Raw genomic sequence first — 144,179 nt, 5'->3', positions numbered from 1 at the left:
CAATTCCTAGTTGCAAAATGCTGGGAGTTGAAATACAAGAATTGTCTTAAGTTTTCAAGTTGACAAAGATTGCCTTAAAGGAATAAATTCTAGGGTGCAAAGGAATCTCTTGACCGAATTTCTCAAACATGAGTCTGAAAACCTGACTGACAATGAATGGTGTGAGTAGGGTTTAAATAAGTATTGTACTGTGGTAAGGCAGTCAAGGAAAAGAAGAACAACTATACTTGACTGCAGAGCCTTGTCCAAGGACTTCTTTCACACTATAGAATACATACATATTTATAATATTTATTGTTTTATACTTACCCAAATATATGTATGTTTAAAAAAAATTAATTCTATTCTAAGAATTGAAATGTTGCCGTTTCCTTCAATAGGAGAGTTAACAGTTTTATGTACGGTTGCTCCAAAAGGAGAATTGGAACTGTCTTAATCCTAAACTACATTTTTCCCCTTAAGCAATGGGTTAGTTATGGAAAATGAAATCTCACTACACATAATAATGTCGGAAGATTTGAATTCTATTACTAATTTAAGGACCCAAACAGCTCTATCAGAGTGGGAACCTCTGGCACCAAATATTATAAAATTATAATTCCCAGCATGTCATTTTTGTGTCATGGTCACAGAGGCTTCAGAAATTCTATATGTTCTTCAACATCTGGGGAGCCAAGGATGTCCCAATCGTGTGTGTGTGTGTGTGTGTGTGTGTGTGTGTGTGTATGTTTTCTGAGGTTTTCGCGGGTATTTGTATGTGGATCTTTGGTTATTCGGGTTTTCTCCTGCATAAAATTGGAAGTATCTTGGCGACATTTCAACGAAATCTCACTTGTCATCTTCAGGCTTGTGTCTTCAGCTTTGTGCTTCTCGGAATAATGTGAGCGTGCAGTTGCTTCATCCTTTTAACTGCTAGTGGGTGTGTGACTTGATTGGGTGGGGGCTTGGCTGTGTTCTGATTGGGTGGGAGTGTGTTCTCATTGGTTGGGGGTTTGGCTGTGTTCTGATTGGTTGGGGGGTTGGCTGTGTTCTGATTGGCTAGGGGTGTGTTCTGTTCAGGTGGGGGCTTGGTTGTGCTCAGGTTAGTTTTAGTTGCTGGGGGATTTGAGCTGGTGAGCTGTGATCCTGTTGTTTGGCTTCGTGTTTGTGGTCGTGCCACATCTTCATGGTGGGCGTCCATTTGCTTCATGTATGGGTCGGAGGGGTTTGAAGCAGGTAGTGATGCAGCTGTGGTACGGCTTCTGGTCCGTGGTCGTGTCTCATCATCTGTGTGGGTGTGAGTCTGCTTTCTACATGGAGGTGTGGTGGTAGCATCTTATGTGGCCCTTGTGGGTGTGGGTCTAGTGTCATTCTTCATGTTAGGTACTCATTCGTTAGTGAGGGCGGGTTTCCAAATGGCTGGTAGGTGGGAGGTATCATCTCATTTATTCATGCTGTGTGGGCGTTTTTCTATCTCTATGGCTTCTCTGGTTATTCTGTTGTTGAAGTGTTCAGTTTGGGTGATAGTTCTGGTATTTTTAAAGTCAATCTCATGTCCTGTGGCTTTGAGGTGTTGGACCAGGGAAGAGGTTGGTTCTTCTTCTTTGATTGAGTTCTTATGTTCTTCAATGTGTGCACTTATTCTTCTGTTGGTTTGTCCAATGTATGTGGTGGGCAGGAGGTGCATGGGATTTCGTATACTCCTTGGTTTTCTAAGTTGGTTTTCTAACTTGATTCTGTCTTTAGGGTTTCTTAGGATGGTGGATATTTTTCTGTTTATGCAGAATGCTGTCTTAATGTTGTGTTTTTGAAGGATCATGCTGATTTTGTCTGTAGTGCCTTTTATATATGGGAGGAGGGCTTTGCCGTTCTCTTGTTCTCTGTCTTGGATTTTGGTTGGGGTTTCTTTTTGGATTAGGTGGGTAATCTTCTTTCTTTGGAATCCATTGGCTGTTAGTACATTAGTGAGAGTGTGTAGTTCGGTTTTTAGGTATTGTTTGTCGGCTAAGCATTTTGTTCTGGAGATGAATGTCTCGGCTACGGAATTGATCTGTGCTGGGTGGTGGTGTGAGAGTGCATGTAGATAGCAGTTTGTGTGTGTTTTCTTCTGGTAGATGGTGTGTCCTAGGGAGCCATTGGATTTTTTGTATACTAAGACATCTAGGAAGGGAAGTTGATTGTTAGCTTCTGTTTCCATGGTGAATTGTATTTTGGGGTGTAGGCTGTTGAGGTGTGTGAGGAAGTTGTTCAGTTTTTCTTTCCCATGTGGCCAGATTATGAAGGTGTCATCTACGTATCTGAGCCAGAGTTTGAGTTTGTGATCATATTTTTCTAGAGCTTGTGTTTCAAAGTGTTCCATGTAGAGGTTTGCGATGACAGGTGAAAGGGGTGATCCCATGGGTGCTCCTTCTATTTGTTTGTATTTTTGTCCATTGTAGGTGAAGTATGCATTGGATAGGTAGTGGTTGGTCAGATCTAGGATGTGCTTGGGGGGGTTGTATTTGTTTTGGATGGCTGTCAAGGCTTCTTTTATTGGCACTTGGGTGAAGAGGGATATGACATCAAAGCTCACTAGTAGGTCGCTGGGCTGTAAGTTTTGCTTCTTTATGATCTCAATGAACTGGAATGAGTTTCTTACGTGTGAGTTGATGGATTCTGCATAGGGTTGTAGTTGTTTGGCGAGAAATTTGGCTAGGTTTTGTAGAGGTGAGCCTATGGAGCTGACTATTGGTCTAAGTGGGGTTCCTTCTTTGTGTATCTTGGGGAGACCATAAAGTTTAGAGCATCTGGATGATTTCTCTCTGGGTATGATTCTTTGCTAGATTTCTTCGCTGATGGGGGAGGCTTTTATTTTGGATCTGGTGGTTTTTTCTTGGTAGGTGGTGGGGTCTGTTTTAGTGGTTTGTATGTGGGGTCTTGGAGTAGGTTGGTTAACTTGGTTTGGTAGTCAGATGTGTTCATAACCACTGTTGCGTTGCCTTGTCTGCTGGTAGGATTATTATGCTGGTGTCTTCTTTCAGGTTAAGTAGCGCAGTTTGTTCTTCTTTGGATAAGTTGGTTTTGGGTGGTTTGCTGGTGCAGAGGATGTTGGTGATTTTGAGTCTGATTCTGTTAGCATCGTCAGGGTTGGTTTTGGTCAGGCTGGTTTCAACTCCACATATAATGGTTTCTGTGGGGATGTGTTTGGGAGCGACAACAAAGTTGAATCCTTTCGAAAGGACATTGGTTTCGGCTTCGGCTTCATGTGTGGCTGTGAGGGGGGAGGAGTTTGTTTCTGGCATTTTTGTGGTTTTCTGAGTTTGTTGGTGTGTGTGTCTGTCTTGAGGGTGGTCTGTGTTTCGGCTCTCCAGACAGTGAGTTGTTTGGATTTGTCCCAAAGTGTGGGGTGAATCTTGTTGCTGAGTCTGAGGTGAAGTGTGAGGAGATCTTTGTTGATTTGGTCTAGGAGGAATCTTTTTGTGCGAAGTTCATTTCTATTGGCCCTAATTAAACAATTTCTTAACACACCTAAACAGCACACACCCCATATATAAAAGGCACTACAGACAAAATCAGCAACATCCTCCAAAAACACAACATTAAAACAGCATTCTGCACAAACAGAAAAATATCCACCATCCTAAGAAACCCTAAAGACAAAATCAAGTTAGAAAACCAAGGAGTATACGAAATCCCTTGCACCGCCTGCCCCACCACATACATCGGACAAACTAACAGAAGAATAAGTGCATGCATTGAAGAACATAAGAACTCAATCAAAAAAGAAGAACCGACCTCTTCCCTGGTCCAACACCTCAAAGCCATAGGACATGAGATTGACTTTAAAAATACCAGAACTATTGCCAAAACTGACACCCACCATGAAGATGCGGCACGACCACGAACACGAAGCCAAACAGCAGGATCACAGCTCACCAGCTCAAATCCCCCAGCAACTAAGACTAACCTGAGCACAACCAAGCCCCCACCTGAACAGAACACACCTCCAGTCAATCAGAACATGGCCAACCCCAACCAATCAGAATACAGCCAAACCCCCAACCAATGAGAACACCCCCACACAATCAGAACACAGCCAAGCCCCACCCAAGCCCCCACCCACACCCCCACTAGCAGTTAAAAGGAAGAAGCAGCTGCAAGCTCACATCACTCTGAGAAGCACAGAGCCGAAGACACAAGCCTGAAGATGATGAATGAGACTTCATCGAAACATTGCCTAGATACTTCCAATCTTACATGGGAGAAAACCCGAATAACCAAAGATCCATATATGTATGTATGTATGTATGTATGTATGTATGTATGTATGTGTATGTATGTGTTTGTATGTGTGTGTATATATATATATATACTTATCATTCTTTGTCTGTTCTATTTCCATCTATTCATTCATATATATATATATATATATAAGTTGTAGCTACAACTTTAAAAGCACAACTATAATGATGTGGGAAAATACCCAAACAAAGCTGAGTACCATACATATAAGTACCCATGAAAACTTAAGAATATATATATATATGGCATGACCCAAGTTACATCATACTATTTTTTTACACCTCCGTCACTTCTGTAAAATTTAAAAAGTGTGACATTCTGATAAAACATCATTTGCTCTTGAAATTTTATGGAATTCTCATGGGACAAGTGATAGGTTTTTTTCCCCCCAAATTTTATTAGTTTTACAAAAACAATACACAAACAATCAAGGCATAATAACATAAAAAAATCCTTTCCAATCCTTCTTCCAATAGAACATACAAAATAGTTCCAAATTGTAATATAGATATTTACGTTATCTATTCAACTTCCTAACTTATCCCAACTTCTCCTTTTCATTCTATTATCCAAATTATATTTCTTGCTAATTAAAGTTTTATTGCCTTTCATAAACAATACACAAACATACAAAACATAAAACATAAAAAAACAAACAAACATAAAACATCTTTTCTGAAGGCTGTTCGATCCCGGGCTAAAAACTCTTCGCACACAAGTTCAAAAATCATATTCACTTTATATATCGTTCCATATTTTATTACCATTTTCAACTTTCTATATAGCTTCTTCCCTCTTTTATCTTTCTTAATTTTGTTTTATTTATCTTATCTCAATTCAGTTCATAATACTTATCATTCTTTGTCTGTTCTATTTCCATCTATTCATTCATCTTTTCTCTTTTAATATACTTCTCCTGTACACTGATTGGAGTGACGCCTTTGACTCATTCCCCTAGCTTAAAATTACTTAATATAACACTTAATTTATATTGGGATTCTGTTTAGTACATTCTAAAGTTACACAATAAACTTTATGAAAGGGGTAAAAACATAACAATAACTAAATAAAATCATATATAACCACTATCCATATCATTAAAAAGCTAATCATATATATTGATACTCATTTATATCTTAAGCATTTTACTCTAAATACACATATAAAAACACAATCTTATGTACCTTCCAGAATCCCTTTTTTCAATTAGATTTACCCATTGTCTCTAAATAAGCTTTGTTTCTTTAAGTCTTGCTTCCCACCATTAAGACTTCTCATCCCCTCCTTTCTCTCTTGCTTATTCTTCTCCTTGCCCTTTTTACCCCTTTGTCTCTCCTCCTCCCTTTTCTTACTCCTTTTCTGTTGTTTTCTAACCTTGTATCCACCTTTCATCTCATTTTTCTCTTTTTGGTTGTTTTTCAAACCTTAAAATCCCCTTTGTCTTTTCCTCTTTCTCCTCCTCCCCAAAAGAACCCATTGTTCATCAAAGATGGCTTCTTCTTCTTCTTTGTCCCAGTCGTCCTGCTGCGTAGTCAACTTTTCATAAGTGCATACCGCCATTTCTAGAAATTGAAATAGAGTGCCCAAAGTATCTTTTCCATCTTGTTTTTCTTTTTCATATTTTTGATATTCAATTTTTAGTTCATCCACAAGTGATGCCATCGTGAAGAGAAAAACTTTTTCCAAAACAACCACCCAAGTATTTTTAATCAAAAATAATTGCAAAGAATTCCAAAGTTACCAAAGTTCTTTCTTCTCTTTCTCTTTCTGGGGTTACTGTTTAATCAAAGAGATCCAATTACAATATATCTTTCTTTAAAGTTCTAGGCAATCTCCTCCTTTTTCAACTTCTGCTCCAATTTTTTTTCCTCTCCCTTCCCACTTACAACAACAATTTTCTTTTAAGTATTCAGAAATCCATACCTCCAATAAGGTTTTTCTGATTTCTTAAGTTATTAAATCCAATGTCCAGGAATCCTTTATCCCTTGGCTTTAACTTTCAAAATAATTTACTTTCAGTGCCCAAATAAATTTTCCAAATCTTCATCTGCTGTTTCTATGGGGTGGGAGAGTGAAGAAAAAAAAAGGTTTTTTTCCCCTTGACAGCTTTCTCCGCCGCTTTCCAATCTTTTGAGGGATACAATGTATCTTCCAGCAATTCAAACGATTCAGTTTCCAGGGTGTTTAAAAGTTGTTGATTGACCCGGCTCAGACAGCACTTTCACTTTTCCTGCTTCCTCCAGCACAATTTTACCCGGCTGCCGGCTTCTTCATGGCGGCCATTACTGACTGCCGCTCCACCACCTCAGGAAAAAGGGGTTTTCCCGGATGAGGAGGGGGTCTGCGACACCCCCAACTCCCTGTTCGGCTCCCCTCTCTCTTCGGCTGCCTCTACAGGGCAGCCATATCCCCCTGAACCGTTTGGATCAGGGGCACCTTGGCGGCGAGCGCAGCAGGAATCGCGGACAGTCGCGAATTCCTGCTGCCACCGAAGCCACGTGAAACCGGAAGTCGGGACAAGTGATATAGTTTTGTATTTATTATGAGATGGCCAAAGGATGCTTATTAATGTCTTTTTCTTTCACTGTTCAGCATATCCCAACAATATGCAGTTTCTCTAACTTTCCATATTTCAGTTAAACCCAAAGATATCAGAATGGCGTTTCTCTCCCTGGGCTTGTTTTGGAAGCAGAGAATATGGGAAACCAAAGATGCTTCTGGGTTCTAGAACAAAAAACAGCTGGACCAGCCATAGCAGTTTCTGACAACTCTAACAATAAAGTAGCTCAAAAATACCACGCACAAAAAATTGAAAGAGAAGAATCTATGAAAAACAAAGCCTCAAAGTAAAACAAAGAAAATGTCTGCAAATCTGCAAAGCACATTTTGGAACAACAATTTATGAAATCCTATTTATAAATTCTACACTGATGATTATGGATATCTGTCATCAATTCAGTGCTGACTCTTAGATTTTCTTGATGATGATCTGTCCTTGATCTGGTCCTTCAAGTCTTCTGGTTGTCTTCACTTTCCTTCCATCTTTCAACATTATAGTCTTCTTCGGAGAACTAAGTCTTCATATAATGTGATAATTTTAGGCTGGTCATTTATGCCTGAATAAACCCAGAGTTCTCAATTTGTTAGATTATCCACTTGTTTGTTTTCATAGCTGTCTACAATACTCTGAGGAGTTTTCTCCAATACCAAAGTTCAAAAGTATCATAATACCCTTCCTATCCTATTAAAAATTCAAGTCATCTGTAGGGCACTAATTTAAGAAGGTTATTAATTAAATAAGATCAGCTAAATACTGTGCTAATAATAAATCATCTGAATTAGTTGCTACAACAACTAAGAGTATGTTTAAACATACTAGAATCAAGAATTGCCTTAGTTTTAAAATATTTTTAAAATTAATAAGGCAGTTAATCAATTCAGAAAACCACATAATCTGAAAATAACCTGTAAAGTTAAATAGTGATAGATTGTTTTTTCACCTGAAGAAAAAAAAAATCAAAACATTCATCTGCTTCAGCTAATCTCAAGTGGAATTCAGAACATCAAGCTTCGATATGGTGAAACAAAAATACAATGTTCTCTCTGGTATCTGCATCTGAAGATATGCATTTTCACAATAGGCCATGGGCTCCAGTGAAAAGAAGACTTCTGTAAGTTCTCTAGTCCATTTCACACTCAGAAACCATCCATCCAACAGGTCGGTGAAAAACCTGGTATCATTTTGATTCAATTTATTGCCCCCACTAACCCAACCAAATATTAGCCTAAAACATGTATGGATTCTAATAGAAGGAATCTAATGAGTATCAATTTCCATAGCTGTCTTTGCAAAACAGTCAGAGGAACTCTAATTTTGCAAGCTTTGGAGGCCTTACATTAGAGCTGCTTGTATAAATGCTGTTGATTTAGGTATAAGGGCCAACCAGATGGCTGTGCTGACAGATCTAGTGTCTATTAATTTGCTGAATTACCTTTTCAAACCATTAAAACTAGTGACCATCACAGCATCACATAAAACTGGGCTATATAAAATTTTAGCTGGCAGGCTATTGCTGATTGCTGACAACATTTACAGCAACATGACCATCTTTTCCAAGTTTTCTTCTTCCTGTCAAATAATTCCCCATCCAACATTTTGCTGCCCTTTTAGAGAATTTGTAGAAACCACAGAGCATAAACAGATATGATTTCAGATTCTAAAATTGAATTTCCAACTGGATTTCGAGTACCAAGTTATTTTGATTTGGAAGAGAATTCTAGCTATCTTGTCAAAATGTATTATTTAATACAAGGTGCATTTCTGACTTGTGGCATCTGACCAAAGGAATCTGCAAGCTCGAATCTAGTCTGTAACTTGTTTTAGAAAAAGGGGTTTGCTTGCACAGGCATGAATCAAAATGAATTATGAATCTGAACATTGTCAATTATGTGTATCACAAAATATAGAGCACAACGATCAACCACAATCCAGATTTTCAGCTTAAATAGCTTTACATTCATGCAAGCAAATTAACCATAAAATGGGGGGGGGGAGCGAGTTGAAGGAGAGAAAAACAAAATATCCCAAGAAAGAATAAACTGCAGATAATAAGCACCAATCTGGTGTTGAATGCTGCCCAAGATACCAATTGTTTTAAGTCACGACAAAGACAGCTGAATGCTCATCTTGTGGCTATAGAGCATGGATGATTGCTTGCCATGAGTATCTTCTCTCACAAATAACAGTTTTTTCGCTCTTAATTTTCTGCTAAATTGGAAGCTAACTGCTTCCCACATTGTCATTGGAACACCTGCAGCTGTGCTGGATTTCTGCGCACCATTTCTTTTAGGTAAAACAGCACTCCGCTTTCCTTCAGCTCCACATTATGCTTATGTCTTCCTTTCATTGCGCTACAGTACTAATGATTCAGGCAGGCTGGTCAGTCATTAAGTGACAAGCAAATGATACTGTAGGCAACGTGTGACTAATCGGTCTGAACAAATGAAATCACAGACTTGCTTCTCTCATCATTCATTTCCCAAACAGTAGCAATGTGGCTCACAGCAGGTAGTTCAGTTAAAACCAGCCTTGTAAAACAAATTTCCTGCCACAGTTTTAAGTGTGCGCTACTGTGATGGGTTTGAGATGCTGCAGTTGGGAGACCCAAAGGAATGAAGAAAGGTTGGGGAGGAGGGGAGGATGCAGAGAAGGAGGAGGAGGAAACTTTAGTACATACATTACTGTAATTAAGGGTTTTGTATCTATTGATGTGGTTTCTGTTTGGATGATTCTCAAAAGTGACTGTTGCATTAGCAAACCCCAAACATGTCACACTTAACATGGAAATGATAAAAATAAAATAAAAAATAAAACAGGCATTTGTTTCAGCCAAATTTTCTAAAGATGCTTTGTTAGTATTGTTTAGAGGTTTAGAGGTAGAAGTGAAATCCTGAAAGTATTTCCTGCATGAAATCTTTTAAAAAAATATATAGTGCAGAATTGAGGGGTTGAATTTAGCCTTATTTTTCATGTGGTTGACTTATTTTTCTCTTATAATTGATTTTATTATGACCGTACCTTTCAGTTGCTTCACTTGTCAGTGCTTGTGCAGATTTGTGCAGAATATACAGACTATGATCAGAACTGAGATTAGAATAGTGATAAATAACACAGAACCAGGGACACCCATGGTCAAAATGATTTAAAAAGCATTGCAATGTGGACAACTTCTGTGCCTTTCATATATGTACGTGCCCCTCCAAAAGGGATGGAACCTGCAATCAGACATACAGAGCACTGTACATCTACTCTATGAGATAATACACATTATTTAGATGTCAATCACCTGCTGCCAAAATATACAGACCGAATGCCATTTACAAGTTGTTAGGTTCAATGGCATTTCATTTCAGTGGCATTTTGGAATCTGTTGTGGTGACTGAAATTTTCATTGTCTCCTTCCTCACTCTAAGCCCTCCTTTTAAAAAAATGATCAAGCAAAAGATAATGATAGGAAGATAATTTTAAAATCAGGTTTAGATAATGTTAAACCAAGGATAGGCAATCTACAAATTTTCCCCTTCAGCTTAATGCATATTGGGATTTTACAGTACGATTTTTTTGCCCTGTGAGGTTTAGTATAGCTATTTTGTACTTTAAAGTCTCCTATCAACACCAGGAAATAAATCCACAAATATTGCCACATTATCACCACACCCTCTGGGAAGCACTGAAAACAATTTGTAATGAATGGTGTGGTTCTTGTTTCCTCTTCCTTTTAAGAGAGTTATTTATACAGGGTTCACTAAGAATCATTTCTGGAAATAAATAGATTATCAGAGTCTGATACTTTGCTTTGTAAAGTAGCAACTTGGTGTTGAACTTTTTTAAAAACTGAAATAATTTAAAAATATAATCTTGGGGTTGAAGAAGAAGACAAATCCTGTTCACTTAGTGAGCAGAAATACCATGTTAACTGTTATTGATTTTGATCCTCATTTAGTGGACCAGGAACTTAGTGAAGTGATCAAGTGGTCAATAAATGAAACAGTGAATTAGTGGAGATGACAAAGTTGACTGTATTAATTAGGGATGAGAATGTAAATAGTTGTGTGGTTATTTGGAAACCACTTCCTGACTTTCTGCATGAAAGAGAAAAAAGTAAAATTTTGACTTTGAGTTTTGATAATTAAATGGACCATTGTTATAGCAATGACTAGTCACTAGTGATTATTCTTTGGTGTAACCAAAAAGTTAATACTGTAACTTTACTGTGTATTTATTGCACAGAAGAAAGTCAGAAGTCACTATTTTTTGTTTCTTTATTCCCCCCCCCCCACTGCCCTCACTTGTCTCCCCTATTCCTTTCCTTTCCCATTTTTTCATTTTCTTTATTTCTATTTGTATTTTATAAGAAATATTAATTGTGTATGTGTGTGTCAAACTGTTATTCTGTTTTTAAAGTTTTCCTTTGCTTTACAGATCTGAGAAAGTTGTAAATGTGAAGATTCTTCATAAAGTTACCTTTTCATCACCTTTATAACTGCAGTCATTAAACTATTTGCTCTTATTACTACTGATATTTTGCCTTTTTATGAGATGGGCAGTTGTACAAATTTGAATGATCAATAAAAAATAAATAAACAAGGCAGATCCTAAACAAGTCCTAAATGAAGGACTACCCTTATTATACAGCCAGCAGCAACTTTTCAAAGTCTGAAATTATTTAACTGTAAATTCACAATATTAAAGTGAAGACTGTCTGACTACAAGAAAAATATTATGCTTTTAGATAGAAACGGAAGTAATCTTAATTTTCATAGTAAACATCATAAATAGAAGTTTATTATAATCATAAGTTTATAATTTAGACATCAAAATTTATAGTTTTCATTCATTCATGTGCACACTCACACCTGCTACTGGCAACTGGTTGAGAGGTAAAACCAGAGGGTATAACTGTTTTCTTCTGATAAGTTGGAAACAACATGGAGCATGTGATGATTCCTACTAGCCACACAGGAACTACTTTCTTTATAAACTACCATCAATAACATGTATACTTCTGATCCGTACAGTGATTCAAAGAAAGGATCCCTAATCAAATCAAGAATGGTGGCAGTCAGAAAATTTTGTTCCCTGAAAGTGAGCTGGTCTATAGAATGTATTAACAAATGTGGCATTTTTATTATGTGTTGGAAATCTTATTTCAAAGGGGGAAAATCAATGAAAAATAGTCATAATCCTTCATTTCATGGGACAAAAACAGTGTTTACAGTGTAACAGTAAGCAATTAGGTTTCATTACTGTTGCTAATTGCCTTAAGCATCATACTTCAATAAATAGGCAATGTCTAAATTCAATAAATAGTAAATAAACAAAACAAAAAAAACCACACATTTATAATATCGCAATACACCCAGTATTCTTTTATATTCATTTATATTTTAGACTTCCCAAAATTTTAAAAACTCTCTTCACAAAACTTAATTTTAGACCCTGGGAAAATTTCAACTGGAAAAATGTTATACATTACATTAGAGAACAGATTCACTCTTTTCAAGGAAAGAAATCTTTTTTAGGTAAGAAATCAAACACAGGGAGTTTCCCAAGTCTTCCCTTCATTCTTATTCCTAATTCTTCAGACTAACTTTCTTTTGGTAACTATAATTCAGAATTTAAGATTAAATACCTTAAAACTGTTTCCAATCAAATACATTTAAAGTTTAGCAAAAGAACTATTTTCTGCTCTGCCTCAATGAGGGTAGATTGCAGATTAGTGGATTGAGAAAGAAGTGGGGCTTATGAATACCAACTTCCCATCTAATGGAGCTGAATGCCATGTTCCACTGATTTTTTTTCACTAATGTTGCCCCTGTATTTAATTAGCAATTCAATATAAACCTACCTGTCTATGCCTATTAAATCTGAAATCAATACCCATTCAAATTTTACATGAAGCATGTGAGATGAAGAACTGGTGAACAATTTCTCTGAATTACATAGAATACAAAGACATTTCTTACGGGCTAAACATCCCCATTAGTATTGTGACTGAAAAAGCTCAACAGGAAGTGGTTCTTCCTTGTGTCTTTTGGAGGATATAATGGAATTGTGAGAAGCCAGAGAAGTTAGAGGCCACCAGAAAGAGAGCTATGTCATGAAAGCCAAAATATTCACTTATACTTTGTGGTCACTTGATCATTAAATAAGAGCAGCATCGCAGACTGCATGTGAATATTTGTTTGGCAATGTTATTTTCAGCTTTGAAAGTATTCAATTTTACTTTTGTGAAATTGAAGAAGAACTGGTAGAAAAAAAGGCAGAAGAATTTATCTGTCTATCTCTAACCCCCATACATATTTTAAGTTCTGTGCGTAGGCAACATAATTCTAATTTCTGTCTGGTGTCTTTTTGCTTTTCCATTAAGCCTGTATTCAGAGAAATTCACCTCAGTAGTCTCAGTCTTTTGATGTAAGAATATTGAATAAAATTCTTTTAAAGATGAAATGAAATTCAATTAAATACATACAATAATTTGATTTGTATAGCTTTAACCAACCTTCAGATGCTTTTACTTATTTATTGTTGTATATTTATTGTATATTCTTTTTGGAAGACAGCTTTGCATTCTGAAATAGAACTAAAATTTGTGTGAGTTATGTCCTGAAAAGCATTCTGTCTTCAGAGTGAATATGGAATGATGATGAATTATTTTCATTTAATGATATTTATCAGTGTTACATATTGCAAGTGAAGAAGGCTACTATAACTAGTCCCAATGAAATGAAAAATAAGAACACAAATTATAAATTCCCCTTTTAAAAATGGCTAAAGACATCTCTTCGATACTTCTTTTTCTACAGAAAATCATGTCCCCTCATCTCTTCCCCAAACCACTTCTGGCTCTTCTGGATTTGACACCCTTTAATTAACACTTTCCCTTTCTCCCTCTCTCCCTCTCCCTCTCTCTCTCTCTCTCTTCTTTCTTTTTGGCTGGCAGTGCAGGCTGTAGGTTGCTTGCGTGACTGGATTCCTACCCCTGCAGCGCGATTAGGCTCCCTGTGGTGCACAAACAAAAAAAAAAAATCTCCCAAAAGCCTAACCCAACCATTTTCCTATGAATAGAACGCTGTGTCTTTATCAGGATAGAAAAAAGCTGTGAGTTTGCCTCCAATGCATATTGAGAGGAGGGAAAGGGGCAGCAATATGCGGAGAAATAACGAGTATGCACCTGTTTGAAGCAATATTTGCTAATATGCCGGATGGTGGGGGAAGGGAAGGTGAACAGCAGTAATGTTTGATAGCCTGTTGCCCTTCAGTCCTCATCATGAAGTGCATTAAAATTATAACATAACAGTTATTCATTTTTTGGCAGATTCTCATTATGGTCATGCATCTAAAAATATGGCTCCTATCAAGAACAATCGGAAAGATCAAGGAAATATTGCACACTCTTTGGGACAGTTTTCTCCAGAATGTCCTAACTAATCAAATGGATACCCTTCTCTGAGCCAAAGTTGCAACATGGAAAAATAAGACAGTTACTTTGATTATTGCTCCCTTCCCCTATTATTTCATCTAAGCTACTTCAGTCAATCTAATTTCAAAGGTCTTCCAGACAAATATAGTCCAGACATCTCATAAGAACCCTGAACCTTCCTTATTATTGTCTTCTTGGGTTGGAAAGTAGCATGAGAAAGAAAAAGTGAAATCAGAAATAAATGTTTTCACGACAATGTTGAGCCTAAAATGACTTTTCTTGCCAAATTTTGGTAAGTAAATCACTGCAGTTTTTAAATTGGTAACACGGTTGTTAAGTGAATCTGGTTTTCCCATTGTCTTTGCTTGTCAGAAGGTCACATGATTCCAGGACACTGCAACTGTCATAATGTGAGTCAGTTGTCAAGTATCCAATGTAAATCATGTGACCATAGAAATGGTGCAAAAGTCACAAGTGTAAAAAATAGTCATGTCACTTTTGGCAGTGCCGTTCTAACTTCAAACAGTCACTAAATGAACTGTTGTAAGTCAACGATTACCTGTAAAATCAAAAGAAGACCTACTTACTTTTGACTTTAGTCCTTCTATTTTTTGTTACTGTAGTTTTAATATTTAAATTGGTTAGTATTTTATTCTATTTATTTAGAGCTAACGGTGATTGTTTTTCTATTGATTTTATAAAATCTTTATGCTTTTAAGATGAATCTTGAACTTCTTCTAATCATTGGATCAACTGGACTACTGAAACTTTCTGAACACAATGAACCAATGGACACTACAATTTCCATGCACAGATTCTGGCTATACTAGTTTTGGCTAGCTCAACACAACTAGAAGAGCTGTAGGCATAGTTATCAACATCTTGTTGCTTTTGGTTTTCCCCATGGCTATAAAGCCAGTCCTAAGAATGACCAATTGACTCTCTTCCTAGAGAGCCGAAAAAAGTTGAACTGAATTAGGATGAGCAACTTGTACTTTGGTGTACTCTGTCCCATCAGTTGTAGCCAGCATGGAGCTGTCCAAGTTGTGATCCAAGAAGTCTAAATGATATCAAGTCCATTACTCTTTCATTTCTTTTCCATTTCATAGGTTATCCCCTGATCTCTGCACTATGTAGATATACATTGTGCAGTGAAATCTTATCCTGGAAGACAATTTAATTAAGAACAAATTCTCGGACACAATAGGGAATAAAGTGCGTGCCGAATAAGAGATAAGACTTAATTACTAATTATGTCACAAATGTGTTTTAAAAGGGAATAAGTACATTTTAACAATTAAAAAATGCTAAGTAATTTGAAATATCTGATTTTTTTCGCGTTTTATCCTTGAGAGGCATCAAATCCTTGAGGAATGGCAACTAGAGTTTAAAACTCCTTAGAATCAGCAGTCCCTGGGGGTTATTTGAGTAGGTCCACCCAGTTGATAGCTCAGAAAAAACAGTGCTGCCATAATACTTTACTGAGAATAGAATCAAGCCTGCGATCAGTTGGCAGCTGAGGTTTACAAAACACTTCACTGCTGTTTAAGTAGCCAGAATAAGGGAGAATAATTAAAAACTGCTACTTTAGTCCTCATTGAAAAGTGAAAGATTAAAAGCTGCTTTGGCAGCCAGCAAGTGGTGCTGAAAGATACAGCTGGGCCAGGTGGGTGTTTGGCAGGAGCATCTGGCCAAACCAATGATCAACAGGAGATGGTGGGGTGGGAGCCGGCGGGGGGGGGGGGGCAAGATAGAAGGAAAAAGCAGCGAGGCATTTCTTCTGCTTTGCATAGATCCTGATATCATGGTCAGCCAGCCTAGATGAATAGAGTGCACTTGTAAATTCTGAAGCTATAGAGTGAAATTCCTTAGGTACTAAGAAATATCTCTCTTATCAGTCTGACGAATTGTTAAAGGATGAAGTGAGTCACCTACAATAAAGATGCAATTTGCTTCTGCCATCTGTGACATTAAAAGTTAAAGACGATAGCTTTTTGTAATCACATGCTTTTCACAGCAAGTGAAAAAGATAGGATTTTTGATTGAATATAACTAATTTATATAACATATAATGCATGGTGGAGAGAAAAGAAGGGCTCACTTGAATTCAGGGTCTGAGAGGCATAGTGAAGCAGGAACAAAACAACCAGAGGAACTTACTGACCACAACTATAATAGTAATAACCTTTAGTAAAATTCAGCTTTGCTCCAATTTCAGTTAAAAAGGACAGATATAAGCCAATTCATCTTACAAAGGAGCCTATGTCATGAAAATAGATCTGGAGTAGATTAGTAGTAATGAAATACATGTAGAGAAAATGAAAGTAGGTTTCCTTGAAGGTTTGTAGTATGTTTTAATCTGGTAGGAAATAGTTTATATTGCTAGCTGAAAATAATATGCATTAGACGCACACAGGTAAGCACATACTTTTTGGAATTTTGTGAAAATACCTATCTCCTGCAATTAATTGAAGGGAAAAGTGGAGAAAAAAGAGAATTAATAAAAACAGTGGTTAAAGAAAAAAAACATTTTGCTTCCACAGGTATACATAGTGCTTGACTTACAACCATTTGTTCAGAAATAGAAAGATATGACAGTGCTAAATGAAAGGACTTACAATCTCATCCCAAGGTTATAGTCATTGCTGTGATGTCTTGCTTCATGACCCCTGTTTAGTAACCAAAATTCCACTCCCAATTGTGTCGTAAGTCAAGGACTTTCTCTACAGAATTCATACAAACCGAGTCAAAGGACAGAGGTAGGTCAATCTGTGATATAGAACTGGAGAAAGAAGAACTCTTACCTACTCTGCACAGTTGATGAAAGCAATTTTTTCCTGTCAATATGCAATGTAATCATCATGGTTACAAAGGATTGCAATTTTTTTTCAAATTTTCTTCTAATTTGATGGCTTTCTGAATGAAAGCCTGCTTTGCAAAATTTAGAGAAATGTGATTTCAACAAATAGCAGACTGATAGCTGAAGCAGTTTGTTAAAAAAAAGTGATTCAAATGTCTTCACATTATGTCATTTACTATTAAATATTGCAATAAAAACACAAGCAACAGGGAAAGAAATGTCATGTTTGCAGTTACTTTGATTGCAGTTTGATACAATCACAAAGAATAATGATCCCATTAATACTACAAAGAATGTGGTGGTACTTGGTATGTTTTTGACTGATTTTATTCCTTAGATTTGTTTTCTCCATAGATAATCAAATGTTCTTAAGTTGCATTAATATAAGAGCATCTAGTCCTGCTTTAGCCATGAAAATTTTCTGGGTGACTTTGGGATAACCAGTCTCTCTCAGCCCAACCAACCTCAGAGGATTATTGTTGTGGGGAAAATTTATTTATTTATTTATTTATTTATTTATTTATTTATTTATTTATTTATTTATTTATTTATTTACAAGATTTAATAAGTATAAATGTATACATAGTTGTGAATACATGAAATGGTTACATATAAGAAAAATAAAGAATAAGAGAAACAATAGGACAGGGACGGTAGGCACGTTGGTGCGCTTATGCACGCCCCCTACAGACCTCTTAGGAAAGGGGTGAGGTCAATAGTAGACAGTCTAAGGTTAAAGTTTTTGGGGTTTTATAGGAGGAGGAAGGATATATTCACCACCTTGAGTTATTTATAAAAATAATAAAAGCTGGCATACAAGCAACAGTCTTACCTTCATTAGAAATTTGCTAATGAAATGCAACAGATGTCTTCAAGTTAATCTTTCAGCCAGGCTATATGAGTTCTTGTTACTAATCCAACCAGTGGTGGGATTCAATTTTTTTTACAACCGGTTCTGTGGGTGTGGCTTGGTGCTCATGGCTTGGTGTGCATGGTAGGGGAAGGATACTGTAAAATCCCCATTGCCTCCCCACCCCACTAACCTGCTTTCCAGCTCTGTTCTCCTGTGCAGGGCAATAAAAGAAGACCCACCCGATTAGATGGAATTCGGGAGGCAGAGAATAACAGATAACAGATAACAGATAATCAGAGTTGGAAGGGACCTTGTAGGTCATCTAGTCCAACCCTAGTGGGAGACTATTTCTGACAAATGGCAGTCCAATCTCTTCTTGAAAGTTTCAAGTGATGGTGCTCCCACAACTTCCAAGGGCAAGCTGTTCCATTGGTTAATTGTTCTCATTGTCAGAAAGTTTCTCCTTATTTCCGGGTTAAATCTCTCCTTGTTCAGTTTCCATCCATTATTCCTTGTCTGGCCTACAGGTGCTTTAGAAAATAGCTTGACCCCTTCCTCCCTGTGGCAGCCCCTCAAATATTGGAAGACCTCTACCACGTCTCCCCTGGTCCTTCTCTTTACTAGACTAGCCAAGCCCAGTTCCTGCAATCGTTCGTTGTATGTTTTAGCCTCCAGTCCCCTAATCATCCTGGTTGCTCTTCTCTGTACTTTTTCTAGAGTCTCAACATCTTTTTTATAATGTGGTGAACAAAACTGGATGCAGTACTCTAGGTGTGGTCTCACTAAGGCTTTATAGAGTGGTATTAGTACATCTCTTGATCTTGATTGTATGCCTCTGTTAATACAATTTAGGATTGCATTAGCTTTTTTGGCTGCTGCTGCATGCTGCTGGCTCATATTTAGCTGGTTGTCCACTAAGACTCCAAGATCCCTCTCACAGTTACTGCAATTGAGCCTGACTTCACCCAGTCTATATGTGTACTTTTGTTTTTTCTTGCCTAAGTATAGGACTTTACTTTTCTCTACATTGAATTTCATTTTATTAGATATGGCCCAGTGTTCTAGTCTGTCAAGATCCATCTGGATCTTGAGCCTATCTTCTTGGGTGTTAGTTATTCCTCCCAGCTTAGTATCATCTGCAAATTTGGTAAGTTCCCCTTCTATTCCCTTATCTAAGTCGTTAATGAAGATATTGAAGAGTACTGGGCCTAAGACGGAACCTTGTGGCACCCCACTGCTTACTTCCTCCATGTAGACTTAGACCCATTAAGGACTACTCATTGAGTGCGGTTTGCCAGCCAGTTGCAAGTCCATCTAGTGGTGGTGCTATCTATTCCACTTTTTTCTAGCTTACTAAGAAGTAGGTTGTGGTCTACTTTGTCGAATGCCTTGCTGAAATCTAAATATATTATGTCCACAGTATTTTGCTGGTCTACTAACTTAGTCACTGTGTTGAAGAATGAAATAAGATTGGTTTGGCATGATCTGTTTTTAACAAACCCGTGCTGACTGCTAGTTATTACTTTACTTGTTTCTAGATGTTGACAGATCTGTTTTTTTATTATCTTTTCCAGTATCTTCCCGGGTATTGTTGTTAGGCTGATTGGTCTATAGTTTCCTGGGTCTGTTTTTTTTCTTTTCCTTTTTTGAAGATGGGAACCACATCAGCTCTTTTCCAGTCCTCTGGTAGTTCCCTGGTGCTCCAGGATTTTTGAAAGATATGGTGCAGTGGTTCTGAGATGACCTCTGCCAGCTCCTTTAAAACTCTGGGATGTAATCTGTCAGGCCCCGGTGATTTGTTTTCATCAAGATTAGACAGGTGTTCTCTTACTATTTTTTTGCTTATTTTAACTTTTATTTCTGGTCTGTCTTTTACAGTTATGTTTTTGGTGGGTTGAGCTATAGTTTCTTTTTGCATGAAGACGGATGCAAAGAATGAGTTAAGCAGTTCTGCTTTCTCTCTTGCCTGTTACTTCCTTGCCGTCTTCTCTCTTTAGTGGACCGACTGTTTCCTTGATTTTTTTTTCTTGTTATTTATAAGTTGGAAAAAACTTTTTTTGTTATCCTTGACTTTTGTTCCAAGTCTTTGTTTGTTCTGAGCCTTTGCTATCCTGACTTGGTCTTTACAGATCCTGGCTATTTGCTGATATTCTGCCTTAGTTGTATGTCCTTCTTTCCATTTTTGTACTTGTCCTTTTTTTATTTCAATTTGCCAGAGATATCTTTACGCTGGTTTCTTATTGGATTTCTTGTTTTTCTTTCTCAGTGGTATTGTGCTGGTCTGGGCTTCTATGATCATACTTTTTAGAGTTTCCCAAGATTCTTGAGTTGTTTTCCCCTTTAGGATTTTCATCCTTGGAATCTTTCCCAAGTTCTCTCTGAGTTTATTGAAATCAGCTTTTTTAAAATCCAAGACTCTGGTGTCATTATGTTCTGTTGCTTGTGTTCGTGTTATGTTGAATTCTAGTATGACATGGTCACTCTCACCCAAAGTTCCTGCAGTTTCAACTCCCTCTATCACTTCTTCTCTGTTTGTAAGAATTAAGTCCAATATGGCTGTCCCTCTTGTTTCACCCTCTACCTTTTGGACAACAAAGTTGTCAGCTAGGTTGGTTAGGAACTTATTTGATTTCTCACTTGGGGCAGAATTAGTTTTCCAGAATAGATGGGGGTGGAACCAGTCAGAGATGGTATTCTGAACTACTCAAAATTTCTGCTACCGGTTCTCCAGAATTGGCCAGAACCTGCTGAATACCACCTCTGAATCTAACCCATCTTGAAGGTACCAGGGCCGATTTATTGGATCTTCTGAGGATTTCTCATCTTCCTCTACTTAGACATTATTCATATTCTGAACAATCACATCTGCATGCCTTTGACATGTAAAAATGCACAATGATTATAAATGGCAGCAACAAAATCTAACTAAGATCAGATAGAACTTCTCCAAAATTTTAAATATGTCACTTGACAAAAAAAAATGTTTATATGGCATTTTATGGGGTGGGGGGAGTTGTTTTCCTTCTGCATTGTTTTGCAGCTGTAGTATTGACCACAGTTTAATGAATCCACACTTTCCCTACCATAGTGACACCTGCTGAGATTGTCTGGTACATGAGCTGCATGATAACAAGAACACTGTCCTTCTCTCCATGGCTGCAAATGTTTCACACTTATTACCAATATACTACACCAGCACAGCTGCTGTGTTCACAACAAATACAAATCTTAGACATTGTCATTATAAATTCACCCTTTGGAACCAGATTAAGGCTTCCAAAGAGAAAGAACAAGTGTATGGAATATATTAGCTGATAAGTGCACAGAATATATAAGCTGACAGAGAGAAGAGTAAAAACTAAGTGATCCAGCAGCTGTTATTTTCAATAGTTGATACATAGGGCACTCTTCAAAGAAAAAAATAAGTTCATTATCGATATTGCAGCCAAAATTGTATCAGTAAGAGTATCTGGATCCTGATTATCTATCCAGTTTATGAAGCAGAAATTAGAAGTCTATATTCTACTAAAGTATTAGAACAAATACAGTCCCAGCACCTGAGGTGTATTTTGGGTGTACATCTGCTGCTGAACTGGGAATTTATATAATTCACGCACTAAAATCGGAGCATATGACTACTGGCACAAAATCAGAGTGGAGAATCCAGTTTATGTTTTGACATTTGACTACTAAAATTTACTTTACTGGATGAATTTATTTTTCATACTTATTTCATCTGCATTATCTCTATAATATACAATTTGAAATTTCCCCCCATATTAAAAATAATATCTTACATCTTTTATGAGTTTATGCTTCCCACACTCTGTTGGCTTTTTAAGCCCACACAATAAAGCACAAAAGCCAATATTATAAAAATACTGTTATCATTGCTTGGTTTAATAAAGATAATAAAATACTTCTTTTTGCATAGAAGAATTGTATGGAAACTGCAAAATGAGGATTGCAGGGTTCACCCATGAATTTGTTAATTCAGTAAATTAATATTGCCATGTATTTTAATTTTAAAATATAATTACAGAAACATTTTTTTAATTGCAATTACAAACACCTTTTTTGGAGGCATCTTTATACAACATCTATTAATTTGCAAAGAATTAATTTGAATAATTTTATTCAAATTATTTGCATATCCCAAAGTATACACATTTAACTAAAACCTTTAAAAATTAATTTTCCTAAGCACTGGTTAGAGCTTTCAAAGATATTAAAACTAATAATTAAAATTTATTTGCATTCCCTTATATAACATCTGTGTTGTTGTAGAACAGCAATAAATTAAAAAAAACACTAGATGGTGCTAGAGGATTCCAATTACACAAAAATATCTACTATCAACCTCTCAGTGTGAAAGAAAGGGAAGGTTAGCCGAGAGAGCAGTAGCACATTGTCCTTCCTTGGAAGGTCTCTCTCAGTCACATATTGAACAGATCTCCCTCCATACACATGAACCTGGACAATAAAGCCATTTCTTCCTTTCCTTTTACTTGTCAGGCAAGAAACAACTGCCCACAATCTGTTCAGATTGAAGCGACCCAGAAACCCTGACAAATCAAAATAGTAGATTTTTAGTTTAAGGTAGTTTGACTTTTGCCTCAATTTACACCCTCACAAAGAGGATCATAATGATGGATCCCCAAAATACAACTACAAAAAAGCCAACTATGATCTCATAGCAGCCGATGACTACCTGACTACTATGCACTACCTGACTCTGTTGTTACATCCTCAAACCCCCCACTCCTTTAACCTTAAACTATCTACTGTTGCCCTGACCTCATTCTTAAGAGGTCTGTAAGGGGTGTGCAGATTTACAACAGATATATTTTCAGCAACTATAAATCATCATTCTCCAGTTCAAGCCAATGTGCTCGGAATTACATGGCAATAAAGGAGTTCCATATCTATTCTACTGTTTTTCAGGAATGATGTGAAATAAACAGGTCATGATACCACGTGTGATCAATAATAAAAAGGAGGGAAAACTGATGAGTGAAGGAAGCTGGTTCCAGATTACATGCAACCTACTCTTGGCAATAGAAAATGTATCCTTATTCAATCCTTTTATAAACAAAAAGATGCAATTCACAAAGTCAGTATGTTATTTTTTTGTATATTTTAATATGATTTTCATATTTTTATTGTGTTATAAGTTTTATCTTAAACAATATAAATATATCTGTGTATTCAGGACAGGACATATATTAATATTATTATTATTATTATTATTATTATTATTATTATTATTATTATTATTATTATTATTATTATTATTATTATTATTATTATTAATAATAATAATAATAATAATAATAATAATAATAATGATGATGATGATGATGATGATGATGATGATGATGATGATGATGATGTAGTAATTGGCATTGCCAAGGCAAACTCATCATGTCAATTGCAATTGTGCAACTATACCTCTAACACCATCAAATATCAATATTTGCCTATCCCAAGGAAGCACTCAATAGGTGGATACAAATGCCAAATCCAGTCTGCACATCTAGCTGATTGTGCAATAAACCATAATCACAATAAGGTCCCAGGTTCTTCAGAAGTACTTGCCAGCTGGTCTTCGGAACTACCGGTTCGCCAAACTGGATATTAAATTAACATCTGGTTCGCCCAAACCCATCCGAACTGACTGAATCCCACCCCTGAACTCAAGCATATAGAAATAAATGCAGACATAGAACTTTTATTGTTCTCTTTCTCAAATAAAATCTGCACTTCTTTTACACGTTCTTAACTTTCCAGGTAAAAGTCTAGTTGGCTAGGCGAAATTGGAATTCCTAAAGAATCCAGGTGCATCACCAACATGGAAAAGTCAAATCCAATTGATGATTCTCATACATTTTTTAATATTTTCTAGCAATGCACCAACGTTTAGTCAATCCCACCTGGGTACTTTTTCCTCACATTTTCCTATACTTGAGTGCTAGTATCTTTGTTAATTCTGGTACTTTTTTTCATGTCCTGCATAAACTGAAATCTTCCTGAGCAAACTTCTTGGGCTTCTTGCTTTGGTTGAGTCTCATGTTCTCTTATCTTTCAATCATGGCCATTCACACAAATATATGACATTCAAATAATGCATTATTATAACACAGCATTACACAATGTTTCCCATTATAAGCTAGTAGCATTGCACTGGAACCCTTTGCTGATCCATGATTCATTAACTAATATGGTCATATGTAACTAACTCATTCTGGCAATACTTGGGGACTGATGATATGGAGGGGCACTTAAACATTTTATCTTAGAGACAACCATTTATGAATCACCCATGGAGAATTGCATTTCCACATCAGCCAAGGAAAGGATCCTGAAATCTAAGCAGAATAGTGTAGTGTAGCGTAAAATAGAAAGTAATTATCATCTTGTTCTTATATGCTTCATTTCTCTTCCAAAAGCTTATGAGAAGGAAATGAAAGAGAAATAGGCAAAAAAGCAGACAATTGAAAATCTAAGAGGAAAGCTTAAGAAAACAATTTTCCTTTTCTCTATAAACAAATACCTGGCTACTGGCTGGACTCTTTGAAGGAGAAAATAGAGCAGCTGTACAAAACTATGAAAACCAGACACCCCTGTATAGAAAGAATAAATCTCAACAGATCCTTCTATATTCACTTTAATTCACATTTTAAGACTTGATTTTCATCATTGAGTATCAATAACATAAGAGTAGCAATTTCTGGTAAACTTTAGTTCACTTATTAGGAAATTTGATGTGCAGGTGAATTTGGTCAAATTAATCAACATGTTTATATCCTTCAGGTTTTCATTATCTTTTGATTTATTTACTGCCAAGTTCCCTTCCATTTCATCAGAAATGTCAGAGTACAAAATGTACAAAAACTTTCCATTGGGTACCTAAGTCATCTCTTATTTCATGCTATTAATCTAGTATTGAGTTGTTAAATTGTTGTAGCCAAAGCATATATTAAACTAGGATAATTAACTTGTGTTGCTAATGGAAAATTTGGAAATTACAAAAAAAAGAAATTATTTTCGCAAAAAAATATGTATTTTGTTTTTTAAAAAACCTTTATATGGCCCCTCATCTTAAATAAAACTCTGGGTAGCTCTAAGCATATACATGTAAATGTACACACACACACACACACACACACACACACACAAGGTGAGTAAAATGAGGACCCAAAATTGTTGGGGGCAATGTGCTGACTGTTTAGACAGGGCTGGAAAGCACTATGAAGCGGTATATAAGTCTAAGTGCTATTGCTATATATAAACAATGAAATAAAAACAAATTGATCTGGCACAACAAAGCTGAACTTTCTGATGCAGCCTACAACACAATATCACCCTATCTCACACTTTAGGGTAAATCCAGGCCTTAAATTTTTACAGACAATTTCCCCTATTCTGAAGCACAACCCAGAATAACCTTTGGTAAGAGAGTCTATATAAATTTTGTTGTAGAGCAGCGGAATAACGCAGGGTTCGAAGTCATCTCGACTCAGCGGTGCTGGATCTTCTGAGGAAAGTTGAAATTCGCGCTTGCGAATAGTGACAGTAAGCTCTTAAAGTGACATACAGCTCGGTAGTGGCTTCGGCTCTTTTTGTAGTGACTTTGCTCAGCGATTCTTTGCCTGGTTGTTTCTATATGTATCCCACCCTCATCACCAGTGTTGTAGAGTGGCGGAATAACCGAGGTGAACACGGAGCAAACTTCAGCTTTTACTTTATTGTAACAGTAAAGGGTTGCCGCAGCTGCCGCGCTAACAAGGCAGCCAGCTGGCGGACAACAGCTGATGCCGTTTGACAGCTCCCTTTTATAGGCAGCTGTCAAACGGCATCAGCCAATAGGAACAGTCCATGTTCCCGCTGGAAACATGGACCAGAGTGAAGACTTCAGCTCAGTCTTTTCCGAATGCCACAAATTTGATGAATAAATGGTTGGGAGCACGCTAGATTTCATGAAGTGGGGTATTCCATAGGGCAGGGGCTCCAATGTCTGACATAGCAAAAATTTTCTGTTCACAAAAATGTTGTGACAATGAGTAGAGATGGTTTTAGAACAGCAGCTCACCAAAAGGGGAAAAGTGAGATAGTTATTCCTAGCCTCCCAGAAAATTCTTTATCCTTAGCATCTCCTGAACATCAGCAAAAAAGATATTTAATTTCAAAACATTTCAGAAACTAAAGTCAAATGGGATGACTGGCAGACAAAAATTATCTATCGGAACATTATATTAATATCAGACAACAGTATGTCAATCTAATAGTTGCAATTCTCACTTTTATATATGGCCTGGAGCAGGGGTGGGATTCAACTTTTTAAATAACTGGTTCTGTGGGCATGGCTTAGTTGATGGGCATGGCTTGGTGGTCATGTGACTGGCTGGGTGTGGCCAACTCAATATCATTCACATCGAGGCCTGCATCTCCTTGCCTGGCCTCTCATGACTGTGGGGATGCTGCAACAGTCGTAAGTGTGAAAAATGGTTATGTCACTTTTTTCAGTGCCATTGTAACTTTGAATGGTCACTCCACACAAGCAAAGTACCAGCAAAAGAGGGGGGGAAAACTCCAGAGACGTTCCTGAGACAGGAAGTCTAGTCCTGCCAAGAATGTAATAAGGGTTAACGGAGAGGCAGTTTCTGTAAGCAACACCAGAATGTTTCCTTCCTGCCTTCCTTACAGGATTAGGCCAGTAATTTCTTCTAACAACTGGTTCTCCGAACTGCTTAGACTGTTAACAATTGGTTCTAGCGAATAGGTGCGTAGAATCCCACCCCTGGCCTGGAGCAGAGGTGGTATTCAGCAGGTTCTGACAGTTCTGGAGAACTGCTATGGAAATTTTTAATAGTTCGGAGAACCAGCAAATACCATGTCTGACTGGATTTTACAGTATCTTTCCCCTGCCATGCCCACAAAACCGGTAGTAAAAAATTTTTGAATCCCACCACTGGCCTGGAGTAATTCTCCACAATGCAGCAAACCTCAACTGAGTGCAAGGCTAACTTTTGTGAGCCCTATCAGAATGACTGTCTTTTCCCATTAGCTTCTAAATTGTATCAATGTGCACTACTCTCATCAAGATGGAAAAATAAACCTAATGGCAATGGAAGCAATGAAAAATAAAAGCTTAGCTGATCATTCCCATTAGTTCCTGTCTTGGCAGGTATCAGGGCAACGATCAGGTCACTAGGCAATTGGTTATTTTAGATCCAGCAATAATAATCACACCAGTAAATAAAGGGATTTTAAGCTTTATTATCAGCTCTTCAAAAAAGAGTTAAAAGCATAATATAAAAAGCATACATAGCAAGCAAAATGACAGGACTCCTTAATAAGGGCAAAAATACCCCACTGGCAGTCAATTTCCACGGTACCTAATGCCAAGTTCTGTGCCATAAACCATACAATTCTTAAGGTTTTTATCAAAACCTGACACTATGACTTCATGGCTTTGCTATGGTTGGGAGGCTGTAAGAGAGGAGTATCAAACTCACGTTGTCATGGCAGCATCACATGACATATTGTGACTTTTTTCCCCTTCACTAAACCGGGCGAGGGTATAGCTAGCATGCGACGCATTTGGGCCACGGACCACGTTTGACAGTCCTGCAGGAAGACCTGACCTTGACTCGCTAGCAAATGACTCTGGGATGGGAATTGAAGGTTTGAAACTTTGCAACTTTGAAGCTACGTGAAGATAAACTCATCCCTTTTCCTTTGTTCAGCCAGGAAAACAAGGAGGCTAGCTCAGGTTTAGCTTTGAACTTATACTTTCCTTAATATGAAGGAGAAATCAAAATATATCACTAACTCCTCACAATGATAATGGTCTTCCTGCATCGCCACTCCACTTCCTTAGTCAAACAAATCAGAGCAGCCCATTTCACTTATTGAAGACCACAGAATATGCTCTTTCCAGGAATTGATATCATTAAAGTAGTCATGTGAAGATTTTGCTTTCAGACACTAGAGGTCACTCGTGTCTGTAATTGTGCAGCATAATAGGAAGGTGTTCAGGCAAGAAAAATAGCATTAGAAAATATCTTGGACAAAGGGAACTCTACAGAGGAACCTTGAGTGAGCGGGGAGGGTAGTTTTACCCGTCTTTTGATATAGGGAACAAATGCCATCACGCTCCATTGTGTTGAATTACTGCTCCTTCCCAATCTTTCAGCAAGCAAACACACCTGGAGAAAAATAGGAAGCAGCTGGAAATCCAGGGGAAGGTTATTCTGTCTAAAAACACCCAGGATGCAAAGGCTGAGCCTAATAAAGAAATAAAATTATTTTTTAATTCTTGTTATAGTCAGTCTTTCCATCTGCTCTTTAAAGCTCCAAATGTAGAATGGTCAGCTTTCAAAAGTCACTCAAGGGGTAAACAACCTAATCTCTATTTCTGTTTCTTAACATTTCTCATATTCCTTCCTCATCTTTTTTTTTTCCCTACAAGAACCTTGTCAGGTGTGTTGGGCTGAGACAGAATGCTGGCCTAAGGTCACCAGGTGGCTTTCATTTTCTTTCAATTGCATTTTACCTACCTACCAGAACAGATTCCTGCACAAAATCTTATGCTGATTAAAATATAAGGAGACACGTAAGATACAAGTAGTCACCAATTTACAACAGATCATTTAGTGACCATTTAAAGTTACAATGGCACTAAACAAAATGACTTATGACCATTTTTTAACACTTATGATCATTGTAGCATCCCCCTGGTCATGTGATCACCTTTTATAAGCTTCTGCCAAGCAAACTCAATGGGGGGAGCTCAATTCACTTAACAACTGTGTTACTAACTTAATAACTGCAATGATTCACTTAACAACTGTGACAAGAAAGGTCATAAAATGGAGAAAATTCACTTAACAATTGTCTTGCTTGGCGACAATAATTTTGGGTTCAATTGTGCTTGTAAGTCAAGGATTACCTGTATACAATAGGATCCTCACAAGCTTTCCTTTTATTTTATTTTTTGACATCAAAGAATGCTGGAAAGGAATGATATCAAACAAGGAAGGACGTTGTCTTTGAAAGTGTGGAACATGGAACAAGTATGACGGGTGCTGGGAGAAACTTGGCAATAATGGAGCGGATCATGAGACCAAGGCCTACAAAAGAAAACATTTTTTTTAAAAGCCCAATGCGCTTCCTTCCTCAATAGAGACACATATCATGGGCTCCTCCATTTTATAGTAGGTCCTCTGTCTTCCTCCCAGTCTAGTAACCCAAAATTAAGCTATCATTGATTAGGGAAAATTTCAGAAGGTTTTCCCACTTCATTAAAAGGTAATGTAATTTGCTAATTTAGATTTAGGCTATGTGGTCTTGAAGAATGAGTAGTCGCTTCCCTTGTTAATCTCCTGCTTTAAATCATCCTTTCTGAAGCTGCTCTGTTCCATTTTAAACTGCTGACACTCCTCTTACACACACATGGTCACAGGACTTTAGGAAATGCATTTAACTCACTGAAATTACAAGATAAAAAATTTCAAACCAAACCCAAAATGGTAGCCAGAATCCAGTCCAGCCTTTATATTTGAATGTTTATTTTAAAATTCTTGCGTATCATCTTATTTACCTTGATTGTAAGAAACATATAGTCTAATTTAACTAAATCCTGGTGCCCAGGATCAGTATCAAATCCTTGAAAACTAACATGTAGGCCTAAATGGTCCAAAAGAGTTCATGTGTAGCTATGAAACAGTTGGTAATTATTTCAGCAAATTATTCTTAGAGCTGCAGCATGATTACCCAGTGATAATTATAAACAGGCCATCTACAAGTTGTTCAACCATCTGGCAGACTTCGGCAAAAATAGCTCCTATAATTGTAACCAACTGACAATTAAAAATCTTCTTCTATGTGCTTTAATATAATTTGTGGTATTAACTTCCTCCTTTCCTGATATAGTATAATCTGATAGTACAAATGATGTATCAAAAAGAATGAGGCCCATTGGAACACATTTGAATATTTTCACAACACTTTTCATTAATTTCTTACCAAGAAGTTTGTCCTATGACTATGTATCTTCTTGTGAACTCTAAGCAAGGTGTCATGACCCAACCTGTGACTGCATCCAGATCAGAGATGGTATTCAGCAGGTTCTGACCAATTCAAAGAACTAGCAAATACCACCTCTGACTGGTACTGCCCCCATCTATTATCTGCCTCCCGATTCCCAGCTGATTGGCTGAGTCTTCTTTTGTTGCCCTGCACAGGAGAACAGAGCTGGAAAGCAGGTTAGTGGGGTGTGGAGAGAATGAGGATTTTGCAGTATCCTTCCCTGCCATGCCCACCAAGCCACACTCACAGAACCAGTAGTAAAATTTGTTGAATTCCACCACTGATCCAGATGTACAAAAATTCCATTCACTCAATGTTCCACTACTTCAGTGTGTGTTCCTTTCTCTCTACTGATGTCCCCCCCTGCCCCCATTCTATATTTTTACACGCCTGCTGTGCTTTTTTGATTGGTCATTATGGGGAGAACATTCCAAAGTTGAGAAATATTATTATTCTGTTTTTTACAACCAGGAAATTTCCCCTGTATTCCTATTCACAATAATTAGATGCTAAGGCAGCTGAAGTGGAGGAAAGAATTTTTGAAATGAAAGCAAGAGAGTAATAGTTGGTAAATGTGGGTGACCTGAAATAGCGGAATTAAGTTGCATCATTCATTAAAGTGAAATTTGCCAGAGTAAGTGCTAAGTATAGTCCAACAAATTCAATATTTCAATGGAGCCACATGAAATCACAGTACTATAAATTAAACAGGCAAGTTGAACAAACATTCTAGAAAATAAAGGCAAATCATTGCCAAGAAATTAACCTGGATAAGCCTACTGACATCAGTTAGGCTGTACTTGAAGGAAACTGCATGTACTGTAGGAACATCAGAAACATATCTGATCAATGACCCCCCCCCCCCCATGTCAATGCAAGAAATTTTACTTGGATCATATTACCTGAAATGTAGAAGCTGCCTTACTGGTCCCTCCAGCACATCCTGCTAATTCTAAGATGTCAGAGAGAAGTCTTTCACAGTTTCTGCCCAATTCCTTTAATTATTAATATTTGGAAATTTTCAATTTATATTATTTACTCCCCAAGGAGAGTAAATTTCCTTGTCAATTATTTTGTTCATTAACAAGCATCAGGTTAGACTATAATGTACAAAGACTTTCCTGTGTATTTGTTGAATGAACAAAGAATTATCTCATTGCTTGTATGATTAGATGCCAATTAATTCAATGCAAGTCTATAATGTGCTCTTGACAATTAACTTACAAAATATAGAGGGTTTTATAAGGCTGTAATTGAATAATATGCTATGGATTATACTGCAGACCTCTTCCTCCATACTGTCGGAAGCTGGGTAGGTAGGGTAAAACTGAAGAGCAATGTGTTGTCCAAGGGCACCCAAGGACATCATGATTTAAATTAGATATAAAATAGCTCAAGCACACACTGTGAAACATCCATTTATGGTAGACAAGTTAAGTAAAGACTCACGGAGACGTAATTTATTAATATCATTTGTATTTTGAAAAGCATATCAAAAAGGTTTTAACATTTTTGCTTTTACAAGTTTTACCTTTGTATTGCTTGTTATTATTCTGACATACAAATTATTGCTTGCTAGCTCCATTAATATGTTAAACAATGATATATACAGAAATCAAAACAATTGAACATGTCAAGGGCTCCATTGTCAACTGTATTCTTGTTAAACCAGAGTATTTTATAAATGCCAATAATGCTAGGTAAGTACAAGTATGTCCCTGAGACGTTAGGCAAATAACCTTAGCTTGGACAATCTTTCTGTTACTTTTAACAAAGATTGAAAAATAATGGTCTGGAGAGACTAAAATGGGAAAAATTAAACCAACCATATCAGGGCTGCAAAAATACAAGCAATTGCTAGAAGCAGCAGCAGTTTTATCTTATAGTGCCATCCCAATTATCCAAATCTGTGCGGCAGAGAAGTAAGAAACTTTTTCTTTTTATCTCGAGAGTGCCTTTGTTCCTACCAATGTAAAAAGAACATAATAAATAGGCTATGCAAATAAATAGTAATTGCTACAAAGGTTAATATTTACAACTTGTTTGCTTTTTTACAGCCATGCAAATGTTCATTTATAGTGCCCAATACACTCCAAAAGGTCTTACACTATTCTGCAACAGTGCTTTTTTGTTTGTATAGATATTTCTAGGGTTGATCACCCCCCCTTTTTAATTGTTATTTGTACTCCTCTTATGGGGGCTTATAGCTCTTACAGCAGTTTGAGGACCAAGGGTCATTCCAAATTATATTGCAATCCTATGCACGTTTAATGAGGAACAAGTCCCATCATGTTCAGTGGGGATTACTGTAAAGCATAAAAAACAATTGTATAATTTTGATTCCAATAATCTTCTGAAGCCAGCAAGACTTGGAGTGTACACAAAAGACTCAATGCAGGGACTGTTTCTTTGTTAGACAAAAGTATATCTTAATGATCTCAAGGCTGACTCAGTCGTTGTCTTAAAGTTGGCCTCCTTTCAAGAGATAGTTAAATGAATGTATCAGAAGTAGGATAAAATGGAGATTATACACTACAAATCTGGCTTCTACTCCACTCCCCAAATTGTGGCAAATTGTGTTCTTTTTTTCCCCTGAACATAACCTTGGAGAGAAAATTGTTCATTTTTACAATCTACAGTCAGAATGCACTTCCACAGAAATGCAATTATCTAGTTATTTAGCTCTAAAGTAACAAATACAAAACTGCTTAGCAGGTAATACATTATTGCCCTAAATCAATGTATTTGTTTTCCCTTGTTTTAATATATCTTAAATTATCTAAAGTCCAGTTGACTGCTATATACTCTTGCATAGGTAAAATGAGACCCAAGTTATAACCATAGCTTATTTTTAGGAAATATTTGGCTCATAATTCCGAATAGTCCCTTTAGATAATAATGACAAGAGACCACTGAAATGAAGAACTCAAGTAATGCTGCTTACAACATCTGGCACCAGATAGTCCAGCTCACGAGGTTTGAAAATTATCCAGTTTTTGCTTTACTTCACTAAACATTAAGCTTGCTCATTAAAAGCAGTAACAGGTTTCAGAATGGTAGCAAAATAGAAAAGCCAGATTTGAATTTCTATTAATCTTTTGTAGTCTTAAGACTGCAATTATATGAAGCTGTTAATGGATATATAAAGGCAAGACAATATCTAGAAATAAGAACCAGCCACTTCGTGTTACACATTATTAGTTTTTTAATCTACTAATCCTTCCCTGCAAATCTCACCTTTTCCAGTTAATTTATTCTAGAACTACAAATGTAGAATTCTTATTTGATAAGAATAGTTTAAACTCAACCACTTAACAGAGGCTCATCGTAATACATGGATTGAACAAAAGCTAATTCTTCCCTCCAAATATAACCTTCAGTGGCGTTATGAAGCAAGCCAAATTGCAATGCCTTTTTTCAAAATGTTCAATTCCATTTCTAAAGGTGTGGTTTATTTGTGCGCATAGAAAGCTTATTTACAACAGATGGGACTTCTCCCACTGCAAACGCTATTTTTGTGTGTGAATAAAAATAAAGCTTATAACATATTTTTACTACAATTCCTACTGCCAAACCAAACAGTTGCTCTTCAGCTAACAAACATACTGCTTCTTCAGCTAAGTTGCTATAAGAAAAACATAGTGAAAATTCCTAAATAAATTATCTATGCTGTTTCTAATTTGTTCAACTATCTAAGGAGATATTGTGATGATTTCTATCAAATAATTCCTAGAAGACATTGAATAACTAGTATATTAAGTTCAGAAATGTACATTGTTTATATACTATACCTGTACAGGGTTTTCAATTTTTTGAGAAAGGTCAAATCTAATGGAAAAACTCTTACTTCATTGCAAACAAACAAAAAGCATTCCTTATCACTTAAAACTGATTTTGTCTGTCAATTTTCTATGAAGAATCTTTTGTAGAAAAAGTTCTTGAATAAATGTTGCAAGCAGTACAACAAAGAAAAAAATTCAGGTGTTTTCAAAAGGGAGGTCTAATTTTTAACATAGCCTCTATTGTCAATCAGTATCATCCTGTGGATGTCTATTTTGTTTAAAGCTCCATATAGCATTCCTTTATGCACACTGGAATACATTCTATTTACTGCATTCTTTAGGCAATTTTTTGAGAATACTTAATAGTCTTAAAAGAAGACATCCTGAAGATAGGAACAAATTGCAAACATGATTTCAAGAATGTAAGCCTAATTTTGATATCTCAACATGAAAACCGAGGCACAAGAAATATTACACCAAAGCTACCACTTTTAAGTCACATGTTCAAATTACATTCAAATACATTGCAACAAATCTGTGATTCTCTCACAAATTTGTTACATAGGTTTTAAATCTTTCTCTTCAGAAAACTTTTTTTAATCATAGATTACTATGAATCCAGAATGAATATGCCAATTAAAATAGTATGCTAATTAAAATGTCATACAAGTTGCTAGAAAGTGTTACTCATATCAGTTGTTTTCTGTGCTGCGTTAGGCTGTGACTTTGATAGCATAACTTGTCCTTACAGCAACGTGAATGAAAATCTGCTGTCAGTATGAAACCCACAAGTCTTCACCTTTTCTCTTTTGTAATTGCATCTTAATGAAAAAAAGCTAAGATTTTTTTTTCTCAGACACACTTCGAAAATCATCCATTCATTTCCAATGCAAGTTCTCTGACAGAGTTCTCCTCATCCTGTATATTGGAATTCAACCCCAGCTTTTAACCTTGTAAGGAAAAAACAACAATATGTCTGTTTCTCAAAGTATAATTCGTCTATGGTCAGATTCATGAATTTGGCTTAATACATTGTATGAACTTTTTTCATTTTTGTTTGTAAATTATGTTTATGACTGATAAGATCAGATTTAATAGCTATAAATTATTACTTTAAATGTTAATAATGTCAGTAAGTGTGCCATAGCACTTTTACTTTCTTCTTTTTTTAAAAGTAATTCTGGGGAGTCCACTGTAGTTTTCCAAGTTGCAAGCAACAACCCCACAGTATGACAGGTTCTTTCTTATCAATTCAGTACTGTTCTGCAATCAACGTGCACCAATGTGAAGATAACAGTAATTAGTAATAGCACAGTGAAGTGAACATAGAATAAAATAAACTATATTTGTTTGTAATAAAGCTATAGGCACAACCCTTTTGTGACACTGCTTGCCTCTAATAGAAATACTAAGGAAAGGACCAAACACTTAGGTGGTTCTAAAGTTTAAAAAGCATTACCCACAAGAAATATTAAAGGCAGAGTGCTCTAAATTCTAATCCAGCATGAAAGCACATAATAGATTACCATAATTGATGCTTGTGACATTTTGCTTTATTAGACAGCACATTTTGAAATACTGTACAAGATGTTAAAGTATTAACTGTGCTTACATTTTAAATTCTGTTAGGTATCTATATTCTAACAATTTGTCTTTCTTTATGCTTTAATCATAAAGTGGATGCCAGCACGTATCTTGGGGATGATTCATCAATACTGCCCTATACTTTCTTTTTGGCACCAGAATAAATACTTAGGGCAGCTTATGATTAGTGAGGTATATCCCCATGTGCCAAATTATCAACATCTTCCTCAAAACAGTGCTGCTAGACCCTTATAAGGATAGAACATTTTATTTCAATTTACACTGAGTTGGGACTGAAAGCTGTTTTGAACAAAAATGTTCAAAGAAAATAAGGTTTTCAATATGGTGAATCATTTCTTCACTCTGTAGCTAAGTAGATTTGGCATTTTTCATCTTGGAAGTTTGTTGTGAAGATCATTTCCTCTTGCTTTCCATGAAAGGCCAATGTGTAGTGTGGCACCAATTACTGATAAAACTCAGTAATCATCAATTTCTTAGGAAAACAAGCTTGGCACATAAATATTCACTGAACTGAAAGTGCTGGAATTATGTAAGTATGAATTCATATACGAGGTTCTATCCTGTGAGAAAGCTCAAACAACATCTGCTGGTTGTCAATGATATGCAAATAATGGACGTAGGGCTTCAGCTCCTCATGCTCTTTGGAGGGTATATCATTTCCTACAGTTTTGTCAAGAGAAAAATAATAGATCAGTCACCCTGCAGCATTTTTATAAAGGCATACTTTGAAGTTTAATCAACAATTTATCTTAAGGAACTCCTGAACTTCACATTTTTATTTCTAGAAAATAATGGAAATTTTCTAATGATTTCTAATTTCATAGTGATCTATGAATGCTCTCTTTGTGTGACTTCTACATTAATGAAGAATATAAAGTAGGCCTGTCATTACATTATTCAGTATGTGAAGACTGCACAAACATGAACAAACTTTTCACCATTAACCGAGATAAAACTGCACCCCAAAAAATCTATGAAGATTATATTGAAAAAGCTGTTCTTCCAATCTTTTCATTGTATGCTGGTTCATGTACTAGATAAAACACTCAAGATGTGGAAATGATTTTGAGCAAATTAAAAATACTAACAACTATTTATGTGAATATATAGGATTTTCATTTCTTGACATTTGTTTTATTCCATGATTTGCATGTATTTGGTGTATGTATGTTGATTTGTAAAAAAAGTGAGATGCCAGATGTTATTAATTTAATGCTCATCAGCCATATTGGTACTGGGAATATGTTGGTATTGGCTGCTAAAGGATATTGGAAATTGAAGTTTAAACTCCAAAATGAATTATTGTCATATTAATATGACAGAAATAATTATTAATATATAACTAGAGATAATCATATTATTTATTTTTAAGTGTAATTTAAATAAAACCAAAAGTTCTTATAACTCATCTATTAATCTTAAGAGTGTAGCTACAGGCATACCAATAAAATATGTGCAGCTGTTGTTAAAAATAGTATTGCCAACCTAATCGCCAATGTCCGATGACAGATATGGCACAAGAAGAAGATACCAATAAAAAAGGAGAGTCATTAGGGCTAAATGAAGTATTCCTGCTTTAGTATGTAAAAACAAAAACAGAGAGAGGTAGGCTCTGATTCCCAAATGTTTAAGATAGATGTATGGGGGAGAGATAGGGGAATCTCTCAAAATATCATTCACTTACCAAATTGGTTACGCCTACAATGCCTCAATGATCGGACTGTGTCTGCAATCATGTGCTGTGAAGATAAAATACACAGATTAATGAGCCAATAAACATGGGAATGACCAGCATGTACAAGCTCCAAATTATGAGGGAAGGAGGGGATCCGCCATAAAAATGGAAATCTGGATTGTATTTGCTCCAGTAATCCTTATACAGATTATTTCAAACATTAACTCATGGTTGCAGGTTTTATTACAGGGGCTATAGGATACCATTTGAATTATCATATTTGTGGGAAGAGGTGGCTGAGCAGGCATACAAAGTTTGTTTATTTTTCCAAAAACCCTCCAACTTCCATTCCTTCCAAAAGCAGAATAGTAATTAATGTGAACAGAAAATATTTTAGCTAGCAAAAAGCAGGAAATATGGCATCAGAAATTGAAGAAGTCGTGAAATAATTCTACCCAATATATCTGGGAACTGCAGGCCTTGGGATTTAATAGTTTTTCAAAAATAAAATAAAATTTAAATGTAAAATTTAAAAGAATGAGTCCTATGCCATTTTTTCCTAGGTAGATCACAAATATATGTTATCAAAGAAAGAAAAAATACACATGCATGATCAGATGTCTGGCTGATATCTCCATTAATATTCACTGATTTATTCTTGGAATATATATATATATTTAAAGTTATTATTCAATCATAGCTGCAATCTCTTAATCAACGTAGGCCAAATTTATAGAGCAATGAACAGATAGGTCTACAAATTAGCCATATGGGAGCATATTGAATAAACAGCACAAAATGCCTAACTTCCTAAAAATATAACAATAATATTTTCCTACATTAACATAGGCTAACATAACCATAATTATTGGTTTGGTAGAAATGTTAATTATGCAGATGTTTTTACTTCTTCAAATGTGTGCTTTCTATTTATATACAGTATAATAATCTAATAATCCCTGTTATAAATATTTACTCCAACCAATAAAAATATGAATATTTCTTCAAGAGAAGAACAAACCCATGCAAAACAGAGAACTAAAATTAATGGTGATGTCTAGGTATTTTATTTTGAGTATGGAAGGAAGCAGATAATTAGGAATAAATATGGTAATTAATTAACAATGTGTGAAATTTAGAATATAAAATATTAACTAAGCTTGAATATCAAGCTTAATTACTTCATGGGGGAGAATACTCAATGGAAAGCTGAAGCAAAGAGAATTAAATTCAATTTTAATATGAAGAAATAAGAGTAAGAAGAAAGGAGGACGTACAATAATAAGAAATGGAAGTTTGACTTTTTATTATGTTGGATTTAGTGGGGAATGATACATACCAGCTTTTCAAAATTTACAAGATTATCCAGAAATGTTTTGTTTCCTTCATGTATAAATGTTACATCTAAAAAGAGACAATTATATATTTTTCAACAACTTTCCATGTCCACATAGTAACAATAACAAAAGACAATGGTAATTGTTACATTTTCATGCATAAGTAAGTATTCAGAAAATTTACTTGTGATAAAAAAAATACTCCAAACTGTACAGTTTTTGGACTTCTAAGTGAAATATTTGAAATCATCATATATGGATAAGGTAATTTACTGGAAACATATCTAATGTGCATCAGTCTCTAGTTCCTATTGGTTACTCTTCTCCTGTTACCTGGTGATTGGCAGCACCAAATTTTGCATTCCCCATTGTCAGTAGACTCACCACGACCACAACTATCAATATTCCTTCTTCGTTTATACCACCACCCAGTCCTATTCAAGGTGGTTCACTTTAGGCATAACTTTCATTCAGATTTTATTCTCATACCAAAAGCTCAGCACAATTAAGTTAGGGAGGTGACTGTCTGCTTGCTATCCCAAAGAAACATCTTCTTCTCTAATTCTTTAAGCTAAAGATCCCTATACCCATCTCTCAAATTATGTGGGGGGGAGGAAGCAGATTAACTGGACGGAATTTATAGTGTATCTTGTTGGTTTTTTCAAAACCAAAGGGAAGAAGCTCAATAAAATGCTTAGGTTAGGAAAATTAAAACAGCAGCCTTCTAAAACATAAATTAGATTAATGTAGCATGAAATGAATTTGTGGAAAATAATACAATGCAACTGCACTTCACAGTTGTTCGTTCTAATATTATTGCAATGTAGATGTGCTGTTTAAATAGTGGTTACTACTTCAGAACCTTCTGGTGAAGGGGGTAGAAAATTTTATTTCTGTTCAACTTTTGATCGAATAGATTTCTCTTTAACTTTTGCACCGACTAAAGGCAACCTAAGTAATTTTCTTCCGGCAATTTTAATTTAAATGGCTGGCGGGGGGAGGAAGACATGTTCGTGCCATATCCATCTATAGAAACAACTTTAGTGAATTGAGGGTTACATCTGAACTTCAAATAATAGTCTAAAGGCTCTTTCTCTAAAAGTGATTGGTATGACTGAGACAGAAACAATTTTTAATTTTAAAAATGTTAATATAATAACATTTAAATATAACAATCCATTTAATTATTATGTTGATTTCCCTTAATAGCTTTTCTTCTCTCAAATGCCACCCATCTGTCTCCTTTTCCACAATAATTGACATTTTTCTCTCCTGGAACTTATATTGTATTATAATATTCTATGATATGTATACCGTTTCATTAGTGATTGTGTTACTGTCAATGTAATAATGAAAGTTTTAACAGCTTTTTTCTTAATAATGTTCAAATCAAGATATAACTGAAAGCCTTGGAAAGAAAGGTTGAAGTAAGAAATCTGCATTGTTGCCAACAATTACAAGCAGAAACAAACCCTGTGGAGCAGATAACTGCCTCTGAGCTGCATTGTAAGAGCAAGAAAAACAAACTAGAGTTAAAAAGCAATTAATTGTGATTTTGTTATAGAAATTCAATTAATTTAAATGATGTACTACAGAACTAATAATATAAAAAAGTGGTTCAATTTTAAAATTTAATATTATTGGTAAAACAAATCAGGGAAACAGAAACACATTTTACTATAAATCAATAAATTTGAATCCTCTGTAGGATTCAAAAGGAGATCTTCCTCCAATTATTCAAGAAGACCAAATTTGAAATTAAACCTGACTCAAAATAAACGCATATACCATAGTTACAACCTAAGGATGTACATATTTACTTAGAAATAAAGCCCAATTATTTTGTCAGCTTTCCTGGCTAGTGCAGGGGTCCCCAATTCTTGGACCACGAGCTATTTGGAACCAGGCTGCTTGCTGGCTGCTTGCGCGGAAAACCCCTCCACCTCCAACCCACCACTCCGGCTATCTGCAAAAAAAGCAGGAAGATTGGGGAACTCCAGGCTAATAGATCTATGTAAGATTGCAGTCTAGAGAGGTATGTCTTAAAAGTTACTTTACTTTTCAATGCCTACAAATATAATCCTAAGTATTACTGAACTTTATTAAAAACCCATTACACTTGACCAAGACAAAGCCTCTAAGTTTAGGATTGCAAACATGCTTAAATTTACCTTTAAGGAGTAAAGGCATGAAAGGGATCTTTGGGGACTTCATTTTCTTGAATGCATCCCTATAGGCTTTGTGGTTCAGAGAGGGATCCTGTTAAATGATTTGACTTTATTAGGAATAGCAGTTTATATTGGTATAAGCTTCAATATGTGTAGATACAAAAGTATTTCCTTTTTGAAAAATAAGGCAGAAACAGTTTCTTAAAGAGGACTAGGTGAAATTGTATATATTCTTATCTAAAATATATCACATTTGTGAAAAGCTACATGTTAAGTGCAACACATCAAAAGTTAGATACCGTATTTGCCGGCGTATAAGACGACTTTTTTGCCCTGAAAAACATGCCTCCAAGTGGGGGGTCGTCTTATACGCCGGGAGGACTCCGACTCCCACTTCGAGCTTGAGTTGCAGCCGGGAGGAGGCTGGGGGAGCGGGTGTGTGTGTGTGTGTGTGTGTGGCGGGTGTCATTCGCCACGCGCTGCGCAACCTTTCCCCTCTTCCTTCCTTAGCGGTGTGGGGAGGAGTGGATTCGAAGATCCTCACGTGCGGCGTACTTTTCTTTTTCTTTTTTTCTTTTTGCACGCAGGTTTTGCATGCGGGCGGCTGTAGGTTAAGGATGGGGAGCCCCGGGTGGGTTATCAGGTTTTACGGTGCTTCCAACATGTGCGAACGGTGGGAGAGCGGAGAAGAGAGCGGCGGCGCCCGCTGTGTGAAATCCTGCCGTCAAAGCAACACTGGGGGAGGCAGGGTATAAATTTACCAGGTTAATGTAGCAATGGTGATTAATGCCCAGAACATTGTTTGCGGGTATTGGGGTGTGTGTGTGTGTGTGTGGTGGTGGTGAGGAGAGGTTGTCCTTTGAATGCGGAAAAGTAGGTGTGACCTTGTGTAGGAAAATAAAGAGATCCTTTTTAGCGTGTTTGGCTTCTTTGCCTCCCCTCGTTCGTTTTTGACGTGGAGATAATGGCCTTCGGGCGGGAGGGGAAGAAAACGGTAGCTGGATCATTTCAAATTTCACTGACTCTCCTGCCTCACTTCAATATGTCTGAGCGACTCCAGATACTGGAAGACTTTTTGAATGAAAGTGTTACCTCCATATTTTTTTAAAGAGGGCCACTTGGGGAAAAAAAAAAGATTCTAAGGAATTCCTTGTTTCTTGATTAAAGAGAAGGCATTGAATATACTGTTCCTTGGCAGCCTTTTCAGTGTCCGGGTTTTGGTGTGTGTGTGTGTGTGTGTGTGAGAGAGAGAGAGAGAGAGAGAGAGAGAGAGAGAGAGAGAGATCAGCTGTATTGAGAAGAGAATGTTTCCTGTGTTCTCATTTTATTTACAACATATTTTACGCTTAATGGTAAGCAATGAAAAATATTTTTAAAACTCATTTCTAAACTCCATAGCTATTTGCATATTCTTGGTTCAAAATTGGATTAGCTCATTTCAAAATTGTCCAAAGCAGAAAAGTGAGTCAAAAAAAAAAAAAGTGCAAAAGTGGAAGGTGTGTGGAAGAGGGGGTAGTCTTATACGGTAGTATATAACAAACTCTATATTTTGAGTGGAAATGTTGGGGGTCGTCTTATACGCCCAGTCGTCTTATACGCCGGCAAATACGGTAATTATAGATATATAGTAATTGAATATGTAATAATGCTTCCATTTAGCAACAAAAATACATAGATAAGAAAATTAAAGACTTTTACATAAAGCCAACTTACTGTCAAACTTTCAAGTTCGGCAAAGAGTTTCTTAAACTTTCCAGGCATTCTCTGCAATTAAATATTGCATATTAAAAAACTGGAATTGGAATTAAACATTTGATTCAATCAGTGACTCATTTGTAGTATATTAAAGACATAAACTTTGTCTGGTACTATCTTTCTTAGAGGTTTTTTTAACAAATAACGTTTGAGAGTGACATAACAATTTGTTACAATTCATATGTATTATTTAATACTGCTTATAAGCACTTGAATTTGCATTTATTTAATAATATATTTAGAGGAAGAGGAAAAAGATTATCATCACATGATCACTTTTGTTGAAGAGCGAATGCTATGATCACTGATTTTATCATAGTAGGCTTACTGGAATATTAAAGAGAAAAATCACTGGTGTTATATTTATATGATGAGATTTATCAAATGCAATTTTCTCAACCAAAAAATAATGATAATGACAGCACAATTACAAGAAAACTGAAATATCCAGCAGAAATACAGAAATATTATGTTAGAAAACACTTGGAACTCCGGTAGTCATTATGCAAGAAAATATGTCCTCTCCAATAAACTGAGTTCAATTAAGCTTTTTGAACTTACATTGGTTATACCAAATTTCATCATAGTAATAGTGTACACAATTAACTAACAATATCTATATGTACAGATCTGTAAGTAAGGTTTTGTCGTATAACTTCCTAGGAATTAACTTTTGTTAAATGGATAGAATTTTCCACAGTAATTCCATGTTTTGCAATTCATACTAAAAGAAAAACAACCTAAAAGACATTATCAGCTTCCAAATCAGTTTATAAATTTTGTTTTGGATTTATTTCCCTAAAATGAGGTTTCTTAAATATCTTCTTTCAATATCAGTAATAATGATGAGAAAGTTAAGAATGCATGCTTGTACTAAAGTGAAACCTTTTCTTTTCATATATATCAAACTGCTGAAAAATAATATGATTAAAAATAAATATCTAGAAAAAAAGTAAAACAATAAAATTCTCATATTACCTCCCATGTCTGAGAAAGTCGGCTGATAGAGGCAGTGTTGAGCCCCATGACAATGGCAAAAAATGAATTCAGATTTCGCTGGGCTTTGCAGCTATGAAATAATATCAGAAAAGTAATTTACTTGTGGTATTCAAAGTCACTTATCCCTCTGTTGTTTAAAATAGAGTACTGAACTTATATATTATTTTCAGATAAAATGTATGCAAAGTTATTATTTTCTAAACTTTATTTTTTAAAAGAAAATACTGCTCCATTCTTTGAAAATCACCCCATAATTTTGATAATTCCAACCAATGAAAATTCAAAATTCAAACTGAAATTGATAGGCTCCTACTCCAAAATACTGGATACTTCATAATAACAAAATATGTTTCAGTAAGTATTAGCTTAAGGGTGTGCATACTTATGCAACCACAACATTGTAAGTTATTTATTGTTACTTTTCCTCCTAGGAGGTTTTGATTTGTTTTTAAATTGAATTATGTAACTTATATTAAAGGTGGAAAAAATTCTGAAATGATTTATTTTGATCTAATTTTTTACATTATAAAAACCTGACATTTTAATAGTATAGAGATTTTTTTTAATATCCTCTGTATACAACTGAAATAGGCCATGAAGAAATTAAAGGAAATTAAATGAAACTAATATACTTTTAATAATACTTGGTAGTTGAGTAGGGCTTTGCTTAGAATCACTACATGTACAAAAATACAGTTCCAAACAGAAAAGCAATTGGAGAAATAAATCGTGTATATATAAACAAATGAAACTATAGCGAAGTGTAAAGAAATTATCACTGCGCAATAAATTTTGGATACAGCACAAAATTCTTTAATCAAGCATAGCTTTTCTATGCATACTTCAATGGACAAAGTCAAATTATAGAATATTTTCTTTCATTACTTTCTGTTGAGTGGATTCAACAGGAACCAGCTATCAATATTCATTTAATTTTTAACTTACTGAGCAGCAATTTTAATGAATTTTTTCACTAGTTGTACACGTTTACAGAGCTGGTTGCAGAGTAGTATTTCTGTGGCAACCCAGAGTTGAACTTCATTACATCTTTGAAGCAGAAGACTAAGATTCACAGTATTTTTCCCACTGCCTTGTCGGCTGAAGGTGAAATATATCAGTTCTTGCTGGAAGACAGTTTAAAAGAATGTAAAATGCAAATTAGAATTTAATAATATGAAAAATGTAATTATTGTTGCTTAGTCAGATAACCCATATTACTAACTTGAACAGTAAAGTATTTTGGCAATTACTTTTTTAATTAAAACTATAAAAATGTAATAATCAGATTGTTTGTGACTTAATATCTATTAATCATTGCTGGTTTCAGTTTGAAATGCTTTTGAGAACAGGATTAAATCTGTTTTTCTTTTTTTTATAAAGATATAACTCCTGGGCCGTGGCGCACTACCGGCCTGGAGCCCTTCAGAACTGGGCCGCGGAAGTGGTGGGCAAGCTTGTGCACATCCCCACTCACACAAGCAGTGGGCAAGCACGTACACTCCATTTGCGCAAGCAGCAGGTGAATATGCCCACCATTCGTACAAATGGAACTGTGTGTATATGCACATTTTCCCACCACAGTCACGGAACCACCCCCTGTCCTCCCTCACCAATCCACAAAGCCAAAAACATTGGGGAACCTTGAAGTAAAACCTGCATTTGGCAATAAGCCTGTGGAATGACCCAAAATAATTACAAATAAATAATTACATGAGAAAACATGTTGTGATTCATCAAAGCTAAACAAAACTCAGATTATAGTTAGTGTGCAGATTCATCATCTTACTTCATGAACCAAATTGAAAAGATTCCAGTCAAAAATTGTTAATTCTAAAGCAAGGTCCCAGGTGTTAATCCCCAGAATTTTCACTGATCGTTGGTGGATTTCCTCATTTTCAGCAAAAGGGATCTAAATTAAGACACACAGATAAAAAAGAAGCATATACAATGCAAAGTTAGCTGTAAGAAATGTTTTAAATATTTTTGCATTGAAATCATGATGGCCTCTAATTAATTTTAATATTAAGAGGAGCACCCTATGTCTTATTTGGAACACATTAAGATAAATATCTATATTTGCAACTATATAAATATAAACAAACAATAATAATCAACGATACATGAGGACCATATTGAAGCAATCATCTCAAATTTTTCATACCAATAAAATTTTACTAGAAGTAAATTGTAAATTGTTTTTCTAAGGCCTAAAAAAGCATGCTGTACTAATAGTATTCTAATTCAGGCCCTGAATTCTCCACATGGCTTAGTTTATGATAAAATTTAAGTCCATATACGTACCTGGGAAGGATCATAGGTGTGGGGAGAAATGGTCTAGTTAATGATTTCCCTAGCCTCTCTTCATACTGGGTTTATAGGAGAGTAATACAGTTAATGCAGTTTAAAACTTCAAGTCACCTAAAAACAAGAACCACAAAGACTTACCAAAGTATCTGTCAGATCCTTTCGAAATACAAACAAACGAGCAGATAACTCAAGAGATTTGGAGATTGCTAGATCATATGGTCGCAATTCGTGTTTTTCTTTAAGAGTAGAGAAAAGAATCATAGTAAGAAATTTTGATTAAATGTATCACATTTATAACTGTAGCTTTTCTGAATCCATAATATTGGGACCAGGATGATCAATAAACCAAGACTGGGTATTTCTGAGCTGTATAATTTACTTCAAAAAGTAAGCAATTTGACTTTTTTAATTAAAAAAATGGAATATATAATTTATTTTTACATATTGATATCTAAAGTCTAAATTAAGAATGTAAACTTTAAAAAAATATTACTTTCAATACAGATAGTCCTCGATTTACAACACTTCATTTAATGGACCATTCAAAGTTGCAACATAACTTATGACCATTTTTCACATATACAACCATTGCAGTATTCCCATGGTCACATGATCGAAATTCAGATGCTTGGCAACTGACTCGCGTTTGACAGTTGCAGTGTCCTGGGGTCATGCTTGCGGCCTTCTGACAAGCCAAGTCAATGGGCAAGCCAGATTCATTTGATAACTGTGTTACCAACTTAAGGACTGAAGTGATTCAACTGGGGCAAGAAAGGTCATAAAATGAGGCAAAACTCACTTAACAAATGTTTCACTTAGCAACAGAAACTTTGGACTCAATTATAGTCATAAGTCAAGGATTATATTTAGAAAACATTCATTTTCTAAAAGAAATATTTCCCACAATTTGCCTTTATGTCTAAATACCATTTGATTACTTCGAATTAGAAACCATTTTCCAGAGTGCATTTTTGTTATACAGTTTTAAATTGCTAACCTTACAGTCTACCATTATCTGTAAATGGAAACCTTACAACATGTTTCTGAAGGAGTGAAATCTTTTTCAATGTAGAAACGAAGTGGAATGTATTACACAACAGAACTAAAGTATTAGCAGTTGTCATGGAAACTACTTTCTGCTGAACAGCTCTTTATTGTAACTTTGGCCATCCAGCTGTGGACCACTGGAGGAGACCTACATCTGCACTAGAAAATAATTTACAGATAAGATACTAAAAATAGTATTAGAATATTAATAGCTGAAAATCATTTACCATCAGAGAATGAAAGAGCTACTAAAGCCAGATCTTCCTGAGAATGTTGGAGCTTCTCTGCTACAATTTTCAAAATCTCTTGAACTGAAGTGGATAATTTAGTTTTTACACTGATGTAAGAATGTTGTGTTATATATACACGGCAAAAAACTGCAAACAGAGGAAAATCATTCCATCAACAAAAGGAATTCTTATTGAAAGATATAAAAACTTTAAGGATCGCACTGTTCTGGATGGCTTGCCTGTCATTTTTTGATAAAGGAAATTACAGGTACTGTAGGATTTGGATTTGGAAAAGTGAATCCACTTAAAGATCAGAGTACAGCAGCTGTAATTTCCGTAAAACAAATGATGACCTGGAATAATAAGTCATCATGTAATCCTGCTATTCATCTGAGGTTGTTTTCACCTAATTTTAAGAACTGGTATGAACCAGATGATTTTTATTATTTCCTGATATTTAAAACCATAGAATTCAAAGAGAGTGTACTTTTCAAATTATTATATTATAAAAGGAATTATTACTTCACCCATATTTTGTGAACGTTGTCAAAGATACATCTTAACTTCTCTTGTATTTAATATAGATTTGGAACCATTGGCCTAGTGGTTTGAACCTAATAGAATTTTTGAAATTTAAAAAAATTGTCTCTTTCATGAATAAATAGGTAGGAATATTCCTAATAAAACATATAGTTGCTAATTTAAATATTGTAGTCTTGTACACAAATTAATAATGATATCAATGGCCAATATTCCTATGGATTTAAAATGAAACATTATTAAAATAAATACAACTTATTAAATACAACTTAAACACATGCAGAATCTCAAACATAAAGAGGAATCTTATCCCTCATAAGTACTTACTTTTATTTGGTGGAATTATCCCATTTGTTATTCTATCTTGTATATATGTATACTATCTGTATATGTAAAGGTGGAAAATTACCTTTACATATTACAATAATTAGTATTTTTCACACTATAAGATGCACATTTCTTCCCCCCAAAAAGTGGATGGAAATGTCTGTGCATCTTATAGAGAGAATGTTGCTTAAGCCCCACCCACCTGCCTGCCCCCACTCTTCAGTCTCTGCCTCCCAGCAATTTGTCTCCTTGCAGCAAACAGCAAACAGCCTTGTCAGCTTCAGCACAGCCTGATTTAGCACAAGCAGCTAATTGGCAGTTCGGGTCAGCCTCCCAGAATACCACCAATCAGCTGTTCCAAGCTGTGGGGATCACCGCTGCCCATCGCCACCTCCACATCCCCCATTTTTGGCCTCCGCATGCCCCATATTCGGCTCATTCCAGATCGACGGTGCTGCCTGGAATGACATGTGGAGGCCAAAAATGGAGCGCACGGAGGCAGCAATTAGCGGTGGCAATCCCTGCAGCCTGGAATAGCTGATCAGCGGTATTCCGGGAGGCCAATCCAACCGCCAATCAGCTGCTCATGGTAAATCAGGCTGTGCTGAAGCTGACCAGGCTTTTTGCTGCAAGGAGGCAAATTGCTGGGAGGCAGATTTTTTTTCTTGTTTTCCTCTCCAAAAGCTAGGTGCATCTTAAATTCCAGAGTCTTATGCTGCAAAAATTATGGATTTTCAAGTTTTGCATTTGTCTTATATTTTAAGAATGTTTGTGTATATGTCTGTATAAGTGTGAACTACGAGTGGGTTCTTTTCTCAGAAACCATTTGAGCACAACTAAAAATTATTACTTGATTTCTCCTTTAAAAGAATTCATTTATTAAAGACTGAAAGATACATCTGGAAGATTTTAGGGTGGAAGTTTAAGATGGATCCCAGAACACAAACAACATTTATATTTTTGAGATAATTGTAATTTGACATTTTTAGATAAATACATCTTTAAAAGTACTTGGGCAAAACTATGAGGCTGTTATATTCTTAATTCTTTCTTTGAAACAAGTGAAGTATTGCAAGAATTTAGATTATCTGAAACTGCAAAGTGGCAACACTTTGCATTAAAATATAAACAAACTTGCAGAGGCCAAATGGACACAACAATAGGTCACTGGAAAAGTCTCCAAAGCCCTGTTTTAAACCAAGTCAGTTCAGTGCCTGGGGCCAATCTAACAGGACTATCTTTCCAGAAAAACTATGACACAGCACAGTTGTTAATGTCCTCCACCTACAGACCATATAATTGTTCCAAAATGAACACCTTATCAAGTGTGTGGCCTTCAATGTTGAGTTAAGTTGTGATGCCTTGGGAAAAGGCCATAGTTGTCATAGCAGAAATAAACAAATTCTTGAAGAATTGCAATGGCACTCCTTCTCCCATATGTAGTAAAGATTGGTATACTATCCAAAATCCAATTGGGAAGATTTGAGGTAAAGGTATCATTCATCATTGTTGAACTCAAACCAATTTTTAATTATATTGGTCATGTGGAGAGACAAGATCACAAGCCTGGCATTTAACAGAATCAACCTAACTCCACAAGGACATTGGATTGTGGCTGGAAGGATGAGGGAAAAGTTGGAATAGGAATCAGTTTCTTTTCCATCCAAATAGCAGATGCTGTTAATATGATATTTATTTCTTTTTGTGTTTCACTCATACTTACCTTCTTCTGTTTCATTCACAGATTCTCTAGTCTGAAGGCAGTTCTGCTTGAGGCTGTATTGATGTAAAATGGCTTTATGCTATAGAGAGTTTTAAAAAAAAGAATGCCAAAATTATTGGATGTTTTAAAAAAGGAAACAAAGAAAAATGTCTATGCACGGTTTGTCTGAATAAACTAATCACATTCTATCCATGGAAAACAGGAGACGTAAAGAGGAATACAGAGTGAGAGAGGGACAAATTTGATGAGAACATTCACAAAACCTTTTCTGCTTCTGATACTTTTATTTTATTATTTATTCATTCATTCCATTTCCATAGCTGCCAATCTCAATCCAATTTACTGCAGGTAGAGAGTGTCACAATAGTTAAAAACATAAAAGAAAAAATGTATAGGCAACAGAAAATTATCATAGTAATTACATAAAAATTGGCAGCGCAACCAGATAATAAAGCCCCTAACATATTTGGGAACCTAGATTCAGGGCATAGACAGATCTTTAAAGCCTTGCAAAAAACTAACATGGTCAGGGCCATCCTAAGCTCCGAAGGAAGGATGTTTAAGGGCATGGGCTACTCAAAGAAGGTATAACTCCTGCCCCCTACTAGCTAACATTTCTTGGCTGATTGACCTGCAGCCAATCTATTAGACTGAGTTGGATGGTTAGAAACTATTGGGAGAAAACATTCCCTTATGTACTCTACTCCCAAGCTATGTAGCATTGTAAATGTGACGACCAACACTTTGAATTGCATCTGGAAACATTCTAGCAGCCAATGCAGCTCCCATAGTAGTGGTTTTACTCATGGTGGATAACTGGCACCATTAACTACTTGTGCAGCCTCAATTTGCACCAGTTGAATATTCCAAATACTCATTAAGGCCAGCCGCATGTAGGGAGTGTTGCAATAATCCAAATAAGAGGTAACTAGGAGCAAAGCCCCCCAGTTCTGGAATGATTGAATTCATATTTGAAAAACTGTTCACAGTTACCCTAGTCACCTCCCATCTTGACTACTACAAATGCGCTCGACAAGGGGCTGGCCTTAAAAATATTTTGGAAGTTTCGACTGGTTCAAAATGAGGTGGCTTTGTGCAAGCCAAGATTTGCACATATGTCATCACTCTTGCAGGAACCACGCTGGCTGCTGATTTGCTTTCAGGCCCAATTCAAGGTGCTGGCTTTCACTTTTAAAGCCTTACATGGCTTGGGATCAGGTTATTTGAAGGACTGTTATTTCTCAGTCATATTTACCCTATCCTTCAGAGTAAGGAAGCAGGGAATATTACAAGTCCACTCTTCTAAAGAGATCCATCTAGTGAAATCAAGAAGGCTTCTCCCTAATGGCTCCCTCCCATGGAATACACATCCCTGCAGAGATAAGTCTGGCCCCTACTTTGACAGTCTTTTAAATCCCTGAAGATATAGTTCTGCCAATAGGCCTGGGGACCCTAAAGTGATAGGGAACTTATTGAGTGATTTATTTGCTTTTGTACTGGGAGTTGTATTTGGGTTTTATCTTTGTAAACTACCCAGAATCACTGGGAATGAATTGTGCAACCATATACATTTTCTAAATAAATAAATAAATATTTTTTTCCTGAAAAGAGTACACTTAAATATCAATTATGTAAATCTGGGAATACATTACTTACACAGGTAAAGACATATATACTATTTCTTTCTGTCATTGCTCTAACATTTGTATTCAATATCTTTGTCTAGTTTTGCTGTCAAAATCTATTTAAATTTAACATTATCTACAGGAAATATCATGTGGTTTCTCCACAATGTACACCAATTTTGCTTTAATGTGCTTTACACTTTAATTTTGCTACAGGCATCTTCTTTTCAGTTCGAACCAGAGTCACATCATTAGCAAACAGTTTTAACAATGCCAACAAAAAGTGTAGCTTGCCTATTTATTTATTTTGGCTGTTTGTTTTCATTAATTAAAAGAATCTAAGGCATGAAGTTACTAAATTAGAATTAAAACAATTTTAGCATCTTTTCATATTACCTTTCTGTGAGGTGAATATTCATCTACAGTGCTGAAAGAAAAATATGTACAATATTCATTTTTGTAATAAAAATGTTTTCAGTATTGGTGTAGATCTCTACCAAAAAACAGCACAGAATCTAATGGCCTAGAAGTTCACACATTTAATTCAACACTTTTAACAATACACCACACTGATTCTAGCTATGTTACTATCATATATGACTAATGATATCACTTATTCTATATGTTGTTATTAGCTAGTATCTGTAACAGCAATTGTTGTAACAGTAATCATTGGTAGGAGCAATATTCTTAACAGTTGTTTACACAAAACTCATCGCCTACATAAAAACTAATCATAAATAAAAACTAACCCTAACCCTATATAGAGATGCCTCCAATATTGTGCTATTTATTTGGTACAATACATCAAATGTAGTATTATTTTCAGCGAGTCAGTTCTTAGTTGAAAATATTTAATAGTAACTTCTATAATAATTGTATTATATAAATGAAAGTATGTAATTATATTTAAACAAATATAGTTGTGTTCATATAATAATTATATAAATGCAATGTTTATGTGCGATGGGAAGAAAAAGAAGATTGAGTTCTGTTAAAATGTCAAATCGACATTCTGTTGATTTAAGTCAGTGGATAAATCTCTCGACACCAAAAAACAACTGACTCCATTGAAAATATGAAGTTAATAGTTATTGTGCAACCACTGCTTCATTGTACTCATGCTTCAAAGAGACAAGAAATAAGATTTGTGCACAATAGACCTCAAAACTGATGCAGATTATTCAGTACTCTTGCAGGAAAAAAAATTGTGCCGTATAGTAAAAATCTGTTCAAACTGCCTTCTCTCTACCTCTTATGCTGTTATTAATTATTTTTAATCCAACAGCTCCATTAACGAACCTTTTTACAATACTATGGAGTATTAGATTGCAATAACATTTGTGTATCAAACCTATTATTTCAAGTTATTCTCTCGTAAATTATGCAAAATCAATGCTTCCTATACAAACATTAAATACTTGAAACCGGAATACTTGATATTACAAAAAAAAAACCAGTTATAATGATGAAAAAACTAATTATAACACTCTAAAGAAAGAAATACAAAATAGGACAAAAAAAAAAAAACTTACTGACGACGATGCATTCCAAGTAATTTCTGAAATCCTTTCAGGTCTTTCTCCAATATGGGATATTCATACACATCATCTAACACATTTCTATATATTGTCTAAGGAAAGGGGAAGTTAAGAGAAAAGGGGGAGGAGAAAGTATCAAATAAATATGTGCTACACTTTTTCGCAAATTCTATTAAAGCAATACTTCAGAAATGTTTCATGTTAAGATTTTCAGGTTGGAAAGAGGGCTTTCAAGTATTTTTTTAAAGAGTCAGTTGGTGTAGTGGTTTAAGGCAAAGAATGTGAGTCCAGGCATAATCAGAAAGCATCATGGTGTAAAAGATTGACTGCAGATTGGCAAAGAAGTGGAACACTGCTGCTTAGCTTTATTTATTCATTTATTCAGCCTATATACTAAACATATACTGAAGAAAGCTGAATTGGAAAAATATTAATGTTGCTTTAAAATTGGAGAAAGGAATTCAATAATTGTGCTTATAATGATGCCAGTATTCTGATAGCTTAAAATACAAGTTATTTGAATGCTCCAGTAATAAAAGTCAAGGAGTGTGGTGGAAAAATGGTACATGATTAAGTATAAAGAAGATCAAGCAAGAAACCAGCCGAATAACTGACAATGGAAACACCAAAGTGATAGACAGCTTTTGCCTTTTAGAATCACCTACTAACACAAAAGGAAATACACAGGAGACTGAGGAAGGCTATAATGGTGGGAAAGATAAGAGGGAAACAGAAAAAGAAGATGACCAGCAGCAAGATAGATGGGAAGAGCAATTATTCTTCATCTAGAATAATGTACTCTTCATCTAGAAGCACCCAATAGAACTTTAAGAGGTAATACGTTATAAATGCTGATCCTATATGCAATAAGTGAGTTTACTTCAAGTATATTAATACGGGTTGCATAGACTAAGGAATGGTTTTGGATTTTTAAAAATGTATAATTACTGTTCTGTATCAGAAAGTATCTAAATAAACATACCATAAGAAACTGCTTCAAATGCTCATCTTCATGCAACCAGTCTTTGTAGAGTGAAGTCCACTGGGACACTAAATGCAAGACTTTTCGTTTTCTGCAGGGAACATCAATGATTTCATCCTTGTCCTGATGGTTCTTAGCACAATAAGTGGAGGCAAATTAAGGTGAAATATTTGTTGTATACTAAGTAATATGTGAAAGCAACTATCTCTTGTCAGAAGCTAAAATTTAGTAAACAAAAATCTTTCTTACATACTAAGTATTGGATGGAAAGAGCTGTCTCTTGTTGGAAGCTAAAGCTTAAAATACAAAAGATAGTAGCATTTCCTATATACATTTTTAAAAAAATAAATCTAAACTTTTTTCTCATCTTTTATTTATATATAGCTTTTTTTTTTTTTTACATTTTCATTCCATCTTCCCTCCAAGATCAGGATAAACGTTTCCCATCTTATCTCGGATAAACGGAACATTGCAAGGGATTGTAATTTCCCAAACATTAAGTATTAATCTAGGTTGTCTTATTTTTTTTCTTAATACAGAAATGATAAAAATAAATAAAAGACAAATATAATTAAACAAAAACTCCATTAAAGAATCAGTACAAGCTTTTCAGAATGATTTATACAGTGAGATGGGTAGCATATAAACTTTATTAATAAATAATTTATATTTGACTTAAATTATTAAAATAAAGCTATACTTAATACAACACTGCCAGTGAAATTCTCAAATGCTATTAGGCTATGGTGAAATTAAAGTAATGGCTATATTATTTATTTTATTATTTATTAATTAGATTTGTATTGCCACCTATTCGCCATGGCAACTCAAGGCAGCTTACTACAAGTAGAACCACAATTTAAAAACAATAAAACTCATAAAATCAAATAAATTAATATAGTAAATTCACCCCCACCTCCCCCCAGCGACAGCAGATTACATGAGCCATTTAATGGGCTCCATGCCGGTCTGGATTCCCCAGGCCCACTGGCAGAACCAGGTCTTCAATGCCTTCCAGAAGAGAATCAGAGTGGGGCCAGTCTAATTTCTGGGGAAATGATGTTCCAGAGGGAGGGGCCACCATGGAGAAATACCTTCTTCTGGATCCCACCAGGTGTATCTCCCTCAGGGATGGGATCCACAACATTCCCTGCCTCCCCGTTCTGATGGGTCAGATAGATGTGATCAGCAAGATACGGTCCCTCAGATAACCCGGTCCCAAGCCACGAAGGGCTTTAAAGGTGACAACCAGCACCTTGAATTGCAACCGGAAGCAAATCAGCAGCCAATGCAGCTCCCGCAGGAGAGGTGATACATGTACACACCAGGGTCTGCACAAAACTGTGCAGGCTGCTGCATTTTGCATCAACCGGAGCTTCCAGATGCTCTTCAAAAGCAGCCCCATATAGAGTGCATCACAATAGTCAAGATGGAAAGTGACTAAGGCATGAGTGACTGTGAGTAGGGATTGTTGGTCCAGGAATGGGCTTAATTGGCACAACCCACAGTTGCGCGAAGGTCCTCCTGGCTGCAATCATCACCTGCTCTTCAAGCAGGAGTCATGAATCCAGAAAAATCTCCAGATTAAGCACAGGATCTGTTTGGGGTAGTGCCACACCATCCAGGACCAAAGATGGCAATTTTCCCTTAGCCAACAAACCCCAAACCCAAAGACAATCAGTCTTGCCAGGGTTTAGTTTCAACCCATTGCTCCCCATCCAACTCCTAACAGCCTCCAGGCACTGTGAGAGGGAGGACATCGCATCACTTAACTCACCATGGCTGAGACATACAGCTGAGTATCATCAGCATATTGGTGATACCTCAGTCCATGGTGGGGGATGATCTCACCCAGCAGCTTCATATAAATGTTGAACAGAGTACCGAGCTCTGTGGAACCCTGTAAAGCAGTGGGCGAGCGTTGGATCTCTTCCCTCCTATCAGCACTGATTGAGAGCAGCTGCAGAGGAAGAAAGTGAACCAGGATAGCACTCCCACTTCCATCCCCCAAATCCATTCCAGAAGAATACTATGGTCAATGGTATTGAAAGCCGCTGAGAGGTCAAGTACAGCAAGGATGGATACACTACCCCCATCCCGTTCCCATCAGAGGTCATCAAAGAGTGTGATCAGTGACATTTCTGTCCCAAAACCAGGCCTTTTATCCTGACTCATAAGGGTCTAGATAATCCGCTTCATCCAGAAACCTCAGGAGCTGCTGCACAACCACCTTCTCAACAACCTTCCCCAAAAAGGGCAGATTGGAGTAAATTATTTTGTAATGCTACATCTGTCCTTCCATTAACTTTGTATGAAAGTTAAAATTGTCCAACCGGTTAAGTCCAGTGTCCAACTGGGTGAAGTCCAACTGGGTGGAGGCAGTGAAGGCTTCTTAACAAGAGAGTAGACCACAGCCTCCTTAAAGTACTGAAGCACCACCCCCTCTTGTAGGGAAGCATTAATCACCGCCAGAGTTCACCTGCCTGTCACCTCCAGGGAAGCCTTCACAAGCCAGGAGGGACATGGGTCTAAAACATAGGTGCTTGCGTGCATACTCCCTAGGATCCTGTCCATTTCCTTGGGAGAATAGGATCAAACTGTTCCCAAATAACAGGGCAAGAGCCTGCCTCAGGGACTTCCACCAGACCAGCAACCATGCTGGCATCTAACTGGGAACGAAGTTGAGCAATTTTGTCTTCCAGAAAATCCACAAATTCTTCAGCACATCCCTTCAGGTAGACCTCAATCTCCTCCTTCCCCAGGAGGATGCAGCTCACCTTAAAGAAGGTCACTGGGCGATTATCTGCAGACGCAATTAGTATGGAGAAATATGTTTACTTCGCCACACGAATCGCCATAAGGTAGGCCTTACTAGCAGCTCTTACCCATGATTGGTCGAGTTCATCCCTTGTTTTCCGCCAACGGTGCTCTAAACGTCTCCTCATACATTTCATCCCTCTCAATTCCTCTATATACCATGGGGCACAGTGGGGTCTATGGGTGAGGAGAGGTTGCATGGTTGTATGAAAATTGAGATTAAGCAGTGGTACATAGATGTATCTACTGCAATGATTAATAAATTCTCCTTAACAGGGGCAAAGAAGCTGTGTAGATTTGTCTTTTATCTAACGTATAAAAATCATTAGATACAATTAGGCCTGAATGAATGATTCCCTCTTAGTCTATAGAGAAGGATATTGTCTCAGCAGAGCTTGACATAAGTCATCTGTTGTCATGAACACTGTGTATGTAAGGAGGAAGTCATCCAGAAGAGTTTCTACAAAGGAGAAGAAAAACAAAAACTGATTTTAAAAAATGTACAAAACAACTGGAGCATTATGTAAGGATATTATTAATAAAGCTGAAGCTACAACAATAAGAAAGTCACAATAAATACAACAGCAAAGTTTCAGATAAATATGTAAATCTGAAAATGGATATGAACTTCAAAAGGATATGGGTCTCCCAGAACAAAATACAAAAGATAATTTCTATTTAAAAAGAATTGCTACAGCACATATAAAATTGACTTCAGCTTTTTAAATGCTTTACAAAATGTAATGTACTTCATTGAAAGATAACTTGCAATGTGATATTGTGTGTACGTATTCAAAAGTAAGGTCCACTAAATTTAACTAGAGATGCGTTAGTAGAGCAGTGATGATCAACCTGTATTAAAAAGCCAGCCATCAATACACCTCAATCAACATCTAAAAAGTCACATACAACAGATAGTAGAAATACCATGCACTTGGTGCTAGAGACAAGTTCCCTGAAGATGAGCTCCAGCATGAGTCCAAAATATTGAAAGACAAAACCTCTGGTGCTGGTGACAGGCCCAGATTGGATCCTGCATCAACCTGTATTATTTACAATGTCCTATTGTTCCAGTAAAATTTATTTATTATACTTTTATCCTGCCTTTATTACTTTATAAGTGACTCAAGATGGCAAACATACATTATACAGCAGACATATCAAAGTTAAGGCTCACAGGCCTGCCATGCATTTAGAGGTCTGTCTTGGAGATGATGAGGGATTGGCCCACCCCAACCATCTGGGTCTCTTTCTGGCGCTCTGCACCCCACCCCTTCCTTGACAGCACCCCCTCCAAATAAAATTGGAACCCTACTTTCTTTTCCTGACTGCTGCCCTGGTATCTCTCCTGCTATCACCTCTGGGGGGGAAGCTGCCTTCACCCCTGACTATTGCTGGCTGGCCTGCCTACTTCTTTAGTGTCTCCCTCAGGTGGAGCCAAGGCCACTGGGGGGGGGAGGCTCTGTGAAAAGGAGAAAGAGAAGGATGAGCAGCTGGCTGAGACGTCTCAGCCCAGCTCCTGCACAACCTTTGCCACTGATGCTGGTGTTGCTGCTGGGTCCCAAAAAGGGGAGTGGAGGAAATGAAGGTCACCATGATTTTTGCCCCTTTCCCGTCTTAATTACCATATTGGGGATGGGGGCAGCTGGGGAGAGCTATCAGTAGCCAGAGGAAGCAAGGTTGCCATGAAGCCTAAGAAAGAAGGGGAGGGGGATGTAGAAATCATAGCATAATCCCTAAAAGAAGCTTAACACCATTTTTTTTAAAAAAATCCCAATTGTACCCATACTTCTGAAAATATAAAAATATCCTATTCCTTGTCAACTAACAAAGTTATTCAAAGCCCAGAAAGTAAGGAAATTTAGAAAGCCAAAAAAGTTAGATGAGATTAAAAATACCGCTAAATATAGCTTACATTAACACAATTCTGTTACCTTTTACCTTTCCAGAAAACTACCTTTTCATCCACCATACCCACATTCCAAATTTGCTCTTAAATATTTACTCTTTCCAAAAGGTTTTTACTTTCTAAGTTATTAACCATAAAGCACACTGATTTCTTGATTTCATGTATATTCTGTATTCTACTTTGTTTTGACCAAATGGAAAATATAGGTAGTCCTCGAGTTATGACCATAATTGAGACCAGAATTTTTGTTGCTAAGCAAGGTGTATGTTTAGTGAGTCGCACCCAATTTACAACCTTTTTGCCGGTGATTATTAAGTGAATCACTGAAGTAAAGTGGATCATGTAGTTGTTAAGCGAATCTGGCTTCCCCCATTGACTTTGCTTTTCAGAAGCTGGCTGGAAAAGGTTTCAAATGGTGATCACATGACTCCAGGATGCTGCAACAGTCATAAGTACATGCTGGTTGACAAATATCCAAATTTTTATCACATAATCATGGGGATGATAAGGGTGATTAAGTGCAAGGAACAGATGTAAGTCATTTTTTTGAATGCCATTGTAATTTTGAATGGCCACTAAATGAATGCTTGTAATTCAAGCACTACCTGCACAACTAGAATAGTCATTAAATATAAAATAGCACGTACATACCACGGGTGGTCTTTACAATAATAGCACGTACATAACAAAGGTGGTCTTTACAATAAACAATTAAACAAACATTAAAAGCAGGAGCAGATCAAATGGATCAATTAATCAGACTAAAGATGTTCACAGGTTATAATAAATGCTATCAAGAAGGGAAGGAAATTTGATAATCCAGATCTATGGCTGCGCGGAAATGGATAAATTCACCCAAAAGTTAAAAGATAATGAAGGCTCAAAATATTATACAGTTTGGGAAAACTGGTATAATTGGATAAAGAATAGAAACCAACGGTAAATAGATAGGGAAGGGAAAATATAAAGAGGTTACGGTAGGAGTATTTACCAGATATGGGAAATAAGTATTGGAAAATTGTTTGATAAGAACGCCATCTAAGCAATTAGAAATGTTTATGTTTTATGTTTATTGGTTATGTTTATCTTTTTGGTTTTGTATTTAATGAAATGTTTTGTACTATGTGTATATTTTTTAATGTTTAACAAAGTTTATTTTTAAAATTTAAAAAAAAAGAAAAAGGGAAAAGGATCTATCTGATCTGGATTAGGATCTCAGCATTGGAAATTGGAATTAGAGTTAAGTCCTACACTGTATGTTTTAAAAAATATACTTAGACCTTTCTTGAAATTGAAAATCATCTAGTTTAATGAAAAGGAGGAATAGGGGTGATACAATAGCAGTGTTCCACTATCTAAGGGGCTGCCATAAAGAAGAGGTGGTTAACCTATTCTCCAAAGCACCAGTGGGCAGGACAAGAAACAATGAATGGAAACTAATCAAGGAGATGAACAATCTGGAATTAAGGAGAAACTTCTTAACAGTGAAGACAATTAATCAGACAGCCTGCCTCCAGACGTTGTGGGTGTTTCATCACTGGAGATTTTTAAGCCATTTGTCTGAAATGGTATAGGGTCTCCTGCTTGAGTCAGGGAAGTTGGACTACAAGACCTTCAAGGTCCCTTCTGATTGATTGATGAATCTGTATACTGCAAGAATAAGAACCATTTTTCAAATAATATCTCAATGTTTGTTACTCCTAAGATAAATAAATCAATATTTTTACTAATAGTTTTATGTTGGCTGCTGCCTGGCCACCATATATGATATTATTTATCTTCCTAATGAAAATGAAACCAACTACTTTTCAATTGTTGATGGTTACAATGTATCAATACCTCCCATCGAACTATTTCAAACAGCAAAATTTAAAATGTGATAATAGATAAGCAGAAAAAATGCATTAAGCCTGTGCTATTTTCACAGCCTCAACCATCCCACTGATTTCAAAGAGAGCTTTCAGTTTAAAGAATCAAAAAGCAGTCACTCGTTGGATAGAAAGTACCCTACACTGTAGCCATGAAACTCCATGGTTCCAATTTCCACATCGTTTTGCACACTCCAATTTCAACTGAACTCAACATGCAAGCGTGAAATTGGCTGGATAATAAGACCTCAGGAGGTTTAACTTTCAGGATTTTCTAATCAGCATTTTGAAAAAGAAAGCCGTGTTTCTCTTCAATAAGTGGGAGTGACTCTCAGAATGAAGAAAGAAAGAAAGAAAGAAAGAAAGAAAGAAAGAAAGAAAGAAAGAAAGAAAGAAAGAAAGAAAGAAAGAAAGAAAGAAAGAAAGAAAGAAAGAAAGAAAGAAAGAAAGAAGGAAGGAAGGAAGGAAGGAAGGAAGGAAGGAAGGAAGGAAGGAAGGAAGGAAGGAAGGAAGAAAGAAAGAAAGAAAGAAAGAAAGAAAGAAAGAAAGAAAGAAAGAAAGAAAGAAAGAAAGAAAGAAAGAAAGAAAGATTTTTAAAGACATTTATCTACTGGCACATAGTACTAAAACAAGACTCTTGCTTATTCCTGAAGCAAATACACAAAGCAAATAATTGAAAAAGAAAAAACAGGAGTCATTTCCCACATAAAATGTTAGGACTATAACTATCACTACATGGGACAGAAAGGTAGAAGACTGCCAGACTGTACCCATAAACATCAACTGGCAACAGAAAAACATGATAAAAACTCCATTTCTGCAACATATGAATAGCTCAACCAGCGTCTCAACCAGAAATTTAAATTTTTAGATGAAGCCAAATCTAAAACTGCTAAGGAATTGTGGTAGCTTGGCTTTCAGACAAATCAGTTGTCAGCAGATACACAGAAATAAACCCCTTTAAATACCATTTAAAAGATAGAACCAAAAGAATAGGAAAGAAATAAACAGCCTAGATTACACATCCCCCCAGAAGTAAGAAATACCACCAAATAAACAATCAGGGAGTAAGTAAAACCTTAATCAAGGAAACATCCAGGAGGAAACCATACTTCTACCAAGACTGGCAATAGCTTTTTGAAAGATGGATAACTATGCCCAGAGTATGTTTTTGTAAGATGGGCAACTATATATAGAAGGTGGGGTGAAGGAGAGGGAAAGAATGAGAATAGCTAAATGTTCTCTGAAGTTTTTTTCTTTGTTCTTTAATGTTCTTTCATTCAGCATCTTTCTTTGTTTAGTTATCTTCCAATATAATGATATTCTTCCTATCTAAGCAAATGTAAGAAAGGAAAACAGCAGGGTTTCCCCCCCCCCCCTATTTTAAAGTGTCCTAGTTCCACTTTAGTTTATTTTGTGCTTTAAATAAAAGTATCCAAAATGAATTATCATCAATGACATAAAAAGATAAGCCACATAAATGCACATGTATCATAATGGTGCATACTAATACATAATTGTCAAAGACAACCTTTACAAATATGGAAGTATAATAAAATATTTACTTGTAGATAAGAATACAGTGACAATTTAAATTGCAGGCTTATGTAAAAGCTCATGATGATACTGCACTAGAGGGAATAATAAAACAAATATATTTGCTTACTGTATAATGATAATACTCATAGACATAAGCAAGATAAATTTTAGTAGGCAAAGACAATTCACAACTGCTAGAGCTGCAATTTCAGAAAGAAAAAGCACAGTATTATTGTGGGGGGGAAACCACTATGCACCCTTCATTGTTCCCTTCAGCCATCTGCTCTAAGCAATTGATCAATGCTACACCTTCATGAAAGAGCTCTTTTATTCTTATGTCAGTCAAGTTACATTTCTATCTTTAAAGAGGCAGAAACTCAGATGTGTGCCACCATATGATATTTACTTAGAAGTATTGCTTATACAACTGATAAAGCTTATTCAATTCAGAAATACTTTTTGTGATTTCATTTCACCAAGACCTTAAAATTGATATATTGCAGTTAGTCACTTACGAACAAGATGTGTGTTTATATCCATTTTTAATATTTTTCAGGCTTTATTGCAGCACATTTTGATATATTTTGACTAAACCATCTTAATTTTACAGTTTCAAAGATATATAACAAGATTTCATTTTCACGAGAGTATGCCATTTACTATAATTCTGAAAATATGTACTTCCTTTCTCTAATACATATTCCTCAGTAGTCTCATGTAATTAAAAGTATAAAATATTCAGTCCAATGATAGTTCAGGCTCTCCATCCAGATATATGTATTATTCTCAGCAATTACCAAAGGGCTGAATAGTTTATGTGCAAAATTCAACCTAGCTTGGGTTTTAAATTATTGCATCTGAAGAGCCACACAAATCAAAGACAGCAGAAATCAGATTTTGAAGTTTTGAAATTCCTTACAAGGAAAAGGATATATCATCTTGTTATATGCTACAAATCCTTAAATCAGAAAGAGCAAATTGCAACTTTCTTGCAAACCCCTGCTCTAATTTTGTAATCCTGGAATCCCCAAAACTCATGCTAAAAAAGCTCAGTACCAAGCTTCCAAAATACAAGAGAACAATTTTACATCCTTTTCTTAAAGTCCAAAATAAAATAAGCTTAATGTATTTTAATACTCTATTTTAATACTCTAAAAGATTAAAACAAATATGGGATTGAAACTCTTCCTTCTATAGAGTCATTTTGAAATGAGATGGGTGGCAAATATATTAAATAAATACAGTACCACAGCCAATATCAGTCCAAATTCTGATAACACTACATAAATGAAGAAAGAAATCATAACTTTATTGAATTATTAAATCTTTGAGCAATCTGAGAATTTTCTGTTGATGATTACTCATTTTGAACACTATAAACCAGAACACAGGTATGAAAAACATGCTGTTATATGTATGTATGCTATCTAAAAAACAACAACTCTGAAGACTTGTTGAGATATATTGTTAGAAAACATTTTATCTCCAACTGAGTGACAAAATTGAGTGACTGAGTGACAAAATTGAGATAATGATCTGCAGAAAAGTGGTTAAATTTAAAACCTATGTATAGATATTTTCAGATGGAAGAAATGGCTGGAAACATTGCAAAGGGATGCTTTTTTTTAACTTCGCCATCTTTCCCATGCTTTGGGAGGAAAATGAATATAGTCTTTTATTTTTTACAGAAAAACATCAGAGACAAGAAAATCTTTGTATTAAAAACCTTTGAGTACAGAAAACACTGGGAACACTGAAACAAATGTGCACAATGAACACAGTAACGGAGTTGTATTCTCTGCTTAAAAGTAAGGTTTTGTTCTGTTATTTGGTGTATTCATTATTCTTATATCCTGCAGTATTTTTATATATGATGAGTCAAGTAAGCTGGTGTTTTCAAAGCTCAAAAAGATTTCTTGCAGCTTTGAAAATTCTCAATCACCAACTATAAATAGCTGAAAGATGAAAAGGGACATGTTCTACAATCTGTTGTATTTATACATGCAACTTGCTCCAACTTGGAATGTTGGTTAATATGAACAACAATACATATGTTGAATTTCAAACAAAGGATATCACTTTTTCAATGATTTCTCTCTTAAAACGGTTCATGCAGTATTTTAAGCATAGAAACATTAAAATATATAAACGAAGGTCACATATCAAATAAGCAAATTTGTTTTAATTAACACAGACAATTGTACTTCTACAACTAAAATTTTTCAGTGGGAACGCCATGTTAATGATCACAGCAAAGGCCAAGGACCGTAGGGAATAGCATTTTTTTAAATGACCACAGCAACTTCCCCTTCAAATGTTTAACTAAGTGTTTTAAAAAGAGGCAATGACTTCAAGGCAATTGAAGCTGATATGAAAGATGCAATATTCCAATCATCCTAAGTGTCTCAATTAGCTATCTGAAATTTTCAATCACCTTTATTTTAAGGCTCAACCAATCAGAGAGCCATTCTAACATTTTCATAATCCAAAGGACCATCTTCATGGCATTTAATGGAAATAGCATTTACATTTTTTTAGCTTATTATTTTATTATATCCCACTTTCCACTACCCTTGGATATTTCCACAGTGTTTTTAAGAAGATGCAAAGAAACCCGAACACAATTATTTTAAAATTCTTTATACAGGTAATCATTGATTTACAACAATTCGCTTAGTGACAATAGCACTGAAAAAGTGGCTTATGAGCATTTTTCACACTTATGACCGTTGCAGAATCCCACAGTCATGTAATTCAACTGCTTGACAACTGACTCACATTTATGATGGTTGCAGTGTCCCTTGGTCATGTGATCCCTTTTGCAACCTTCTGACAAGCAAAATCAATGGGGAAACCAGATTCACTTAACAACTGTGTTACTGTCATGCCCCTGGTGGAGACTGACTCTGAGGAAGAGGAGGAACAGCCAACAGGGAGTGGGAGTGTGGCTCCAGAGATGGTGGAGGAGGCTGGGGAAGGGCAGAGGCCGGCTGAGCAGTCAGAGGAGGATCCAGGCCCATCCCCTATCCATCCTAGGTCACGCAGGGAGGAGAGGATCATGGAAAAGCGAGGTCTACTCAAGAGGAGATTACCATGATCTTCCTCGTGGCTTGCAGGTGGGAGCTATGTATATAAGTTTGCAACTGCGCAGTTAGAATTTGCAGGAGTCAATTTAGTGTTCACCTTGAAAGAGGTTTATCTTTGCTGGTGTTCTTCCCATGGACTTTTCTCAGTTATTTTCCTGGAGTTTATGATTAGTTATCTTGGCTTGCTTCGGAACTCTCAACAATGTGGTTTGTTTTGGTTTTCTGTTTGCCTCATTATTTACTTTTGTGACTTTAAACTGTGCCTAATAAAACAGTGAAGTTGAAGGCCTTACCGGACTTTAATATATGTTTTGGGTTTTGGGTTATTTTGAGAGACTATGGGTCATCACAGTTACTATTTGTTAAGTGATTAAAATGGGGCAAAACTGACTTAACAAATTTCTTACGTATCAGCATAAATTTTGGGCTCAGTTGTGGTCGTAAGTTGAGGACTATCTGTACTCAGTTATCCTGCATGTCTATTTGAAATATTCTTATCCAGTCAAAATCTGCATTCTAGTTCAATGGACCGCTATGAAACTCTTCATATTAAAAAGCTACAATGTCTACTCTCAATTTATCTGGATGAAATTGATATTGATAATAGGTAAATAATTTGGGTTTTGACCATTACAATATCAATACATCATTCAGTCCAATTTGTGGATTCTAGATGTGAATGCGTGCACCTCTGAATATAGGACTGCAGAAAAAACAATTACTACCCACCTGCCTTCAATTGAGGACCTGTATACTGCACGAGTCAAAAAGAGGGCTGTGAAAATATTTACAGACCCCACATATCCCGGACATAAACTGCTTCAACTCCTATCTTCAAAATGATGTTATAGAGCACTGTACACCAGAACAACTAGACACAAGAACAGTTTTTCCCCGAAAGCCATCACTCTGCTAAACAAATAATTCCCTCAATACTGTTCAACTATTAAAAAGTGTGCACTACTATTACTGTTAATCTTCTCATTACTCCTTCTCACCCATCCCTTTCCACTTGTGATTGTAGGACTGTAACTTTGTCGCTTGTATCCTTACGATTTATATTGACTGTTTCCTAGTATGATTTGATTGTTGATTGTACCCTATGACTATCATTAATGTTGTATGTTATGATTCTTGATTTTTAACGAATGTATTTTTTCTTTATGTATACTGACAGTATTTACAACAAGACAAATTCCTTGTGTGTCCAATCACACTTGGCCAATAAAGAATTCTATGTTCTGTGTTCTATAAGATTGAAACCAACCTTTATCTATAAAATGCTGACAGAATGATAGTGCTGTCTGAAAAAACAACAACTGGATTTTTGTCCACATAGCTTTACTATCATCATTTAATATTTTAAAAAATATGAAACTTTTAAAATGTCATAAATCAAGCAGCAAAATGAATATGTTTTATTTATATATGCAACTTACAGGAATTTAGACAGGTGTGTGTGTGTGTGTGTGTGTAATTAATTAAACATAGTTTAATTAATTAATAATACTATATAAAACAATATGAAAAGAAAAGAAAGACTTCTGTTCTTCAAACTCAGCATAATCAGAATCTAGATAAGATTGTCGCTGTTAAGGTAAATCACATTGCCACATTATTGGCAAAGCCAGAAGCAGAAATAAGAATCAATTTATTAAAATTCTCCTCTAACCTTAAATTTTTACTGATGATACACAAGCTTTCTGATAAGTAAGTCTCATTATCTATAAAAATAGGCAGAGAGCTTCACCTAGTATTTTGATAAGTATAATAAAGATTACAATTGTGTTATTATATTCAATCATCAATACTACATTTGAGCAAATCCTTCAAAATAAATACTTCAGATCACATGACACTCTATGTGACAGGCAGTGTTTGAAATAGCTACGTGGAAAAGGTATCACTATTTTAAAGGATTTGCACTGCCCTGATAAATTGGCACCAAATAGTTCATTCAAGGGCATTAGTTCATTAAAAAATAAAACTCTACTTTTGAATAGATACAGCAATCTCCTAAAGTTTTCCACATTTTGAATATATTTTGAATTAAATTTGTGTGTATTTATACAGCTAATGTACCAATTTAAAATCCCACAGTCTCTGACACAGCAGTTTCTATACACATTTTGATTATGTATATAAAATATACATCAATATATTGGAGTCAAGCTGCAGCTTAGAAATGAAGTATATTCATGAACACAAGATAATTAAAAACACTGAATTGCAATTTATTTAGCATCCAGTTCCTTAAATATTGCAAAAGAAGGCATAATCAGATTGAAACATAGATATCAAGAATGGCATTTTGTATACACACAATCATGTTGTAACTTATTATGATTCCCTTTCTGGCAAATGACATCTGCTTGGTTCAGAGTTGCCATTTACTCAATTTCTCTATTCAGTCAGTGCCAGATCTAATCAACCTATAGTGAGATCCAGTGTGACAATCACAATACATTGAATAGTTTCAATAGGAAAGATAAATATCTGCAGTTCAGAGGTGAATTATGAGCTTTTGGTGCAGTCTGAACTTGAGTGTTTGCTTGCAGACAATTCATTATCCATCTAAGTAACAACTGTCTGATGATGTTGGATAATGACATGACTGCAAGCAAACAACCAAGCTCAGACATCACCAAGAACTTTGCATTGAACTGTACAGGTCAGTTCAATGCTCACTCAACTAACATATAAGCATGTTTTTTTTTCCTTTCTCCCTTTTTAAATCACCCTAAATACTTGCAATTATCCAAATAAATTAACTGGAATAAAAACAAAAGTAATAAGGGAGCCAGTTTGGTTTAGTGGTTAAGGCACGAGTCTAGAAATTGGAAGACCATGAATTCTAGTCCTGTCTTAGCCATGAAAGCCAGCTGGGGATTGCTGGGCCAGTCCCTCTCTCTAGCCCAACTCAACCCACCTCACAGGGTTATTGTGGGGAAAATTGGAGGAGGAAGGAGTATTACGTATGTTTTCCACCTTGAGTTATTTGTAAAAATAATAAGGGTGAGATGCAAATAAATAAATAAAAGGAAAAAAAAAGATGTATATATATATATATATATATATATATATATATATATATATATATATATATATATATATATATATATATATATTCGCAAATAAAAGGAAGTACAAGTTCACAAATAAGCAGAAATACCAACATTTAAATATCAATTTCAATTATTTCTTCCAACTCTTTAACCCAGACAGATGAAGAAAGAATATCTGAATTTAAAAAAAAATCCTTAATAATATAGTTAGGAGATTATGACCACATCCAAAAAAAATTATCCTTATCCAAAGGATATTACAAACTTCATTGTTAGTGTGTTATATCTCAGTAAGTAATTTCTCACTGATACAAAAGATTTTTTGGAGGGGGGAAATAAATATAGCAGTTAATAACAGAAAATTATTTAATTTCTTTTACCTGACATCAGTTTATACAATTTGTTCAACAAACTAATAGTACTCACTATTTTGGTTTCTAAAAAAATGAAGATATGTATTAGTTTGCCTACTATGCCTACAATAATTTTAAAATGTTACTATTTAGAGAACTAATTTTAGTGAATGTGTAATACCAACCACAGATCATGGCCTTGTATGTTTGCTAAAACAGATTTAAACAAAATGCCTTATCACAAAGAGTTCTCATATAATTCATCAAGTTCAAAGCTGAAATAATTTTCTGAAAGATTTTTAGGAAAATCTGCTGTATCTTACTAGTATCTTATAAGAAACTTACATAGTATTAAACATTATAAAAATATTCCCTTGATTTGAATTAAAGATGATATACAGTACTTTATATATTCTTCTAGTACTATAACTGATAGTATCTGATAAAACATAGGAAGGTTATGAAAAACCTTTGAACTGATTTCATCTAAGATTTCAAGCCTTTTCTCTCAACTACAATCAGCAGTGACAGGTTTTTCATCAGAGCTTTAGATTCAAACACAAAAAGGTGGTTTAGAATCCATTTGGTTGAGTGGACGTCTTCAATTCTTTAAGCCAGGAGTGTCAAACTCACGGCCCACGGGCCGGATGCGTCATATGCTTCCCCCTGCCCCGGAATTAGAGAAGGGGGGAAAAGTCCTGATGCATCACATGACAATGCAAGTTTGACACCCCTGCTTTAAAGTTCATGTGGCAGCTAGTTTAGATCAAACTTCCTTTTCATTTCTTATAATAAATAATTTAACTTCGTGCATATAAATAGTGCGATCAAGGAATAGCGTAACAGATCAAGAATCAAGGACTGTTTCCTATTTTTTTCAAAGCATGCACTTGAAACAGTAGACATTAATAACTTAAACAACAGTTTATTTCAATTTTCTAATGTCTAATATTTGTAATTAAATCTTGGGACCCTAACAATGAATGACTTTTACCGAAGGCTTTAAAAAACTACCATATATCAAAATAGTTAAAATTGAGTTATGTGAATAAATCTTAACTTTTTATGGACTTTCTATATCTTATTAATACATTTGTTGGAAAAATACTATGAATTTGCCTATGGTGTTAAAACATGTTAAAAGATTGCACAGATTTCATCTAGAGTTGATATATACTTTTTGGAGATATATATTAGTATAAATATTGAGCTAAATATTGTCTAAAAGGTTCCCAAAAGATGGTGGTAGAACTCTGGTTTAAGTTTATTGTATGCACTCATTTGCTATCTTCAGGTAAATTGAATAAATCACTGAGAAACAAAAAGGACAAAACATCATCAGGCTGTCAGGAAATAATCAGATAATCTTCTGTGTGATCTGTAGTTAGGTTCTTTCCCAAGAAGGCAACATAAGCAGAGAATGACTGTAAGAGAAGGCATAAGGCAAATAAATCAAGAGGAACAGCAAAGGCTGACCACTACTGAAGTTAAAAAGCCTGAAGAATGCCTTCTAATACTTTCTCAGCGGTTGCATCCAGGTCATCATTTAGGAGCCCTTGTGGCAGAGTGTTTAAATACAGTATTGCAAGCAAACTCTGTCCATAGCCAGGAGTTCGAACCTGATGGAGCTCAAGGTTGACTCGACCTTCCATCCTTCTGAGGTCAGTAAAATGAGGACCCAGATTGTTGGGAATGTATGCTTATACATTGTCCAGAGAGTGCTGTGAAGCACTATGGGATGGTATATAACAGGGGTCCCCAACCGCCGGTCCGCGGACGGTTGCTGGCGCCGCCATCTTTTTGGTAAAAAGTGCTTCTGGTGAGCTTTTCCGGTAGAAAGCTCACCGGAAGCACTTTTTCATCAAAGATGGCGGCATGCAGCGCTCGTGAGCTTTTCCGGATAGAAAGCCATTTCTACCCAAAAGCTCACCGGAAGCACTGGCGCGCACCATCTTTTTTGACGAAAAAGTGCTTCCGGTGAGGTCACCGGAAGCACTTTTTCGTCAAAAAGATGGCGGCGCCAGTTGATGCCGGTACCGGGCCGCGGCGCCCAGCTGATGCCGGTACCGGGCCGCGGCGTCAAAAAGGTTGGGGATCACTGGTATATAAGTCTGAATGCTATTGCTATCATTTCAATGTTTAAGTCCGTCATCCAGCTGATAGCTGCCTAAATATTAGTATTTCACTAGCAAATGTTAGAATATTTAGGGGGAGGCATTTTATTGATCAAAGGCCTTAGAACGGATGCATTCCCAGAACCCAAAATTTCTGCTGTTAAGTGAGGCATTTATAGAGTTTTGCCCCATTTTACAGCCTTTCTTGCCACAGTTGTTAAGTGAATCACTGCCATTCTTAAGTTATATAGTTAACATGGTTGTTAAGTAAGTTAAGCTTCCTCACTGATCTTGCTTCTCAGAAAGCTGCAAAAGGGCAACCGTCATAAATATGGGTCAGTTAGCAAGCATCTGAATTTTGATCGTATGACCATAGGGATGCTACAATGGTTGTAAGTATAAAAAATGGTCATCACATTTTTCAGTGTCATTGTAATTTCAAACGGTCACTAAATGAATTGTCAAGGACTACCTATATTAGAAGGAACTATAGCTAATATGGGATATTGCTACAGTACCACCATCAAAATGTGCTGTGTAAGTTTTTTACACTTCAGCTGTTACGTTTGCATCTATAAATATACTGAGATCAACCACCGCAGCTATTTAATTATTTTAATACATAAATTTTGTGTTATTTTACTGTTAATCAGGGCTCTACTGATCATACAACAAGCCTGTTATTGTCAGCTCTTTTGAGAAGTAGAGATATTTGCAAAAATGTTCAGGGAAGTATATCATTGAATATATTTCATTGCAGCCGATTATGCTTGGATACTTATTTTTCACCTTAATCTGGAAAGACGGCATACAGAATTAATGAGCACTGGAATAAATGGGAAGGGGAATAGGAAAGTAACAAAGAGTTACTGAATAAATGAACATTAATTTATACTTTTTTTCAGATGTTAAACATAAGTAACCATAATGCATAATGATTGGGGAGTTCAATATGTTCTATAGGATTTGTGAAAGATGCACAAATAAATCTACAGGAGAGATTACTCCATACAAATATTCAAATGTTAAGAACACAATGGTATTCATGGTGCCTAGCTAAGACAATCCTGACATGGCCCGCCACTTTTTTATGTAGCCTATGATTTGGTGCTAGAGAAATTACATACAACATTACTATGATTATGCCTGAGGAAGCACAGCAATTACACAGGCATGGTTTCCAGGCACAAAGTATTAATCCCTATTCACAGAGAAGTAGATCAGTGAACAGCACAATAAATCAAGCACTAGTTCTTTCTTTCTACTTATAATTTAGAAAACCTACACAATAACGACAAATACCTTATGCCTAACTATGACCTATTGATTTGCAGCTAGAAAATCTGACTCAGGAATGCCTAAGAATTCAGCAATGTTATTTATGCTTTTATTTTTTTAATTCTTCCAAATGTGTTTATTTTTTAAATAATCTCATTTGGGATTAGCATTCCTCTGAGAACAGTAAAAATATTAATTCCATTTCCAGCTTTCTGTATTTCACATTCCTTCTTCAACTGTATAGGGAATGTTTCAGGACAGCTAACTGTCTGCTTTAATTAAAACTGTAAGTAAATTGTAGGTGGTCTTGATAAACTACTGAAAGAGCACTGGTGACAGCATTACAGCTGAAAAATAACCTGCACGTCAAGCAGCCTGATCAATATAATAATTACTCCAGGCTGAAACAAAAGTACAATCTCTAGCTGAAGGCAGCCAATTGTGAAAGGTGGCTATTCTGTTGTACATTATGTGATGTAGGTAAGCTATTAATGATAAAAAATTAAGAAACAGTTGGAACTAAACAAGTAGCTTTGGAGTACTTTAAATAATTGCTAACTTATAAACCCTACAGCTATATAACCCGGCTTGTTATCCTCTGATTGCCTCATTATCACACACTCATTGCTAAATTGTTTTCTTTTATCTTTTATATATACACATATACATACACACACACACACACACACAAAGTTAATGAGACTTTTTTTTAAAAAAAAACTCATTTTCAAGTTTAATGTTTTTATTGTTAAATATAATGATGCACTATATTAACACAGTAAGATGTTACTACGAATGCTATGTATTTGAAACAGTGTTATCCAAAACATTGTAAAATTATAATAATTTTAGGTAAAATGCTGCTAGGAAAAATACCATATTATATATATATTTGCATAGTAGCTGATCAACTGTGTTTGCTAAGAACACAAGTGGATACAGAGAAACTGCTTTTCATGAGCATGATGTTATTACAATGTACCTGTGTCTTTGTCCTGTACTTCTTCCAGGTGCAAGTCATTCAGGAGATGCTCCAAAATCTTTTCTGGTGTCCCTGACACCACGACATATCTGTCAGAAAGGAGAGAGTCCACAGTGTCATCCTCTGTTGAAGACTGAGAACGGCTGCTCCATTCATCTTCCTCATCTTCTTCATCAATGTATTTAAAATAAGGTACATCAAATGTGTGCAAAGGCAATTCTCTGCCTGGAAACAAAGCAGAATCCTTCTTCTCTATGTGAGGGTCAAAGATCCTCAGCCTTGAACTTCCCATACTGTATGGCAAATGAAAATGACATTCCCTCAATGCTGCCCTCTCACTTGGGTTGCCAGCAACTGAATTCAGCCAGCTGCTAAGAGCTCTGCGTCAGCATGACTCTAGCTGAGTCTGAGCACCAAGGAAAAACTCTTACCTCCAATCATTCTCTGCACTCCGAGATGTGGGGGTTGGGCTCTGTGACAACACTCTCCTAAGCACCAGCACATCTTGGTCGAGTTCCTTCGCTTGAGCAGTGGTCACTTCATCATCCAGCTTTAATTTGGAGAGAGAGATAAACAACAAAGAGAAAAATGAATATAATCTCAAGGGGCTGAAAGAAAGAAGGGGTGGGGAATAGCTTTGATTAGTGCTGCGTTTTTTTCTCTCTATCAGGGCTGCCATCCGCAGCAGGCACTGCCTTTGATTTACATTCAGAAAATTCACAATGCACCAGAATGTGAGCAGTGCTTTCTTTTCCCAGGGGCATTCATAGCGTATAACAAAGCTGTTAATTACAAATTATTAGATTTAACACTTAAATGAAAGGATGACAGTTAATAATAGAAAGAGGAGCATTTAGTTTGCTTTCTGCTTGATCGAAGTTACATCCTGCTCTTGCCTACAACTTAAAATTATTGAAGAAGTTATAACCATTTTATGCCACTTTACAGAATTTCAGTGAGTTTAATTGCTAACTTAATATAACAGACTATCCTATAAAACTATTCAAGCAATGACTATGTCAAAGAATACAATATTCATTCTTGCATGCTGAGCCCACATAACGAAAAATTAACTTCTGAAAACCAAAGCCCACTAAACGCATGGGATAAAATTTACAAAAGATTGTCTCTTGAAAAATAAGTATCACTGTTTGTTGTACTGACTTTCTTTACCCTAGAGCCTATTAAATGAAGGGATTATTCATAGACATACAGCCTATTATAATAACAATCTTAAAAGGGTGACTGTATAGAGCCAGGCTTATTGACTAAACAGCCTGAAGGAACTATACTGCTTTGTGAAGAATTCTCATTTCTCCCAAGAGCTTCCTAGAAATATCTTGCATACAACACACTCTGATATTATTTAAATTATTTGAGGCAATCTGCATCCTTTTGGCTATGTTCAAATGTAAATACTTCTCACATCCCATAAGACAATGCAACACATAGGGCCAGACTCATTTGACAGAAGCAAACTGGCTGTATACATGAGAAAACGTAAAGAATTATAAATTATTTGATGTTTAATTTTCTTTTGGTCATCATTTTTTCATAACATGAAGGAATTTGAACACAAATCAGCAATAGAACTATATATTGGTGCCAGAGGAGTCACATATATATGAAGTCATATCTGCACACTTTTATTTATATATAGGAGGGGGGGAGGGGGGAGGGAACATAATTATTAATTTTTTTCAGGTTCAGATATGCAGGTACTAAATCAATTAACATAAACCTTTTGTTGAAAAATTCCCTTGGGAGATAAAGACATAATGTTTCAGGAATACCAATGTACAACTGTAATTTTCTATTTCATGGTATACGCTTTTGTTGCCCACAATTTGCAAGTCAGACATAAAACAGTAAGCTATGTAAAATCACTAACATTATTCCATTGAAATATATTAAAAGACAACCTTCTCATTTTATTTTATTTTTAACTATTCACCTAGATGCATTTAATTCTAATCTATTACAGTCACATTTATATCTCAACTTTCCTCTAAGATCTCAAAATGGTGTATTGGATAAACCCCTTACTATATCACCCACAATTGCTCTGTGAATAACTCCTGTGTTTGTGTGTGTATTATTTATTCATACATATACACACACACACACAGGATATATATGTATGAATAAATGACGTGTGTGTGTGTGTGTGTGTGTGTGTGTGTGTGTCTGGTCAAAATGAGTTTCTTAGTCAAGTAAGAACTTGAATCTAACGGTCCAACTCCAATATCTCATGCAATATATTGCACTAGCTTTCAAAATAGACACTATTACTTTCAGATGCCACATGCTGAAGATCATAGTGAAGACCATGGTGGGGACCATGGTGGGGACATGAGGCAATCCTGCAGTCTTCCTAGCAAACCTGTGTTGTGCCTGCTGCCTCCTGCTTCAGAGCATCGAGGAGGCCAAGCAGCAGCAGGAAGAGCATGGACCTCCTGAGTCGCAGGAAGTGTCTGCCAGCAATGCCCTCAGAAGAAGATGTTGTGAGGGGGAGGCTCAACCCTCTCCCCTCAGGAGCTTCTCTTCCCCCTCCCCAGAGTGCTCATACACCCAGCGGGAAGGAGGATGCTTGGCGGGTGCCAGAGGGGCAGTGCGTGTGAGTGCTTCTGGTTAGGAGGATGAGAAGCTCCTAAGGGGAGGGCATGGGAGATCATGCCCTCCCCTCGCAGGCCAGAGAACACCCAGGAAGGGCTCAGACGCTATGGTATCCCGCGTGTATCAGTCCATCCACCACTGGTATAACCCCTGTTGCCCCACCTCCCTGCCAGCCATGGTTCATCAACCTCCAAACATCAGATTCTTATCACCCAGAACCAGTTCAGAGGTTCCTTTCCCCCCATCCCCAGGGACAAAAACAGGAGAGGAGAGGGAGAGAAAGAGGAAACAGGAGAAAGGGAGAAGGAGAGAGGGAGGGAGGAAAAGAGAGAGAAAGAGAAAGAGGGAGAAAGGGGGAGGGAAAGAGAGAGAGAGTGAGGGAGGGGAAGAAAGAGAGATGAGAGATCCTGGGGTTTTGTTTTCTGTGGGAAATGGGTCCAAATGACTCTGAGTATTTAAGGTTGCAGAAATAGGCAGCCAAGCTCAGTGCCCGAAGGACCTCACACTGTTAGTGGGAGTCCAGGTGCTTCAGTGAGTGGCATGCTGGATTCATATTAGTGGTCAGAGGGATTTAAAATTATGAATTTAGTGGTCCCTGAGGTCCAAAAGGTTGGTGACCCCTAATCTATATAATATTTGCATCCCTGTGCTGTGTTGGTTATAGTATCTGGCAGTGTCTTGTATTGTGTTTACTGTATTTACTATGTTGTGTATACCACAAATATTGTGCCCACTTCTCTTGAACTTGCCAGGTAGTTTCTTTTTCTTTTGAAACGTTGCTTTTAGTGAAAACCCTTAAATGGACAATTCAGAGAAAATCTCACCCTGCCTATTTAAGAACTAGCAAAAAGAAAGATGAAAGCATAAATTAACTACTTTAGTTAAATATTTTTAAACTACATACATTTTTTCCTTAAATTTCTGGATCATTAGTGATTTCAAAATACCAAAAGAGACTTTCCATGAAGGAGTAGTATAATAATTGTTTAGGAACATAAAATTACAACATGCATTAATTCACTTCAGTGAGAAATTTAGTGTAAGGCCACATTGAACAGGAAAATTTATTTCACTGCTGCATTAGCTAAAACTAACAATTATACATCTAGCAATAATCTATTTTTCATCTTCCCACAATGTGATGCTGGTACCTGGGTATGACCTTGAGCACAAAGCAAAGGATACATTTGCAGAGCGTGCAAAAAGCTTCACAAGTTATAGAGGGCCCCTATTGAAAAGCAGCATGTTTAGGAAAACAGAAGATGCTAATACAGTCTTGAATTTCTCTGAAAGCAATGTGAAATTAAATTTCTGTGTCTGTTAAATTTGTCTTTTTGACTTGAAAGCTCAAAAATATGTTTCAACCTGCTTTGTGAAATTACAACTTTCTTTATTTGTATTATTATTTTTTGCTGTAAATATACTATGAAATAAACCCACTTTGGAACAAACAAAACTACAAGAATCTGACAGTATAAAAAACTATGATAAAAATAACATTTTGTATTTGTAAAATACAATTCTCAAGTGGTGATGCTTAATTGGCTTCATGATAAGTATTCATCTCCACTGTAAAAAGTCCTTAGCCTAACTTAAAACCCACCCATAACGAAATACTTAGCTTCTCTAAAATATCAAAACAAGAAAGTCTTGTTTATCTAAAATAAAACTGTCATGTGCCATTTTTTTTAAAAACAGAAGATTAAACAAGATAGTACATGTACCAAAATTGCTGATGTTATCATCTTAATGGTTAGAGTTACAATAAGTACTATTAGTACTATTAGTAAAATCCTTTTAACTGGAACAAGGCTAGATGAACATATCCAATCACTCTAAAATAGTACCATTTAAGTATACTAAGCCTATACCACTGAGAGTTTTATTTAATACGATAAATAAATAGTGTGTCTTCATGAACAATTGTTACATTAGGACAGGACAAAGGTCCTTAATGAGAGGAATGGCTGAAAAAGAAATGCCTGTGGAAAGGTGGATAAACTACTTGCATCCAGCTAGTTTCCATTTGGCCTAATAAGCAAAGAACAAAAACCAGAATACAAAATAATTCTGAAAGCATAATTCTGAAAGATTTACTGAGGATACATATGGTGGTCTTGCACATAGATAGAAGAGCTTCCTCCCACCCATGGTTCAACTAAAAATTGAATATTGAGGGAGCTTACAAGTTTGCTTTTTAACTCTCTGCATAATAGATTAACAATGTTTAGCAATAAAAATACCATCACAGTTGGTAGCAGGCTTAAGAAAAATTAAAAAGCAAACTTTTAAAACTGAGTCTTATACAAAAGTCTTATACAAAAAGGTTGCAATTGTATAACTCTTGTTTGCTTATAGAAATGACCATAATAAAATTGTAATATTCTGAATTTCAGATGAAACAATTGCCTCATTATCTTTAAAGTGGCTATATTTCAGCTAGGTTTAAATCCCCTGGATCAAACCAAAGACTATCTAGTTCAGAATTCTATTACAGAGGCCACGTAGATATTAATGGGAAGCACAGGAAAGAAACAAGCACAAAAGCACCTTACTGTATACATTTCCTTACCCAGTGATACTTAGAAGTATACAATTGTATCTATGATATTGTCTGTAATAAAACATTCCAACCAGTTGTCATTAATATGTCTGTTATCCATAACTCTGGTCTTTAAAATCATTTAATAAGAAACAAAAGGTAAACTTAATTAATAGTGTATTTCATTACTTACAATATTTATGATCAGTATTTATTTATTTTATTTTTATTTATTTTTATTTGTCAATCGCTTACAAGATAATAGGTATAAGTATATACATAGCTATGAATACATGAAATGGGTACATATAAGAAAAATAAAAGAAACAATAGGACAGGGACGGTAGGCACGTTGGATCTCCCTACAGATCTCTTAGGAAAGGGGTGAGGTCAATAGTAGACAGTCTAAGGTTAAAGTTTTTGGGGTTTGGGGAAGAAACCACAGAGTCAGGTAGAGTATTCCAGACATTGACCACTCTGTTGCTGAAGTCGTATTTCCTGCAATCAAGTTTGGTGCGGTTAACCTGCAGTTTGTATCTATTGTGTGCTCTTGTGTTGTTATGGTTGAAGCTGAAGTATTCATTGACAGGTAAGTTGTTGCAATGTATGATTTTATATACCGTACTTAGATCAGACCAAAGACGGCGTAATTCAAGGTTTTCTAGGTCTAGAATTTCAAGTCTGGTGGCATAAGGTATTCTACAACAAGTAGAGGAGTGGAGAATGCTTCTTGTGAAATATTTCTGGACTTTCTCAACTGTGCTAATTATCAGATACGTAATGTGGGTTCCAGACTGATAAGCTGTATTCGAGTATTGGTCTAGCAAATGTTTTGTATGCTCTAGTTAGTAGTGTGATATTACCAGAAAAAAAGCTACGTAGGATTAGGTTAACAACTCTTAATGCCTTTTCGGCTATGTAGTTACAGTGGGCTCTAGCACTTAGATCATAAGAGATGAGTATTCCAAGGTCCTTGACAGAGTTTGGATCATCAACAAGGTCTTGACTATTCAGCTTGTATTTTATTTTCTGATTTTTTTTTTTGCCAATATGTAAGACAGAGCATTTATTTGTTGAGATTTGAAGTTGCCATTTGTTTGACCATTCTGATACATAATCAAGATCTTTTTGAAGGGTAGCAGTATTGTTTGTGGTATTGAACAGCTTTACATCATCAGCGAAGAAAACGCAGTTGCTCTTAATATTATCACAGAGGTCATTTATGTAGAGTATGAAGAGAGTTGATCCTAGAACACTGCCTTGGGGGACACCACTGTTGACAGGTACAAAATTTGATAGGATCAACAAGAAGACATCACCACCAATCAGAATGTCACAACCATCTTCAAAAAATCATTTCTCCAAATAGCTTTTTTCATTCTCCCTACTTAAAGCCATCCAAGTTAGTGAGCACCTTGCAATGAATTTTATGGTTAAATTGTGTTACATGAAGAAATCCCTTCTTTTATCACTTCTAGAGTTTCCATCATTGGATGATCCAGTGGTTTTAGTTTTATGTAATAAAAAATATATGACATACAGTTATTTCTCATATATCTATTTGTTTTTATTTCTAAAAAGCATAGTTGCTGGGAGTTGGGCAACATATACATTAATTATTATTATAGAGGAACAGCTCTTCATTCTTGATCATTATGATTCTGCTTTCTGCATTTTCCCATTCTATTAAAGCCTAACATGTGTTCAATATTTCAAACATTGTGATATTACAGATTTACAACACAGTGTTGTGCTAATGGCATTTTAATTGGCAATTTCTTTCTAATGAACCCTTGATCTACAAAGAATTTCAGGAATATGAATACTTTGATGAAAGTGTCTCACAGCTAATATCTATTGTGTATTGAAATTTTCATTTAAAGTATATTGCTTATGCAGGGGACATCCATTAGGGTTTTTTGTCCTACTATTTTTAATGTGGAAGTACAGTCTTTGTCTACATTCCAAATATCACTTTTTCCACCCAAAATTTTAAACATAAGTGGAAGTCTGCCTTGAAAATATCATCGATACTTAACAATTTCTGTTAATTATCACTTAACTGGGGATAAGTAACAGAACCATCACCATTATATATAATTCTGAAATTCTTTTACAAACGAATTCACACTTGTCCAATTAGTCCACCATCAAGAGTGATATTCAGTTTTACTGTGCTTTGTTTCATCAACCTGGATCTTGAGAGCATTTTAAAAGATGCTACAACGGGTTTACAGTGTTTTTTAAGCTTTAAATCAACTAATATGCGCTGAAAGATGCAGCAAAGATTAAGACATTGCTTTCCCCAAGGACTAGTTCCTTGCTGATCTTGTCTCTTATATTTATTTTTATGCATATTTCAGAAAGCAAGTGAATTTAGGAAGCAATGGGGAATGTCTTAATTTTGGGTAGCAAGCCATACTTGTACAAAGGCAACCAACCAACCTGGAAAAAATTCTCATAGGCACAAAAAACAACAGGACAATGATACAAATATAGAAAATAGATCCTGCAACAAACTGAGATGTTTGTCTTCACATCTATAGCAAGAGCCCTTTCCAAGTCTCCAATAAGTACATATATACCTTGACATTTTCTTCCTCCAATGTGATCTATATCAGTGATCCTCAACCTTTTTGATGCCGCGGCCCGGTACCGGCATCAGCTGGGCGCCGCGGCCCGGTACCGGCATCAACTGGGCACCGCCATCTTTTTGACGAAAAAGTGCTTTCGGTGACCTCACCGGAAGCACTTTTTCATCAAAAGATGGCGGCGTTAGCGCTTCCGTGAGCTTTTTCGGTAGAAATGGCTTTCTACCCGGAAAAGCTCACCGAGCTGAGCGCCGCCATCTTTTTGATGAAAAAGTGCTTCCGTGAGCTTTCTACCGGAAAAGCTCACCGGAAGCACTTTTTACCAAAAGATGGCGGCGCCCAGCAACCAGCGGCCCGGTAAGACTTGTTCCGCGGACCGGTACCGGTCCGCGGACCGGCGGTTGGGGACCCCTGATCTATATCATCCTATTCAAAAGGGCAACTGATTGAATAATCAAAATCTAACAATCATTATTTTAATCATTATTATTAAATCTTTACTGTTTTCAAGCAAAAGCTAGGCAGCCATGTACTGTATTTTCCTTTTAAGTCTGAGTTCGGTCCCACTATACATGGAGAGAGGGATTGTCCATATTTTTTTCACATTTTCCATCTTGGTTGAAGGACAGTGTATATTTTAGTGATATATTTTAGATCACAACACTAGCTATGCAAAGATAATAGATTGTCTTTATCACATAGCACTCTAGTAGAGATTAAAATAGAGGCTTTCATAGAGATTTTAAAATACTATATACCCATTAATGTTTTATAGCTAGTGTATCTAGAAATCATTTGTGCAAAATGTGTGCCACACAATTATGTGTACCTTAATATAATTATAGAACATAAATATTATAATCTATTTGCAAAAGAAACAATTTGGCCCTTTCCAGCTAGCATTTGCTTTTGTCATTGCAAAAGCTTTATATAAGACAAACAATAAAATGTGATAAGAATGTTATAGATAGAACTTTATAACGTATTCTCCATTTTACTATGGGATATAGGAGTTAATTAAATGATGGACAGGTTTCTGTTTTGCATTGGGGAGGAGATCCCTATAGTTTTTCATTTTTATAAAAGCCCCAACTCATTTAATATAAGCTTCCCTTACCAAAGTAATTAAGTTGAGGTACATTAGCTACATTGTCTATGAAAAGAAGCAGGGAGTTAGGCATCACGAGTACCACATGTACATAGCAAATTGGAGGTGAACTGCTATAAAAGGATTGAAGCTATTGTTGTAAAAACTACACTGACACTACCTTCCTAGCTCTGACTTCATCCAAACCAGAAATGAAAGCCTGATATCAGTTCCATTTATTCTACAAGGGTTTATGCTTTTGATTTAGTTTTCAAGAAAAAAAAATCCATTCTACATACAGTATATTAGCAACAGCATTTACTTATATAACATTTCACAGTGCTTTAGGGCCCTCTCTAAGCAGTTTACAGAGTCAGCATATTGGCCCCAACAATCTGGATTCTCATTTTACCGACCTCAGAAGAATGGAAGGCTGATAGGTTAAACTTCGAACAATAAATCAATAAACAATAAATTCTCACAAATCACACTTTATAGCTCATTAAAGTTTATTTACTTATTTTGGGAATACCACAAATATGTTCAATATTCGACAAAACTGTAAGCAGTGGCATCTCCAATATATAATGTAACATGCATCTTTTAAAACAAGATACTTTTAAAAATATTATCTGCTTTCTTGAACAAATAGTACTTGTGATATTAAAATATGAAAAAGTGTGCAATTTCCAGCAAATCTATAGAGAACATATTGGAGTCCAATTATCTATAGTTTCACATATCACCATTTGGTAATTATACACTTGATACACTTTTCATGGTATTTCTTTTCACATATACATGTTTTGTTGTATGATGTTCCAAGCAATTCTATATCTTGCATTGGAACAGAAGTATTGATCCCTCGTAATGAGGGGTCATGATTCCAGACTTGTCTGCAAAGTGATTCCAGGGCTATCTGCATTCTAACTACATATAGTTAGCTGGCATAATAGTTTCTTAAAATTGAGCAGGCATACAACAGAAATTTCAGTTTCCAAGTGATCTGTAGCCTTCTTTAGAATTCCAATAGGAAAGTGCACAACAGAAAATGAATGTTTGCACAAAAAGTTATCCTTGCAAAATTGGAAATACCTCCTTATTTAGTGCATAATGTTAAAACATAAATGAGTCTAACAGCCCTGCAAAAAAAATGAAGCTATAAATATGGTATCTGGCATGTTAGTTTCACTAGGATGCTCTATCAACACAATTCCCATCTCAACAAATTAAAAAGGTCCCCAGTATATTAACAGAAATCCAGATGAATACATCACTAAGTGAACTAGTAATCTATGAGAAATTTCTGTAGTTCTACAGGTGCTTATGATTCAAGGTGTTAAGCATGATTTGCAAGTCATTAGGTGTAGTTTCACAATTTCAAGAACACTACAGCATCAACAATATCAACTTGGTATAAAGATTTTGTCAGGGGATCATAAATGAGCAGACAGATATCCCTAGGAATTCCAGCAACTGATTGATTCTAAAATTATAGGCCACGGCAAGTTTTAAATGTGATAATTTTCTGTTCTGTAAGCAGATGTTATACCCTTTCTTCATTAATAACAAGAAAAATGTGCTCATTATAGTTTTGGCTACTACCATGGATAATTTCACTTTTCTGATGCCAGGAACAATGCAAGAAAGCCAGCAATTTAATTGAATAAATTTACATAGTATTTCAGGTATAAACAGGTAATAACATTATATACATACATCTTAAAAGAGATACTATTATTTAAATCTAAAACTAATATGTTAGAAACATTAAAATTTAAGCCTAAAGTCTTTTCATCTATATGAATTAACATTTTAAAGTGAAAATGTTAATTCATAAAAAATTAATATTCTTATATGCATTACACCGGTTAAGAAACTCAAATTCCTGTAAGCAGAACAAAACCTATGTTTCCTAAAATGGAATAAGAAAAAAAAATCCCAATTTTTTAGCTAATCGGGAGGAGAGTATGGGTCAGCTGAGCACTCTCCTCTGACTTGTCTAAAAAACATTGTTGTTTTTTTCATCATTTTTCCAAGACACTAAAGTTCCACCCTTTAATTCCCATTTCATAAACATTTATGGTTATCTGCAAGTGAATGCTGGTAGGTAAACCACATAAATAATTACCAGAATCTTTTAAGTAATATACATACACAAGTATACGTAGAAAAATATTGCTTGGTTTATTGAATATTTAAAGTAAAATAATAATGCAATTATATAGTTGTGTATGATTTCTACATATTTAGCACATCTATTTGATATAAATCAACAGAAACAGTGTTAAATAATAAAATTAATGGTCCAACAGTAATATGTCTTTTGCATTTTAAAATTAGAATCAAAATTGGATTAGATATGAGCTAAAATTAGAATCAAAATTGTTAGAATCCAATGGGATACGTTTGCAGTGCCTAGTCTAAAAATGCCATTGATTAAAACATGACTAATCTAATTTGGAAAGGGAGCACAACATTTCAGTGGTTAAACACACTGAGCTTGTCAGCTAGAAAGTTGGTAGCCAGGTTCGTGACCAGAACAGGGTGAGCTCTCTTTACTTGCCCCTGCTCCTCCTGCCAAACTATAGCAATTCAAAAGCCTGAAATGTGAGTAGATAAATAGGTACTATATCAGTGGGAAGGTAATGGCTTTCCATGCGTCTCAGTGTATAGTCATGCTGATGATAGAAAGGTTTTCGGATAATGCTGTCTCCTTCAACTAAGAAATGGAGACAAGCATTGCTCCTTAGAGTTGGATACAATTGGACAGGGAAACCTTTACCTGCTTTAATCTAGTTTGAATCCAACCCACTCTATGATATGGTTACAGAAAGGAGTTTTATTTGCAAAGAAAAAGAGTGTGTTTCCTGTCACGGTAATTTTAGTTTTTGTTACAGAGAGCTGACATTTAATTTTAAATAATTCAAGAATTTCATTGAAAATTAGTATTTTGTTCAACAGTAAGGAATATGTTAATGAAGATTACATTACTGTAATAGGATAATTACAGGATTGCATTTGATGTATTATTTTACATATCAAATCCTAAAAAAAATAAGCACAAGTACAATTATTCTTAAATATGTGGGGAAAAGCATAATCTTAATGAATGAAAGTTTTAAAAGTGAAGATATTTTTATCTCTGTTCTCTGAAATTAAAAATATTGCCCACAAATTATAAAAATATCTTACCTAAGTCCTATAAATCATGTGACATAAACTGATTATTTTTATACAAAAAATTAAGACTCACAAGAAATGTTCTTCCCTTCTGTATCAAAAAATCAAAAAAATAGTATAGTTTATAGTATAACAAGTATTCCCCATGGAGTAGTCTGTCAGTCTACGGACAGACTTGCCATGTGTATTTTAATAAAAAGGCACCACAGATGAGTCCAGAAATACTAATTAAAAAATAACAAAGGATTTTACGTATTAATTCAATGTAGTAAATCCCTACTGACATGTAAGGACCAAATCTTCCCTAGCCTTGCACCTGATGTCATAAAACTTTATAGCCATGCAACAAAAATGCAAAGCTAATTAAAATTGCCAATTACTACATGTGTACTTTATAGTCTGAGAACATTGTAAATCAAGATGAAATAGTTTTATCACTAAGAATCTACATCATGTCAAACAAAACCTCCTCAAATCAATGATGATTCGCCATGTAGATTCAACAAGGGTATGCATACTACATACAAGAGAAGAGATTTAATAGATATATAAAATCAATCCATTCTTGCCTTGTAGGAATATTACATAGACATCTTTTAAAAATCTTGCTTTAAAAAAAATGAAATCAAGTTTTATAGTCAGCAAATTTAACATAAAGGTTGTTGTTAGATAATATTCTTCCCTGAAGTTTTCTAAGTCTTTTAAGTAATAAACCAAATAAATAATGATTTTGATCCAGAGTTCATTGAATAAAAAGAGGGAAATAATTATTTCTATTATCCTTCCCTTTTTTGACATCCCATGCCTGAAAATGTATTGATTCATTGATACTAATATAATTAATATTAATATAATTCAATATTTACTGATTGAAACCTAAAATCATAAAGCATCGGAACCAATAGTTGAGAAATGTTACTTATCACTACCACTGAAAGAGTTTATTGAAAGGCATTTTTTTCTGATAATAGGAATGAAACTTTAAATGCAAACCTATGTTTCAAAACAAAGCAACGTTAAAAAGGCACTTAATGTTGATCTATCTGAAGAAATATTCATTTCAGGGATGTTATCTTAGAAAAATGTTTTTAACTAACTGATTAAATATTTTTTATTTATTTTGCATATTTTAGATGCAAAATTAGCATTCAAACATTGTATTAAACAAGGGATGTGACAGAATTCAGAAGGTGCTCACAGACTGCAGGATGAGGTAGATTCATAGAATGTAGTAAGACATAATAAGCTTTGCTTTGTTTCAATTTTAAAAATGTACTGAATAACTTTGGAACTACTTCATCAAACTGAATTACAGAATTTGACAAATTTAGTGATGGATACCAACTTGAATGGCTTTCAATAGGGTGACAGATATCATATCAATGCATATTTATCATTAGTGTTTTAAAGACAGAATGCATGTAAGGGCTATTTACTATAGAGTAATACTCATATTCTGACTATGAACATCCTATTAGTACTATAAAATTTGACTATGGAAAACAGGCATCTTCATTAAAAGCTGATGTACCTTCCCTAGAATCCTTCCAAACTTCAAGCTATAATGTGAGTTCATACTGAATAAATTGCTAAAAAGTTGACTTTTTTTTTTTTTTACAAAACTCAATCTGGGATTGTATATCTGCCTAAAAGTATGTCAATACCAACATTCTTAATCTCTTTGGGTATTAAATTTAGCAACTGCTTAAGTCCAGTTCTTTTTATTTGGTCTCTTCTGACTAAAAGTACATCAAAACTTAGCTCTAGGAATATACTTAGATATTAACATTTAGCTGATAAGCTTAAATTTTTATAGTTTCTCATAAAAGCCTTGTAAACAATTAAAAGGTAAAACAATCCTAAACTAGTTTTCTCTTTAGAATGGCAACTATTTTTTTAAAAAGATATCTAATTCTTAACTGTTTTATATTCTGAATTAGTACTGAAAAAAAATTCTTGCAGAAAATACTTCCTTATGACTGCCAGGGAGAATTAGTTTAAGATATTTTAAAAGTAAATTGCAACAACAATTGTTAATAAATGTGTATATATTTAGAACATAGGTTTTCTAGTTTGCAACATGTCTTTTGGCATATTGCTTACCGTATTTGCCGGCGTATAAGACGACTTTTTTGCCCTGAAAAACATGCCTCCAAGTGGGGGGTCGTCTTATACGCCGGGAGGACTCCGACTCCCACTTCGAGCTTGAGTTGCAGCCGGGAGGGAGGCTGGGGGAGCGGTGTGTGTGTGTGTGTGTGTGTGTGTGTGTGTGTGTGTGTGTGTGTGTGGCGGGTGTCACTCGCCACACGCTGCGCAACCTTCCCCTCTTCCTTCCTTAGCGGTGTGGGGAGGAGAGGATTCAAGATCCTCACGTGCGGCGTACTTTTCTTTTTCTTTTTTCTTTTGCACGCAGGTTTTGCATGCGGGCGGCTGTAGGTTAAGGATGGGGAGCCCCGGGTGGGTTATCAGGTTTTACGGTGCTTCCAACATGTGCGAACGGTGGGAGAGCGGAGAAGAGAGCGAGCGAGCGCCCCGCTGTGTGAAATCCTGCCGTCAAAGCAACACTGGGGGAGGCAGGGTATAAATTTACCAGGTTAATGTAGCAATGGTGATTAATGCCCAGAACATTGTTTGCGGGTATTGAGAGGTGTGTGTGTGTGCGGTGGTGGTGAGGAGAGGTTGTCCTTTGAATGCGGAAAAGTAGGTGTGACCTTGTGTAGGAAAATAAAGAGATCCTTTTTAGCGTGTTTGGCTTCTTTGCCTCCCCTCGTTCGTTTTGACGTGGAGATAATGGCCTTCGGGCGGGAGGGGAAGAAAACGGTAGCTGGATCATTTCAAATTTCACTTACTCTCCTGCCTCACTTCAATATGTCTGAGCGACTCCAGATACTGGAAGACTTTTTGAATGAAAGTGTTACCTCCATTTTTTTTTTAAAGAGGGCCACTTGGGGAAAAAAAAAAGATTCTAAGGAATTCCTTGTTTCTTGATTAAAGAGAAGGCATTGAATATACTGTTCCTTGGCAGCCTTTTCAGTGTCCGGGTTTTTGGTGTGTGTGTGTGTGTGTGTGTGTGTGTGTGTGTGAGAGAGAGAGAGAGAGAGAGAGAGATCAGCTGTATTGAGAAGAGAACGTTTCCTGTGTTCTCATTTTATTTACAACATATTTTACGCTTAATGGTAAGCAATGAAAAATATTTTTAAAACTCATTTCTAAACTCCATAGCTATTTGCATATTCTTGGTTCAAAATTGGATTAGCTCATTTCAAAATTGTCCAAAGCAGAAAAGTGCGTCAAAAAAAAAACAGTGCAAAAGTGGAAGGTGTGTGGAAGAGGGGGTAGTCTTATACGGCGAATATATAACAAACTCTATATTTTGAGTGGAAATGTTGGGGGGTCGTCTTATACGCCCAGTCGTCTTATACGCCGGCAAATACGGTATATTTTTGTTAATAGGAATTCAAAGGAATCAACTCTCATACAAATCAGAAACAACCCTACTTGTCCCATGCCTGGTACAGCTATGATTACTTCAAAATGTTCAATTTTGACATCCAGAAAACATTGAATGATTAGAAGCAGTTTGAGAATATGCCCATTTTCCCACCCTTCCTTTAACATACAAAGAAGTGATGTCTGAAGTGACAGGTCACTATTATTTGAATGCAGGATTTCCTTTACTCAGGAAATTGAATGCTGCAACACGCAGCAAAATTATCAGAGTCTCTTCTGCAAGAATGATGACCATGCAATTAGCCTCTTACACAAAACAATGACTTCTCATATACTGGGTGGAGTTTAAATTTATACTTTGGATTTCTCTTGAAGAAGCAAAAGAGAGCATGGAAGTTCTGTGGGCTGTCTGAAAATGTGTTCCTTGTAGCAGCAGAAATTTTTGAATCATTTGCTAAATCACTTTGAAAGCTGTTCCATCTATTGTCCATATAAGTATGCACGTTCACATAGCACTTCCAATTGGTTATACACATATTTTCAAAAAGCCTACAAAACATACACACAAAGCTTCAAAAGCTTTAATACTATTTTAGTGAAATCATGCAAGATTTAATAATCTTAAATCTCCCCTCTAATATGAAAATGCCTATGTGTACTGTGTGAGAGTGTATATGGGTGAGTGTACCACCCATATTAAAAATAAGCTTTGGGAAGATGTCTTACTCATTCTCTTAAAGAACTTTGACTTCTTCTCTGAAATCTTGCAATAATAAAATCACTGTATGTCATTACTGAATATTGTGACTAACAGTGACTCCGTGATTTTAATCTTCCCCGTTTTCTGAAACTCTAAAATTGAAGAAAATGAAATACAATTGTGAAAATTTGCCTTTATCAATACTGTTATTGTATACAAAATTGATAATATGCATTTTCAACATATGAATTTTGCTTATGTTCAAATCTAATCAGTTGCTTCAGTAATTTTTGTTTACTTTCTTGTCACTTGAATACTTTAAACAGCAAAATATAATGGAAGAAAACAGATAGAATCAACAATCCAAATAGAGATACCAAGATATAGAGAAATTCTTCATTATGTGACAGATTGAAATGTTAATTCATGGGAAATTTACATAACAAATATTGTCTTCTATAATAGACACAAGTCTGTATTGATATAAACAGCTGCTCATTTAATGAAAAACTTTTATCAAAGTAATATTTCACGTCAACTAGCTTTTTAAGTGAGTTTTATTTAAAGCTATACTATCGTATTGTCTTGCATTAATTCCTGAATGATTAAAATTATACTTTTTTCTGGTTTTTTTCCACCAAAAATGTCTTACTTCTTACAGAAGCTTCATACAGCAAAGCAGACTCTGAAGAAATAAAAGCTAAATAATTTCTAGAGCAACATAATGGCCCATTTATAACACAAATGTCTTCATGATGCACCTAGATTATTTATGCAAATCAAATTAATTATATTTTAAAATTAACATTTAAGAACAAGTATAAAACAGCTAAAAGAGGTCCTAGAATTGGATAAGGAGTAAACCCCTCAGGGACATTCAGGGGAATTAATTTAAGGGCCACTTCCTCTTGCAACAAGTTCTGGCTAAGCAGAAGAACAAAAGGCAGAAATTACATAATTACAAGCACACATTGGGCCGATTCTCTCTGCAAAGATTTTAACTAATGTATTGAGTAAGCCATGTGCATAGTAAGTTTCATTCAACAGCTGAATTAATGAAAGGAACATAATTTAATGTTTCCCTTCATAAATGGCAAATTAATTAAAAAGAATAGCAATGTCTCCAAAATATAGTGATCTTTATGTTCAGAATAGTACTTTCACCTATAGCTTTAAAATGAAACTTTACAGGTATTAGTTGCTCAGGGTTCAGAATGCATAGCAAATGAAATCAAACATAATACAATTTCAACTTTAAGTATTTCTTAGTGTATATTTAGTGTCAGATATCAAAATCTGTAACTTGTTCCAAATGAATGTTTTCTCATCATGCAATGGAATTCTTCTTTATGCATGACCCTGAACTCAAGGCTAATATAATGGTGAAACATCATTTATTTCTATTCGAAGAAACTCAAATTCTGCAGCCAGGCTTAATTATGTAAATTAAGTAGAATTGCTACTTATGCTAATGCTGCATAAATTACTTTGCCTCCAAAGCATGAAGTATTATTGTTTAATATGTTCCTCACTGAATAATCAGCTGAAAGTATGGTATTAATATGCAGCATCAGATTCATTGGAAAAACCTCAGAAATTTCTTGACACTTGATTTGGCCCGGCTTGACTAAGCTCTATAGGTTGAATGTCTGTGAGGATTCTCAGTCACCCAGATCATGGTTATTCCCCAAAGGTGCTTTTCAAAAGGCAATTTGTCTTATTGTTTTTTCTCGAAAATGTTTCACTTCTCATCCAAGAAACTTCTTTAGAACTGGGACATTTCTGTCCAGCTGCCTTTTTTAAAGCACCTTTGGGACTCTGGGTTTTGCAGATTTCTAAAATAGCTGATCGGCCTGTAAGCATAAGGTAGAATTTCCTCCCTTGTGATTTCTGGCACTGGGGTCTCTTTTCCCCCCAGAAACTCTTTGGCTGAATTCATTTATCATTCTATGCTTCTTTAAGGCTGGACAACTGCTGATTGTTGACATATCTTAAAATCTTTATTTTTTTAATTAATTTATTATTTTTACAAATAACTCAAGGTGGCAAACACATACTTTCTTCCCCTGTGCGATGGGTTGGCTGAGAAGGTCACCCAGCTGGTTTTCATGGCTAAGATGTGACTTAAACTCAAGGTCTCCTGCTTTTTAGCCTCTCTCATGACAAAATCTGAGATTCAACAACTTCCACATGTATAGGTAGTCCTCGACTTACAACCACAATTGAGCCAAAAATGTCTGTTAAGTGATACATTTATTGAGTTTTTCCCCATTTTACCACCTTTCTTGCCATGATTGTTAAGTGAATCCTTATTAAGTTAGTCACATGGTTTTGGTTTCCCCATTGACTTTTCTTGTCAAAAGATCGCAAACGGTGATTGAGTGAATTTAGGACACAGCAATTTGAACCTTAAGTTTGAACCAGTTGCCCAGTGTCACATGAGCATGGGGATGCAACAAAAGTTGTAAGTGTGAAAAATGGTCATGTCACTTTTCTCAGTGTCATTGTAACTTTGAAGGGTCACTAAAGGAACTGTTGTCAGTTGAGGACCACCTGTAGTTTATCAACATATTGATTGCTCTGTAAGCCACCCAAGGTCACCCAATTGAGCAGCTATAGAAATTAATTCATTAAATAATTGAACCCTACTGTGATGATTTGTGTGATGCCTTCTTTAAAAAATGTCCCAGAAGTTGCAACTGCTGCAAACTAAATTAAATTAGGTTGCTAACTAATGGAATGTACAGGATGTAAAAACATGTATTTTCTGGACTCAATTTAAAGTTTTATATTAATGCCTAAAACCCAGACATGCTTAGAATCAGATTGTCTTAGTAAACAGGTGTTAAATTTGATTGCACCATGTGACGTATTGTGATATATCACTGTTTTTTGCCTTTGTGAAGCTGGGGTGAGTATGGTCTGTATATGACACAACTGGCTCACAGTTTGACAGGCCTTTTCTTACTGGGTTTATCTATTATGAACCTCTCCAGCCTTTATATCCAAAGGACTGACCTTCTGAAGATGTTTTCACAATCTTAGGCTAACAGTGGGGGAAAGCCTTTCTTCCCCACTTCATTCAGACTATGAATATATTCATTTGGAAACTGCATTTGGAAACTGTAAAAATGTATTTGTTTCACCAAAGTTCTAATTGTTTGTTTGACTTGTTTTCATTTATTATATAGATTATATTACTAATTTTGATTCTAATTTCCTTTATGGGTTTTGTTTCTGTTAATCATTTTAGTACTTGCTTCAGTTGAAGGGTAAGTCACAAATTTCAGACATAACTTAACCACTTGTTGCATAACACAGCCTTTTCTAACCTAGTGCTGTCTAGAGGTTACAACTACAATTCTCAAATATATAATCAATTTAACTGAAAATTTCAGACATTGTAATCCCAAAACATCCATAGAGCACAAGGTTAAAGACCCAAACTGTTTAAAAGATACAATACAGTAGGTCAGTAAAGGATCAATTTTCATCCAAAAGCACACAAACAAATGAAGCAATCCTATGCCCTTAAGTGTGATTTCATTTCCTGTGTTTGTATAGTAAAAGCTAAATGCTTTATTTATGGACAGCTATTTCTTCAGTTTGCCACAAAAATTTTGTGAAACCAGACTGTGGGTTTAAATAATGAGTGAATATTATGCATGTCCTATGTTTCTAGAGTTTTGTTTTGATTTCTGGGAAACATCCTAAATTAGTATATAGCAGAGAAAGATATTTTCCAATTTACAAATATAGTGCTTGCTTGCACAGCACATATACTAAATTTACAAATATATATATAAAAACTGGAAGCAAAAAACACTTTATCTAACAATGCAATTATAAATGTTAAGTATTTTTATTTGTCAACTATTTCAATAGGTACCTCTTCCATAAGCAAGCAAAAGAAGGCAACTATTGTTTCCAAATAGTGTGAGAGAAAAAATAAATAAAACAATCTGTTCTTCTAATATTTTCTATTAGTTAAGGTCAGCAATTTCAATAATCTTTTTCTTTCAAATGAATTTCAATATACCATAGTACATAATTAAACTGAATATCTAATGAGGAAAAAATTAAAATCTACTAGTTCTTTTTCAGACAATAAATGTTAATTAAAGGCACAAGCTTTCAAGAACCACAGTTTGATTAGAATTTAAATGGGAATATATTGGAGGGAGGAAAAGGGAGGAGAAAATTGAGTGATGCAGATGCAGGTTATATATGACATTATAAATATCTAATCAATTAATAAATGTGATGTGTTAAATCACGTTCAATTTGTTGAGATTTTCTAAAAGGCTTGAAACTTTTTAATGTGAATAAGCTGAGTTCATTGATATAGTTTTATACAATTTTATGGGTTCTTGCAAGCAACTGAACCCTAGCTAAAGGTTCAAAAGTTTACCCATATAACATGTCATGACTTGAGACCAATATACATGTATTTATGTTACTTTCTGTTAGGGTCTATGACAGGGCTGTCAAACTCACACCATCATGGCAGCGTCATGTGATGTATTGGGTGTCAAGATTCCAGAAGTTGCCCTAAGAAATGTGCAAATATATAGACAAAAACCTAGCAAGAGAGTGTTTATTCAGTTAATAAATGAGGTGTTACACGAGCATCTCTATAAGGAGGTCCTTGTCTATTTGAATGACATTCTCATCTACACTGAGACCATGGATAACCACATATCCACAGCCATCTTGGTACAGGAAAATCACCACAGAAAACTTGATGCAGGACAACTGAAATCACTGACAGTTGCCGTACAGTGTCATCATCCCTGCTTGCCCCTCTCTCTGCTGGGCAGCATGCTGAAGGAGAGATCTGCAACACCAAGATGGATGTGGATGCCACCCACCCATGAGGGTCCACAGGGAAAAAGAAGCGGCTGAATGTGGAATAGGCAGAAGCCTTGCCTGGTGGCAGTAGGCTGGATGCCTCACTCTCTTGCAGTTAGCAATGTTGACACAGCAGATAGTCATGCAGAACAGACATGCTCTGATCTGACCGAGCAGATGTGCCCACGGAATGTCAGATCCAGAGATGTGGTCTGTCATGACACCATGGTCAATGGCTGCCTCCAGTGAAAGGAGGTGCTGCAGGAGGCCCATAGAGTTTTCCCATGGCAAGTTTCCCATGGCAATTTGTCCCGCACTAAGATGGCCACACCAAGGTCCATGGCAACATGGCCATGGCAAGCTGGTGGAGCTGAGATGACAGTGCCAAGATGTCCCATTCCATTTTCGATATGCCATCATTTCCCATATACTTTAGATACCACCTTTCCTTTTGTAATTATGCTAATTATGTAAATTATCAAGTGTTGAACCAAACCCTTCACTATATAGATGGCAATTTTTTGCAGCACTGGCCACAGGTTTATTATTATTTGTTGCACATTGGTACCGAAACGATTTCAGAGCATAGCATGACCCACCTGTGCAAGCTAAAGTGATTTTTAGCATTTTTAAATGTGCTAAGTATTTATTCATTATTTTTGCATTGTTTCCCACCAAAGATAAAAAAAAGTCATCACACCACTATTGCAGAAACTGAGTTTTGAGAAAATGTAAAAACAAAAACAAATTAACAATTATTCCACTGCATTCTACTTGATTTGTTTCTAGTTGGGGCCATGGTGGCTCATGTGGAAAGATGCTGGGCTTGCTCGGTGGCTCAATTCCCATGAGCGAATAAACTGCACAGGAACAGGAAAGGACCTCCCCTGAATACCTACTGGCATTTGAGCATCCCATGGGTAAAGATAACACCGCCCGAAAAAATTCCTTTCACAGAGGCAGGCAGCCACCTCGGTGATCCCTGGCTAACATGTGCCATATGCTAAATAAATAAATAAAATAATGTTTCTAGTAGGATTTTTTATGAACTTATTTTTAATATCATTTAAAGAAGCATCAATTTAATGTAAATTATCACATTGCAGAAACATGATGATTAAAAAAACCCAACAAATTAAATAATAATGGGATGGCATACAAGGGGACATTTGAGGGACCTTTTCCCACTTAAATCTCCCTGTTCTATCTGCTCCAACAGGAAATGCGTTTTGTAGGAGTTTAATCAGGCAGGACCTAGAAGGAAAACTAGTTCTGCCATGCCCCCATTCTGTGAAACATCATCCCCTCCCTATGCTGAGGCTGGTCCCAACCCTATCAGACTGCCAGAAAGCCCTAAAACTATGACAAAATGGAGCCTGCTAGATGGCTATATGGCAACTGAATGCAATTTTGCACATTTCAACACCATTCTCTTAATCTTGCTTTTATTTTATATTTTAACTTCAATTGGATGTTTTAATGATTTTATATATTTTGACTGTTTTATTTTGTATACTTCCCAGAGTTACTATGTGAATTGGCAGTTATACAAATGTGATTAAATAAATAAATGAATAATATGAACAATCAGCATTACTGGGGGGAAAGGGAGAGAGAAAAATAACTTTTAAAAAGCACACTGAAAGTTGATAAAAGAAATCATGGGCTTGTGGAATACTGTACACAGAAAAGTATTTTGCTTTGCAGATAGAAATCAGACTCCACAAATGTCCTTTTCTAGAGATCAAGACAACACAGTGTAATCCCAAATATGATTAACTCCTAAGAGTAAAAAAAAACTTGCAGTCCTTTGCCAGTTTTAAATATCTGAAAATAGATTCTCTTTGCCATAACTATTACCATTTATTCCAGTGTTGCCCAATAATGCAAGTATGCTGGTCACATTTAATTAATTCTAAAAATAGTATAATAAAAGGTATATTCCATTATTTTGAATTAGCATCAGCCCCTATCAACAGTTAATAATAAGAAATGATTGGAGTAGAAAATCCTTCAAAATTTAGTACATTAAATGTATTAACAGGAAGGACAGGATTGAAGCACCATAGGAAAAATGATCTCTTAACTGAGAGAAGAAGATAGACTGCTTCGATTTAAATGCCTGGGATTCAAAGTTAAGAAACAATATTTTGCAGGAACTGTCAGTATGCAAAAATGCAGGGTCTATCACATATTTCAAGAATGTAAAACTTCTTAAAATACCTGAACACCTGGTTTGGATTTCCTAAGCACCAAAAAAAAACAACAAAAAAAACACACACACACACACCCAAGCATATATTGGTAATCAATAGTTAATATAATTACATCACATCTTTAGTTTAAATGCTAAAGATTTGAATGTCATGTGAGTTACTTAATTTAATTGAGGCTTTAACATGGACCATGTCCCTGAGACTATAATTCTTAAATTACCAGCCAGTATATTCATGCAGCTGCAACACTTTAGACGCATTACTTTTTGTCTATTAGCCTAAACAGCTCAAGGAAACTCTTCCTCATCCTAGCACCTTCCCAATCTGCTGGGAACACATCTGGAAGGTGCCAAGTTGAGTTTGGTTCAAAGTTCACTTTCATTTTGAAAGGGAAGAATCTGAAAAAATGCCAGATGAATAAAGTAAATTATGAGTACCAGTCAAAGATGTGAAATGTCATCAGTTATGACTCTCTCTTTCTCTCTCCCATTCTCTCCTGTATGTATGTATGTATGTATGTATGTATGTATGTATGTATGTATGTATGCATGTATGTAGTTATTTAAACAGCACTTACTTTTAAGTAAGTATTCATAAAATTACATTCAAAATTCAATTTCATTGACTCCACTATGAATCATTCCTAAACTGTGTCCAGTGTTACTTTACTATTTAATATCTGGGGGAAAAATGGGAAAATGTCCTACCTGGTCTGTATTCACTGGTTCTCTTTTGTTTGCCTGTGGAACATGACAATTTTCTTTTGCAAATTTCTGGACAAGTTCGATGTGCCCAATATCTTCTCGTTCCTGAATCTTGCACATAACTCCTGCCTTCAGTGTTGGTGGAAAAGGAAAAAGATATTTAAATCCACAGTCCCAGGACATGACACTCACAAACTTTGAATTTCACCAAAATTTCATCTTCTCCATTTCACCCTCTGAATTGTTTCAATTTTATGCTGAGCAAACTGTTGTTTCTTGCTTATAAAAACAAAACGGGCACCAAACAAGTCACAGAATCTCCTCCTCCTATGTGATGCTATCTGTTCAACATAGCAGAGCCAATGCTGAACTAAGTAAGCTGCTGTTATGGATGCAGCTGATATGCAGGCAGTGCATTTGTTCCCGTCAACTTGTTTCCTGTTACATAAGAGAACCACAGTAAAAGTTACAAATTCATTGGAAAGTTAGCCAAGATCAGCCCTGGAAAAGAATGGAGAGCAAGAGAGTCCGTCATTCCTAAAAATAACAGCACAAGCTTCTATTTCACACACTCCACCCTTCTTTGTATGTATAACATATAACTATTAAAACATGTTAGATAAAAGAACAAAGGATATGTATATAAATTTGATTTTTGTTGTTTCAGACATGACAGTCTATAAAAATATTTTGCATGGAGATATTATCAAGTGTCTGTGAAAGATAATTAGCAGCATTTTGATATACTAATGTCTCTATGTGCATACAGACACAATTTAAGAATATAAAAGACATCAGGTGTCTTTTCATATTGATAGCATAGTGATAAAGAAATTGGACTTATTATCAAGATCCTCCAAATTCAAGTTACTCTCTAAAGTGCAGAGTTCATTGGGTGATTCTGATCAATTATTCTTTCTTAGCCAATCTCACTTCAGAAAGAATGAAGAGAAAACGTCACCCTAAACTTACCAAAAGGTAGAATATGAATGCAACAATCAATAAAACTGTTCCAGACGTTTTTCCCAAATGTAGTAATTTAAATCAGTTATGAGAAAGTAGTAAAATATGGGAATAATACTTAACTGCATTTAATTAAAAAATACATTTTGTTTCTGTCATGATCCTGTTTACTCTTTGAAGTATTACAGACTCCGAAAAACCAACTCAAAAATAAAGGTACCCTAAAGTTGGTGTGCCACCTTTTTGGGGAATCAAATGCCACATATGGATCTAGTAGTAAATCTTAATATGTCAGGTTTATGTTAAGTAGGACAAAGGGAGAAATCGAAACAATGCAGAATGAGCTTATTATAACTTGATGCCCAGCTTGCAATTATGACATCACAACATCATGGAGTCATGTGATTGCCACTTGCAACCTTTTCTGCCAACTTCCAACAAGCAAAGTAAATGGGGAAACCAACAGGAGGTCTCAAGCAGGAACTACACCTACATGACTACATGACCTTGGTAACTGGCAATAATTCCCTTAATGACAGCAGCCAGAAGTGCAGTGATTTCTAAGCTCCAGTCATGTCGTGTTTTATTACCACATCATGTAGCAACAAAACTCCAGTCCAAATTACCATTGATAAATGAAGATTATCTGTGTGTTCTAAGTGAAAATTTAAATATCTTTATTATGAAGTGAAAAAATGAATGTTTTAAACAGATTTTCCACAAGTTCATTTCCTACAAACTTACATTTATCCATTACTAGCTCTATACCCATGCTTCTCTATGAAACTTTGTGATCGGGCTTAGTTTTGGGGGAGGAAAATAAGGGGGGGGGAATGTGCCTCTGCCTACCAGCATCATCAATCGGTATTCATTTGGCTAGCGTTCAGTCAGTGTTTGAGAGAGTTGAAGGCTGTTTGGAAACTGAAACAGTATTTGCTGTGTGAACAAGGAGATAGCCTGGACATGTTCTGTACTAAAGCTGCTTGGTGCTCTGAAACTGAAACTGAAATTCCTCTCCTCTGCTTGTGTTTTGAATTTGGAACAGATTTCTTTTCAGGTGGGGAGGGAAAATAGAACTCCTTAGCATCAGAGTATATTATTATTAATAATAATAATATATGAAATACTAATTGTCTGATGGTCATTTCAAGAAATCCTTTCTTAGTGAGCATCTAGAAGCCAAGAGGAACACACGTACCAAATTTCAAGTTTGTAGGCTTCACGGTTCTGGAGATTTTGTAATGATACGTGAGTGGTATTTTGTTTTTATATATATAGATTTACTTATCCTGCTTTTAATCACCAATTATATCATAATAAAAATTGAATGGATTCTGTGGCTGAAGGAGAGGGTCTGGCCCAAAGTCACCTAATTGCATGATCATGAATGTACACTTTAATTATACTCAACAAACTGGATGTCTAACAATCTGTGAAGAACACTTGAAACAGCACAGGTTTCTCTCTCCCCCAATTTTCTTACCTCATCTTTATTATTCTTATAACTAACAAAAGGCAGTGAACATACCTAATACTCCTTCCTCCTCCTATTTTCCCCCATAACAACAATCATGTGACATGATTGGGCTGAAGAAGTGTCTAGTCCAAAATGTTTATGTTTTATTAAATAAATCAGAATTGATTAGCTTGGTGAATCAGGCTATACCAGGAGGTGTCAAACTCAAGGCCCACGGGCCGGATCCAGCCTGCAATGTGGTTGGATCCAGCCCCCAGGGCCGTCCTAGTCTACCTAATGTGAAGAGGAAAGATCGGGCCAGCCTGGCTTTGGACTGGTCTATCCAATGTAAAGAGGAAACATGCCAGCAGTTTGGAGAGTGGCATCAAACTAGCCATGTCTACCCATTTGGCCATGCCCACCTGGCCCCTCAAGATCACACAATGAAATTGAGTTTGACACTTCTGGGCTATACCACTAACTACAATAGTTTAGCGTTAGTATTGTTCTGTCAGGTAAGACACTCCAAGACATAATGAGAAATTTAGAGAAGCAAGAAAATTGTTAGGATTCTGATTCATACTTGGCAACCAATAAAATCTACTGCCTTATTGAACAGAATGATTATATACACAATTGGTAAATTAATACATTGTAAGCAGTGTTCAATAATAATTTTGTTTACAGGAAAAATATATTCATTAGTGCTACCAAATGGTCAAATATGCAAATTAATACATGGTCTTGTGTGGACTTATCTGTTTCATTTCAGTTCAACACACCCAATAATTTCTTTAAAATAAAAAAAATGGGGTATTAGTTAATATGCATGTTACCAAATTTGCAAATGTCCAAAGTAGTTTTCAAACCAATTAAATGTCTGGATTGAGATACTTTTGTTTCCTATAATTCACTCACATAATCTTATTACCATGCTGCTTATTAGAGCAAATGAATGCTTAATGAATTTCTTTGTTTTTAAATCTCAAACAACAAAGCCTTGAAACGGCATTTAAATAAACTCAACATGGACAACAAAAAGAACCAACCTAATGGTATGGACATGACGTGCAACCAAATGATAAATATGTCACCTGCTCTGTAGTAAATATTATAAATATATTATAAATATAATATATTCATTTATATATTGAAATGAATAGCATGCTAATGTTATTTATAGTTTTCCTAATACAGCTATTCCACTTTTGCCCTTTCTGGATAAATTGGTGGAAGCGTTGGACTAACACAATTGAAAGCCACCAGATATAAGGATTATGGTAACATTTGGGTAGCTAAACAGGATCTTGCAAAAGATCCTATCTATTTTCCCATATGGAGCAAACAGAAGAAAGGGATTAAATTTAGAAAGATGTATTTATTTATTCATATATTCAATTTATATGGCCACTTAGTTGACTTGCAATTTGGGGTGCATACATATTAAACCAACTAATTAAAAAACTTATTAAAATATACTCATCATTACATATGATGACCAAACAGTTAAGCTACCTTCTACCAGTAGTGACAACTTCACAGGTAGTATTTACCCAAAACAGAAACAGTCAACACAGTCCATTATGTGTCAGGTTTGATCTTATAAAATTTTACTGCAATTACTATTAGCTTTCTTCAAACAACATGAGCCAACTCCCATAACAGTTAGTTAATGTGGCCTAATCCACCCCATCTGTTATCTCAATTCAACATCAAGTAGAAGGCAGCTATCATTTATCAAATAACGAAGGAGGTAAATTTGTTTCCATTTTATTGAATTTTAAACAGTCAACAGGGGAAATCATCCATATCCTCAAGGGCTAGGTTGCCAAATCCTTTAATTCAAAAGCACATCTTAATTAGTGATAGAGTCAGCCTGCTACAAGAAAATAAATGCAATAAGATTTGAAGAAGGAATTTTAAAAAATACTGCTAAACTGACAATTAACAAAATGTCTCATTTTTCTCTTCCCAATTTTTTAAAATAATGTTCTTATTAAGCAGGGTAGGATAAATTCCAGAAAAATAGCTGTGATATAATTTTTTGTATTAATGGACAAGTAACTTCCATCTTGCAACAGAAAAGCACTGTCCACTTGATAGGGACATATTTTTTCACCTTCTACTCAATATCAAACTATATCTCAATACTAACTAAGCAAAATGTGTTTCTTGAGCACAAGTTTCCAGACTGGACCAAATGTTAAATTCCTTTTCAAGAATTAGACTAGAAACCATTATCTTTTTACTTGTGGTGCTATGAAGATTTAATCTTTGCATTTCCTATAACACCTGTAAATAATATTGCCCCAAAATAATGTATTTAATTCAGTCATACTCATTTTAATCCAAGAAAATAGAATATGACAATACTACAAATTGATCTAAAAGGATAAATGTAGAAGTGTAACCACACACCTGATTTTCAGAAGGTTTGACCCTTAAATAGCAGAAAGTCCCAAACAAAACCATGTAATTTTGCATATTATATATTGTATAGCTGGGTTGTGAGTTAGTTATAAGTATTAGCAATGACATTTGTAAAAAAGAGGATCCCCAATCTCTATCATGCATGAATAATTATTTTCTACCTGTGCATCACAGATATCCTTTGGGGTTTTTTGCACTGTTGCCTCTCCACTGCAGATGTCATAACTTTGATTCATTGCTAAAGAAAAAGAAAACAAGATACATATAAGAGCTTCTAACAGGAACTATGAAAACTAACATTGTATCTATATACCTGCCAGCAACTTTAAAAGCAACTTCTTACTACAACATTCAATATAATTCACAATCTTCAATAAATATTTTTATTTACAATGTAACCATCATAAATGTGAGTGAGTTGCCAAGCATCCAAATGTAAATCACATAACCACGAGGATGTTACATTGGTCATAAGTGTGAAAAATGGTCATGTCACTTTTTTCAGTAATGGTGTAACTTTGAACAGTCAACTAAGCGAACTGCTGTAAGTCAAGGACTATCTGCACTATCCAATGAGCTTCACAGCTTCATCCCTTTCTACAATAAAAGACAAGCTTTCTGGGTCCTACTCTAACATTCTAATCATTACAGAGATTGCTGACTACATAAAGACACATACTTTATGTAGTTAGTTAGCAATAAAGAGTGCTAACCATAGCAGAATACTAGCATACTGATATAGTTCACACATTAAATTAAGCTACAAACATCCTTTCCAAGCTACAATGACTTCATCACTCAATGTTCTATATCAAACGAAGTACATTATGGTATAATGTAATGTTCTAACTCATTCATAAAGTGCCCCTTCTTATTCACACTTCCACCATAATTTTTTAAAATTCTAGACAATTTCTCTGATGACCTATACTAATGATAGATTTTAATAAAAAATAAAGTAAATTCAGTCCTTTCGACCATGTATTTTCCCATTGTTCTATTTCATTTTTTAACCAAATTTTTTTATTATACACTTTCACTTCTTGTTTTTCTGTTCCAAATATTAGTTTACATATTTTAGTAAGTACATATTCGTTATCTGTACATAGCTTTACTTCAAACTCAGCCTTACAATGTTCAAAACTACAAATTCTTTTTACTTTCAATTAGAGAATTTTACAAATTAATATACAATCAAAATTGGAGACATTTGGGGGGAAATAGATGAAAAAGTCATGGACTTTTGCTTTTATATAATGTTCATAAATGCACTGACATTATAAAATGCAAAATATGTAAAAAAAAGTTACTAAAAACAATGAATAGTTGAATTTAACCAAATTGACTACTTTGATCAGAGAAAAGGAAGTTTATTGCTGACATGAAAAATTTTACAGACTTTTTGAATGAAACAGACAAAAATAAATGTATAATTTATAGTTTTGATTATTGGAAAGAATGTAGAAAACAGAGTTATTTTGCAATCATAGAGCAAGTATTAATTTATAATTGTAATAACTGCTCTAAGGAAAATCGGAAATGACTACTTGTCTTTTTTGCTTTCAAACTTTCAGTTCCTTCTTTGATTTTGTTTATCCTTTTCTTTTTCTTATTCTATAAGAGTTAAATTTTCTTAAATTTTTAAATAATATATGAGTGCATGTATTTCTCTCTCTCTGTGTGTGACTCTTTCTCTTTCTTTCTTTCTCTCTCTCCCTCTCTCCCCCCTCCTTCCCTCTCTGTGTGTTTGTGTGCATGTGTGCACACACATGGGTATAAAAGGGAAGTGGTACAAAGTGCAGCCTATCAAAATCAGTTAGTCTAAGAATTATTTTCTAAGATTCTGAATATACTGTATGTGGAAAATAAAGCAGTTATACAGCTTGAATTCTAAACAAGTCCAGGTTCCTTTTCTGCATATACAAGAAGACATGAGCACATATGTAGATATTCATGGGAAATTATTGAATATATAGATATCTATCTCCATTGTAAAACCCCTTTTTCAGGATTATTGTAATGGTTGCTGAATGAGCGTTCAATAAGCGAGCACTATTTGTACTCCAATCATGTCTCATTTGTAGCCTAAGTTGTCAAAAAAATAATAATAATGAATTTTGGCAATTTGATCCTTTTTCATTTTTTTACTTCAAAATTGCAAATGTGCTCCTATCTTTAAACCACACTCCAAATGACTCACATATAATATTTCAGACTAATTTTGGCCCAGGTTTGATTAATACAGGTAAATATAAATATGGGAAAACTCTGACCAGCGAAATCTTCTCTTCAGTAGCCCATAAAATGCCCCTCAAATTGTTTCAAAATCTTGATTTTCACAAACATTGAAAATTTGAATATTCTAGAAAACTTTGGCTGTAGCAATGCTTGAGAATCTTTGGGTTGTAATAAGACTTCCAATAGAAATGACTATTATAGCAACTGAAAGAATCTGCTCATTCCCTTGTTTAAAACAAAAGAAGGTATTTTTATAATTGGAATACAAAAACTATATAGAGCCATACATCAGTTCAATAATGCCAAAGAACAAAGAATCCAGTCAGTTTTATTACAGACACACCTTGTTTATTATACCTATATATTTTTTGCTTTATCCATGTAATAAGGCTGAGCTCCATGAATAAATGAAGGGTAGAATGTTAAGCAACATCAGTTTGCTGAAGTATAATTTCAAATGCATTCATATTCCCATAAGCCTAAGGAATTTAGGATGATTTTTTAATAGCCACTTAAGAGATCAGGACGCTATGCCTTGTTTTTATTTCATTATTCCCTTGTGGGCAGCAAGAAGCATTTTCCTTAAAGATTTTTAACATAAAACAAGTAATGAAACAAGATTTTTAACATAAAACAAGTAATGGTTTTCTCAAAAAGAGTCTAGATATACTTTACTAACAAAATGGATTACTATTCTTGCTAAGCAAGGTTTGTTTAATTTCTTCAATAAGAATAGTGTTCTCTATCCTTAATGGAAGATTCACTTAAGACGCATGATATGTTTTTTTCCAGTTAAAATGAAGATTACTTCATAGTAATTCCATTATAGACTTTTATTGGTTTACCAGAAAAAAATCCTATGCCAAATTGAAAGCTATGCAAAACAGAACTGAAATTAAATTTACTTCCACAAGATGGCTTACAATGGATTTAAAGAAGAAATATGCCATTGTCTATTATCAGAATTGGCTGCAGTACATTTGAGGAAAAACTTGAATTATGAAGGCTATCTTTGATAAGTTTATGTACAGATCATAGTCCTAAAGGTGCTTTTCAAGATTTTGTTTAAATGTTAGGATTAAAGACCCTGAATAGAAATTATGGATGCTACCACTAACAGTTATGAAAGCATAGAGGAATTTTTAGCAGAAACAGTAACTTGGAACCGAATGCATGAAAAATGTATACTCAGGTGCAATATTACGGTACACAAGAGACAGTTATTATAAAAGGAATATTTTAGTGTATTGGGTATTTTCACTCAAGAACAGGATATGTTTCTCTAAGTATTTATTTATCTCAGTATTAAAATTTAATTCATAGTATTTGGTTCTCCTACAATGGCCTTCCCTAACATCACTATGCAGATAAACTGCATTGGGAAGATATCAGGTTGGAAAACACAATTCTGCTATATTGTACAGAAATGAATTTTTAAATTTATTACTATAGACTTCAGAGATAAATTTTTAAACACAGACTAATTACTTGTATCCTATATATTCTTAAACCAAACAGAATGGAACAATATAACCAAGGAAAGTGTCAACTTCCTTTCTTTAAGTTTTACAGAGTGAACATTTAATATAAATGCTAACTACTTTGTAAAGCTCATAATAAAATGACAGACAAATCAATTGTTGGAAACGTTAATTGGAGAAAGCTTCCCTTCACTGACTCAAACAGGAAAAGAACTCAAAGTTTTAAAGAAGATAACAGCTTTTTCCAATGTTGCATATTCTGAACGTGTTGGATTACAAAATTCACAGCTAGCATGGAGACAAACTTATCCAGAAAGCACCAGGTTGTGTAAACTGAACTTTCCAAGTATTCTATAGCTCAAATTTTATGTAGTCCTGAATAAAAACATGGGAAAGTATCTCATTTCCCACCAGTCATATCAAATGTTTATCTTACGCATTACACTCAATATTAAAGCATCAAACAAATATTAACTGGAAAACTGTATTTATCACACTGCTTCCAAACACCATTAACAATCCAAACAGAAAATGGTTTTGCTTTGAAAATAGAGAAGCAGAAGATGGTTAAATGGAAATGGAAAACAAGATTTCTGGATTAGCATCATTCATTAGTTGAATGGTCATCTTTCATCTCAAGTTTTCATATTTTTAAAATTAATAATTGTGTCCAAAGTATCGATAATACTCAAATCCTCAATTTACAACCCTTAGTTCAGCAACTATTCAAAATCATGATGGCACTGAACAAATGGATTTACAACCTGCACAGGAAGTTTCTCAGATATGTACCCCAAATGACTTAAAAGCCTGAGGTTTTTACCACAATCATAGTACTAACATTATTTCTTTCATATATTTTTTAATTATTTAATATTTATTTTTATCAGTAATGTATATTATATTACACTAGCTCGATACCTGTGCTTCGCTATGAAACTATATGGTTGGGCTTAGTTTTGGGGGCAGAAAATAAGAGGGGTGATTCTGCCCCAGCATATATCAATATTCATCTGGCTAGCGTCCTGACAGTGTGTGAGGCTGTTTGGAAACTGAAACAGTATTTGCTGTGTGAGCAAGGAGAGACAGCAAGGAGCCTGGGCATGGCTTAGCTCAACTGTTTTGTACTAAAGCTGCTTGGTGCTGTGAAACTAAAACTGAAACTCCTCTCCTCTGCTTGTGTTTTGCATTTGGAACAGAATTCTTTTCAGGTGGGGAGGGGGTGTAGAACTCCTTAGCATCAGTGCGTGTTAATAATAATAATATACAAAATACTAATGCTCTGATGGTCATTTTGAAAAACCCTTTGTTAGCGAGCATCTAGAAGCCAAAAGGAACACGTTTCAAGTTTGTAGGCTTTACGGTTCTGGAGATTTTGTGATGATATTTCACTTTTACATATAGATATCGATATATACATTATAAACAAATATTTTAATGAATTGTGATTTCAACTGCAATGGCATTTGCTTGATTTGAAAAATTGACAATATGAGATATTATGTAATGTAATTGTAATTGAGACCACGAAATGGATGCCCAAAAAATTGGTAAACCAACCGATACACTGTTTTTATATTTATGAAAGAAAGTTGGATGTTTTTATGTTTTGTCTGTTTTGTTTGTCTTTAAAAATCAATAAAATTGTTTTCAAAAAAAAAAAAAAGGAAAGAAAAACCTCTTTGTTCTCTCATAGGTTTTTTGGCTAAAATTTTCTTTATAAATTCTCTAAAACATAATGAATTCTTACTTCAGTTCTCCCTATCCTGTCATCTTCCAGATATCTTGGGATATAACTCAAATTAGACAGCTGAAGGGATTTTAGAAATTACCATCAGAGAATATATCACAGCACTAGCTTGAGAAGGCTCTGTTATAGGGGCTGGGAGGGCACTGTCTTTTGTTCTTTCAAGGAATACAGAAATTTGTTTCTAAATGTAACTGGTACAAATAACACATGGGAACAGGGATAGAACAAGCTGCTCGTTCTCTTTAGTTTTCACCTTATTGTGAAATGAGCATTGCTTTTATGTATCCATTTCAAATTTTTAATAGCTTTTCCTTTGAAAACCTGTTCTATTTCAATGACTTTACATGAGATTAGAAGAGATCCTGTTCTTCATAGATAAGAAAAGGTTCTCCCAGTAACAAATATTCCAGAGCTCCCCACTTTGGGCAATTTCTACAAATATTTTAAATATTTGACAATTTTGAATATACTTTGGATCCTAGATAAGCTGCTTAATAAAAATAAACGTCACCTTCAAAACTAAAACATATATTTCAAATTAAGACAATGTATTAATTTATAAAGTATAAAGAATAAATCAATATCCTTGATTTACAACCAGTCCCTGATTTACATCCTTTTGAAATTACAACAGCATTGAAAAATGTGACATGTCCATTGTTCACACTTACAACCATTGTATCATCCCTAAGGTCACGTGATCAAAATTTCAATATTGGGCAACATATTTATGAGTTGCAGTGTCCTGAGATTATGTGACCACTTTTTTTAACCTTCTGACAAAGTAAATGAGGAAGCCAGATTCACTTTACAACCATGTTGTTCACTTAACAGCTGCAGTGGTAAGAGATTTATTGAATAGTCATAAGACCTTATCAGTAACATAACATAAATATATAACAAGACAAATACAGATAAGTTAGATGTATAAAAATACAATAATAAAAACATGTGTGGGAAACCAGGGAGTCAAAAATCGGATAATAGATCACCCTTGCAGGATACACCAATTTGTTCAATATATTGGGTTCTTAGGACCGCTGCCTTGATTATAAACTTAGCAGTCCTATGGACGATGTGTACATTAGAGGCCCGGAGGAAATATAACAATCTGTGGTTTGATTCCCAATGGGCTGTTCTTTCCAGTAGAAACGATAAATATTTAAGCCTAAAGGGGGCATATATTTGGCAGTTGAACAAGATGTGGGAAATATCTTCAATGGCAGATGAACCACATAAGCAGGTTCTCTAGTGGTATTGTACATGGTGAAAGCACCCATGTCTGGACATGGAATCCAGTAACTCAAATCTAGCTCTGGTATAGACTCTTCTCTGTAATTGTGGCATACCCATTGAAAGGTATTTTTCAGGTTGGAAGATGTTTTTATTCTTAGCCAACCATCTTATAGATCTGTTTTTTGCTAATAATTCTATGTCAGTCTGGGCACTAATATCCAAGACTCTCTGGTTAAAAATTTCCCTTGCCTGGGAAGTCCTTGTCAATAAATATTGAGTAGAAAACCCATGTCTTAAGATGGCTCTGTGGACCTCTTACTTACTTACTCACTTAACAACGGCAGTGATTCACTTAACTGTGGCAAGAAAGTTGTAAAATGGGGCAAAACTCATTTAAGAACTGTCTCACTTAGCCACAGAAATTTTGAGCTCAATTCTAGCTGTAAGCTGAGGACTACCTATAATACATCAAGTAAATATCAATTGGCTGAATATAAAATGAAAAATGTCTGACATAATTCATATATATCAGATATCAACAATATTTCTTGTCAAATTCAGATAATCAATTCTAGTTTTTCTTTCTCTAATTATATTTTTAAAATGTTGTACTTAGTCAAAAAATTGGTATATTCACCTGATTTTCTTGCTTTCACAGCAAGAACAGCTGCCAGTTCTCTCTGCACCTAGCACATCAAGAAAATTGTGTTATAAATATGCTGATGGAATACATATATAAATTTATTTTACTAGTTATGTTGTTTACAATGAAACTCCCAGAGTTTGTCTACTGCCTATACAAGGAACAGTAATATAAACAGATGGAATTTTCTCTTTCCAGCATCCTAAATTTAATACCAGAATGGAGTTCAGCTTCAAGCCTAATTATATTTATTGAAATGTATGCTCCGCTGAATGCAATGGAGCTGAACTATAGCATTAATTAAATGCTATAGGTATTAGCTTCATGAAAAAAGTATTTTAACTTCAGCAAGATTATAACAAAGCTATAAGTCTAAAAAAATTGGGTAGGATGTTGGGAAAATATATAATTTTCATTACATTTGGCACATAGAGTTCCCTCATTTCATCAAACGTCTTCCCAGAAGTCACTTATCAACAAACTCGATTAAGCCAGGGTAATATACAGTATATATACACACACCCTTTTAGAAGTTTCCTGACCTACTAGCATCATTCATTGCCTTATGTACAACTTTTACATATTATTTTAACTAACTGAAATAAACTACCTTTGACCAAAAGTGCACCCTTTGCAGTTATTTCCTGCACTTGAACTAAGTTGGCATTATTCAACACAGCTGTTCTCATTCAACAGTTCCTCGCCCTTCCATTGTTTGGAGAGAACATGCATTTCCTTTATTTACAGGTTTCAGTCTGACTCATCAAGAAATAAGTACTTAGAAAAAATTGTACATAACCAAAAGTAGACCCTGAGCTGGAGAAAGAAAGAAGTGACAAGATTAAGTTGAAAAGCCATATCACTCACACAGGCATATATTAGTTATACATTACACCTTTATTTTACTTTATGCAGCTACAATTCAATTAATATTTTACATTTAAATATTATTATTGGTTAACAGTGCTTAACTTAGAAAATTACTAAATGCTTTTGGTAAGCTCAATCTATTGATTCCATATAACTCTAACCCTAAACAAATAAATGCATTTTTACTTTATTTATACATTATACATTGTATATTTGTATATTACCCATTCCCTGATGATTCTGGGCAGCTTTTAATCAAAAATACCACCAAGCAAAATCCATCCTCAAAAATATTAATAAAACTCTCCCATAAAACAAACTAAAAACAGCATTAAAATATAGCAAAAGAAAGATGTAGACGTTGAAACACAGCATGCAGTTTGGATAGAATAATCATGCCTTAATTGCTTTTCTGGACTCTGAAAGAGGAGCACCCTAAAAGAAGGGAAGGAGAAAGTATGGGATAGCCATACCCTCCAGAACTTCAAGTTGCTGAGTTTCTCAGTTAACCAAAGATCCATGAGAAGGAAGTTACTGCAGTCTGGTCAAACACCTTAGTCGTCCCTTTAACTAATGATTATGGTCTCAATCAAACTGCCCATCAGAATGTAAGTCGCTAAGCACCTTCTGAAAAACCAATAAGTATCTGGGATAGACTGATCCAACAGATTCTTCCTCACAGCAGAGAGAGTTATGCATTAAACTCCACAGCCATTAGTTCCTATACACTGACCTCTCCTCCAGGTTTTTGAAATATAACCCAGTGATCACATCCTATCACAATTAAATGGTGGGTGAGGATTTTTTTTTTTTACAGACAAACCTAGTGATTTTTTACAGACAAACCTAGTAAGAGAAAAGCAGGCAGTTAGGGGGCAGAATTAAATATGTCATCAGCTTAAGAGTCATTACATTTCCATAAATGGTCCAAGTTCAACCACTCCTAATTCTGTTGACTCTTATCTGGCACCAGCTTAACACTGATCTTTAGTTGACCAGATACTTGTGAATAGGCTTGAATAAGTTTTCTGTGCCACTACTTAAGGAATGATTCCGATCCTTTGCAACTGGCAAGCCAGAATCCCTGGTTCTTGTGAAGAAGACTAAGAACCTGAAGGAGGGGATTAGTAAGAGCTACCACACCCTCCTTCTCCAATGGTAGCCTGCTCTCAGTATTCCATTTTACCACTTAGTGCCAACTATAATCTCATTTCACTCATTTCTCATTTCACAAAAGTCCATCCTGGACTGCATCACCCCCTATAGCCCAAAAATCTCTGCCATCTAGTACCAGGACCAAATCAGTCAAAATATTTCCAGAATTTGAAGCCCTTCAATCTGGTTTCTAACTCCACTTCCACCTATTCCCCTGTGCTATTCTCATTCAAAATTCAAATGACAGTGGTAATCCTAATGTCACCCAGGTACAGCCCTCTGACTCCAAACCAAACTCCAATCCTAAAGATGACCTTTTGAGATTTTTACTGAGAAGACATAACGACTAAAGCCAACAGAAATCAAAGTCTTTGCTGTCAATATCTGCACTCTTATGAATCCTGTCAGTGTTTATAAGACTCACTCAGCATACAACTGTTCTGAAACAACTTTCAGAGCAACCTGAATGTCACAGTGTTTTCCTAGAGTAGAGACCAACTGAAGAAAGCAACCAGTATCTCAGACTTTCTATAATCAAGACAAAGCCTTCTTAGGAGTACCATCTGTTGACCATCTATAGATACAAAAAAAAAAAAGAGAGAGAGAGAGATAAAATGGCAGCCACCAGTCCAAAACCATTAACCTCAGGAAACATTCATAGCCAAGTGGTGCTCTAAATCTGGGCCATAGCACTGCACAGTTCTCCAAACATCATTAATGGCTTCTGCTGATCTGTTTCCCTCTTTCCATCTCACAATTTATTTCTAATAGCTTGCAGCTGGCAAAATTGTTATCTTACAACGTGCCTTAATGATTTAGCTTTTTCCTTCTGTTTCTATGTGCCTGATGTCTTGGATGTGTAAAATCAGCCTGAGAAGTATCAAGGAGCAGTCCATCATGGTTGCCATTTTATTATTAATAAATTTACTATTTAATCATCTTCTAAACATTTAGATTTTATCATGCAGTAGCATTGCTTTACTGATTATAAAGATCAACTGGAGACTGCTATGCCGAACATGCCATGAAAGACCACTACATGGTTCTTCAGATTTTGTTGAGCTTCAGTTTAAATCTGTTCTTGCAATAGCAATAGCACTGATACTTATATTCCACCTCACACTGCTTTTACAGCCCTCTCTAAGTGGTTGCACAGAGTCAACATATTGCCCCCAACAATCTGGGTCCTCATTTTACCCACCTCAGAAGGATGGAAGGCTGAATCCACCTTGAGCCTGTTAAGATTCAAACTGCCAAATTGCAGGCAGCCAGCAGTCAACAGAAATTGCCTGCAGTATTGCATTCTAACCACTGTGCCACCATAGTTCTTAATTATAGCAAAATGTGAGGAATTGTCGAACTTGAAACCCAACAATACCTGATGAACTACTTTACCAGTTTCTGATTTATAAAATAGTATTCTGTTAAGAAATATAAGTGCCAGGGCAGTGTCACCTCCTCTTCCCTAACATTCCTTCTCAGGCTGATATGAAAGCAGTTCCCTAATTGTATTCAATGTACTGATTAGCATAATGCAATGTTTTTGTAATGTAGTGTAATGCATATTTTTCAGATTCAGCAATTTTACAATGTATAGACTTCAGTTCCCAGAATTCCAAAACCAGGATTCTGACTGAAAAATTTTGGAACCTGAATCCACATATCTTAAACTTGCCAAGTTTATAAAACACTGTTCTATTGAGCAATTTCTGATCCATTTTGGACAAAAACTGCATGATCAGTTTTTCAGTATTTAATTTTTCTGCCTAATTCTGGCATAAATATCCATGACAGGAATAAGAAATGAGCTATATTCTCCAGATCTTTAAGTCTAGACGCCTCCAGATCTCTGATAAGTGCTCATTATACTGCCTATTTTGCTGCTATCTATTCCAAACATAAAGGTTTCTTCTGCATAATTTATTTTTAGTTTTATAATGTGATTACAGTTTATTCCCTTACCTTTTATGAAGAAAATTTCATTCTCAATTGGTTCAATTTTATTTTAAAATATTTATATCTAGTTTTTTCTTTCATATTAGGATTAAAATATACATTTAACAAAGACAGGACTCAAGTTTTAGTTTTTTAAAAATGAAAGGGTGGCAAGATAAGCATTAATGGGCAAAATTGGCAGGACTATCTCTTTAATTAAATTACAAAATAAAGTGTTTATCTGATGCATTAAGGAGAAACGTCTGCAATACTTCATTCTGTTAACAAGACAGATCTAGCAATAAAAATAAACAATTCACTGTACATGCTAAGCAAAAAAACAATGTGTTTGAAAGCTATCTAAAATCAAAGAGATTGTTATAAGCATGTTTAAAAATAAGTACTACAATTTCTATCAGCACCAGCATGACTGATCAACTATCAGGGATGAAGGGCACTATAATCCAAAAGAGCTGGAAGATATGAGGGTAAAAGCTATTTATGAAAGTTAAACACATTCTCCTGTGCACATGGCTTCTAATGCTGCCAATTAATGAACAGAAAAAATTGTACCTGTTTTAAACAATTTTTTTAAGTGTATCCTTTTTACAAGCTTAGGATATTCTTTACTCTTTCTGTTGGGGTTTTACTTATATATGCCCTCGGTTGTTAAATGGGTTTGCATGGAACAAGTGCTGAATTATTAACCTTTATTTCAGTTGAAATTAAATGAACAGTACAGCAGAAATAATGGCCTGTAGGAATCATTTTCAAATTGTCTTGGTCTAATTCTTGGTATTAAATATTTATCTTCATATGGATAGGAATCTGAATTAATAGTTTGATGTCTGATTTTCCTGCACACTCTTCTGGAGAGAGTGCTGCCAATTGAAGATATTTTGGGAGCTTGGGATCTTAAAGTCAGAATTGGTGAAGATGTTCCAGGCTAAGGCAGACCAGTTGTACGTGCCCAGTTCTTCTAACTGGCTTGAATTCAGGGGACCTTTGAAAGAAATCTCTCAGCAATGCCTTAAATACTCTAAACAAGTATTTTATATTCTATTATTAGAATATTATTACACGTATTTTATATTCTATTATTCAAAGATATCTCCCAACTTCAGTAATATCTCTTACTGTCCAAACACACATCTCTGAAACAGTTTCAGAACTTCTCCTGTTAATAGCTTGCTATTGATAACTTTATTAGAAATTCAAATCAAAATACGTCCATGCTTTTTAATACTCTTGCTTTGCATTTTAGCTACATTTACCCTAACTGAGTTTCTTGATTTTAATAACTAGCACTCTTCTACAAGTAATATTAATTGCTGTTGTTGTTGCTTTTCCCACTGCTAATAGTAGTGGAGGATTTACAGTCCAGATACAAATACAAGAAACCTTTGTTTATGAACTAATTAAAATCATCCCACAAATTAATCTTTAAGAAAGGCTTACTGCTGCTGTGAGACGAGCAAGAATTTCTGCATTGGTTTCAGTTGTTTCTTCTATTCTTCTGTTATCCCTTTTGAAACAAAAAGCAAATAAAAGCTCATGGTACATCTGAGATGTAAGATTGGTCTGAATCCCCTGAAGGCACAGGGAAACAGGGAATTAGACTGTTATGACCAAGACATAATCCCTAGGTTTGCCTATGTTATCTCTCTGCTATGCAAACTCCACTGGCTCTAACTTTCCTTCCAGGTCCTGGTTATCATCTTTAAAACCCCACACAGGGTCAGTTTATCTGCTTGAACACTTCTTCCTAAGAACATACGTCCATTCTACCAGATAACATAGATGGGCACGCTCCTAATCCCTTCCCATATTATTATGGGAATACCATATTATGGGAACGAGGAAGTATGCCTTTTTCATAGCAGCCCTTGCCCTGTATGATATCCTTCCTTTTGAGGTTTGGCAGGCCTTTACCCTCCTAGCCTTCCAAAAACCTCTGAAGATCTGGCTTTCCCATATGTGCTGGGATGAAATGTGGTGGATGAGAGGATTTTATGAGGAACTCTATGTTGAAAATTAACTTTTATAGTAGAGGTTTTTTTAATGTTTATGGTTTTAATATATTTATATATTATATTATATTATTTTGTTATTGGTATTTTAATTGCTGATTGGAAACCACCCAGAGTTCGATATAAGATGGGTGGCTATATAAAACTTTTTTAACTAAATAATATAAATGATTAAAATGTTCCTAACACTAGTAGAACTAAATGCCTTTATTTTTACCAAATATGTTTATACTAAGAAAATATAATGTTATAGATTTGTTATTAAGTTTCCTGGAATGACGTACTGAACAGCAACTTCAATTTAAGAATGGCACCCTAAGGAAATAAACTCTTTAGTTTAATGTAAAGGAAGAAGAATTAAAGTTATGAACCTCAGTTATTAGCTTCTTGTGATCAACAGATGGAATCAAGAAAGCCACTGACTTTGCCTCCAATGGGTGGGTACATGACATAAAATACAAGGAACCCACCAGATCACTGTGTCTGATGTTTTAATCTCAGTTTCTCCCATCAGTAAGTTTCTTACAATATAAGATTTCTTTTAAATCTCATGTTCTGCTGTCCTATTTGTCACTACCCACTGATTATTTTAACAGTCCTGCTTTTTAATTTATCATTATTTTAAAGTAGCATGATGTGATAAAGTTCATATGTTGTCCTAACTCATAGATTCTTTAATCAAGATTGTTAAATAATCACAATAATACAGATTTATATTATGGTGGTGATAGCTGAGATCACAGGTCAAATTAAGCCAAAACTAAACAGCCTCGATTATGACATTAGTGCTATCTGTATAGATAATATACATTGGGTTTGGTGTTTTTTGCCCATTGCTTAATGCAAATCTAACTCCTAATTGAAACCAAGATAGTAAGCTTTTAGTTTAACTAAAATTTCTTTAAAAATGAGGAAAATACAATATGCATTCTTGTTTGATTCTGTGATATACTTGATTACGAAGCTACATAAGTAGTACTGGGCTTTATAAAATGTAGAAAGCAGGAAGTAAAATGATAGGGTTTATTTTTATTCACAAGCAAATATCCTGTTCATATATAATATTAAGTGTTAAGTTTATACTTTCCTGTATAAAGCTAAATCATAAGAAAAAAATACTCTTAACATAATGCTTCAGATTTATTTTTATAAGCCTAAATACAGTATATAGTCATTTTTATAATGGTAATTATATTGGTTATTTATATATAATAGTTCACAGTAATGATTTAGTTTTTTTAAAAAATGCAATATTTTTAAATCTTATTTAAAATGTTTGAAAAGGTAAATCATAAGAAATGGACTCATAACATGCTGTAAAATTCAAAACATATCATGTATATGTGAAGCAAGTCAGCCAGTAACTAATAGAAAGATACTTACAGGGTACACATATTAATCCTTGGAGAAGTAACAGGCACCATCTTCAATAGAAATTTCACACCATTTATCCATCCTTTTTCTCCTTCATATTCACAGAATAAGTATGTGCATTCATCAGATGAGAACTGGTAGAAAACGTATCTGTCTAGAAAATATATCTGCTTATCCACTGTTTAAAAAAAAGAAAAAATGATTATATATATATTTAAAGAAATGGTTCTTTGCTGATTATCAGAAGTCAAATACATATATGCAATTTTAGTTACAATTCATCAAGTGGAAAGACCTGACAGTCTGTGTATAAACTTAAAAACTGTTCAGAGTTAGGGGAATATTTGTATTAGCGGAACCTCTTCCCCAAAAATTCCAGTGCTGTAGACTAGATAGAAAGGTAAAAAGCAAATATTCTGAGAATGGCATAAAACAAAGGGAAACAACACTTCCAAACCACTTCAAGACATAAATAACATGAGTATGTTTACATCATGTTTCTCAACCACAGCAACCTCCAGCATGCTGGCTGGAGAATTCTTGCTGTTGGAGTTCACATGTATTAAAGCTCAGAAACACTATTGTATGTTGTCAAGAAGAAGATGGCAAAGACACAAATGCCAACCAATTATTTCTTCACAAGCTTTTGTGTAGGTAGAAGCCAGTGCAGCTTTCCCTGAATAGCATTTGACTACTTATCACACTATCAATGAGTTATGCCTCCTTAAAAAAACATTTCGTTTTCTGAAAAACTCTTTCATGATAAACTAGCTATGAACTACCTTGTCTATTCATTACATGATGCTAATTAGGAGTAACATTATTAAAAAGCACTCTATTCAGCAAACAAAGCCATGTTAACTAAGAAACTATTCTCACAGCCTACACGCAAATGAAATGGTTCCATTTTGTAGTGTAGAACTTCCTCACTGAAAGGAAAAAATAAACTGCATACATATTTGGAGCATATGGCTGGGGGAAAATATGATTGTAACAAGCTATTACAGAAAAGTGGCTCTATTTTAGCCTGGCTTGAACAAAACAAAACAAAAATTCATGCAACAAATATTCTGATGGATGAACCTGCATTAATTATACAAGCCCTATGTTGTAAAAAAAAAAAATCTCCCATGTTAGAGAAGAAAAATATATCTTAAGTGTTTTTCAAGAGTCATGCTGAACTCATTCAATAATAATTCAAAGCCTTACAGAGTACAGTAAGCACAATATTCCATAAAAAGTAATGAAACATTACATTAAACAATTCATACTGAGCTACCTGAAGAAAAGATAAACAATGTAAAAAGATATAGAGGAGAGATGAACAAGAGGTTCACCTTGTTCATCTCTCATATAAATAAAGGTGCGTGGAGAGACCAGACTTAGCAATGGCTTTGATGTGGATGGGTCCATGATAAATGTGGTAACACGTGAAAAAAGTGTGGGATAATAAATGTGGTAACATCTAAACACAGATACACTGTATATATCAAAGCAATATATCTATTAATGGGTATGGATGTGCATGGCACCTTTGAATACAAGAAGCTGCCTTCCTCAAAGGGCCTTACTATTAAAAAAAATCATTAAAATGATTGAAGAGGAGGAAGAGATAAATAAGGAATGTATATTCAGTCAAAAAATATTTTCAAATACCATAAGCATACAGTGAAACTGTTCAAATACCATAAGCATACAGTGAAACTGTTATCCAGATTTTAGAAATTTAATGGAAGCAGCGTCCATAAAAAGATGATAAAAATAACCAGGATGATATATAGGTATATTATGAAAACTGGCATATACTGGCATGTATAAATATCTAGCAAATATATCTTTGCAATTATCTAGAATGTGAAAGTTACAAGTTGATTAAAAGGAGACTATTTTCAAAATAATATCCCTCTTTTTTTTCTAATTTCTTTTGCATATATTGTAAAACTAATGTTCCAATAAAGAGTAAAACAAGACAAATTGAATGCTTTGCACAACAGTTTGGACTTTCTACTGTAAAACTGACCTGAAAACACAATTCCCATATTCAGTAGTAGCTGCCAGATACCAACTGCTGTAGATCTGCTGTTAATGAAAGTACAGCACCTCAAAAGCCAATCTACCAGTTCAGATCCAATGCAACTTTGCCTAACAAAACAAAGACCAAAGTTGTAATCCTAAAGCATTTACAAGAAAATATGTTCAGTGTTCATTTCAGGCTTACATTTGAATAAAAATATATTGCACTTTGATTTATATCACACTGAAATACACTTACCTAAATAGAAATGTAGCATATATTTAATGAATCCAGGTGACACAAATGACGAACACGCTTTTATATCTAAGATTGCAGTTTAGTGTAATTGTGTTCACTCTAAAGATTAGTTACATTACAACAGGGGTGTCAAACTCGATTTATTTGAGGGCCGCATCAGGGTTGTGTTCGGGGGTGGGATTCAAATTTTTTAACAACTAGTTCTGTGGGCTTGGCTTAGTTGGTGGTTGTGGCTTGGTGGTCATGTGACTGGGTGGGCATGGCCTACTCAATGTCACTCACATTGAGGGGTGCTTCTCCTTGCCTGGCTTCTCATGACTGTGAGGATGCTACAACGGTCATAAGTGTGAAAAACTGTCATAATTCACTTTTTTCAGCGCCATTTTAACTTTGAATGGTCACTAAATGAACTGTTGTAAGTCAAGGATTACCTGTACAAAAATATGAAAAGCTTCTTTGCTTGCAAAAAGCTTCCCTAAATACCAATCATTAGATTAAAAATACCTGCAAGCCGGAGTTACAAATCAGGCAGGGTGCTAGAGCACCATGAGGAATTAAAATAAGTTAAAATGCAATGATAACTTTCAGCAGCCAACTCTTACTCATAAAGTGAAACCCAGAGGTCATTTAAGCTCTCCAGAAAGAGCACACCCAGGAAAAGCAATCCTTAGAACCATTTGCACCACTTAAAGATACCAGCTGGTCTCACTCACCTCACAAGATATCCTAAGGAAATCATCCAGATTTAAGGAAACGTCACATGCCTCTCAGAAAGGCAGTAAAAAAATCAGTGCCAAACTTATATTCTGCCTCTTGGAAGTACACCCCAAAAGGACAGTGCCAGATACCACTAAAGCAGTGAAGGAAGACCCCCTCCCCAGATAGAAAAAGAAACCATGAGTCAGGAAAAAATTAAACACAATACAAATAATTAAATCACAACAATAGCTGTTGCTTGTTAAACCAATTACCAGAACAAATAGACACAGGAACTAGCCAGATTTCTCAACCCAGTTTATTTTCAGGAACAGAGATTAACCTTTTTCCTTCCAAACAAAGCTGAATAGGGAAAGTTATCCCATCAATAAACACAGGATTAAACGTCACCAAGGACAGAATTAAACTTCACCAAAAACCACTTTTAGACCAAAATTCAGAAAGGGTTTGTAAACTCACGTTTGAATGTCAATCTTTCTAGCTAGCCAAGAAGCCTTGCTGAATGTCACTCATCTTGGTTCCTTGTCATTAAAAGCTCCTTTCTGGTTATTCAATTATTTGTTCAAAGTGCTGATTGTTGTATGTGGCTGGAAGTATATCCAGGGGAATATCTCCTCCCAACAGCAGTGTAGAAAGCTTTTTAAAAAAACCTTCTTCGGAGACAGTAAGTCTAGGCATACTGCCAAGAATGTAATAAGGGTGGGGAAAAAACAAAAGGAGATTTCTTCTAACTATCCGTTCTCCAAACTGCTTAGAAAGTTAACAAGGGGTTCTATAAAACTGGTCAGAACTGGTAGAATCCCACCCCTGGTTGTGTTTGACCTTTGGGGTGGGCAGGGCCAGGGTGAAATTACTTGTGTCAAGGGCACCTGTGGCCTGAAAACTCTGCCAGTGAAAATGGGCTCCCAAGTTTTGTTTTTGTCTGGGATGATCTCCTGCAGCCCTCTGCCAGTGAAAATGGAGCCCCCCCCACAGCTCCAGTTTTGCTGGCAGAAGGCTGCAGGAGGCCATCTTGGCCAAAAACGGAGCTCAGGAGGGCCGTGTGCATCTCTCCTGAGTTCTATTTTCGCTGGCAGACGCATTGTGGACCAGACTTTCACTGTTTCCAGGGCAGCCCCGCAGGCTAGATCTAAGCACCCCATGGGTCACATCCGCCCCCTGGGCCTTAAGTTTAACACCCCTGCATTACCACATCTGCCATGAAGTTTACATATTCAGAAGAAGTAGCTATCAAAACAGTCACTTGAATCTCTGTGTGGCTGCCATGAGACAATTTTATTAGAACAGCTGGTAAATTAAAATTTATCTAGAAAATGCTGAGAGCCCTAATGTGTTGAATTTTCTAGGAGCAAATCCCACTCTAAACTCTTTGCACAGGCCTAATAGCTACAGCTGTATTTATTGTTCTCCTTATAAAGACCCAAAAAGATATGGCAGTTGTGATTAGCTTAATTCATATATGAACTTCATAAATCCTTTAGCCTTAATTTTTTCTTTTGCTTTCTTTTCTGCATAATTTATACAACAATATCTTCAAGTATTCTAATCCAGTACCTCCTCATAGCTGGATAGTTAAGAGGGCCACAAGGAAAAAAAATGTCTAATTTGGGAATTTTCAAACTGTAGATCAGGGTTGTCAAATTTTATCACATCGCGGGCCTTACTGTGACATATCATGATTTTTTTTTGCCTTTGTGGAGTCGAGGCCTTCGCAGGCCATATCTGGCCCATGGGCTGCCAGTTTGACAGGCCTGCTTAGATCATGACTCAAAGCTTGAAACAAAGTCTGACATAGCTTCAGCTCTGCCTCCAGAAGTCTCATGGATCATTCAAGCCTTCCTACATTGTCCACAGTGTCTTTTAGCCCAAATTCACAAGGTTCATCAGATATTGTGTGCTGTGAATTTGGAATCGCTAAATAAGATTCCATAAAAATATCAGTTCCCTTCTGGTTATTTCTCATTGCCTTTTGTGTTTGTAGTTATAGGGGGAAGAATGTGAAGAAACAAGATTTCCACATGATTCCAGGCAGCAGCTATGCTTGGCAACAGAATTGAAAGTGCTTGCCCCAAACAGGGACATGTATTGCAAGAAAATGAGAAGAGGGAGGGTATATGTCCTACGCTGGTCCAGTGGTGAACAATTTACTCTGAGCGATTCATTTCCTTGATTTAGTACTGAAATGAAAGATGAGATGACCTAGTGCAAATATGCTTTTGCTGATTGGTCACCTATTTATTTGATCAAGTGAACTGGTCTGTTCTCTTTTTTATGCATATACACTGCACATACATTCTAGACACTAACTCACAATCAAATACTATGCTGTACTAAGGCAACAAAAATCCAGGTAAAAATCACTAAATGGTAGCAAAATATTAGACTTCTGAATCTTTTTCTAGTGCTTGCCCACACTTTCATAGCCCAGATCCAATTCTAATTCAGCTATCTAGCAACATTCAGGATCAGTAATCAGGTAGATGTGTTAAGAAAAAATCTGCTAGTGTTTACTGTTGTCACAGAAACCCTGGTTGGCTACAATCCCAATTTATGTATTTTTTTCTGCTACATCTTACTGTGAGCATTTCAAGGAAGGCTCTTAGTTAGCTGTAAAACCACTCAGCTTTGGGGGAGGCTAATGGCACATCTTTTAAAGCATTTGAGTGGTCCCTACCATTTTGGAAAATAGCAATACCAACAAATATCCTTTAAAGAGCAATTAAAACCTTCTTTGGGAATGATTGTTTGAGACACAACAGGTGTATACATTACTTGGACCACTGTCAGAACTTATTATCATTCTGCCTGGACAGGGTAACAGCTGGAAACTTCTGACAGGACTCTACTTTTGCCTGTGCAAGACTCGTGGCCTTGACACTCACATTTGAATCACTACCAAAATTAATTCCTGTAGTGCATTCCCCCATAGCTTGTCTATCTAACCCAGGGTTCCCCAAATTTGGCAACTTTAAGACTTGTGGACTTCAAAATGTGTTTCTTCATTCTAACGAAGGATTCTGCACTCTTTTTCTGCTGTATTAAATTTCTCTCGATTTAAATTGGGGTTTCACATTAATGATCAGTCTTCAAGCTGCAAATATCTGAATGACCACTAGCTGACAGCAAATAGATAAAGTAGAATCTTAAAAGTGTAGAACACAGACTATGAAAGCTGGATTACCAATAAAGCTGATTTTTTAAAAATGCCTTTGACTTTGATTCAAGACCATCTCACAAAAATTCTAGTATTTTGATTTCTCCAGGGAAGTGCTTTTAATTATGAGGTATGAGTGTGCACTTAGTGCACTTCGCAACATATTAAAGATCTGGAAATCCAACAAGATAGGGCTGATTTTCTCAAAAATATTTATTTGAGCAAACTCCCCTTTTAAAACAAACAAACAAACAAACAAACAAACAAACAAACAAACAAGCATACATACATACATACATACATACATACATACATACAGGTACATAATAACCATCCCCAAAATCCAAAAGACAGTAATCATAGCACACTGCAACACACTTCCTACAGCAGTTTTGGTGGGCAGATACCAAAAAGTACCATACAAACTGAGATTGGGTCCCTGTGGATGTAAAAACTTTTGCTCATGTCCTGCTACACTATATCTTCAATAAAGACTCACAGGATCAATTTATAACACCTTACCTAATAAATTATCTGGGAAAAGTTTATATTTTTTTCATGCAACTACTATTATCAGATCAATATGAAGTAATTTCTCAATGTAGCCAAATTCTGTAATGCTGTATATAAAATTAGGCAAACTTTAAAAGCCCACTGTTAATCCATCACAAATTTCAATATGTTATTCTGTTTTGTATTTACACAGCACATAGGAATGCTTTCAATTAAGAGGTATCAACTTAGAAAGAGATCAGCCAAATCAGAAATGAATGGTGACCAATTCAGATGCAATGCAAGTGAATGAAGGTGCAAGAAGAAATTATATTTAGTTAAAATAAGAAATACACTGTTACCTGCAAAGCCCCATCAGAGACATTCTATCTTTAATCAGAGCTGCAGCTTGTAACACAAAAACGTTTCTGAGGGCTCTTCCAGCACACAAGGCATCCTCTTCATAACTCTAAAGGAAGATAAATTGGACAAGACAATATTTTTTTTGTAGTTTGCACAGTTACATATAGCATTACAACTACATGAAAGTTGCAAGACACAGCAAACTAGTCAAGCACAATTTCATTAACCTTTTAAAATATGGTTTTAGTTAGCAGTAATATTAAAAACTAGCTCTATATACTCATGCTTTACTACAAAACTATGTAGTCAGACTTAGTTTTTAGGGAGGAAAATAAGGTGGGAAATTGTGCCTCTGCCTACCAGCATCCATTGGTATTCATCTGGCTGGTGTCCTGTCAGTGTGTGAGAGAGTTGACGGCTGTTTGGAAACTGAAACAGTATTTGCTGTGTGAGCAAGAAGGAGACAGCAAGAAGCCCAAGCATGGCTTAGCTCAACTGTTCTGTACTAAAGCTGCTTGGTGCTGTGAAACTGAAACTCCTCTCCTCTGCTTGTGTTTTGCATTTGGAACAGATTTATTTTCTGTAGAGGGAGAGTACAACTCCTTAGCATCAGAGCTTGTTAATAATAATATACAAAATACTAATGCTCTGGTAGTCATTTTGAAAAATCCTTTCTTAGTGAGCATCTAGAAGCCAAGAGGAATATACGTGCCAAATTTCAAGTTTGTAGTTCTGGAGATTTTGTGATGATGCATGACTGGTATTTTGCTTTTATGTATAGATAGATACAAAATAAAAAATTCATTTCACACAGCAATTCTGGGCACAAAAATAAAGAGCTGTTAATACTGCTGCATTTAAACATTAAATTGCTCAAAACCAGGAAAGAATGTGATTGGAGTTTCTATAATAATACAAATATAGAAGCAATTGTAACAATACCTTATTAGGAGGATTTTCCACATAAGGATTTGAAATTCTCCTAGATACATTCTGTAAATAAAAACAAGAAGTATAACAATAAGGAATAATTTAAAGCAACTAAGATAAATAAAAAACATTTCTTACCAATCACTTGGCACTGATATTTTGCCTATATACTGAGGTTCTTTTTGTAGCACTTTTTAAAATATAAGTTTAATTCTTCCCTAAATTCCAGTGACTTTTTGGGTCCCTTTAAATTGACAGGTTTTTATCAACACTTTTAAAATTAAAAATTCATTTACTTTTATAAATAGCTCTTCATTATTACTTTATAATTACTTTAAATTAAGCATTACCTTAAAGTGGTAAATGCTTCTACTTATCAATTAATTTAATTTTAGCAGTCTATTGTTTTAGATCCGCTTTTTTGTAAAGTAAAAAGATCATATGATTTTCATATTTTTTTTTTCTTTCCTCCTATCTAGGTTGCCTTCTAAAAGGAAGCTACCACTATTTCAAAGGACTGCTTAATATAATGTCTTTGCTAATAGATTTTAGTCACCGTGTTGTTACAAGGGCAATTGGGACCAGAACTTCTATCGCTAAGTGATGCAGTCCTAAAACATGTCATCATGTGATCGCATAACTTAACAACAGCAATCCGGGTACTACCTGTTATCATAATTAAAGTGAGAACTTCACATAACTGCAATGTGGGAAGACATACTGAAACTGCATTCCAGACAAGCAAGCCTATAGGTGAGAGCTACAGGCAGGTGGGTGCTGTTGCTGGAGCTACAGAATGCAGGCAAATAGGTGTTGTAGGTAGGCATTACAGAGGGAGGGCAGGAAATAGGAAGTATAGGCAGAGGGTACTAGAGAGTACAAGATCCCCAGGAGAAAAATGTTCTGACCCAGCTCCCCAAACACAACAAACCCTCTGTAGTGAACTCAAAGATTCCTTTATTAGAAGTGCCAGCAAAAAGTTTATCTCTCAACGCAGGCTAACAAATCCAGCCGGAAGATGAATAGTTGTCTGCCACATCTATTCATCTCCACCCCCTGCCTTTTATCCCCAGAGCTAGTTTTCTGTATCCTGTACAGAGATGGATTTATAAACTGTACAGATGCAGATAGATAACTCAACAAGATGTCCATAACAAAGTACATTTATTGGTTCATCAAGTATCCTCATAACTCACATTTGTGATGAAGTTCTTCTTTAATGACCAATCCTTTGTATATCTGCCTTGTAGGTAAAAGATGGTTATCTCCTAACCCGTCTCGTAGCTATAGAAAGCAGCTGCCATGAATTAGCGAGTTCAGGCAAAGTGAGGAAAAACTCCCCCAACCCATGGAGGGTCAAATTAGTGACCAATCGGGATTACAGATGTGGCCACGTGACATGAACTACATTTCCCAAGATACCTTTAACCATGATGCATTCCCTTAAGGGGACAGCTCATAATTCCTAAGTAACTATCCAATTCCCATAGACTGGCTGGGACAGCACACTCCCCACCTGGAATTATAAATTCCACTATTATAGGAGGAGAAAAAAAATTAACTATAAACTAAGATAAGCAGTAGAAAGTAATACCATGAATAGCAGATAACTACATTGCTCAAAAAAATAAAGGGAACACTTAACCAACACAATGTAACTCCAAGTCAATCACACTTCTGTGAAATCAAACTGTCCACTTAGGTAGCAACACTGATTGACAATCAATTTCACATGCTGTTGTGCAAATGGAATAGACAACAGGTTGAAAGCATAGGCAGTTAGCAAGTCATCCCCAATAAAGGAGTGGTTCTGCAGGTGGTGACCACAGACCACTTCTCAGTTCCTATGCTTTCTGGCTGATGGTTTGGTCACTTTTGAATGCTGGCGGTGCTTTCACTCTAGTGGTAGCATGATACGGAATCTACAACCCACACAAGTGGCTCAGGTAGTGCAGCTCATCCAGGATGGCACATCAATGCAAGCTGTGGCAAGAAGGTTTGCTGTGTCTGTCAGCGTAGTGTCCAGAGCATGGAGGAGCTACCAGGAGACAGACCAGTACATCAGGAGACGTGGAGGAGGCTGTAGGAGGGCAACAACCCAGCATCAGGACTGCTACCTTTGCCTTTGTACAAGGAGGGACAGGAGGAGCACTGCCAGAGCCCTGCAAAATGACCTCCAGTGGGCCACAAATGTGCACGTGGCTGCTCAAACGGTCAGAAACAGACTCCATGAAGGTGGCATGAGGGCCCGACATCCACAGGTGGGGGTTGTGCTTTCAGCCCAACACTGTGCAGGATGTTTGGCATTTGCCAGAGAACACCAAGATTGGCACATTTGCCACTGGTGCTGTGTTCTTCACAGAGGAAAGCAGGTTCACACTGAGCAGATGTGACAGGGTCTGGAGATGCTGTGGAGAACATTCTGCTGCCTGCAACATCCTCCAGCATGACCGGCTTGGCAGTGGGTCAGTAATGGTACGGGGTGGCATTTCTTTAGGGGGCCACACAGCCCTCCATGTGCTCGCCAGAGGTAACCTGACTGCCATTAGGTACCGAGATGAGATCCCCAGACCCCTTGTCAGTGCGGTGCGGTTGGCCCTGGGTTCCTCCTAATGCACGACAATGCTAGACCTCATGTGGCTGGAGTGTGTCAGCAGTTCCTGCAACACAAAGGCATTGATGCTATGGACTGGCCCGCCTGTTCCCCAGACCTGAATCCAATTGAGCACATCTGGGACCATCATGTCTCGCTCCATCCACCAAAGCCACGTTGCACCACAGACTGTCCAGGAGTTGGGGGATGCTTTAGTCCAGGTGTGGGAGGAGATCCCTCAGGAGACCATCTGCCACCTCATCAGGAGCATGCCGGCTTCCGGTTTTGCGCGGCTTCGGTAGCGGCAGGAATTCGCGCCTCTGCGATCCCTGCCACGTTCGCTGCCAAGGTGCCCCCGATCTAAATAGGTCTGGGGGCTATGGCTGCCTTGTAGAGGCAGCCGAAGAGAGAGGGGATCCGGACAGAGGTTTGGGGGTAACGCAGACCCCTTTCCAGCCGGAATAACCCCTTTTTCCTGAGGTGGTGGAGCGGCGGTCAGTAATGGCCGCCTCAAAGAAGCCAGCAGCCGGGTAAGATTTGTGCTGGAGGAAGAGGGAAGAGCTGTGGAAGTTGCTTCTGACTGGGATAAAGTTAAGAGAAAGAGTTCCTGTAACCTCGAAGGCTGCTTTGTTTCTAGAAAGAGATACAAGCGGCGAACATTTTAAAAGAGTAAGGTTTTTTTTTTCTTGCCTTTCACTCTCCTCCCTAACGTGACAGCAGTGGAACTATAAGAGAAATCTGGGAATCTGTTCTGGAGGTAAATGAATATTGAAGGAGCAAGGATTTCTGAATATTCAAAGGGGAAAAAAAAGAAGAATTTCTTTTTGGCTGTGAGTGGGAAGGGAGAGGAAAAAAAAAATTGGAGCAACCTGAAAATAAGGAGAAGACTGCCTAAAACTTTAAAGAGTTAATTTTAAAGAGCTATTAAACAGCAATAAGACTTCCTAAAGATATATTTTAAAGAGAACTTTGTGATCAAACTTTATCCAAAAAAGAGAAAGTGGAAAAGAGAAAGTATTAAAAAGAATCAGCTGATTGGACTGTTTGATGACTTTGGATTTTATGAGAATTATCTCAGACTAAAAGCACTTGGGTGGTTGTTTTGAAAAAAAAAATTTTCTCTGTACAATGGCATCAGTTGTGGATGAACTAGAACTTATACATCAAAAATATGAAAGAGAAAAGCAAGAAGGGAAAGATGTCTTTGGCACTCTTTTTCAGTTTATAGAAATGGCGGTCTGTGCTTATGTAAAATCGTATGAGCAGGATAAAGAAGAAGCCATTTTTGAAGAACATGTGACTTTGGTCGGGGAAGAAAAGAAGGAGGAGAAAAAGGAGAAGAAGACTTTAAGACCTGGGAAAACAATCCAAAAAGAGAAGAATAAGGTGAAAAGAGGATATCGTGTTAGGAAACAACAGAAAGAGGGAAAACAGGATAAAAGGGAGGTGGAGAGACAAGGGGGTAAAGAGAATAAGGAGAAGAAGAAGCAAGGGAGAAAGGAAGGGATGAGAAGCTTTAATGGTGGGGAGCAAAATGCAAAAAAACAAAAATTTTGTTAGAGATAATGGATAGATTTTATTGGAAAAGGGATTCTAGAAAGGTACATAAGATTGCATTTTTATATTTGTATTTAGAAATAATTATAGAAGATTGGAATTAATATGTAATTTAAAATGTGATAAATATTTAGTATAATTTAGTGAAATTTTTGTTAAGAGAGGGGAGTACTTTAATGAAATAATGATTTAAGATCGGTGATGTGGGAGGGGGGGAATAATTTTGGAAAGTATAAGAAGTGTTCCCATAATGGTATGATAATTAATTGAAATGTGTAAAATGTCTAAAGATATAAATGATTGTTAACACAAATGATTAGGCTATGTTATAATAGTGAAACTATTCGTGAAATGAGAGGTTTGAAGAAGGAGAGGGGAACATGTAATGTAATAATGATCTATAATATGTGATGTGGGGGATGGAATTAATATGGCAAATAGGTGCTCCCATAGAAATATGTGACCTAATTGATAAGAAATGTGCTAGATGTTTAAGATATGAATAAATATTAATATTAATGAATAGATTTGTATTGGTTTTGATGATATTGTATAATGTCAGAATGTACCAGACAGAATCCCAACGTAAGTTATGTATTTTAAATCAAGTATTATAAATATAGGGGAAAGAGACATAGGCGTCATACTCCAATCAGTGTACAGGAGAAGGTTTTTCTTTTTTTTTCTTTTAAGAAGAAAGATAAACGGATAGTTGGAAATAGAACAGACAAAGAATAAATATTATGATTTGAATTGAGAGGAGATAAATAAAATAAAATTGAGAAAATTTAAAAGAAAGGAGAAGCTATATCGAAAAATGAAAATGTAATAAGATATGGAATGGTATGTAAAATGAATATGAATTTGAATGTGTGTCTGTACCAAGAGTTTTGACCCGGGATTAAGCAACTTTCAGAAAAGAGATTTTTTATGTTTTTATGTCTTGAATTTTTGTATGTTTTGTATGTCTTTAAAATTAATAAAAATTTGTTCAAAAAAAAAAGAAGCATGCCCAGGCATTGTAGGGAGATCATATAGGCACATGGAGGCCACACACACTACTGAGCCTCATTTTGACTTGTTTTAAGGACATTACATCAAAGTTGGATCAGCCTGTAGTGTTTTTTTCCACTTTAATTTTGAATGTAACTCCAAATCCAGATCTCCATGGGTTGCTAAATTTGATTTCCACTGATAATTTTTGTGTGATTTTGTTGTCAGCACATTCAACTATGCAATGAACAAAGTATTTAATAAGAATCATTCATTCAGATTTAGCATGTCTTATTTTTGTGTTCCCTTTATTTTTTTGAGCAGTGTATATAACTAAGATAAACAGTTAGCTATGTAACTAAGAAAAACAGTAAACATTAATAAAGCATCAAACAAAGCAAAGCATGCAAAGCTTAAGGTTCAATCTTCAAATTCGGCCTTTTTCCACAGCAGCACAAGGTCGGTGATTAGTCTGGTGTAGAACTTCTTAGTGAAAGTCTGCTGGTCACATGAGGAGTCTAACGACCTCACTTTCAGGGCCTTGACTTTGTGGATTAGCCCATCAGAGCTGGGCAGGGTTTGATGCACAAGTCCCATAGGCCATGTGTTGCGATGCACATCCTTGTCTTTCAGCAAGACAAGGTCTCCCTCTTCGGTTCTTTGGTCTTCCATTTACGGCGATCTTGTAGGGCAGACAGATACTCTTGCTTCCAACGGTTCGAAAAGGTATTGGCGAGCTGTTGAACTTGTCTCCACTGTTGTTTGTACAAGTCCTTAGAATCAAAGTTCCCTAACGGTGCAGGCCAATCACCCGTCTTCTAAGTTAGCAAGGCAGCTGGAGTGAGAATGGTCAGATTCTCAGGGTCTGAACAGACCAGAACTAAAGGTCGACCATTTATGATGGCTGCAACTTCTGCCATAAGGGTAGATAGAGTCTCATGTGTCAGTTTAGGTGCTTTCGCCAGCATCGAATCAAGGATCCGACGAGCTATTCCAATCATGCGTTCCCATGCTTCTCCCATGTGAGATGCATGGGGAGGATTTAATATCTACGTGCATTTGTTAGCTTTAAGGTAGCCATCGAATGGCGAGTCAGCGCGAATGCTATCTTCAATTTGTAGTTCTTTACAAGTGCCTACAAAGTTCATTCCACAGTCAGATCTGAATAGCTTGACTGGGCCTCTGTGGGCTTGAAACCTTCTCAGGGCATTGATGAAGCAAGAGGCATCCATAGATTTGATGACTTCGATATGGACCGTTCGAATACTGAGGCATATGAAGAGTACTGCCCATCGTTTGCTGTTAGCTTGACCGCCCCTGGTCCATCGGGCATACATAGACCAAGGGCTGAATACATCAAGGCCTACAATGGTGAACGGTGGTTCAGAGCTCAGGTGCTCAGGTGGTAGGTCAGCCATCATCTGGTGCTGAGTCTGGCCTCGTTGCTTGAGACAATGGAAGCAAGACTGCAGAACAGTTGAAATACATCTTTTGGTGCCTACGATCCAGAGTCCACTCTCTCTGAGGGCACCTTCTGTGAAGTGGTGACCTTGATGGATTAGTTCGTGGAGGTGTTGTACTAACAGCCTCGTTACATGATGATTAACTGGAAGGATGATGGGGTGCTTGCTTGGTGAGTCTATTTCTGCTTTGTGTAGGCGACCTCCTACTCGCAGTACCTCCTAGTCGCCGAGGTAGGGGTTCAGTCTCAGAAGTGGACTAGATTGTGGCATGGGCTTCCCCACACTCAGGCAGCCGTATTCCGATCGATATGCATCTTGTTGTACACTCCTCAATATTCATCTCTCAGCATGAGTACAGTGGTCTGGAAAGTACGACTTGAAGCCTTTCTGATGACCGAGGAGACGGACGACTGTGCAGATGAGCACAGTTATTCCCAGTACAAGAAGTTTCCATTGGGAGAAGCGTTCAAAGCAAGCAGGTTTTAAGGGACCTATCTTCTCGTGTTGGAACGTCGTTGCTAGGCTGACAACTGGTTTGACCTTCTTGACTAGGGGTTGAATGTCACCATCATTATCTGGATCTAGGAGTTCATACAAATTGGGTGTGTCTGGCTTCAAGGCGTCTGTACGCCGCAAGAACCTGGGGCCTTTTAGCCAGGTAGAAGTTGATAACTGGGATGCAGGAATAGACCTTGTCACATGATCTGCAGGGTTCTGATTCATTGGAACATATTGCCACTGCAACTGGTTTAGAAGATCTCCTGATCCGCTCAACTCCGTTGCTCATGATAGACGTAGAAGCATCTACTCTCATTGTAGATATAACCCAGTACCACTCTGCTGTCTGTATAGAAGGTGGTGGGTTCTAAGGGAAGATCTATCATCTTCGTTATTGTGTCTGATAGTTCTGCTACCAGCGCCGCTCCACAAAGTTCCACCTGCGGTATAGTATGAACTTTTTGCAGTGCTAGCTTTGCCTTTCCCATGACAAATCCAACATATACGTTGTTCTCTCTGCTGTAGACTTTGAGGTATTCCACGGCTGCTACTGCCTTTGTTGAGGCATCTGAAACAACAGCGGCAGCAGCGGCGGGAACCATGGAAGTTACGGAGGTGGCTCCTCCACCTGAGAAGCAGCTGAAACGCTTCCATGGTTCCCGCCACTGCTGCTGCTGTTGTTGGAGATGGCACTGGCGAGAGAGGGACAGCTGCAGCTTGGCCTGGGTGCTTGGAATGCAGGAACGGGCTGCGCACCGGGACTTTTGGAGTTCAGGCAAAGTGAGGAAAAACTCCCCCAACCCATCGAGGGTCAAATTAGTGACCAATTGGGATTACAGATGTGGCCACGTGACATGAACTACATTTCCCAGGATACCTTTAACTACATTTACCATTCCCTTAAGGGTGATAGCTCATAATTCCTAAGTAACTATCCAATTCCCATAGACTGGCTGGGACAGCACAGCTAGGGTGGGACTTTGTTAGCAGTGGTGGCTCTTCCTTCCCAAGGATCGGCCCACACATTTCCACTGCTCTCCTCTTCTCTGCCTTCTACACATTCACGTGTCAGGCACTGGACCCAGCTGTTCCTTCTCTTCCCCATCAGTCACCTCCAATCCAAGTTGGATGATCTAAGAATCTTTTTAGTAGCCTGCAGCCTGCCAATTTGATAATGACTAGAGTGCTAGTCTAAATTCATTTTATACTAGAAGAGATTCTTCTAAATAAGGAATCATTTTTTTCAAAATAAGATGTTGACAGCTCTACTGTTCTATGGTACTGTTCTACTGTACAAAGTTTCATTATATTCCTGAAATTTATGCATAAGCTTTCATGAATATAATTTTTCTCTGTGCAGTACAGTGGTTTAAGTTTATACAAAATAATTTCCCATTTATTCTTTTACAGATTACTAGTTCCATTAAGGGCTTGAATCCCAATTAGTATCCAGGCAATTTCTTACAAAAGTAAGAATACATTCCTATTAAAACTCTTTCCAGGAGTGTTCTTTGATCAGAACAAAATAAAAATAAGGGAAAAGAGATATGGCTATGCAACAGCTTAGATCATGGCTACCTATGTATGTTTTAGATTTATTAATAATATTTCAAGCCAAATGTAATCAACAGAAGCTTACAATTACATCCAGATTCAGAAGGAAGGATCAAGGCAGAAATTTCCTCACATTTTTTCCACTGAAAGAAAAAGTTGTTCTGGGAAGAAATGTACCTTCTGGAGTACTTTCTTATATTCGTTACTGTAGTGCAATAATGAATACCAGAAAATAATCTTTCCCACCAATCTGATAAGACTCTTTCCATATATTCATGTATGGCATCATTTTAGAGATAATGAAAACTGTAGCATCGCCTGTGTTCCTTTCTCCACTGTCTATGCTTATTGGATAAAGGGATGTCCGGAAATTACCAAAAAAAAAACCTATGTTTATGGCTCTTTATCATGTGGGTGGGCAATCACATATCATTCATGTGAGCAAATAATATTCAAAGAAAATGTTTACCTTATATCACAGTGCAGTCAAATAACTTTTATGTATACAGAAACATACAGGCTTGTAAGAGAACTTGACACTACATTAAATAGTGAAATACTGTCGAATAAGCAATTTGAATGGACAAAAAACTTTGGCTCAATCCTAACATGACCATTTGGTTCTCTAGGGGTCAGGGATATTATCATTCTTGATCTTGGATCAGGCTGCATCTTCCACATTCAACGCTGTTGGGCAACTTGTTATGGGCCTACCTTGTAGAATATTCTCCCCTCCCTGAAGTGAGGCTAACCCAAAGCCTGCTGTTTATATGTCTCAAGGCCTGGCTTTGTCACCAGGCCTTGGTGTCTCAGGGGATCAGTGAAATGATAATTCCATCATGGTGATTGGTAATTACTTTCTCCTGTGCTGTACCATTTCTATTTTTTTAATGATGTTTGTGTGAAATTTTAACAATGACTATTTTTATGTATTGTTTTCATTCATTGTTGAATGACACTCGAATTTATTTTTGTGAGATGGGCAGCTATATAATTGTAATAAATAAATAATTGGGGGTCCTTTTGGACTTGCAGCTACTGCTGAAAGACAGGTGATAGCTGTGGCCAGGTGGGCCTTGTTTAGGTTCTCCTGGACTATCCTTTGCTCAATTAGGAGGCTCTTCATATGTGGTCACCTAAAGACAGAATTATTGCCATACAATCTACATAGGGCGCCCTTGAAGATCGCATGGAAGCTACCACTAGTTCAGAATGCTGCAACATGAAGAACAATGGTACCTGCTGGGTATTACTATTGCTATATAAACTGCACTTTGTTGCCAGGTTGGCTTTTGAGTGCAATTACAACTGCTTGTTATTAACTATGGGTACTCCTCAGTTAATGACACTGAACAAGAGGTCTACAAAATTACAGCTATCCCACCACCCTCTTCTGAAGGATTTCTCAATCTAAATAGGAAACTTTTTTCAATTCTTAGTTTAATTAGAAATGCCTATTCAAACTGCTGACAGGAAACATCATTTTAGGAGATATCCTCCATTTTTCTTACAGGGTCATCTTCTAATAATGCACAGTGCAACGCGTGCTTGCTTCATCTAGGGGAGAAGGAAAAGATGTGGCTCCAGAGATTTGATTGTCCAAGTTCAATTTTAAATCTCAAGTTCAACTCTACATCCTCATTTTTGTCCAGAAATGTCAGGAAAACTACATCAGATCTAGAAAAAAAATATGCTTACAACAGTTTGTTTAGTGACTGTTTGAAATTATGGCACTAAAAAAAAAGTCTATGACCATTTTTCACCCTTATGACTGTTGCAGCATCCCCATGGTCATGTGATTAAAATTCAGGTGCTTGGCTGGAATATCTCCTGCTGTCCTGTAACCACTTTTGCAACTGTTAAACAAGCAAAGTCAAAGGAAAAGCCAAATTCACTTAACAACTGCAGTAATTGACTTAACTGTGGCAAAACAAGGTTATGAAATTGGGCAAAACTCACTTAACAAACATCTCACTTAGCAACAAATGTTCAGCTCAAATGTGGTAGTAATCTAAGACTAACTATATGCAGTATACACAATTGTGGAGCAAAATACAAAACTAGTAATTAATAGCTTCAGGCTACTTGTGTACTAGGGATACTGACTGTACCAACCAGCTACAATTCCTAATTCTAGGTATGTTGCCCATATCCATGAATATTCTTTAATATTTGCATTAAAGCTTCTTCAAACTGGCCAACTCGCATGCTTCTATGCGAGGCCTGGGTCTGATTAGGAAGACTAACCTTTGCAATGGATAGCCTTAGCAATTATATATAAAGTTAAATTGTAAATAAGTGAAAGATATCAATATATATTGACTGATGTACCTCACAGATCAAGTGGCTTATTTTAGTGTAGATAGTTAACAGTAAATATTTCACTGAATCAAGAAATTGACTAGAAATGCAAAACTATATAGCCAGCTAAAACTTGTTACCCTGATAAATTGATTGAACTCTAAGGCTGTTTCAACTCTCCCAGCCCAAGCTTCAAGGCCATTCTTTTTTTAAAAAAAATGTTATATTGTTGGATACAATCTATGTTTACTTAGGATACAATTTCATTGATTTCGGTGATGCATATAACCCACAGCTGCAAACCTAGCTGCTCTTGAGTGAACTATTATTCCCAAAGAACTGCATTATCTCTTCACATCTTCCCTGCAACATGGCCTCCATTCCAATTGCAGTCGCGGATGCCTAATTTCACAGAACTCAGGTCAATAGTCCCCTCCCCTCAAACATTACATGCTACACAGATTACATGTTTGCAAATCTCACGTGGATTAAAGCAGACTTCCCTTACGGCGGTTTAAAGGCTGGAATACGACCCTCTTACTAGATATCATTACTGTCCATTCCTAATGCCAATTATTTTATTTTCGTAGTAGTTATGCATGAAATAGCAGGGTATCAATTGCATGTCGGGGCTCTTTTTTAACTTTAAAAATAAGCAAAGTGCAAAATGCCTCACAGCACACATAAAAACGAGGGTTCTTCCTTGGGTACCAAGTCACCCACTGGCTTGCTGAGGCCAAGCTCTGTTAACAGGGACGAGAAAATTCTTGGTAGCACGCGGCCCCCGGCGTCGTTCACTCACCCGGCCTCCGCCGTCTGAGCGCTTTCTCCGCAGCGTGAGTCCACTCCGGAGGAGCGTCGGTAGTTCCCTCAGCCTCTGCCGCAACTGCACTTGCTGCTCCTGGCCTCTGGCGTCTGTGGCGTTACGGTCATGGAGCAGCGAGTCGGCCCTGTCACACGCAGGTTGCATCTTAACGGAGCTTCCAGCCATGCATGCTACTTGCCGGAGAAGCCTCCTCCCCCGCTGCTTCAATGCTTGTCCCCGGGCATGCACGACGCACACCTTTCTCTTGTTATGCAAAACACGACTTTCAGGCAAATGAATTGGCCACAACAGCAACAGTGGCGTCCTCCTCTTCCTTCTCCTCACGGGAATTGGGAAGGAAAAGAGAAAGAAACCCGCATATACACTGCTCTCCACCTGCCCGAAAATCAAATTGTGCGAAAAGGTCGGTTTCCCTAACCAAAATACTCAGGATAAGGCGTTTACCACTCAGGTGCAGATAATGCGCCAGGAACCCAATCTTTCTTATGGCCTCCACCTTTCCCTACTCTCGTGGCCCCTCCCCTTTTGACGCTGTTTTTCCTCAACTGCTATGACGGGAACAAACAAAAGTCAAAGGAAGGGGCTCGGAAGGAGCAGTGGTGTGCTGAATGTAGTACGATGTGGCTTCTTGGTGTGCTACTCTTCAGAATACACGTCTTCCCAGGAGAATTGCAAATAGCATTAACGGTCAATAAAACCATAGCAGTACACAGATAAAAGTTACAACGAGTGGGTTTTCAGACTCTTAAGTGTTTAGCTATTGTTTATTAAATGAAACACAATTATCAGGGTTATTATATTGGCTGTTTGGATACCATCCAGATGATTGTAAAGAAATGAAGGCTAGAGTGCTGGGAAAAAATAGAGCATTAAGTACATCACTAACTAAAATAATTTAGCTGAACACCTGGTGTTCAGGTGTGATGAGTTAATTTGCAAAACCAGATTGAGTATATGAACTATGGACCATTAGGTCTATGTGGGCACATTTGAAGATGCATTGGAGCAAATAAAGTACTTCTCCAGTTAAGGAAAGGCCATTTTTTGCAAGGAATTCTTCTTGTCTTCAGGAGCTGTTTCTGCTTATCAGTGCATGTGTAGATACAGTTTCACAGACAGCAAAGATTAATGTGCTTGCAGAAATAGCCAAGAACAGTTTTCAAAGCAGCTGTAGTCACTAATATTCTAATAAGTATGTTTTTAAAGGATTATAGTTACAAAGAATCAAAAGCTACTGAAAGACAACATGTAGGTATATTAGATGCACAGCTGTTACTGTGATTTGTAAAACATGATACAATCGTTGAACACTATTCTGAATCCAAAGAAATCATAACATTGTGTGTTGTATGAACATGACATACTGATACACTGTTTAATGAGAAGGCCCTGGTTTCTATTTTATGTATCCCCATTCCCCTATTCCTTCTAACTGATCTGCAATTTTCCTAAGCATTCCAATCAGTTATAGAATTTGTGGGCAATATTTGCATGAAACTGCTTCCAAGAAAGATACTGAAGTAGTTTCTTTGGGACCTTCAGAGAATTAAAACCATGTGTAAATACGTAAATATGCTTAATAATACAACACCTCAAAAATCCCACCCAAATACTAGTTTTCTCACTTTGTAGCCCAATTTGATGTTGTTCATTACAGTTGTTGGAAGAAATATCCTTCTGGGTTCAGTTCCAAGTGGGAAGAAAGACACTGGAAACATGGTGACTGCTTGGAAAGATGATTTATGGTGGACAAGATCACATGCTGTGGGGCTCTTGGGCAAAGAAAAGGGAAGGGATGTTGAGAGACCCTGCATTTTTTTACCTTCTCTGGCTTTGAACTTCCTGGGACACAAGAAGAGTATCCTGATTGGTTGCTGTCAGAAGTCATAGCTAGCTTTGTAGGTTGTCTGTGTGCTAAGTTCAGTTGAAACTTAGTGGGTGGTACAATGAAGGGCAATTAAATGGCTCTGCCTGAAGGAGGTAGATCTTTGTTATGTAGAATAGACTGGCCCAGGCCTTAATGGCCCATTAACAAAGGTGCGGGGGTGAGTTTCTGCTTCTCTGAGTTTCTACTTCTCTTTTCAGATAAATATTCTATCCTTTTAATATTTCCTAGAATATTTTATTTTTCTAGAAGAGGGGTGGGTTTTAACTTCCTACACAGTTCTGTATTCTACAATAATTTTTATTTGGCTTTCTTTTTATCTACTTGTTTGTTTAGATATTCCTTTCAAGTTATACACTTAATTACAAGTAAAACAATTCATAAAAAATATAGTATATTGGATCTCTATAATGGTGCAGACTTAAAAACTTGTACAATACTGTATTTATTTAACTGAGAATAACTCTGAATTTGAAGAGCTTGTTTCTGAAAAGACAGAAGACAAGGTGATGGTAATGTAAAAAAATAAAAAAATTAGCTTCTGAATCATTGTCTGATTTCTGATACTTAAAGAAGAGGGTGGTATAAATATTTATGCCAGGGGTCCCCAACCACCAGTCCACGGACCGGTACCGGTCCGTGGAACAAGTCCTACCGGGCAGCTGGTTTGCTGGGCGCCGCCATCTTTTTGATGAAAAGTGCTTCCGGTGAGCTTTTCCGGGTAGAAAGCTCACCGGAAGCACTTTTCATCAAATAGCGGCGATCTGCGCTTCGTGAGCTTTCCGGATAGAAAGCCATTTCTACCCGGAAAGCTCACCGAGCGCTAGCGCCGCCATCTTTTTGATGAAAAAGTGCTTCCGGTGAGGTCACCGGAAGCACTTTTTCATCAAAAAGATGGCGGCGCCAGCTAATGCCGTACCGGCCACGCCATAAAAAGGTTGGGGATACTGGGCGCGGCATAAGAAAGGTTGGGGATCACTGATTTATGCTAAAGGGCTCGTTTTCTCTTATTCCCACTGAGAGTTGGTGTTACTTTACTTTGGGTCTTCCTGGTTTTATTTAGTCAGGAAGCCAGAGATATTTTTTTCTCACTTTGTCTAGCTTTCTAGAAACCTTTGCATGTGCTTTGAAATCCAACACTCTTACATTATCATTCCAAGATATTACTTGGAATTATTTATTTCTTGTTTTCCTTTTACTCCTTTTTTTTTCATTTTAGCTGCTCTTGAATCAAGAAAATACTACTTAAAAGGTGAGAAGGGGAGGAACAAGAAAACCCTTAAATTAGGCTATTTATCAGTCATATTAGTCCTTAGAGACTGATTGTGTATTGAATCCATTCCTAGTGTTAATGCTATCAGATAACATCTAGCCCTTACAGTCAAAACTAAGCATAATGACTATTGCAAAAAGACCTTGAAATGCTAATTAATATGGCATTTTTGCTAGAAAATCTGAAACAGTTTTTCAGAAACCTGCTTGGTAAATGCATTTCTGTTTATAGATCTAGGTTACAGAAAGATTAAACTTGGCTTAAATATGTTCAATTTTTATTTATTTGTATCCCATCTTTATTATTTTTACAGATTGTTCTCAATTTACAACCACAGTTGAGACCAGAATTTCTGTTGTGAAGCGAGGAGGTTGTTAAGCAAATTATTATGCAGAAGTTAAGTGAATCATGTGGTCATTAAGTGAATCTGGTATCCCCATTGACTTTGCTTGCCAGGAGCCAGCTGGGAAGATTGCAAATAGCACTCACATGATCCTGGGATCTGCAACATTTTAAATACATGCCAGTTGTCAAGCACCCAAATTTTCATTATGTGACTGTGGAGATGCTACATTGGTTGTAAGTGCAAGGATTGGTTCTATGTCACTTTTTTCAGTGCCATTGTAACTTTGAATGGTCACTAAATGAATGGTTATAAGTTGCGGGTTACCTATAACCAGGGGTGGGATACGACAGGGTTAACTACCGGTTTGGGATTTACGAGTTTCGGTGATTTATGATGTCCTTCCCTGCACGCTGCGAGCCGCACGCCTGTAAATTGTCATCAGCATGCTACGTGCAGAGAAGCAGCCTTTGAAACAGCCTTCTTTTCCTGCTTTTTTTTAACTGCAGCTGTGCCTCGTTTGGCAGCTGAAGTTGAAAAATCAGGAAATAAAGATCAGGTAAGAGCCCGAGTGGGCGGGTGGGCAAAAACATCAGCAGACATAGAACCAGTTCTATGTCTGCTGCTCTTCAGAGCTACCGGTTCTACAGAGGTGGACAGAACCAGTAGAAACCCACCCCTGCCTATAATTCAAGTTGGTCCAACACATCTTTCTTCTTCTACTTTCCTCATAACAACAACCTTATGAGGTGAGTTGGGCTGAGAGACACACCAAAGTCACCCAGCTGACTTCATGACAAAGGTAGAACTTGAACTCTCATTTTCTAGCATGGTGCCTTAAACTCTTGGCCAAACTGGCATTCTAATTTAGCATTATATTTAACCACAGTTTAACAAAGCTGTTTTATGTCCTATATCTCTTGTTGATTTTTAGATTTGAATAGGGATTAACCTATGTTAATTATCCTTCATTATTCCACATGTAGAGTTCAGTGGGCTCCTACCCATTTAGGTTCTATTTTCATAATAAATATGAAACATAAATAACAGAGTTGGAATGGGGCTTGAAGGTCTTCTAGTGCAACCCCCACCTCAAGCAGCAGATCTATACCATTTCAGACAAATGGCTGTCTAATCTCTTCTTTAAAAACTCCAGTGATAAGAGCACCCACAATTTCTAGAGGCAAAACAGTCCACTGATTAATTATTCTCACTTCATGAAATAATTCCTTAGTTCTATGTTGGATCTGTATTCTATTAGTTTGCAACCATTTTTCTTGTCCTGCCTTCAAATGCTTTGGAGAATAAACTGACTTTCTCTTCTTCGTGACAACCCCTCAAATATTGGAAGACTGCTACATGTCCTTCTTTTCATTAGACTAGACATACCCAATTCCTGCAAACATTCTTAATGTTGTAGCCTCCACCTAATCATCTTTCTTACTCTTTTCAGCAATCTTTCTAAAGCCATGATGGCGAATCTATGGAACGCGTGCCAGAAGTAGCATGCTGAGCCCTCTCTGTGGGCACGTGAGCCATCGCCCCAGATTGCCATGCATGCATGTGCACCTCCCATCAGGCAGCTGGTCTTCAGGTCTCTGCCATGCTTGCGCAGAGGGTGAGGCGCATGGGGGGACAGGGCACATGCACAGGGGATGCAAGTGCATTGCATTTTGGGGATGCGCTCAGATGTGCACGCTTTGGGCATTCAGTGCTGAAAAGATTAGCCATCACTGTTCTAGAGTCTCGACATCTTTTTCATATCATAGAATCAAAACTGGATGCAAGAATCCAAGTATGGATCTTACCGACGCATTATAAAGCAGTACTAACATTTCAGGTGATCTTCAGTCCATTTCTACCATGTTTCTCATATAATAAGGCCGGGTCTTATTTTTTTTTGAGCCCTGAAAAAATGGCTAGGCCGTCTTTTCGAGGGGTGACTTAATTCCCCCTGCATCTTTGGGTGGGCGGGCGGCGACGGCTTGGATGTTGACCTCGGCGTTGGTGGGGCACCGTATCGGGGTCAACGCAGGCAGCACCATATCCAGGTGTGCAACAAAAGTACTTCCTAACGGCAAGCCCCCACCATTCCCCCCCATTTCGCATGTTTTAATATAGGCCTTAATTTGGGGGGAGGGGCTTAATTTCATTTCATGCCTATAAAACATGCTGGGACTTCCTATTGGGGGAGGCTGTATTGTTGGAGAAACAGGGTAGTAAAAGAAGTAGGCTATACAAAATTTATGAAAGGGATATTTTGCAAAGCCTACTAATGTGAGAAGGAATTGTAATCAAATTGATAAGGCAGCCTCTAGATAGAGCCTCTAGTATTTCACAACCTAAACAAATACAACATATGTGGACTTCAAGAATTTTCAGCCAGCATGGGAAATCCACATGCCTTAAAGTTGCTAAGCTTGAAAACAAGTGTTCAGAAAAGTTGGGTGACTATTTTAAAAGTTGTCCCTGTCTATTAGCATGATGCTTTTCTGCTTGGCAGTTTTTATGAGTGTTGTCTGTGCAGATACATAAAATAGAGAGCCCGTGAGACAGCTTTGCCAAACCTTTCTAAAGCTTTCTAAAACAGGGATGATTGATTGAGTTTTTGGTACATTGAGGGAATGGCAGGACAGCAGTAATAAAAATGCATTATAAAAAGTAATGCCAGGATTTCAACCTTGATGCTTTTTTTTAACTTGGGATTTCCCATTATTCCCATCCCCCCACCCCCATTAGTTTTCACAATACTGGGGTTGATGGGGGGGGTGTAAAAAATACCAAGGGCATTTTCCAGATTTCCTTTTTTTGTCTTCAAACCCATCCAAATTTTGGAAACCTTTTTTTTTTTTTACTGGGGACATCAGGAGCAAATTGGGAGTCTTAAGATTCGAGTCACCCATTTCATCCTTTTCACAAGTAGGATCTATGCAGTTATTTTGGGAGGAAATCCCTCAACATGCCATTCAAACATGGGACAAACTAACAGCTACCATGCATTGTTCTACTAATTTTGACATTTACTTTCATGAGGCAAAAAGTTGATGGTTTGGAATATTAGTATGGGAAAGGGCATATAATGGTATGTCTGTTGTATGCAGTAACTTTTAAAACAGATGTGTTAATGGTGTGATAAATTAGGTCATAGAAGCAGGCAGTGTTCTACAATACAAACGTCTAGGATGTAGTGACAATGATACGGGACTGATTACATTTCCTGGATGACCTCATTCAAAGAGTTCTGCAAGCTGTAGATAAGAATCAGGGAACTTTGGCTTAACATCTCAAAAGGGAAAGGGAAGGGAGGAGAAATAACTTTTTGCCCATGTGTACTTCTTTTACCATTCTAAGTTCTCAACACCTGCAATAATTGTGGCTCTTTGCTACTAATTTAAACAAATGAAACTAAATAGGTCAAGCACCCAGGTGGCTAGACAAGAAACAGCCTTGAATTAAGCTGCTTCATGTGCACAAACCTCTGTTCCACTGAGTTTCATTTCATGGAAAAATCAAGACATCACACTAATGCGGTCAAGATATCTAGATCTGATAAACTTCTTAAATATTTCACAGCCTGATAGATGCTTTCTTGAGTTATTCTAAGAGATAATTAAATTAAAATATTTTCCAAAATCAAAGTGTATCTTGCTGATCAAAATAATAACAATAGTATAATAATTTTTTTTTATTCTCATGACAATGAAGCTTAATTATGATCAAGGGTACTCAAATCCTTCTTAAGTGTGGACAAATCCTCAACCCTCCTTTTTTCTTTTTAAAGTTTTTAGCTAGTTATAAAGAATGGATGAGGATCATTGTATTTTAACTTTAATCCAATTTAATTTAATCTAATTTGAATGTTAATCTCAATGCATACCCTTTCTTGTAGCAAGAACTTCTGTTTGTTGAGTACATACACATCTTTACAACTTTTAGGGTTAGGGTTCTGGCTGTTGAGGTAGAGTGAAATTGGTCCAGTTTTAACATGAAATATAATACTTTCCTAGGAAAATAGGAGTATATCTATTCAGACAAGGCCTATGAAGACATCTTGAAGTGATGCCCTTAGGGCAGGGTGTCAAACTCACATCGTCACATATCAGAACTTTTCCGCTCTTTGTTAAACCAGGCATGGGTGTGACCAGCGTGTGATGCATCTGGCTTGCAAGCCAGGAGTTTAACAGCCCTGACTTAGGGAAAGTTATCTGCTTGGCTTCAACTGGACCATATGATGGCTTATCAACTTGTTGAACCCATTTTTGGTGCATAGCTCATGAAAATGATCTTGGACTATGCAGATAAATCCTTACGTTTTAGCTAATTTCTAACATGATTATAAAGATTTGAAATTTAGAAGAGTAAAAACCCATATGGGGAACTATTTCTTGATAAAAGATGGGTAAATCCTTCTAGTGATCCCCAGGATACCATTCAACTATTCCAAGTTGGATATCATTTTAAGACTAAAACCCTAACCCTAGCTGGGTTTAGTAGAGAATTTAGTGGGTTTTCCTTTCTCAGATTACTGATTTATCATATGATTCAGGATCAGATGCAGTTGTTGTGTTGTAACTCTGTATGCAAATTATTAGCTCTTGCTCTCACATGCTGATTGGATAATTTTTAGATGATTTAATAAGTTAAGGCTCATAGAATTGGTACTAAAGATCAATTGCAGCAACTGAAGGCAGTGATAGTTACACTTAGTAAAATGTCATGCTGTAGCTATCTTACTGAGAGCTGATGAACATTGTGGTTTGG

At 36.1% G+C, this 144,179-nt stretch overlaps 1 protein-coding gene across 1 annotated transcript; it reads right to left on the bottom strand.

Moving 5' to 3' along the window:
- Positions 1-35,366: 35,366 nt before the first annotated feature.
- RAPGEF5 (Rap guanine nucleotide exchange factor 5) lies at positions 35,367-136,450 on the bottom strand. Its single transcript, XM_026678008.2, has 26 exons — positions 135,894-136,450; positions 124,145-124,195; positions 123,202-123,308; positions 118,225-118,346; positions 116,214-116,382; positions 114,259-114,325; positions 108,835-108,883; positions 101,654-101,730; positions 96,647-96,772; positions 73,135-73,253; positions 72,704-72,792; positions 56,891-56,969; positions 53,693-53,837; positions 52,705-52,802; positions 51,566-51,596; positions 49,545-49,623; positions 46,952-47,101; positions 45,816-45,913; positions 45,157-45,279; positions 44,316-44,494; positions 43,350-43,440; positions 42,330-42,380; positions 40,620-40,707; positions 38,451-38,515; positions 37,121-37,175; positions 35,367-36,096 (listed from the first exon to the last, which is right to left on the bottom strand). Exons 1-26 carry the CDS (start codon positions 136,080-136,082, stop codon positions 35,978-35,980), a joined length of 2,616 nt encoding a protein of 871 aa, XP_026533793.1. The 5' UTR covers positions 136,083-136,450; the 3' UTR covers positions 35,367-35,977.
- Positions 136,451-144,179: the final 7,729 nt, after the last annotated feature.

Source organism: Notechis scutatus, chromosome Z (genome assembly GCF_049901735.1).
Source record: "Notechis scutatus isolate UNSWTSFEM ecotype Mainland chromosome Z, rNotScu1.2, whole genome shotgun sequence".
In the NCBI taxonomy this organism is placed as follows: domain Eukaryota; kingdom Metazoa; phylum Chordata; class Lepidosauria; order Squamata; family Elapidae; genus Notechis; species Notechis scutatus.
Note: the sequence above shows the minus strand (reverse complement) of the source record. Positions and strands in the feature narration are given on the sequence as shown.

Coding starts and splice junctions, on each gene's coding strand:
- RAPGEF5 (XM_026678008.2), bottom strand. CDS start 136,082: ATGGCTGGAAGCTCCGTTAAGATGCAACCTGCGTGTGACAGGGCCGAC. Junction 45,914..46,951: donor AGCTCTTTCATTCTCTGATG/GTAAATGATTTT, acceptor CTACTCTTAAAG/AAAAACACGAATTGCGACCA. Junction 38,516..40,619: donor CATGCCTTTACTCCTTAAAG/GTAAATTTAAGC, acceptor GTCTCTTTTTAG/ATGTAACATTTATACATGAA.